Consider the following 144,179-nt stretch of genomic DNA (forward strand, 5'->3'; position numbering starts at 1 on the left):
TGAGATTGTTAATCCATGTCAAGGTTCTACTTCCCAGGATGCAGTGTTTTTAGACAAATGTAAAACATTATTATCCTTCTCATTTTACATATTCAGGTGTTTGGGAAAATTCAATATTATATTGCACTTGCATTTCTTAAAGTAATTCTTGTGCTTTTGAATGATCTGGGCTGCCTTGTATTTTAAGTTAGAGTTAATGAATTTGCACAAAGTATTGGTTATTTTATAATTGTTTCCCTGGTATATTTGACATGATAAAACATATCACAAAATTTATTTTCAAACTATGGCTGGTGTTAGTTCAATGAATATTTCCACTCTGAATGTGAGGCCAGTACCAACCCTTGCTACACCTGTAGGTGAGGCCAATGAGAAACCTGTCTACATCTACAAATGAGATCGACACTAACCCTTACCTATGACGATAAATAAGTTAATCAATAACCCTTGACGTCACCTGGCACCTTTTGAGTTGTGTCAGATGGGCTGACGTTGGCCTTCCCAGGTTCTTCTCAAAGTGTGTTCCCCAGAAGCAACCTCAGTGCATTGCCTGGGGAAAAAAGTCATTAGAAAGGCAGATACGTCATATGTATGACTGGGTCACTTTGTAGTACAGCAGGAATTATCACAGCCTTGAAAATTAATTATACTTCAGTAAAAATGGTCTCCTGAGGAAAAAATTAAGGCAGTAAAAATACTCAGTATGATATTATAATGATGGGCATATGTCATTACCCTTTTGTCAAACCCATAGAAAGTACACTCAAGAGTGAAGCCTAAGGTGGACTGTGGATTTGGGGTGAGTATGATGTGTCAGGATAGGTTCATCCTTGGAAACAAATGTAGCATTCTGGTGAATGACATTTACAATGAGGGAGACTATGCATATGATGGGTCAGGGGGCACATGGGAAATCTCTCTACTTTCCTCGTAACTTTATGGCGAACGTAAAACTGCTCTAAAAAATTTAATCTTTAAACATTTTTTTAAATGCAGTTTCTCTAGTTCCACCTCAGATCTACTCAAACAGCAACTCAGGAGATTGGGACCCAAGACCCATGTTTTAGGCAGTACTTCAGATGATTATGATAAACTATCTGGTGTCAAAACCATTGAGCTTCCCGTGATTTACTGTTAGCATAATTCTACTTTGCTCAGTAGCAGCATGCTCAGGCCTTTCCTCCAGGCATTGTGATAAATCCTGTTTGGTCTCAGCCAGTCTTGTGCATGCTATTTACCTTTGTCAAGACTGTCGTAGGGGAGGCCCTGCTAACTACTTTTATCCAATGCTTTATAAAATAGGCTGACTGTTCTCTTGTGGGAAAGATTCTGCTCCCTGCTCAAGGAGAGAGCCAGCTCTGTGAAGAAAAAGCTATTTTACCACCAACACATCACCTACCCTTTGCTTTCTGCATGAATATAGTTGTGCGATGTCTGGAATAGCAGCTGCCAAATTGCAGCTAAAAAGGGAAGGCTATGAGAAAAGCAGGAATACCAACTCAGCAGCCTGATACTGCTGAGCTCCTAGGCAGACCTGGAAACCACCTGTCCCGGAGTTCGTGGTCAGTTAAGTTGTACTATCCTTGTGGTTTAAGCCACAGAGAGTCAAGTGTTCCTTTATTTTCAGTCAACAAATTTTAATTGATAAAAACTGTGAATGCTGACATTTTGGCATACAGGAGTTTATAAAGGGATTGCCAGCTGAACTTAATTTTAGATATCTTATGGATCATAAATAATTATGAAGAAAGAATCCAAACTGGGAGATTGGTTTTAATACCCAATGCCCACATTTTAAAATTGCGCTTCGGAGGAAGTGGATTTGGGGGTTGTGGCAGAGCAGTGCCTTTGTGCTAGGATGACGAGACTGGAGAGAAGCAGACCCATCTGGTGAGTAGACATGATGCATGACTCTCTTCTGGGATGGAGAACGTAGCTGGATTCCAGTGGGCAAGGGGACAGGGGAATTGAGATGAGGTTGGAGAGGGAATTGGTAAGCAGGCATGAGGAATCGGAATCTTAAGTGCAGTTGTAATGGCAGGTTTTTAAGCAGGGAAGTGATATATGTGTTTTGGGAGAAGAGAGAAAGGTTATTGGCTCTGTCTTGAGAGATTGAAAGAGGCAAATTTTATTGTTTCATGTTATACTAATTAGTATTTTACTTAATTAAGTGATTCTTTTGGGGGTCCCCAAGACCACCTGTATGTTCAGTGATTTACTAGAACTCAGGGACTCAGCATAGAGGCATACTCACACTCAAGATTTATTCCATCAACAGAGAAAACATATGCAGCTGGAGTTATAAGGGAAAATAATACAGGAGGGGAATGGATAAATATGATTCACTTTTATAAGCTCTCTCTTTCCTGTAAGTGGTCACAAACAGCACATTCTCTCTCAGCAGCAACACGTAGCAGCACGTGTTATGCTTCTGCCCAGGAAAGTCCACTGGAAAGTGGGCACGCAGGCATCCTCTGCCCAGCAACTAGCAAAATTCCAGACTCCCAGAAGAAGCTAAACATAAATCATATTGTATGTACAACCTGTCAAGGCACAAGGAAACAACAGCATTGGATGGGGAAAATTTCAGAAGCCAAAGAAACCTTGAAATCAGAATCTTCTAAAGATAGCAGCCTCAGACCTGCTACCATAACTCTTTTCTACACAGTAGATAACCATGTAAATCCTACAGTTAGGCAGGGTTATTCTTGCACATTACATATTTAGCCGGTCAAAATGTTTCAAGTTTATTTTGTAATGATGTCAGGTGGATGTTGTCTATGGCATGTTGAGTAACTAAAATATGGCTTGTGTAGTCAATAAGAAAAATATTGACAAAATTTTAATATCTCTATCTGACACTAGAAGAGTGCTATCAAACTAGAATAATGCATTTAACTTTACTGACTGACATTTATTTTGCTCAGTGGAAAGCTGGCATCGGTGGAAAGGGTAATGGGTAATGGTCGTGGCATTTGGGTGGGACATTGTGCTTAAGAAGAGGCTGATTAAAACCAGAGGGTTAATATAAAAGGCGGATGTAATTAACTGTCAGACTTGAGGAAAGTGCTAGAGAAGAACAGAATTGGTGTTATGGATGGAAGCCAATAACATACACTTAAATTTGGGCCTTTGGGAGTTCCCACTGTGGGTTAAAGATCCAGCTTTTTCTCTGCAGTGTCTTGGGTTGCTGCAGAGGCATAAATTCCATCCCTAACCCAGTGCAGTGGGTTAAGGATCCTGCATTGCTGCAGCTATGGCATAGGTTGCAGCTGCAGCTTGGATTCTATCCCTGCCCAGGGAGCTTCCATATGCCATAGGGCTGCCAATCAATAAATTAGTAAATAGTTAATAAATTTTTGATTTTGTAAAACAAAGCTGGGGATGATTACTATAAAGTGGAGCAAGAACGCCTCACTTTTACGTCAGAGAGGGAACTATTGTCTCCTCTTTTTTTTTTTTTTTTTGTCTTTTTAGGGCCACAACCACAGCATATGGAGGTCCTTGGGTTTGCTCAACTTGCAGAAATGACAGATGTATCTAACAAGTGGAGAACATATTTAACTAAGTGGTCACAAAATGAAATTAGTGTAATCTGTTTTCCAGATGATACATCCTCTATAATTTCTAGCCAAGGACCAGAGGCTTTGGATCACAGACACTTTAAGAAAAATTGTTTTGCTCCCTTTTCAGTGGAAAGAAAAGCTATTGCTGTCAGGTAGCAAGTGTGAGATTATGGTTCAATGACAAAACTCATACTCCTGGTTGAACCGGCAGTGCAGTAGTCTGGCCTAAGCCGAGGACATTTCTTAATGTATCTTTATATACTGAATTCCAAAAAGAGTCCAAAATTGCTCTCAGACCTTCAGTTAAAATTCAGCCTAAACTCTAACTGGGATCTTGGAATATATAAACACAAGCAAAGGAGACAGTGTGTGTGTATAACCACACCGCTGTCCACATGGTGCCTCCTCGGGAGGCAACTAATAGTTAAGCAAAGTTTCCCAGCAGTTCTGCATTTATCTCCAGCATACTTAATATCAGTATGAGTAGACAAAAGGCTATTCTCTCAAGTATCCTTTTGAAATCTAGTTTAAAATTATAGGTTTTCTTTTTGGTCATGCCCACAACATGCAGAAGGTCCCAGGCTAAGAGTTGAACCAGAGCCATAGCAGCAACCCAAGCCATGGCAGGGACAATGCCAGGGCCTCCACCCACTGAGCAGCCAGGGAACTCCCAGAATCTGCATTTTTTTCATTTAGCCCTCAGCAAGTCTGATGGATATGATTGGTCAAGTTTATTGTACGTGATTGGACTGTTCTTTGAGATATATCACATTATGGTAAGGAACTATCCAAACAATCATATTTAGAATGGATAAGTAATGAGATCCTACTGTACAGCACTGGGAACTATACCCAATCTCTTGGGATAGAACGTGATGGAAGATAATGTGAGAAAAATAATGCGGGTTCGATCCCTGCCCTTGCTCAGTGGGTTAAGGATCGGGCGTTGCTGTGAGCTGTGGTGTAGGCTGCAGACGCGGCTTGGATCCCGCGTTGCTGTGGCTCTGGCGTAGGCCAGTGGCTACAGCTCCCATTAGACCCCTAGCCTGGGAACCTCCATATGCTGCGGGAGCGGCTCAAGAAAAGGCAAAAAGTCAAAAAAAAAAAAAAAAAAGCAAATATCACAATGCCAAATAAAAGTATGATCAGCCTCTCATCTGTGAGCGTTATTTACATGGTATCTTTTCTTAAGTATAGTGACTAAGGTGTTAAAAGAGATGAACATGAGGATTTTATTAGGCTTGTTTTTATTCATAAGTTTCAACAGCATTTGGGGAAAAGATTACATTGTGTCCAATTAATTATTAATTATGTTGACATTTCTGTCAAAATAAATTGATCATGTTAATGTGGATCTATTTCTGGAGTCTCTAAGATAATTTTTCTATTTTTACATCAATAACACAATGATGGATTACTCTAGCTTTTTTTTCTTTTATGCTTTTTTTTTAGGGCCGCAGCCTCGGCATATGGAGGTTCCCAGGCTAGGGGTCTAATTGAAGCTACAACTGCCAGCCTACACCAGAGCCACAGCAATGCCAGATCCAAACCTCCTCTGTGGCTTACATCACCGCTCACAGAAACACCAGATCCTTAACCCACCCAGTGAGGCCAGGGATCGAACCTGCAACCTCATGGTTCCTAGTCGGATTCATTTCTGCTGCACCATGATAGGAAACTTTATAAAAAAGTTTTAAAATTAGGTTATGCTATATATATATATATATATCTACTTTTTCACTACCTTTAAAATGCTGTTTTAGCTACTCTAGTTCTTTTGAGTTGCCATATTAATTTTAAAATCAGCTTATTGGTGTCTTCAAAAATGTCAGCAGCGATACTAATTAGGATTCTATTGGACCTATGGGACATTGTAAAATTAGTATATTAACAGTAAGGAATTTTGTGACACATAAACAGACATCTCTCTCTATTCATTGAGGTTCTGTATAATTTTTCTCTGTAATATTTTGTAATTTTTACTGTATGTTCCTTGCAAATCTTTTGTCAAATATATTCCTAAATATTTCACATGGTTTGATGCCACTGTAAATAATAACATTTATTTACATTTCCAAATATTAGTTGCTATTATATAGAAATATATCTGCTTCTTGTATATTCACTTAGTAATCTACAAGATTCCTAAGCTTAACTTCCAAATAATTTATCATATTAGCTTTTGTGTGTGTGTGTGTGTGTGTGTGTGTAAATTCTGTAGCATTTTTGGCATAGAGGATCATATTGTCTATGAATAAAGACAGCTTCATTTCCTCCTTTTCAAATTTTTTTCCTATTTGTTTTGTTTTATTTTCTTACCTTACTGCACTGGCTAGAGCCCCTCGCACCCACAGAAGTGTTGAGAGCAGTTATTCTTAGCTTTTTCCTGATATTATGAAGAAGGATTTAAGCTGTCACTATTAAAGTATGATGTTATCTTGAGTTTTTCAATCAGAGGGTGCCTTAGAGCATGTCTTTCTCTAGGCAACCCTCAGGATGAAGTCTCAGTTGAAAAACTGCATGAGGAAATATTTTCTGAAACTTTCCAAAATTTGGCAAGAGATATGAACCTGCAAATTCTAGAAGCTGGGCAAATCTCAAAAAAGAATAAACAAACAAATCCATACCAAGATGAATAAAAATGAAGTTTTTGGAACTAAAGTCAATGATAAAATTTGAAAAGTGTCCATGGAAAAAATGACTGACCTCACGTGGAAAAATAATTTGAATGATAGCAGCTTTCTCATTCGAAACCATGCAGCCAATATTTCTCAAATGCTGAAAGAAAAGGACTATCAACCTAGAACCCTATACCTTGTGAAAGTATTCTTCAGTCATGAAGGGAAAAAAGGACCTTCTCGGAAGAAAAGGACAAAGAGGATATGTCATCAGCAGACCCACCCTAAAACAATGGCTAAATGAACATTTCTGAACAGAAAGGAAATTATAAAACAAAGAAACCTGAAACCTCAGGAAAGAAGAAAAGGAATATGTAAAAATATAAATAAATATAACCCACCCATATGTGATGATGGTGCACTAGGAAGGTAGTGTCTATAAAATTCAGATGGGAAATCTCGCATGCTTCCTGAGGGATGTTAAATTTCAGAACTAGCAGGAACTTTCGAAAACATCGAGTTTCACGTCCTTGAAAGTGGGCTGAAGAGTAGTTAGGTAACATTTCCAACTTTATAAAATTCAGGGCTCTAGTTGCACTGACACATCAGGTTTTTGCTTTCAGTGTATCTTTTCTTTCTGCTACATTATACTATATTCCTTTTTAAGTTATATTTTTGCTATTAATTTCTCAATTTTTAATACTTTTAATCTCAAGCATCCTCCTATTTACATTTCATTTATATCCTAAAATAATTAACTTTTAAAGCTAACTTTAATGGAGCACTTTGTATGTTCAAAACACAGATAAATGTATTACTTGTTCATTTAATTCTCTTAATAATCCTTGGTATAAGTACTATTAGAATCCCTAATACTAATATTAGCATTAGTATTTATATTAGTAGAGGAGAGGAAATTGAGAATTAGAAAATTTAAATAACTTGTACAGTGTCCCATACTGATATGGAAACAGAAATTTATAAACCCTGCATTTTAAAAATTCAATCTTAACTTTTTATGATTTAAAGCAAAGGGAGATTTTTGATACAACTGCTTCCAGGAGACAGATATACAACCATCATAGCTTGTTTAAACAGACAAGGAAAATGTCAGTGAATATTGCATAAAATTACCACAGTGATTATTTTAATCTATATTTGTTTTGTTCAATCATAAATTTCAGTTCCTACTTAAGTTTTTTTTTTTTTACAAGAAGACAAAAGAAATTTTTTGTATAGATAAAAGTTAGCTTAAAAAGTTTAAAGGATTGTTTATTCTATCATCAAAATTGAAAATACTTGTTGAAGAAAACTGCATTTATTAAAATTTGTTACTCAAAGTTGTAAACTGTATTTTCCAAATGAGGATGATTTTACCTATCAGCCTTCTGAAAATCAACTCATTATGCACTTCTAATTTAAAATAATAAATTTGCTTTTCTATAAAGATTACTTTGAAATTAGAATCATAAAAGTCACATCCTCAATGAAAACCATATGAATTAAAACAAAGTAACTGAAAGAGTAACTCAAAATACAACCCAGAAGAGTTCTCATTGTGGCTCAGTGGTAAGGAATCCAACCAGTAACCACGAGGTCGTGGGTTTGATTCCTGGACTCGCACAGTAGGTTAAGGATCTGGCATTGCTGTGACCTGTGGTGTAGGATGTAGACGCAGTTCAGATCCCACATTGCTGTGGCTGTGGCTGGCAGTTACAGCTCCAATTTGACCCCTAGCCTGGGAACTTCCACATACCACAAGTGCAGCCCCCTAAAAAGGCAAAAAAAAAAAAAAAATCCAATATTCTGTGACCCAAATAAATTTGAAATTTGGGATATGGGCCAAGTCAGTTTGATTCTAGAACCTATGTGCCTAGCCATAATATTGGGCTCAAATTTTGTTCTAATTTGCTAGGGGATGAGGGGGATTTAAAAAATGCTTCCCTTCTAGGTCAAAATATGAAACATTTCATAAGAACTTCAATTCAAAATCATATGGCGGTGACTAACTTGAAGGCAATGAACGTTGGGGGATGTTACTTTGCAAGTGATGCTATCTTTGTGGCTGTCTCATTTCACAACTCTGTGTCCAGTTCTTCTTCCCAGGAAATAACTTTGGTGACCACACTTTTACTTAAGTAATAACAATACTTCTATGGTTTTTACCTAAGTAATAACAATGTATTATTTTTTTGTATTTAATGATGTTTGTGATACATGTCACCTTTTTAATATATGCAATTTTGTTGCATTTTGGTTTTTTTCATTCTTAATAACAACTCCCTTTCTAAAGTAACTTTGTATTTATAATTTTGCATTCTTTTTGAAAAGAGGACCTCTACAATTACATAAATTTTAGGCCTCACAGAACTGGATCTGCCCCTGGATAGGGACAACTGACTATGTGATGGTAGGGTTTGTTGTTCTTTTTTCTTTATTCTCTCTGAGGAGCCAGGTCTCTCTTTTTAAAATTAATGGAGTGATGATAATAATCTCTTAGTTCTTTTAAATCTCACTCCTCTCTATTATACATACACAGTACGTATGTAAAGCCTTCTCTGAGCCACACAGTGTCTGACATTAAGAAGTGCCATCACCTTTTTTAGGAACGGAAGAGAAGGATGTCTGAGAGTTCATCTATCATATGTTCGCTCCCTTCTTCTAAGGTGTATGCAGACGAAATTTTAATTATTTTGAATTTTGCTAAATTGGATTATGCATATTCATTGTACATTATTTTTAATGAAGTATATCTTTTTTTGGCAAAAGAAGTCATTCCTGGGACATAAAGTAAAAAATACATCATTCAAGTAAAAAATACAATAAACCTCATTAACATCATAACAAAAAGAAAGCTCTATTGAAGGAATGTCCTAAAGTATTAAGGCAGATTGGTAAGGGTTAATCTCTGTGAGTGGGATAACAGGATAAAGGCCATTCTCCCTGACAGGTGCAGCTTCCTGTTTTGATATACTTATGCGCTGATCAACGTCTAGCCTTATATTGACTGTGCTCAGGAGGTACACTGTGTTACTTCAAGGGCCAGCTGATTTCTGGGCCAACACTTCCTGAAACACTGTGCTGACATGAACCGGGCAGCCCAGGGGGGAAATGGCACCATAATTCCTATCATTACCTTCCAAGGCCAGGTAAGGCTGAGCAGTAATACACACCCACATCTTGGCCAACTCTGGATTACGACAGGCAGAGCAAAAGGGCCCAGGATTCTCAGTTGGACACTGCTGAATCCCTTCCAGTCTAACATAGTACCTGCCTGAGGATGTGGCCAAAAGCAATTATTGTGTATTGGATTCTCTATACCGAGGTCCTGTATTTTTTCTCCATATTACTTACCACATTCTTATATAGTATATTATTTACCAACTGACTGTGTTTATGCTTTGCATCCTTATACTAGCACGAAAGTTTCATAAAAGCAAGCATTTCTTCTTTTCTTGCTTCCCTTGCTGATAGAATCTTAGTACTTAGAAAAGTGCTGGGCTCACAGACAGTATTCAATACACATTTATGGAATGAATGATTTAATTAATATAATTGGTGTTATTTCACCAGCTGACACATCAACTTTTATCCAGGAGGTCAAACTGTAGGGGGCAAGAGAGAACGTTCCATTCAACTACCATAAAACAAAACTTACATCAATTATTCCTTACCTCCTACATAGCCACACACAATTCTTAAATAGTTACCTCCACTGTCCTCTTGTTACTCTGTTAAAGAGAAACTTCTTTGAATTTTTCAAATGTCCTCACAGTAAAACATCATGTTACGTTCCCTAATAAGTTTCCCGATGAAAAAACTACTCCACAGGCTTCTGAGTGTAAGACCCAAACACAGAAATATAAGCAACTGACTGTGCCCCTCATCTTCTGGACCATACATGGCACCTTCTTTGTTTGTTTCTGTCTAAGAACTTACAACCCAGATGGAGAAATTCGAATCTTAATATTCACCGGCTTATTTCAGATGTCGAGTAAAAGTCATTGTGAGCAGGTTAGGAAAGGAGGCGTCGTGAACAGAAACATCCCGAGGAAGCTGGAGAGGGGGAAAGCTTTAGGAAAGTGTCATCCCTTCTAGGCGGATTCACTGCTTCTGCAGTGAATTAAGGTCTTTATAGTGACTGATGAACACAGTGAATCTCAAAGTGTATAATGAAGTGTGTCTCACCAGGAAAGTTAATCCTGACATGATAAGCTCTCCAAGTGTTTGATAGGCACAAAGTCATTTCCAATCGACTTTTGAATTACAAAATATTGAAATTCTTAGAGCCTGATCCCTTGACCTTGGTATTTTGGAGACACCAAGTATGAGAAATAGCTTTACAATGCTTTGCATTTTTAAAGATCTGGAGTTCCCATCGTAGCTCAGTGGAAGCAAATCTGACTAGTATCCATGAGGACACGGGTTCTATCCCTGGCCTTGCTCAGTGGGTTAAGGATCTGGCATTGCCGTGAGCTGTGGTGTAGGTCACAGACGTGGCTCAGATCTAGTGTTGCTGTGGCTGTGGCATAAGCCAGCAGCTACAGCTCTGATTCAACCCCTAGCCTAGGAACCTCTGTATACCATGGGTGCAACCCTAAAAAAACAGACCAAAAAAAAAAAAAAGATTTTTATTCCAATATAAGCATTATGACTAATAAGTCAATGTGTGCCACTGGCCAGAGTGACAGAATATTGTCAGAGAGAAAGAGCAGAGTTTCATTTCACAGTGGCTGTCTTCAAGGATGCACCTTTTCCCACTCCCGACCAGCGTCGTTGCCACCTCTATCTCTAGGGCCAGCAGAGAAAGTTGTTTGATGCTCAGCATCCCTCCTTTTGGTTAGAGCTGATTCTGGTTCTTGCCTACATCCAGAGGATGTACCATTAACGTCAACCTCCAGGGAAGGCCTTGTTAAAATTCATAAAAGGTGTTTTTTTCTCTCTTCTTTCTATCTGACTATGATGTTCAAATCTCAAGGTTTTCATATGCTTTTGAGATATTGAGAATTTGGTCCAGGGATCCATTGCATCAAAATTATGTGTGGCCTTTGGGGAACACAGTTTGCCAGGTACATCTACAGACCTACTGAAGAAGGATGTCCAGGGATGGGGCAGGTTAGGAGGATTTTTATGTGACTTCCCAGATTATATAATATATTTCCATGGGCATCACACCCCTGAGAACTAACTGGAAAAAGACAAATTTGGCTGAAGGATAAGCACAAAGATTCAGGTATAGCATTTCTTTCTGCTTCTTTCATCCACACAGACATGAAAAGCTGTGCTGTGATTTCTGACACTTGTCTAATCTGGCTTTTGGTACAAAGAAATAATTTCCTCTGTGAGTCTGTTACATCAATGAGCTGCCCAGGAGTTTCTGTAAAAATACTCAGTAAAATAAAAAAATCCTGTTAAAATTGTCATGTTTTTCTTACTCAAGAATCCTTTGAGAACTCAGACTATTTGTAAAGATGTAAATTCAGTGGATTATGATACATTCTCCTCCCTCGTTTTTCATGCATTCATGCCAAAAAATAAATCTCAGTATTTTATACTTATGAATAATTCATATACAGTGAAAAAATGCAAGAAGGCAAGAGTGTGCTGATATTTCCATATGAAATAACCCCATAAGTTTCTGATTTGAAAGTCTCCCAATATCATCCTTGAAATTCTACAACAGCTGGATATTTATGGCTTTAACTACAACAGAAAAGAGTATATAACCCATTTTTCAAATTCAGAGTGAAATGAAGTCTGTGGTTTTCAATTAAATTTGTTGAATTTAGGATTCATCCTTGGCTGGGAAAAGAGAGATTGCTGCAGTTTGTAGTTATCATATGTTTTTGAAATGTGAAGTAACGGCATTAAAACAAAGCAGAGCTGTCTTTATCCTTTTTAAATTAATCCACCTTTTCCAGACTGACTCAAGCTGCAGTTGAACAAAGAAGGCTCTATTGGGAAAGAAATATTAACCGTGCTAGGTCTGAGAGAAATTGTAAAACAGGCAAAATTTGGTTCTAGTGTGGTCAGCAGCTCTTTTTTTTTTTTTTTTTTTCTTTCTTCTTTTTTTTCCAGTAGCTGTTTATCCCATCTGGGAAACATTACCTGCATTCCAGGCTTCAAGCAGTAAATCCTTTGTTTCCTGCCTCAACTGTTTTTCCAAAAAGTGGGGGAGAGGAGTTTCCTTGCTGCTCAGTGGGTTAAGGATCTGGTGTCAGTACTCTGGCTCTGGTTACAGCTGTGGCATGGGTTTTACCCCTGCCCTGGGAACTTCCACATGCTGCAGCTGTGCCCCTTCCCTCCAAAAAAAGGGGAGGGGGGAGAAGGTATGGGGGGGAGGGAGAGATGGATCTGGTATCATTCCTTCATTTCATTCATATTGTTGTTACCAGAAGAGGGGCTCTTGCCAAGGCTGGAGAGTGGGCTCTTGCCTAACACTCATAAATGAATTGTCCAAGGAGACCACATATAGAGATAAAGAAAAAAACCTCATTGGAAAGGGGCCCTAGAGTGGAGAACAGTGGGGTAAGGGAACCTAGGAGAGCTGCTCTGCCATACAGCCTGCAGGCTCAGGTTTTATGGTAATGCAGTCAGCCTTCTGGTTTGTCTCTGGCCAATCATACTGCTTGTGCCCATTTTTGGTCAGACCTAGGGTCCTTCCAGGTGGCAGAGGCATCCCTCTTAGCCGAGATGGATTCCAGTGTGAGGATTTCTGGGAGGTTGGGCAAGACATCTTATGTGCTGGTGTCTCCTCCCTCCTTTCGGCCTCTGCAGAACTGTTCTGGTTGGCAGCAGCCTGTCAGTTCCTCACCTGTCGTGAGGTAATCCATGCAAGCGGTTATTACTGTGCCTGGTCAGGGCGGGCGATTTGAGTCAATGATGCACTAACAACTTTAATCCAATCTCATTCCACATTTTGATTTTTTTCTCCAAAGATCTCTTATATTACACTCATGCTGAATTACCTGAACAAAGAGAAGGAAAAGAAAAAAATATAAACAGCCATGCAACAGGAATCTAGGATAGGAAGTAAAATTTTGGTGGGAAGGCTCCTTCTTTGGTCATCCTTTGAAGGTATTGTGAACTGAAGTTTGGCACTTGCCATCAGCCTCTTAGATGGAGTAAAACATGAGCCACTGCAGCTACACATTTGCAGCACCCCTTGAGTGGAGTCAGAAGGGAGCCCAGGAGCGGGGCACTCTGTGCTCTGGAAGAACTGGAAGATCAGGTCTTCAGAGAGTCAAGATATTTTTAGGAGAAGATTTTATGTGCCCAATGCTTGCATCTCCTCATATCTAGAAAAACACTAAAATCCTTCATGGGGATGTCTGCTCCTTGTGACTGGCAGTAACCTTCAGGAGATCAGCAATAAACTTTTGTAAGATGAGTGTGTGCTGCCTGCAGCTCCCCTCACCTTTATCATATCCTGATATTTCCCCTCTTCCTCCTTGGGTGGTATTTCAACCCAGTCTATAGTTAAGGAAAAAGAGTGTCACTATCCTCTGTAAATGATGTCACCTCCAAGGATGAGAGCTGGGGAGTCCTGCAGGCTGTGAAAACTCAGGATACTGGCCCTGATAGGGGAGGTGCATTTCAAAGGAATGATTTCAGTGAGCCCAGGCCTCTTTTGTTCCTGCTCCCTCCCTTTGTTGCAAAAACTCCTGTATACCCTAGCTCCTCTCTCACCACCTAGGAGTGGTTTCTCAGGGCTGCCTGAGATGCTGTCTTCCAGATTTAAGTCCTAATTTCACCCCAAATAAAACTTAACTCTCAACTTTCAGGTTGTGGGTTTTTTTTTAATCGACAGTATCTAGTTGCATTTGTGCCTCTTGTGTTTGAACTGATCAAGCCTTGATGAAAAGAATATAATCTATCTGTCCAGATAGGCTCAACATGGAAACAGAGACATTTTTATGCAAGATTATTCAAAGAGTAAGTCTTTCAGTAAATTACCTTCCATCTGATTTCAGAGGCTAGTGTTTATGAAGTGATATAATGGAGCGTCCCTGCAATGATGCCATTCAAGAGGGTTAAAAGGCGAATCCTAAGCTGAAGTCTTTTTCTCCCCCCTTGGGAAAAACATGTTTATTCTTTATTAGCATGGATGGTTGGCCTAATGATTTTCTGAGCCTGATATTTCAAGTGCGGTTTTCTTGCTCTTCTTCCTGGCAAACGCAAAAGTGCTGACAGATATAGTGGCATATGCAGTATCGCTGCTGGCTAGTTAAATATGCAGTTGTCAGAAATCTCTGCCAGCCCTTTTCCATTAGCAGGCCCGTATTTTAATCACGCAGATTTAAATACAGAGTAAGCAAGTGAAAGCAGATAGTTGTCAAGATGGGCAGACCATCTTCTCTCCTTCCCGGGGACCAGAATCTCCACACTTGCCCTACATGCCTTGCCCAGGGCGCTCAACCACAAATTCAGAAGAAACTGGACAGGAGCTTTCTTTCCTTAAAAAAAAAAAAAAAAGAAAAAATATTATTAGATATATAATTACTGCATAAAACAAGTAGTAATTATATAGTCCTGTTGGGTACTCAATAGGGCATTGTTAAACCTTCGAAATGTATTTCTACCTCGGGATCAGGGAGGTGAGGTTGATTTCACAACATGTATGTTTAAGCCTGCATACATTAGCACTTATGCAAATACAGTTTTTCATTCACCCTCAGGTACAGTCACGTTTCCTTGCCTTAGGTATTTACATAAGAGCTCAAAGAGAAAGCGCCAATTTAACCTCTTCAGTAGGTAAGGATACTGAGCAATTGCATCACTTAGGGTGTATTCATGCTTGTTTTATTCTCAACCAGAGATATTGTTAAAATGATTCTTCATTGTGAACTGAAGTTTGGCACTTGCCATCAGCCTCTACATGGGGTAAAACATGAGCCACTGCAGCTGCACATCTGCAGCACCCCCTGAGTGGAGTCAGGGTGGAGCCCAGGAGTGAGGCACTCTGTACTCTGGGAAAATGGGAAGAACAGATCTTCAGAGAGTCAAGATATTTTTAGGAGAAGATTTTATGTGCCCAATTCTTGCATCTCCTCATATCTTGAAAAACACTAAAATCCTTCATGGGGATGTCTGCTCCTTGTGACTGGCAGTAACCTTCAGGAGACCAGCAACAAACCTTTGTAAAATGTGTGGGTGCTGCATGCAGCTCCCCTAACCTTTATTATACCCTGATGTTCCCCCTTTTCCTCCTTGGGTGGTATTTCAGCGCAGTCTGTAATTAAGGATAAAAAATGTCACAGTCTTCTCTAAGGGCAGTCATTTCCAAGGGTGAAAGCCAGTGAGTCCTGAAGGCTGTGAAAACTCAGGATACTGGCCCCAACGCTGATGTGCATAACAAAGGAATGATTTCAGTGAGCCCAGGCCTCTTTTGGTCCTGCTCCCTGCCCTTTGTGCAAAAACTCCTAAATATCCTAGCTCCTCCCTTAAGGCCTTGGAGCAGTTTCTTGGGGCTACCTGAGATGCCACTGGACTCCCAGGCTTAAGTCCTAATTTCACCCCAAATAAAACTTAACTCTCAACTTTCAAGTTGTGGATTTTTTTAGTTGACATTGCATTCAACTCTAGGTTAATTACAAATAAAATATTTTTTGACTTGAGGCAGATCAATTATTCTGACAGTAAACACACTTGAAGGTGTGAGGTTTTATTTAACAAAATTTTATTAAATATGTATAGCACGACACTAACTGTGTAATTTTGCAACTGCTATATTTTTTTCTTATCTGTCAAACAAGATTAGGATAGGTAATCTCTAAGATTACTTCCAAATCTTATTCTTTAATTATTTTAGGAACCCTTAGAGTAGCATTTCTCATGATGATCTTTGAAATAAACTATATGATAATGCTACTTTCACAAGTTCAGTTCAGTTATATGTTTATCTATCTTATCTGAAATATTTCAGTTTCTCTATACAATAGAGCTTTCTTTTTGTCATGCTGTTACTAAGGTTTATTATATTTTCTCCTGTGATGAACACTATCCCAGGAATAAATTATTTTCCCAAATAATATATATCTGTATCTCATTAGAAGTAACTATTGCAGTGATTATGAACCTCTAAATCAAGTAGATAGTCGTGCGTACTTTGAACGGTTGGCATGAAGTCAAAGGCTTCTTTATTCTTTAAATCGTTAGGGCAATTGTCTGAATGGTTAAAATAAGCATGTGTTACTTTTCTAATTTTCATGAGTGATATTTAAAAAACGTTTCACTGCATCCCATTCAATCTATTGAACTTCACATTTCTGAACAAATAGGAATATATCAAAGGAGTTCAGCACCCATTCCTATTTCAGAAAAGTCGAGGCGGCATAGAAAGAAAATAAGCATAAACTGTGTAGAAGATATCCATGGCTGGTTAGCTCAGTTGGTTAGAAAATAGAGTTACTGCTGGCCAGGGGATCAGCTTAATCCTTTAGTGGCCCTTTATTTAAGTACAGATCCAAGGCCTCAAGCTGCTTGCCCAGACAAGCCCCAAACAGCCTCTTGACAAAAGCATGTTGTTGCTCCTACTGCGAATCAAGCAACCAAGTGTGGCTGGTTCAGTGAAATCCCAATAGACTGCGGAGGAAAACACATCCTGCATGTTAGAGACGGGAGTTAATTGCTTCATGGGTGAAGAGGAGCAATGTCTTTCTCTGGTGCCATTTATCTTCGAAATAGTTCTCTAATGGCTCAAGGGGCAATCTATTTTTATAAATTATTTAGCTCATCCTGGATTGGCAAAAATATTCCTTGAGAAGTCTTTGACCAACCTAATTTTCACAGAATAGATTGTATAAGATAGAATTTTTTTTTTCAGACTCTCATTCCTAAATCCATCCCCAAACATAGTCAAGATTGAAGGAAGTTTAAGTTCTATTTTGGCTCCAGCCTGATGGCATTTTTATTGAGTTATGCAAGTCACTGGAAAAACTTATTTGACCAGAGGATCAAAACTTAACTTATGTAAATGTGGAAAGTAACATAATGTCTTTTCTATCAAAGGAAATCTTGGTTACCCCATTTTGCTCCAGTTTCGGCTGAAACACACTCCTGTGACCGCCCCCCCTTCCCTCTTCTTCCAGAAACAATTTGTTTCAAATTAGCCAAGCTAGAAGAATGTGCACCCTGACCTGACCAATGGGAAGGGAACAGGTGCATCACCTGCGTTAGGGATGAAGAGAGAGGGTCTTTTCTTCTTTGTACGTGCCTTTTGAGTATCTGTGCCCTTCTGCAGAAGTAAAGAGACTTGTTGAGATCTCCTCATGTTCATGTGTCTCATTTTCCTACACTGACCATCCGAGCCATCTCCCCAACATAAAGATGTGGTTTTCCTTATCTTAGTCCATAAACTCAAAGCCATCTAGTTAAAGTATCTGTAGGAATTTGTTCTGTGGGATTTTAGAAAGAAAATTTGAAGCTAAAAGTTTTTTCGAAAAAAGAACTATCCAGGATTGCTCTGAAAATGAGAAGTAATAGGAGCAGGACCCCGATTTGACTAGACATTATAGTGTATTAAAATGTTATACTAATTAAAACATTTGGAAGGAAGAAACAGAAATAAATAAAAGGAACTGAACTTCTGACTGTGATATGAAAATTTTACATATAATGATTATGGCATTTTAAATAATTGGTGAAACATGGATTTAATCAATTATTAATATTGGTTAGCCATTTAGAAAGAAAATAAGATTCTTACTGCATTGGACTTAATAAAAAAAGTTCCAGGTGATCAAAATTCAAATATAAAAAATGAATCTAATATGCTTTGGAAAAAATCAGAGGACCTGTTTCTCTGAAGAAAATACCTCTCTTAGGTATTTTCTTAAAAATAAGTTCAATACACATTATCGATAAATTAAAATTATTTCTACAAATACTTATCAAATCAAAATTGCATTAGAAGAGTAGTTCCCATCATGGCTCAGTGGTAAAAAATCTGACTAGTATCCATGAGGATGTGGGGTCAATCCCTGGCCTTGCTCAGTGGGTTAAGGACCCAGTGCTGCCATGAGATGTGGTGTAGGCCACAGGTGTGGCTCGGATCTGGTGTTGCTGTGGCTATGATATAGGCCAGCAGCTACAGCTCCCATTTGACCCCTAGCCTGGGAGATTCCATATGCTGCAGGTACAGTCCTAAAAAGATAAAAAAAAAAAAATTTCATTAGAAGAAATTACAAGAGATTATTTTTTAAAATCTTGAGTTAATCATGTCACTAAAATGATAAGCCACAAAAGAATGTAAATTTGACTTGCTAAAACTTTCTAAATATTCAAGATAATTATTTTGAAAGTCAAACAAGTATAAACTGACAAAAATTGTTGCAGAATATATGAAAAACAAAGGCATATTTTTATAATACAAAGGAGTTCTGACAATTTATGAAAATTCAGTAAAGTCACAAAAATTTATGTTTCAGCAAACTAATAATCTAACTAGCATTGATTTTTACCTTTTTCAAAATCAAGAAGAATTAAGATAAGGCTTAGAAAAATAAGTAGGAAAGAAAATAAAATGAGGTTCCTTTTGATCTAGCAAAGAAATATATGTTTAATAATCCTTTAAATAATTTAGATATATTGACTTCTTTAGTTACTGATTTGTTATCCTACCCCACAGGTTTATCACCTAGGTTGAATTATTAGGTTTCAAAACACAAGCTGATTTTAAAACAGTATAACTGGCAGTTAAGACTTAATGTTACACAGGTATATTTACCAGAGCCCTTTAACATAACTTGGAATGTTTACTTTCGTAAAGATTAGAAATAAATATGAAAGTGTATGCTGAAATGTGAAGTCAAATATCTGCAAGATGCCCAAATTGAATTCATCCTTTTATCCAATCATTTATTTATTCATTTAGTATTTATTGCAGTCTTAGAATGTGCAGTTTATCATTATGCTACATTATAAACCTTTGCAAATCAAAGGTTAGTTTTTATTTGTCTCAGTAGTTAATATATATCCAAGGGGATGTATACACATGGATGTAGATAGTTCAACACACTGTAAGAAAAATGTTTTATATATATTTTATATTAAAATATGAGTTGGGAGTTCCTGTTGTGGCTTAGCTGGTTAAAAACCCAATATAGTATCCATGAGGATGTGGGTTCAATCCCTGGCCTTGCTCAGTGGGTTAAGGATCTGGTGTTGCCACAAGCTGCAGCATAGGTCACAGATGCAGCTTAAATCTGGCAGGTGCTGTGACTGTGGCATAGGCCTCAGCTGCAGCTCTGATTCAACCCCTACCTTGGGAACTTTCATATGCAGTTCCCAAAGGAACACAAAAATGAGTCTTTAACCTTCTCAGTGGAAGCTATAATTTCATCACCAGCCTTTATGTCAGTAGCTATTTATACTGAGAGATTTATTTTTCTGAAAAATACTTAAAGATATTTCTAATTCTAGGGATATAAATATTACCTGTATCTTTGGAATAAGAGGAGACAATTGTTTATTTAGAAGTCTGTGTGTTGCAGCCTTTCAATGTCTCATTTTCATATAGTGATCAGCTGTTATGGGAGCAATATAACTAGGAAATTGAGGGGGTTTTTTTTGGAAAAAAATATGGAATACATACAGGGGGCTCAAACCCTTTTCAGGCAGTACTGACCTGCACAAGAATGTGCCTCGGATCCATGCAGCAACAGGGGTTGTGGTTGGGTCTGGGGAGATGAGAGAAACTAAAGGGAGGCAAAGGAAGTCTTCCTGGAGAGAGTATTATTGCCCTGTGTTTATTGATTTTGTCCATCTCCCACCATTTACAAACCAATATAAAAGGACATACTGCCTGTGTTTTCCTATAGGAATTTTATGATTTCGGGTCTTTAAGTCTTTAGTCCATTTTTAACTTGCGTGTATGGTGTGAGAAATTAGTCTGATTTGATTCTTTTGCATGCAGCTGTCCAGTTTTCCCAATACTAGTTATGGAAGAGGGCTGTCCTTTCTCCATTGTATATTCTTACCTCATTTGTCATAGATTAATTGACCAAATAAGTGTGGGTTGATTTCTGGGGTCTCACTTCTGTTCCATTGATATCTATGTCTGTTTTTATTCCACTACCATACTGTTCTGTAGCTTTGTAGTATATATAGTTTGAAATTGGGTAGTGTGATACTTCCAGCTTTGGTTTTTTTTGTTTTTTTTTTTCCCAAGGTTTCTTTGGCTGTTCAGGATCTTTTGAGTCACCATACAAATTTTAGAATTAGTTGTTCTAGTTCTGTGCAAAAAGCCATTGGTATTTTGATAGGGATTGCATTGAATCTGTAGAGTGTCTTGGGTAGTATGATCATTTTAACAATATTAATTTTTCAGTCCATGAGTATGGTATATCTTCCCATTGGATTTTATCATCTTTAATTTCTTTCATTAGTTTTCAGAGTATAGGGTTTTTTTTTTAACCTTCTTAGATTTATTCCAAAGTATTTTTTTTGATGTGACTGTCAATGTGATTGTTTTCTTAATTTCTTTCTATAGTTTTGTTGTTAGTGTATAGAAATTCAACAAATTTCTGAGTATTAATTTCATATAAGGTGAAATTACTGCATTTATTTATTAGTTCTAATAGCTTTAGGTGGCGTCTTTAGGGTTTCCTTTATATAGTGTCATGTTATCTGCAAACAGTGACAGGTTTACTCTTTCCTCCAAGTTGGATTATTTTTATTTTGTTTATTTCATATCTTTTTATGTCTGTTAATATTTGCTTTATGTACTTAGGAGTTCTTAATGTTAGTTGTGTATATAACAATTACTATATCTTCTTGTTCGATCCATCCCATTATCATAATTTAGTGTCCTTTTTGTTTCTTGCTACAGGTATTGTTTTAGTCTACTTTGTCTAAGTATTTATATTCCATATTTCTTTTCATTTTCATTTATATTTAAATCAATTGTTGGTAGGTATGTGGTTATTATTGTCTTGTTTATTGTTTTCTTATTTTTCTAGTTCATTTGTAACACTAAAGAAACACAGATTTCATTAGCATTATGTTTGGATTCCTTTCTCTTTTGTGTGTTCTTATCTGTTACATATTTTGGTTTCCAATTACCATGACGTTCATATATAAATATATAAGAATATTTTAAGTTGATGATCTCTCACTGTCTCCTTCATGTGTAATATTTCTGACATCTTTTTGTTTTGTGCACCCCTTAATAACTTATTGTGGATTTAGACAGTTTTGGAGTATTTAGATACTTTCCTTTTAGGCTTTCTACTAGCTTTATAAGTGGTTGACCTGCTCTCCATACTGCACATTTGCCATTACCAATGAGATTTTTCCTTTAGCAATTTTTATATTTCTAGTTGCAATTTTTTCTTATCTGCTTAGAGAAGTCTGTGTAACTTTTCTTGTAAAGGTAGTTTAGTGACACAGAACTCTTTTAACTTCTGCTTTTCTGTAAAATTCTATCTCTCTTTCAAATCTGAATGATAGCCTTGTAGGCAGAGTATTCTTGATACTAGATTTTTTCCTTTCATTATTTTGTATATTTCATGTCATTCCCTTCTAGCCTACAGATATATGCATAAAATTCAGCTTCTTGTCTTTGGGAGTTATCTTGTATGTGGTTGGTGGCTTTTCCTCTTGCTTCTTTTAAGTCCCTCTTCATCTTCAATTTTTGCCATTTTAATTAATGTGTCCTGTGTAAACCCCTTTGGGTTCATCTTGTTTGGGATGCTCTGTGCTTCCTGAACCTGAATGTCTGTTTCCTTTCCCAAGTTATTATTCATCTATTGTTTCTTCAAATAACTTCTCTATACCTTTTTCATCTATTACTTCTTCAAATAATATCTCTACACCTTTTTTCTTTATTATCCTTCTGACACCCCCTTAATGAAAATATTGATAGACTTGATGATGTCCCAGAAGTCTCTTAAACTACCTTCATTTCTTTAAACCTCAATTCCTTTTTTCCTTTTTTCTTTTAAATTTTATTGAATTACAGTTGATTTATGGAGTTGCGATAATTTTGGCTGTACAACACGGTGATTCAGTTATACATGTACACACATCCATTCTCTTTCAGATTCTTTTCATAGATTATCACAGAATATTGAATAGAGTTCCCTGTGTTATATAGCAGGTTCCCCTTGGCCAATCTTCCTAATACTTAGGTGTGCCTTCGCCAATCCCGAACCCCCAGTCCATCCCTCCTCCCCACCACCTGTCCCCTTTGGTAAAGATAATTTTATTTTCAAAATCTGTGGGTCTGTTTATGTTCTACAAATGAGTTCATCTATAAAAAATATGGAATGCTTCATGAATTTGTGTATCATCTTTGCCTGGAGGTCATGCTAATCTTCTCTGTATTGTTCCAGTTTTGGTATATGTGCTGCTGAAGTGAGCACAAACTATTCTCATTTTTAACGCTTCTTTTGTTATTTATCTTTTTTCTACTCACCTTAGGTGATTTTCACTACTCCTTCTTCTAGTTCACTGAGCCATTCCTCTGGATCACCTACTTTACTGTTGATACTTTCTAGTGTATTTGGTTTTTCAGTCTTACATGCTTCAGCTCTACTTGGTTCTTCTTTATATTTTCCCTTTGTTAAACTTCTCCCTGTGTTCATCCATTCTTATCCTCAGTTCATTGATCATTACTTTGAATTCTTTATTGTGTAGATTGCCTATCGCTACTTTAGTTCTTTTTCCTTCTTTCCCTTTTTTTTTTTTTTTTTTTTTTTTTTTTTGTCATTTTGTCTTTTGAGGACTGCCCCTGTGGCATATGGAGGTTCCCACACTAGGGGTCTAATTGGAGCAGTAGCTGCTGGCCTATGCCACAGCCACAGCAACACTAGATCTGAGCCGCATCTGCGACCTACACCACGGCTCACAGCAATGCCAGATCCTTAACCCACTGAGCAAGGCCAGGGATCAAACCCGTAACCTCATGGTTCCTAGTCATATTCATTTCCACTGTGCCATGATGGGAACTCTCTCTTTTTCCTTCTTATATAATGTATTCCTTTGTCTCCTCAGTTTGCCTACTTCTCTGTATTCATTTCCATGTATTAAGTTAAGTTACATTTTCCCATCTTGGAGTAATGGCCTTATGTAGGATACATCCTGTGGGCCGAGAAGCTCACTCTCCTTTGATCACCAGAGTTATGTGCTCTAGTGATGTCCCCATAAGTACTGCTTGGAGACGTCTGTTGTGGTGGAGTCAACTACTGAGGGCATGATGATTGGCATGACTAGCTCCTGCCCCTGTTGACTGTTAGGACTTGCCCTAAGCAGTGTGTGCCAGCCTACTGGTGGACAGATAAGCTCTCCAATAGGTTAGAGGGAGGAGTCCAAATTGACCCTTGCCAGCATCAACATTCTCATGGTAAAACCAGCTCCCCCAAATGGCTGATGTCAATATCTAGCTCTCTAAAGGGGAGTCCCAACTGCCTTCTGTTTCCCTGGGAAACTCTCCAAGATCCAGATTCCTTTCTAATTATTGCTTCTGTTCTGGGTCTCAGAGTGTGTGAGATTTTTTTCATGTACTCCTTAAAAGTGGAGCTTGTTTCCTAGAACCCATTTGTTCACCCTACTGAGAGAGCCAAATGCTCTGGGGCTTTTTTTTTCCCTGATGTAGGACCTCTGGGTTGGGAAGTCTGATGTGGGGCTCAGACACCTCACTCCCTGGAGAGAATTTCTGCAATTTGATTATCCTCCCACATATGGACTGACTACCTGAAATTGTGGATCTTGACTTTACTGTGTCTCCAGTTCTCCAAGGTTGTTTTTTTTTTTTTTTTTTAAAGCAGAAACTCCGGCAACTGCCAATTGGCTGGCCACCTCTGGGTTATGGTCAGCTAGGTGGTGTCTAGCTGGAGATGCTGTGCTGTAGTCTTGGGGAGCCTACCTAGGGTTGTGGTGACCAGAATCCACTGTTGGCATTCATATCATGTCTCAGTAAGTGTTATGGGGCTCAGGCATGTTTGCACTGGTGTCAACAGGCTAAATGGCCAGGTCCAGGTTTGTCAGGGAGAAGCATATATCAGGCACTGCTCTGAGGTCTTTACATATGTTTATTAATTTGACCCTCATCAAACCAATAGAACAGCTCTGTTGATTCATTTTTGTCTCACAGGCAAGAAAATTGAGACACAGAAAGTTCAGATATTTGACCAAGTTCCCAATGTCTAAATTCTGACTAAATTTAGCCCAGAAAATCTGGTTGCAGACTCTGTGTTCATATTTACTGCATTACCTACAAATAAGAATAATAAATTAGATTTTAAATATCCACATGGGTATTCTTTATTGTATAGATAGGGAGAGAAAAAAAATATTTTTTTTGAAGGAAAGAAAGCAGTTTCAGAGTCCTGGGTGGCTCAGTGAGTAAAGGATCCAACATTATCACTGCTGTGGCTTAGATTGTTGCTATGGTATGGGTTCAATCGCCAGCCGTGTGGGTACAGCCAAAAAAAAAAAAAAATACAGTTTTTTGAGATTTGAGTGGGGTATTTTTTTTCTCTTGTCCTCCTTCCCTTAATCCTCCTTATTCCACTCATCTTATCTTCCTTTTTCCACTAGTTTTGTTATCTTGGGAAAACCATGAGAGGTGGTATTTTAAAATGGTCAACTTTCAGTTCCAGAGAGATAGAACTCATTATAATTTTAATTATTATTGCTTCAGAGATCCTTGTGAGCCATTTGCTCCACATCACAGCAAAATGAATGAAGAAAGCATGGACAATGGCCTGTTAGTGGACAGAGCAGCCTTGAATGTACAGACACAGCAGAGACCTGGTGACAGATGGCAGCGCTCCAGGCAGCCATTGCCATACACATTCTTCTATCCACACCTCCATCTGTCAGCACAAGTGTGTTACTAAATTTATCCACTTGGAGAATAATTTTCAGGCTTGTTCATAAGGTTAAAATGAAATCTGTAACTCACCAAGACTTTTCATTTTAGCCACCGAATTCTTTCTCTTTTTCACTAGAAGTATGAATTATTGGGGTGGGGAGATAAATAAACATGGGGGGGAAGGTTGGGCTTAGAGGGGATGTAGGATATTAAAATTTGAGGCTAATGCAAAATAAAAGGAATTGAGAAAAGAACTGAGTAGATCATGTCTTCTGCAGGGAACATATTAATTTAATAAAATGTAATCTGATAATAATCCATGAATAGGAAAATCCAGACTCAAAACTAGAGTGTCCATTTTCACTATATTTATAAAATAACTGTGAAATTAATTCCTGAATTTAGAAGAAATATTCAAAGAGTGAATTCTTAGACAAATGAATTTTTTTTTCTCCCTCACAGCTAAATAATCTAAAAGTTAGAATCATGGGCTTACTTCGGTAAAAACAGATGAACAATGTGATCTTTTGCTTGCACCCTGTAGGGCGAGCATGTACATCTATGAGAGACTCACCCTAAGACTGTGTAGAAAGGAGGCTTGAAGAGCACTATATTCTGTGCTCCCCTTAATGTAACAGCTGAGAAATATTGTCTCACTTTTGCTTGACATAAACTCGGTGTGCTCCCTTTTCTGAATTTACAAAGACAGCAATAAATACAAAGAAATTATATCTTACATATTTTGACTTGAAGATGAGCCCTTACTGATGCTCTTAGACCAAGATGTTTTGACAGATATCTCAGACACTGGCATCAGGGTTCACATGCCACTTATTATGAAGACTGTTCATTTCTAACTTTCGGCAATGGAACGCCCCAAGGAAGAAGGGTCCAACTCTTGCCCTTCAAAAATACCTTAAGTTTGCCTCACCCTTCCTTGTGTTCTTCTCACAAAAATTGCCCTGTCTTCTCTCTGCTGCTTATGTAAATCCCACACAGCCTCTGAATACACATCTGATTTCTCCTTCCATGAAGTTCTACCATGTGTCTCCATTATGTACTTTTCTTTCCTTCTAAACCACATAAGGTCCAGTGGTCTCAGAGTCTCCTAATACACTATCTTGTACTAGTTCACCAGGTGCAGTAGGCTGACTATTCCCCTCTCGCCTTAGATATCCATGCCCAAAACTTCAGAACCTATAAATGTATGAGTAAATTAAAGGAAATTTGCAGATGTGAATAAATTAAGGATATTGAGATGGGGTACTTCCTGGTTTATCCAGATTGTGTCCTTTATATTCACAATGATCTCTGTAAGAGGAAGGCTGTGCAGTTAAAGGCAGAGTAGGAGATGTCAAGGTTAGGGCAGAGTGGGAGTGATGACAGCAAGAGTTCATGAGCCAAGGGATACAGGTAACCTCTAGAGGCTGGAAAAGGCAAGAAAATGGATTTTCCTTTAGAGCCTCTGGGATGAACACAGTCCTGCTGACCCTTTTGAAACTGAAACTCCTCTGACTTGAACCCAGCCTAAACCCAGATTGCGACTTGGGCCTACTATTTTTTGTTTGTTTTATTTGAATCACTCACCTCATGTCTGGACTTACTGAGGCTCAGGTTCTTTGTGTCTCAGAGCAGAGGTAATTCAGCAAGAGACAAAATCATAGGCAAGAAATAGATTTATTAAGATAGGACAATTGTGAGAGATACAAGTGGGCAGGCGAGGAGGCTCTGTCCTGTAGATTAGGTGGGCTATGTTTTTATAATCCAAGGAACGTGGGGTAGGGAAAAAGATTGCCTTCTTCCTCATTCTTTTAGTAGATGTCAGGCTTAAGTCACTTAGCTCCTCCATTGTATCAGGTAACAGAGTATTTGACCCTATAAGATCAAACTAGGACTGTCATGGTGCTTATTCAAATCAGCAGGAGGGTGGTTACACATGCTAAAATACATTGAGTTATCTCAGGTTTCCTTATAATGAGGGTCTCCTACTTTGGAAAGTCATCTTTCCCTTAAATTCCCCTCCTTGGTCCTACGGATGATTATCTTGCTGAACTTGAACTCAGGCCTCATTTTATCTTTCATTTAATGAGTTGAGGCATATCTTGTGCTTTTATTTATGCTTTTATAGTTAAGCAAGGCTGCTTCATTCTATGACTTTTTTGCTGGCTTTCTTGAGTGAGTATTAACTTAAGAGTGGTCCCCCAAATTCCTCTAGATTTCCCTCCCCATCTGTGGTCCCCTACTGGGATTTCCACAGAACTGTAAGATAGTAAATTTATGGGTTTTTCTTCAGTCACTAAGTTTGCTGTAATGTATTAATAGCATCAGCAGGAAACCAATACACAAAGAATTTATGACTTGTGTCCTTGTGCAACATGATCCTCTTATAAGAGTCCAAAGGGACAAATCACCTTTCCTCGAGATCATGATTATACAGATTTTACTGGCTCAGAAGATGGCTCAATACCAGCTGCAAAACGGATGTAACCACCTTTGCCTCACAGTTTAGGCAATAAAGACTGGTAAATTAAACCATATTCATCAAAAATTTTGCAAGAGTTTGGAATTATAGCCCGAGGATCCAGTATTGGAACCGTGTGAATCTCAGAGAGGAGAAGAGGTTCTTTGCCTAATGAGTGCCAGTCACATTAGGAAACTAAATTCACTCAAAGGAGCAGGAGTGGCCAACCCAAAATATGGCCCTTAGGCTTAAGGATTACTTTAAGCTGATTATTTTTTTTTTAATGCAAACACAAGGAAATCTCTGGAAACCAAGTAGAAATTACTTTTTTTGTAAGAGATATTTACATTTATAAAGGAAATCTCCATTAGCAATGGAGTCTTTCTGTACCTGGAAGAAGAGGGTGACTGAATCTTTAGAAAGGCTTATTAATGGAGAAGGCCTGAAATCTGTGTAATAACTATATCTTTCTCATTGTGCTTTTCCTGGTTCCTTTCCATAACTGGGCTACCCTACCCCTAATATCTTTTGCTTTTAGCCAGAGATAGTCTTTTTTTAAAAAAAATGTTTTTTATTTTTTTCCATGATAGTTGATTTACCATGTTCTGTCAATTTCTACTGTATAGCAAAGTGACCTAGTCATACATAGGCATAAATTCTTTTTCTCACATTATCCTCCATCATGTTTCATCACAAATGACTAGATATATTTTTCAGTGCTATACAGCAGGATCTCATTGCTTATCTACTACAAATGCAATAGTTCACATCTATTAACCCCAGACTCCCTGTCCATCCCTCTTCCTCCCTCTCCCCCTTGACAATCACATGTCTGTTCTCCAAGTCCATGAGTTTCTTTTATGTGGAAAGGTTCGTTTGTGCCATATATTAGATTCTAGATACAAGTGATATCATATGGTATTTGTCTTTCTCTTTCTGACTTACTTCACTTAGTGTGAGAGTCTCTAGTTCCATCCCTGTTGCTGCAAATGGCATTATTTTGTTATTTTTTATGGCTGGGTAGTATTCCATTGTGTATATATAGCACATCTTCTTAATCCTTTCATCTGTCAATGGACATTTAGGTTGTTTCCATGACTTGGTTATTGTGAATAGTGCTGCAATGGACGTACGGGTGCATGTATCTTTTTCAATGAAGTTTGTCTGGATATATTCCCAAGAGTGGGATTGCTAGGTCATATGTAGTTCTATATTTAATTTTCAGAGGTGCTTCCATACCATTTTCCGTAGTGGTTGTATCAATTTACATTCCCACCAACAGTGTAGGAGGGTCCCCTTTTCTCTACACCCTTTCCAGTATTTGTTATTTGTTGACTTGTTAATGATGGCCATTCTTGACAGGCGTGAGGTGGTACCTCATAGTAGTTTTGATTTGCATTTCTCTAACGATTAGTGACATTGAGCATTTTTTTCAAACGCTTCTTGGCCATCTGCATATCTTCTTTGGAGAAATGTCTACTATGGTCTTCTGCCCATTTTTCAAATTGATTGTTGGTTTTTTTGTGTTGAGTTGTATGAGTTGTTTGTGTATTTTAGAGATTAAGCCTTTGTCAGCTGCATCATTTGAAACTATTTTCTCCCATTCTGTAGGTTGCCTTTTTTTTTTTTTTTTTTAATGATTTCCTTTGCTGTGCAAAAGCTGGTCAGTTTGATTAGGTTTCGTTGGTTTATTTTTGCTTTTATTTCTGTTGCCCTGGGAGACTGACCTAAGAACACATTTTGTACGGTTGATGTCTGGAAATAGTTTTAAAGATGATGATTGACCATTTTGGGAGACTCTGAAAATGAATCTTCCGAAAGCCGAGTTCCCCCACTGAATTTATGATTAACCTGTCTATCCAAAGCTTTATCCTCTTTCTTGTCCCTCCCTCTGTCACCTCAGGATTAAGAAATATCAATGACAGGGAGGGATTAAAACTGAGCAGGAAGAATACATGTCATGAAACTTCTGCTTATTTTTCTCCTGTTAATCTATCTCTTATTACTGGGGAGTCCCAGCGAGAGCATAGAAAGACGGAGGAAAACTGAAAGAACCCCAGAATCCAGTGTTCCTATCAGCAGATTTGGGCAGTTTCCCTACCCTACTTTAAACAGGGAAGTGAACAAGAATTTTTGCTCCAAAGCAACCACACTCCTCCATGGGTCAGTATTCAGATTGTTTGCCCTAAAGGAGGTGCCTACAAACTAATCAAATGTAAATGTTCTCCTTTGTTGTGGCTATTGCTGTTATTTGGTATAACCTGGATAATAAAGTTATTAGTAAACCCCTCAGGATTACCCCTGTTCCAGGAAATGTGCAGGAACCTATTCAGCCACATGCACAAATGCACCCAGGGTGACTGAGCCCCAGGTGTTGGCAGGCTCTATTAGGAGGGTTTCAGCCAGGATGCCACCAGTCTTGGATTTAGAACCAGAGCTCACATCCCTTTACATGAAAGGGCGCCAACGGAAATGATGCTTAAATGCATCTATTTCTCCTTATAGTATGCCTCAAATTATACCCCAGGCAGAATGGTTCTCCCAGTGAAACCAAATCAGACCCATCTGGCTAGCAGGTTTCAGTGTAAATGCTCTTACTATAATTTTAATGGGACAATCTCAGGATTGTAAAGCTGCCAGCTGCACAATGTCCTTAATCAGTGTGCCCAGAATTTGTATGCATCATGGATAGAGAATGCATCAGGATACCCAGTGCTCCTTTGCAAGGTGAATCCCTGATGACTCAAAGGAACTGAATGAGATCTGCTCAAACCTATACTTGTAACTCTTCCTGGCTTTTCCTGCCAGGCTTTTAGCACAAACACCCAGAACTTAACACTAGCCAGATACCCCTACCTAAATCTCATGTGTCTCCACCTGAGAAGACAACCCCCCACCTCCTGCCCAGGGCTGGCCTCTGCACCTTTAAGTACACAAGTGCCTCAGATGACATCACCCCACCCCAAGAGAACAAAAAAAGGAAATAGCACCCCCCCAACATTATTAGGCATTGTGATAGCACCTGGCCCCAGACTGCCTTCCCAGCAGGAGCCAAATGCCCTGGAGACCAGGTTTCAACAATGCCTCCCACTGATCCACACTCAGGACCTCAGAGAATAGTGTTTCGTAACGAAATTGCTAGATGCTTGCCCTGTGAACCTTTCCTCTATCAAAATGCTCAGAAAACCCTAAGGACCCTATTGATGGCATGGCAGCATTAGATCTTGTTTCACCTTTATGGCTAGTAAAAGTATGCAGTATAAACCATCCTAGGCTTGATAAGGCATTTCCTTGAAAGACTGCCAGCTTAATCCACCTAGACCCCACAGTTGGGCACCTTCTGCTGTTCAGTGTCCTAGATTACAGCTTCTCCCCACAGTTGGGCACCTTCTGCCGTTCAGTGTCCTAGATTACAGCTTCGACTTTCTACCTGATGCACCTGCAATAGACTCCGCTTCCCTAGATGATGATTCTTACTCCGAGGGCATTTGGAATCTCAATTGACAACCCAGGATGTTCACCAAGGTCTCTCCATCTAGTTATATACAAATTACAATACTTCCCCTCATGTTGAGGTCTCTGAAATTTATGTTCATCTCTCCAGGCTCCCAGTGGCTGTTCCCTGCTAAGACTTCTAGAGTTTTCCCCTGTACATGTGCAGGTGGGATTCATCAAAGGAATTGAAGTCTTTTTTTTTTTTTTTTTTTTTTTTTGGCAGATAACCAGGGATCATTTTTTGCAGGTCTGCCCTCTGTAATAATCTGCTCTCAACTGGCTTGGCAACCCAAACTCTCTTTTTCTCCATCCAGAAAGACTTCTCTTCTCTGTGTTCTATTTCCCTGTAATACAGTCACCAAGCTTGTCTTGAATGAGAAAGCCAGATGGATGTGGGTCACCTGTTGTGCATCTCTTCTATCCAGGACTTTAGAGTTGATTGCTGCCCAATGCCTGAAAACATTCAAATCGTGTCACGGAAAATATATTCAAGTATATCAGTTATCTGCAGCAGCATGATAGGTCAAATATCAACTCTTCTCTTATGACCAGAAAGGAAGCCCTGCTGCAGTTGGCTTTATCATTCCACTATTTTTTCTCCTTTGCATAAGTCTATGCATCTATGTTCATAATACTGTTGTAATGTTATACGCTGGCTATCCTAACTTTTTAAAAAGCACACTAACATGGTGCAGTGGCTTATACGCCAATAAATAAAGATAGCTTTTTTTTTTTGTATGTAGGCTAAGGACTTCAATTTTTAATGTATCCATATCATCTTCTTTTTGACTTTAAGTTTGAGCAGCTTTTGCATGAGCTAATATCAAAAAAGATCTTATTCATTCAGTCTATATGAGTCATTCTTTTATTTTTATTTTTAATTTTGTGACTGTGCCCTTGGCATATGGAAGTTCCCAGGCCAGGAATTGAATCTGAGTTGCAGCTACAACCAACCTCTGTTGCAGTAATGCCAGATCCTTTACCCTACTGCGCCAGGCGGGGGATCGAACTCACACCTCTGCAGTAACCCAAGCTGCTGCAGTCAGGCTCTTAACCCACTGTGCCACAGTGGGAACTCCTGCATGATTCATTTTGAATCTGATTGTAAGGACATACATATACTTCTGTGAGTTTCACCTTATTGATTCTGTACCAATTTTCCTAGGAGAGGATTTTCTTAAAGCTTAGTCTGCCATGTGCTGAAAGGGATATCACTAATACTTAGATGAATATGACCATTAATGCACATTTTACACCAAAATGCAGTTTGTCAAACAACATGTAATTAGTTTAGTCAGTAACAAAAGCTGAAATTTAGCTATCCCCAAAGGGCTATGAAACAATTGTTAACACGAAGACATGCCATTTATAATTTTAGCAAGTGCTATTTCTGTTTAAATGTAAGGTCAAATACTTGGTTGATAATGCTTAGAACTGACAGAAGGGCAGAAGTGAGGCAATTAGTGAATAAGAACCATTAAAGTAATTTGGTGGCATAGATGAAATTAAGTCTGTTAATTATTTGAAGATGTTAGAATGATGTGGATTTAATGCCTCTTTCAGCTGCATAATTCTTTGTCTTCTTAGGATGAAATAAAAGGTCACTTAAAGGGTATCGTTTTGCTGATGATGAGCATTTTATTAATATTAAAATTATTAAGTTAATAAACATTAATTTAATGTCTAATATCTTCAAATTACTTGTGAGTACTGTTCTACAAACTACCATGGTGTTGGAAAGCAAGAGGGTAAATTAAGACATGCTATAAGTATATTATCTTAGGTTGCAGAAATGCACTGATGCTATTCTCTTCATTTTAAAATAAACTGTCATGGCTCAGTGGTTAACGAATCCAACTAGGAACCATGAGCTTGAGGGTTCGATCCCTGGCCTTGCTCAGTGGGTTAAGGGTCTGGCACTGCCACACACAGCTCAGATCCCACGTTGCTGTGGCTCTGGCGTAGGCCGGCAGCTACAGCTCCAATTAGACCCCTAGCCTGGGAACCTCCATGTGCCACAGGTGCGGCCCAAAAAAAAAGGACAAAAAGACAATAAAATAAAATAAAATAAAATAAAATAAAATAAAAGTAACTGTTTAAAAATAGAGGTCTATTTTCTATAGAACAATGAAAATGATTTCCATAAGGAAACAGCTATAACAATGTACGTAGACAGCAGGTGAAGTGGTGCTCTGTATGTGTGACTATTTTTCTCACTGAAGATGATGGAAATAAAAGTTATAAACAAGAAGCATAGTGTCATTCACTGCTTGCCAGGATACATTGACCTAAGTAATATCCACACTTTTCAAAAGGGGAAACTGTCTTGGACCACTTGGAGCTCGGATACAAACTCCGTTCTAAGTGATCCTTAACCACATGGTGCCACTTTGCTTTTCGTAGTCTAGTTGCTTTCTCTAGGATGGCAAGACCTTTCCAACCTCTACTCACTGAGTGGCTTGTTCAGCCCCTGTAAATGTTTGCCTCTTCCAGTCATTTCAGAGCTTTTAGTATGTTTCAGAGAACACTGTGAAGTAAGAAGAACTAAACTAGGAGATCTTATGGAAATGGAAGCCAATAAACTAGTTTTCAAGGAAACTATAGTTTGTGGAATACTTAACATTTCCATTTAACTGCCAATTAACTTGATATTTCTTGTGACATGTGTCAAAATCCATACGAGAAAAATGTCATAAAATTTATTTCCTGCATGAGATTCGTTCACTATAGAGTATTATCCGTCACAGAATTTATTGAGTTAAATCATTGCTGCTGGTTGTATTCACATGCTTTGCAGTGACGTGACCTTTCTATTCCCTATCAAGTGATAAGAGTTTACTTCTCTATCCCCCTGATATCTGAGCAGACACTGCAATTCATTTGAGCAAAATAATTGAATAACATGGCATTAAGAAGTGTCTATGCAGCCCTTACAAAGACTGGTAGCTTTAGCTTTATGCCTCTGTGGAACACTCCCCCTTGGAACCCAACTGCCATGCTTTTTAGAAACTCAAGTTGCAGGAGGAGACGGTGTATGAACTCTGGTCAACAGCTCCCGCTAAGTTCCCAGAAGACATCAAGCAGAATTCAACAGCTACGTGAGAGCCTCTTTGGACATTCAGCCTAATCTTGCATTCAGATCACCTAGCCCCATTAGTTACCCAACTGCAATGGTCAGCCTCTTATTTCATGAGAACCACCCTGCTGAGACCACTCAACCCACAGAAACCTGAGAGATAATAATAAATTGTCATTTTAACCCACCAAATTTTCAGATGGTTTATTATGTAGCAATGTATAACAATCATAAAGACTTTTTAGGTTTTCATTTTTTTCCTGTAGTGCCAAGGGGTATTTGAATGGCTTTACATTCAAGTGTTCTGCATAAGGATACTTATATAAGAAACCTAGTTTTCAAGCAGCAGCATGAAATGGGTTACTATTTTAATCTTTATTTAGTAGATGTTGAAAATAGATGTAGATAAGCAATATCACTAAGCCAATGTCTTGGGCAAATAGTAACTAATTATATGCTAAATATATACAAGGATATAAGTAACTTCTAGATTCCTTAGGTTCTGTGACCTCAGGATAGTGCCAGGGTTTCCAGACACTAGAATTTGAGAAAAGGCATTATGATCTATGTAGTAACTATTCTCTATGTCTGTTATTAATATATTATTTGAAATTATTAATATATTATTTACTCCTGTGTAAATTACTATATGGTTTCATATCCTGACTGGAAATTATTTAATACCTTCCATCAATCCTAGAGCATCATCTAAAGAATTTGTTTTTCCTATCCTTAGAATTCTCGGCTCTGAAGGTCCAGTAGTCCTGGTTCTCAGAGCTGCAATGATTTCATCAGGAAACACATAAAGAGTTTCATCAGTTGTAAGCTATGGGTACCATTTGGTTTATTGAAGCAGTTTCCCAAGAGATGAGGGGGCACAGAAAGGAGTCTATTTGGCACCTAGGCAATCTACCTGGTATCACCTGTTACCTATCTAACAAATTTTACTGGAAAAATTTGTATAGGGTAGTCACTATGACCAGGGGCTCATTTCTCTTAGTCATTAAAGATTTGAGATGTTCCACCTAGTAAGCCACCTAGACCAGCAGAAGTACCAGCTGAGGCTGAAGGAACCTGCAGCGAGAAGAAGAGAAGCAACTGGTATCAACCAAAATACCAGGTCACTGATGTTCTTGTAAGTTTCTCCGAGAAAAGAAGCCATCCTGGAGAAGGTGAAGGAAGCAAATGGATCTGAGTGGTGCGAATGTTGGGCTTTAGTGAACGCTGTTCTCTTTTACCCAGGTTCCACCTTCAAGTTGGAGGGACTCAGTGCCTTCGTTGCCAGAAGAGTTTCCTACCGATGGCCCACAGCTGAGTCCATCAGCGGATATTGCCCATGGTCTAAAGGAACCCCCTTATCCAGTATATTCTTCCTCCGGGCAGTCCACACACAAAGGCTAGTCGATGCAGGGGAGATGGGTTAAAAACGTCTACCCCCTTGACTGAATTCAGTACATCTCTGAAGGGCCATCTTAGCTTCCAAAGTTCCCTTAGAATTATATGAAGGCTTTGTTACAACTGCATTGAAGTATAATTTCTACTTCTGTGTGATAGTCTTTCCTGCACTCCTTTGTAGGTGCTGCTCCTAAGAATCTATAAACTTCTTTCATGAAAATCTCTGTTTTGAGTCATTTTGTGGACACCCTGATCTAAGACATACACTCACTGGACCAAATTTTTCATATATCTCTAAACTTCTCGAGAAGTATGTGCAACTCACATACCATCACTTGTACCATGAATTATATCTTTTTTTTTTTTTTGGTATTTTTCCCATTTCTTTGGGCCACTCCCACGGCATATGGAGGTTCCCAGGCTAGGGGTCGAATCGGAGCTGCAGCCACCGGCCTACACCAGAGCCACAGCAACGTGGGATCCGAGCCACGTCTGCAACCTACACCACAGCTCACGGCAACGCCGGATCCTTAACCCACTGGACAAGGCCAGGGATCGAACCCGCAACCTCATGGTTCCTAGTTAGATCCGTTAACCACTGCGCCACGATGGAAATTCCCATGAATTATATCTTTAAAACTTTTCTGGAGTTCCCGTTGTGGCTCAGTGGTTAACGAATCCGACTAGGAACCATGAGGTTGCGGGTTCGGTCCCTGGCCTTGCTCGGTGGGTTAAGGATCCGGCGTTGCCGTGAGCTGTGGTGTAGGTTGCAGACACGGCTCGGATCCCACGTCGCTGTGGCTCTGGCGTAGGCCGGTGGCTACAGCTCCGATACAACCCCTAGCCTGGGAACCTCCATAAGCCTCGGGAGAGGCCCAAGAAATGGCAAAAATACAAAAAAAAAAAAAAAAAAAAACAAAAAAAAACCAAAAAACAAAAAAACTTTTCTCAGAATATTCTCTTTACCTTTTGGCTTTAATTAAAATGTCACAATTCCTTAAGGACACTGCTTGCTGGGCAGGTGTCTCAAGAAATGCCTATTCCTGAAGTTCCCATGGTGACTCAGTGGGGTTAGAAGCGGACATAGTGTCTATGAGGATATGGGTTTGATCCCTGGCCTTGTTCAGTGGGTTAAGGATCCGGTGTTGCTGCAAGCTGTGGCGTAGGTCACAGATGCAGCTCTGATCCAGTGTAGCTGTGGCTGGCCTCTGCAGCTCTGACTTGACTCCTAGCCTGGGAACTTCCATGTGATGCAGGTGTGGCCTTAGGAAAAAAAAAAAGAAAGAAAAAAAAAGAAAAAAACCCGGCTGTTTCTATCCCCCCCCCCCACAATAAAATTCACAGGGATTCTGGGTTGAGCTGCATATCCTACTACCATCCATTGCTATTTCCAAGAATACTCTTCCTCTTCTTGTATTAACACAAATGAAAAGGTAAAGAAAAAACTACAATTCCTTTGAAGTAAATGGAATAGTATTATCTCCCTTATAGTGATTGCCTAGCAATACCACAGTCTCTCTTTCTCTTCTTTGAAGACTGGAGCACCTGGTGTTATTACCTTTATTTCCACTACTATCTTGAATACTTAAACAAACAAATGAAAAACATCCCACCTTAGATCCAGTTCCAACCATGTTTTTGACATTTTATTGCCATGTCAAAAACCTCTGTTTTGAGTATCTTACTTTTTCTTAGGCACATCCAGTCTTTCACTGATTTAATCATCTATATTTGAATAATTTTTCACTCACTGTTCCTCTATTCCACTGATTTTTCCATTTTCCCACTGTACATAACTCTCCACATAGTCTCATGTTATTGCTCAAAAACTTAGATTCCATTGTTCAACAGTATTACCAATGTTGTGAAATCACTCTTAACTCCCTCTCATCATATTATGCAAGTGGCAAATTTCTACTAGTTAACTCAATTGTGACTATGTTGCCTATGTTTAAAACACAGCAGAGATATGACCTCCTCCTGACTGTAGAAGGAGAGGAGTTAGGAACAGAAATGGAGAAGAAAGTGCCAGAAAGATAGAAGGAAACCTAAGAGAAAGAATTCCAAACAAAGAACTTCCCATAGGTTTGTGTATCTAACTGTACCTTTCAGGGACCCTATTTCTGGAAAGTTCTTCCTACACAAAATGGTCCAAAGTCAAGATCAATTGTGTCCAAGGTTTCTGAAAATTCAAGAGAGATGAGTTATGAAAATGGACCATTTCGTTGGTTTCTCCTCTCTTAACCAAGTTCTCCATGTTGCAACAACTGTGACTGTTTGCCTTGCTAACCCAGGATGCTTGGATTTCCTCTTAGACTCCTGCCTCTCCTTGTATAGCAGAGGGTCCTTCTGATGAGTCCAAGATCAACCTTTGGCAGAGTGGGTTCAAAGTGAGATGGGAGGAGTGGAGAAGTTGCAGGAGTGAGTGGATAAAGAGATCCCAGGAGAACTTGTAGGGAGGGGAAGTGAAATTGAAATGGGGCAAAGACAAGACAAACAAGAGGGATTACAGAAAAAAACAAGAAAGGCAAGTGAAATTGATGATGGATATGTGAAATAACATGTCACCAAGAACACAATCTTGGTATTTACCTGCTTTAAATTAGTGCTGGTGCTGCAGTATGGGAGACCTGAATATTGAGGTTCACTCCGCAATACTGAAGTGAAACCTAGGCACTCTGGATTAATTTTTAGTGTTTTCTTCTTTTACCTAACCATGTTTTTTTCAATAGTATCTAAAGTAAAATGGATGTTAGTCTCTGCTAGCATATGTCCATAAAGAATTCAGGAGTTTCACTTTGGTTTTCTTCATGGTTTTCTCTCACTCCTAAGTTACATAAGTTCAACTAGAGTAAATGGTGCTATGAACATTGAAATAAGCTTCTTGGCTTCATTTCCTCTACCATGTTAGTCAAGTCTCGTGTGACTAGTTAGCTGAGTAGACGAAAGCTAATGAGTTCATGATATAGGGTTTAATTTCTCTGGAATCTGAAGTGATTCCCAGATTTCTTCTTCAGGGATGACACACCCCTTCCTCTCCCTGCCACCCTTTGGAAATATTTCGTCCTGATTACAGCTCCATCCCTCACTGGGAGAACTGCCTCAATCAGGGTTATAGACTCTCTCTGAGGTGACTTGCTATTAATGATTGACTGATGCAAATATATAAAGTCTAACCACATTTTCTTAATTTGAGGCAACAGCAAAGGTTTTTCCCAGCTCCAGATCTCCACATAGAGTTGGCTAAAGCCTCAACTACAACAGCAGTGCAGGCAGCTTTGCCCCCTGCCCAGTCCTGCCTTCCTCAGATTCTTATAGTTATCATCCAAGAACAACCCCTAATACATCTATGCATGGTACTTGTCTCAGACTATGTCTCTGCGCAACTCTGTAGACAGGTAATAGGACTTGACAATCAGTGACATAGTCACAGACTGCATCTATACAAACTTGGCTATTGTTCATGAGAAAGCTGGGAAATAGGCCAATCCATCTTATGCCATGAACATTGTCTTCCAAAGTCAGGCAGACTACTCAGCATATTTCTCAGATGAAGAGAAGAGAAGAGAACTTCTACATGCACCAAAACATGATACAAGGGACCTTGACAAGGAGGGATATTTTAAATTATTATTACCACATGTCATTTGTTTGCCCGCAAAGAACCATGGATAAGTAATCTTAAGTTGTTGGTACAGCAAATTCAAATGCAGATCCCAACACCTACTGAAAATTTCCAACATAGAAACTGCAGAAAATAAATCGCTATTTTAGATTTCCATCCATATGTTGGGCAAACCAAGGAAAAAGTTGTGAAGTAGTAAGTTTAATGCGTAGTAGAGAGAAAAGACTGAGGAATTGGGAAGAGGCTAATTCTTTGCCAGCATTCCAGTACTCTATCTTTTACTGACCTATTTATTGTTTTTTCGCTCTTGTTGGTGCCTTTATGAAGGTTACTTCTGCTTTCTAAATGTCTGCGTCTCAGGTGAGCCGGTTACACAAAAGAGATATCTCCACCGGGGCACGAATTTCAGCGTGAGGTCACTGCTTTGTGGCTTTGTGGTTTGGCACATGAGGCAGGGAGTGACATCTACATTGTCACACTGATGAATTCCATCTTACCCACCATCAGGACTTCTTTAAAAATTTTATTGGGGTATAGTTGGTTTACAATGCTGTATTAGCTTCAGGTTTACAGCAAAGTGAATGAGTCATACATATACACATATCTGTTATTTTTTCCCATATAGTTTATTGTAGACCATTGAGTAGACTCTCCTGTGCTATACAATAGGTCCTTGTTAGTTGTCTATTTTATATATATTAGTATGTGTGTTAATCCCATCCTCCCAATTTATCAGGATAGTTGCTCTTGATTCCGACCCAGGAGACCAACTCCCAACCTCCAGAGCCAAGGAAAGAGGCAAGATTCCAGATCTAGTTTCTTACTGGCAGTACCATTTCAAGAACATGAGATGTATTAGCTACTTCACAAAGGCAACCTCGTTTGAGCCTTATACCACCTTTTCTGAGATAAGCATTGAGTTCAACTATAGCAAAGGAGTTTTAAGATTGTGAAGTGTCGTTTGAGGGAGGGATTTTAGTAAATGTGGAGCCAGAATTTGAATCCAGGTATACTAGACTTGAGAGATTATATTATTATCCATACCCACAATGTATAAGATTCTTTCCTCCCTCTAGAGTTTAGACTTTGTTTTATGAGCAAGGAGAATCCTTGAAGTTTTAGAATTCAGTGAGATGCTTCAGGATTACTACTCGTTCTAGAGCAGATAGTTGGGTGGGGAAGTATGTGGAATTTTTTGTAGCTGTGCACATGTAAGGTAAAAGGGCTCTGATGGCTATGGTACTGACAGTGGAGAAGAGAGGACAGACATGAGAGGTGTTTCAGAGTGACAATTAATGGGACTTAACTCACTGCATAATGAGCAAGACCAGGGTGAAGGAGCTATGAGGATAGTATTGAGTCAGGAAGACGGGACATGATGATTAAAACATTTATTACTCTTTACACATTTTAATTTTGAGATGCTTCACAGACTTTCAGGTGGAAAATACCTGTATTCAAAGTGGTAGTTAACAATCACGTCTCTATAAATATACTAGAATCTTGTCCTTTGGATTAAAATGCTAACTTTAAAGTATAACAATCAATTGACAGTACCCGGTCTAGTTCAGTTTAAATACACAGAATATACAAAGCCTGATATTGATCTGATAAACAATTGAGCAGTCATCCAGAGAATTGGTGTAGATTTGAACAATATAGCAATGTCATCAGGGGTCTCTGAAGTCTAATATGGAATCTGAAAATCCAAAATCTGGACATCTAAAGACAAAATTCCAAATGTTTTTTCTGACAGTAGATATAGATCTCAAATGAAATCAATTTTTTGAGGGAGTTCTCTTTGTGCCTCATCAGAAACAAACCTGACTCTCCATGACTATGTGGGTTCAATCCCTCGCCTCTGTCAGTGGGTTAAGAATCCAGCATTGCTGTGGCTGTGGTGTAGGCCGGGGCAGCTATAGCTCTGATTCGACCCCTAGCCTGGAAACTTCCATATGCCATGGGTGCAACGCTAAAAAGACAAAAATATAAAATAAAAAGATAAAAGAAATCAACGTTTTGAAATTAAAATTGTGATGTGATATTTGTTTTTAGTTCAGTTTTCGAAAAGCTATATCCAATGTTTAAAAAATAGAGCATATTTTTTGTATTTAAAAACTCAATGGGGAGTTCCTGTCGTGGCGCAGTGGTTAACAAATCCGGCTAGGAACCATGAAGTTGCGGGTTCGATCCCTGGCCTTGTCCAGTGGGTTAAGGATCCGGCGTTGCCGTGAGCTGTGGTGTAGGTTGCAGATGCGGCTCGAATCCCACGTTGCTGTGGCTCTAGCGTAGGCCGGTGGCTGCAGCTCCGATTCAACCCCTAGCCTGGGAACCTCCATAAGCCGCGGGAGCAGCCCAAGAAATGGCAAAAAGACCAAAAAAAAAAAAAAAAAAACTCAACGGGAGTTCTAGTGGCACCGTAGAAACGAATCTGACAAGGAACCATGAGGTTGTGGGTTCAATCCCTGGCCTCACTCAGTGGGTTAAGGATCTGGCATTGCTGTGAGCTGTGGGGTAGGTCACAGATGCGGCTCGGATCCTGTGTTGCTCTGGCTGTGGCATAGGCCAACAGTTGTAGCTCTGATTGGATCCCTAGCCTGGGAACCTCCATATGCGGTGGGTGCAGCCCTAAAAAAACAAACAAACAAAAAAAATCTCTACAATTCCAGATTGCCCACTACCCTTACTCCATCCAAAAAAAAAAAAAAAAAATGGAAATCTGGCTATAGTAAGCAATGGGTATGTAATGTATATATGTGTGTATATATATGCGTGTATGTGTGTGTTTGTGTGTGTGTGTGTGTATTTTACTTATCTGCTGAATAAAGGGGTCCCCTTTAGATAGGCATGAACTCTCCATTTTATTACAGTTCCCTTTTCTTCTACCTTCAACATCTGCCTGCTTATTTTTTTTTTAAACCTTACTAGTACATGTTTATTTCTTACAGGTGTTTGAATTTAAGATCCAAGATAAAAAAAAAAAAGATCCAAGATATAGGATAAAGGGAAATTATTATGGATGATTAAAAGTCCATACACTATATTATATGAAGATGGATTAAAAATAATTTTTTAAGGTCTTGGCTAGTGGGAATACTGTATTGTATGCATACACTTGACTGAAGACAGATATAAAAGTATAACTTTGACAATTTAAGCAAACTAATTCCTATAATTTTTGGCCATTAAAATAACAAGGAATAAGTAAAATCTGCAATTATGGTTAGTAGGTCACTAGTGCACGGGAAAAAAAATGCACTTATTTTAACATTCACTGCAGAAGTTATGAAGAGCTGTAGCTCTTGTCTGGCTTGATGAGAATATGTTTGGATTTAATTAGAGATCACTCCTGTCCAAATATTTTGAAGGTCACAGCAGTTTGCTTATAGATAGCCAAAATTCAGTGCTACTTGTGTGCTGAACCTAGAGTCACTTTGAGCCCAAGATTCCCTAGAACAGGCAGCTTCAGAAGGATGCTTATCGTTAACCATCAGTTTCCATTGCCATGTGTATTACACAGTTAGTTTTCTCCTGTGTGGAGATCTCTGATATTGGGTCAGATTAATCTTTTCAAGCAGTGTTAGTTTCTCTTATCTTCCTGTCTTCAAACTTCTCCAGTCTAGTTTTTTTTCCCCCTCATGGAGATAGTGCTTGCACATCACAAAATTCACCCATTTAAAATACACAATTCAGTGGCTTTTAGTATATTCATGAAATCATGCAGCCATCCCCACTGTCTAATTCCAGGACATTTCATCACCCCAGAAAGATTCTCTGTGCCCGTTAGCAGTCGCAGCCCATTCCCTTCTCCCCAAGTCTCTGAAAATCATGAATTTATTTTCTGTCTCCATGGGTTTCCCTATTCTGGGTATTTCATACAAATGGAGCTATAGACTACATAGCCTTTTTTGTCTGGTTTATTTCACTAGCATAAAGTTTTCAAGGCTCATCTCTGCTTTTTACATGCACCAACATTTCATTCCTTTTTATTGCAAAATACTATTCTGTCTTATGGATATACCACCTTTTGTTTATCTATTCCTCTCTTCCTGGACATTTGGGTTGTTTCCATGTTTTTGCTCTTAAGAGCAATTCTGCTACAAACATATGTGTACAATTTTTTTGTGTGGACATATTTCCAATCTCTTGGCTATATGTGTAGGAATGGTATTACTGGGTCTTATGGTAGCCCTAATATTTAGCTTTTTAAGGAAATGCCAAACTCTTTTCCAAAGTAGCTGCGCAATTTTGTATTTCTACACGCAAGGCACAAGAGTTCTGATTTCTCTACATCTTCATCAACACTTATTATATGCCCTTTTGACTAAAGCCAACACTCTGAGTATGAGGTGGTGTCTCATTGTGGTTTCAATTTGCATTTCCCTAATGACTAAGGATGTTAAGCATCTTTTCATGTGTGTGTTATCCATTTGCACATTTTCTTTGAAGAAATGTCTGTTCATACACTTTCTTCACTTTTTCATTGGATTTTGTGTCTTTTTATCATTGAGTTGTGAGTATTCTGCACACATTCTAGATTCAAGTACTTTATGATACGTATGATTGGCAGATATTTCCAGTGTCACCCATTGTGTTGTCTGTCTTTTGACCTCCTTGATAGTGGTCTTTGAAGCATAAAATATTTAAATTAAGAAACGATTACCTAATCCAAGTCAGAAAGATTTATGGCTATGTTTTTATTTAGGTTGTTGATTTATTTTGAGTTAATTTTTGCATGTGATGTGAGATAGAGGTCCAGGTTCATTCTTTTGAATAGTATCCATTTTCCCCCACACTATTTATTGAAAACACTACTCTCCCACTGAATGGTTTTGTCTCTCCTGTTGAATTTCACTTCATCGTATATTCATGGGTTTATTTCTGGACATTCAATTCTATTTTTTATGTGTATGTCTGTCTTGATGTGAGCACCACATTTCGGTATGTGCTTGAAGAACAGCTGAAGGCAATTTTTAACACTTCGCATAGGTCATACATTTCTGTTTACAAAGGTCATACAAAAGAATTAGATTATGATGAAAATTGAACAAGATAGTGAGTTGCTGTAACTTCCTTTGGTGGGCCTACATTAAGTCTTTTGTTTATTTTTCACAGCAATGATAGAAACAAGGATTGGTGTGGTCAAAGTCTCTCTGGATAAAAACTCTGTATTTTATCTCACTTCTTTGCTGAAGATATATGGCCATTAAATACAGTCAGCCAAATTAAGATGAGAACTACAAATTGTTAGAATGATAAAATCAATTCATTTGAAATGAGATCAATGTATGCTTAGCGACTGAGTAATTGCCATACTAAGGGAAGTACTAGAAGTAACTGTAGCAAATAAAATTTTAAAAAATTACGACATTGATAATTCTGTATGAAGTTTAGGAACAATTTGCATAATGTGCCATTTAACATGGTTAACATAACATGGTCTTATGAAATGTTTAACAGATTAGCTTTATAGTTCCAATGTAAACTGAAAAATTTTAAATTTGTGACATTTAGTCAAAAGGTGTGTAAAAACTGTACTAAGTTTGTAAATGATGTTGGAATGATAGAAGAATTTTAATTTTACAGTTGATTTAATTTATGAAATTTAATGTGACTTTTTTTAAAGAGTGAGAAATTGTGCTTGAGTTAATAAATATTAATCAAGCATACTGTTGAAATTAACTGTTAAAATTTACTAGATTTATGAATAGAATACTATTTATACAGTATTCTCCAGGCTCAAGAAAAATTAAATTTTTGCATTTGCAACGTAAGTTGAATATTCATTTAAAATCCTAATGGATTTTAAGTTTCAGTTATGCTAAATGAATAAGTTGTAGAGATTTGCTCTACAACACAGTACCTATTATTAACAATACAATAACTTTAAATTTTGTTAAAAGGGAGATCTTGTGTTAAACATGTATTCCTACAACACACACACACACACACACAAGAAAAACAACAACAACAACAAAGATGCACAAGGAAATGCTGGGAAAAATTGGTTATGTCTGTTACCTTGATCATGGTGATAATATCGTGGGTATTTGCATATGTCCAAACTCATGAAATAGTACACATTAAATGTGTACAATTCTCTGTGTATCATTTATACCTCAACAGAGCTGTTTTAAAACATCCTAAATAGAAAGCAAATAGACTTTTTTCTGTATATACATTTCATGTGTGAACATAAAATATAGTTGTAAAATTCTCCTACACAACTCTTTTTATTACCTCGAAAGTAGGTTTAAGAGAGACTAAAATAATACATTCTACAATTTTTATGACTAGCCCAACAAAAATACTTATTTCCCTGTATTGTTTGTTACATATGTTAATGACCACGGTGTTTCTGTCCTTTTTAAATGTTTCTCTTTCAACATTCTCTATTTTCAGTGTAAACATTTCTTTTCAGTATTGCTTCAGTAATTCCCTCATAAGCATTTATCAATTACTTGATGGGATATGTGTGTTAAAGACAAAAATAAGACATCCGTCCTCCACACCATCCTAAGTTTGACAGAAGAATAACAGGAGTTTGCTGGGCACTTTCTTTTCTTTCAGGACACCGTGAAAACAGAACAGTTACTGTGGGATTAGTGTTTCTTTCAAGGTTACATCAGATTGTGACTTCAACCTGCTTCGTTTATTAACATTAGTCTGCATCCTGTCTAGTGAGAAAGATTGCCAGATATATAGGGGATATCATGTTTTTTAGAAAGTTTAAGATGCGTCTTTGAGAGGCTAGGACCAGAGTCCGTTATCAAACTAATTAACTACCAGCTTGGCTTAGGCACTAACCAATCAGAACAGATCCAGCCTTGCTGCTGGAGCAGTCTTTGAAGGTCCCTTACCTGTCAGAATGAACCTTTTAGTAACAGGGTGGTGGGGAGGTTCTGGAGAAGTGGCAGGGCGACTAGGGTGATAATGGGGCACTTGCAAATTTGCACATAGATGCCATTTGCCAATTGTTATAGGGGTTTTACCATATTTTAAGAAGTTTGATACCATTGCATTCTGGCTAAAGAGCAGCTCTGGAGTCAGCCATTGCCATGGAGTTCTCTCTCTTACTTTCTTCCATGAAATACCCTTGTATGGAAGGAAAGTAAAATGACAAATTTCTGTTTGGAAAGTAATAGTTATCATATTAATTAGCAAATTATGCTAATGAGTTATGCTTATGGGTCCTAGGTTTTAGTGCTCCTCAGACCTTGGGTATGTGAGCCTTTCAGGAGAACTTCATAAGCTTCGCTTTTAATAGTTTCACTCTCTGATATGTAGAGAGAGGTGCTAGTAGACATTAAACTCTTCTACGCAATATCTCCCACCAAAAGGAGTTAAAGCCATAGAGGCATATCAGTGGGTTTAAGAAATGACATATGGCATTGATATAAAGTTAGTGGATAAAAACTGTTGTCTATTAGTAAATGCTAATATTTTTATTTTTTAATTTTTTTTTTTTTACATACTGCAATCTTTCCAGAATTTTTGGTTGTAATCAGTGGAAGAGATGGGGTGATTGTGCTAATTCCATCCTAGCAGATCCCAGAAGTCATTGTTGTTTTATTCTGACTCTGCCTGATGTATTTGTAGACTCTTCCTCCAAAGGTAGATGCAAAATCAAGGAACAGGATGCCTGGCATAGCAGTTGTGTCATGGCTGTTTGGTATTAGTGATATCTTGGTGCAGCCCCAAACACCATGTCTTATTTTATTTATTTATTTATTTATTTATGTCTTTTTTTGCTATTTCTTGGGCCGCTCCCGCCGCATATGGAGGTTCCCAGGCTAGGGGTCAAATCGGAGCTGTAGTCTCCGGCCTACGCCAGAGCCACAGCAACGTGGGATCCGAGCCGCGTCTGCAACCTACACCACAGCTCACGGCAACGCCGGATCCTTAACCCACTGAGCAAGGGCAGGGACCGAACCCGCAACCTCATGGTTCCTAGTTGGATTCGTTACCAACTGCGCCACAACGGGAACTCCCCGTGTCTTATTTTAAAGGGGTGTCCACCACACGTCTGCCTCTACTCCTGCCTCTCATTTGCGCCTGTCGCTTCCCTGCGTTTTCCCCAATTCCCTAATTTCGCGCCACATCTGAATCTCACCTTCACGAATTTCACGTTACCTCTGAATCTCACCCCCTCCCTATCTTAGGAAATAATCCTATTTACAATCCTCTTTTGCTGAAATCACCTCGTTTTTGAGTTTCAACTCTTCCTCAGCTTCGTCTCGTTTCTTGTCTCAAGTGATGATCTCATTTACCCTTCACTCAAGTACTCTTCATTCTAGGAAGAAAATTCAGTCTGTACATTATGCGGTTACTCAAACAAAGCAATATGTTTACTTTTTTATGCAACTAGGGAAAAAGGCACAATAATAGGACAATTCTGTTAACATAAGAATAAGTTTGGAATTCCCCCGGTGGCGCAGTGGGTTAAGAATCTGACCGTCGTGGCTCAGGTTGCAGTGGAGGTACAGGTTTGATCACCGGCCTGGCACCGTGGGTTAAAGGATTGCAAGTTGCCACAGTTGAGGCACAGGTTGCAGCTGCAGTTCAGATTCAATCCCTGGCCCAGGAGCGTCCATATGCCAAGGGCGTGGCCATAAAAAAAAGAAGAAGAAATTTATTTACTTTTATTCATCAATTCTTATGTTATTACCATTGCTGAATTTACAGCTGAAATTATCAGAATGAATACTGTAATGGGACTTGTTACCTTTTTTTGAGTTGTAACAGTAAGATACTATAATTATATTTATTATAAAAATTTACTTGAGTCTCTTTCCTTTCTTGTAGGTTAAGTGGTTCACTGAGTTATTGCTTAAAATAGAACAGTTATTTGGGAGTCTGCCAAGGCACTCAATTGAATTTTCTTCAGCAGCGTTTTATATATATTCATTTTGTTTGTTTGCAAAAAAAGTGACTTTTCCAATCATTTATTCCTGGTCCTTATCTTAGTTGCTCTGAGCAGCTGTAACAAAATACTGTATATTGGTTGGCTTAAACCACACCACTTATTTCTCACAGTTCCGGAGGCTGAAGGTCCCAGGTTACTTTGCCACCAAGGTCCAGTTCTGGTGAGCCCCTGCTTCCTTGCTTGTAGACAGTGCCTTCTCACTGGTACTCACATGGCCAAGAGAAGGCACTCTGGTCTTTTCCTCTTATAAGGACACTAATCTTATTCATCGTGGGAGCTCTACCCTCATGACCTCATCTAAGCCTAAATGAGGGCTCCCACAGGCTGTAATCAAGGTATTATCTGGGGCTGCAGTCATGACAACGTTTAATTGGGAAAGGACCCACTTCCAAGATCACTCATTGGATTATTGGAATTCATTTCCCAGAAAATCTGGGACTTAGGGCCATGGTTTGTTGCTGACTGTTGACCAGAAGACCTTCTCGGGTCCCTAGCACATCTCACCCTCTAAAGGTCAGCTCACAGCATGACACTTCATCAAAGCACACAAGTGAGAAAAGCTAGAGAGAGAAAATGTATCAGCAGGATGAAAATCTGTCTTTTGTAACCTAATTTCAAGAGTGACATCCCATCACTTTTGTTGTTTTCATTTGTTAGAAGCAAATCACTAAGTCCATCTGACACCTGAGAGAAGGAATTATATAATGGTATGAATGCCAAGGAGTTCCTGCCCTAGTGCAATGGGTTAAGAATCTGACTGCACATGTAAGGATAACCTAACCCCCTTGCTGTACAGTGGGAAAATAAAAAAATTATTAAAAAAAAAGAATCTGACTGCAGCGGAATTCCTGTCGTGGCACAGTGGTTAATGAATTCGACGAGGAACCATGACGTTGCAGGTTCCATCCCTGGCCTTGCTCAGTGGGTTAAGGATCCAGCGTTGCCATGAGCTGTGGTGTAGGTTGCAGACGCGGCTCAGATCCTGTGTTTGCTGTGGCTCTGGCATAGGAAAAATAAATAAATAAATAAATAAAAAATCTGATGTAGCAGCCCACGTTGCTGCAGAGGTGTGGGTTTGATCCCAGTCTGGCACAATGGGTTAGAGGATCTGGCATTGCCATGGATGTAGCACAGGTCACAGCTGTGGCTCAGATTCAGTCCCCGGCCCAGGATCTTCCATATGCTACATGTATAGCCATACAAAACTGCGGGGAGCTGAGAAAATACAAGAAGCCGAGGAAGCGAGCTTGCCTGAGTGGTACAATTCCGAGGGCAGTCTCCTAATCAGAAAAAGAGGCCTGCCTGAACGGTGCAGTTCCGAGGACAAGCTCCTAATCAGGAAAAGGGGCCTGTCTGAATGGTACAATTCCGAGGGCAGGTTCCTAAACAAGGGGATGCCTGCCTGTAGGGCACAGTTCCGAGGACAGGCCCCAGAAGACAATAAGGCTCGCCTGCAGACATAGGTGGAAAACTAAATTTCCCAGGAAATAATTTCCATTTTGTGTTGCTGAGTGGGGATTGTGCAATGGATAACTTAGTCGTTTCTGTTATTCACTGTTATTCAGTTTTCCTCAGTCTTTCCTGATTATTTACTTATTATTCTTATTTTCCATTCTTATTTTCCTCTGGTGATTTGTGATTTAACAAAGTTACAACAATATGTAATACGAATTTCATCCTGAAGGACTTTCCCCTGTTTAAATCCAACTTAGTTAAAACATAGTGTTTATCTATTAACTAGTTATATAGTAAACTTTAGAGTTAGGATTTTAATGAGGTCCATAGAAGTTAGCCATATCTTATCCAAAAAACTTAGCTGTGAGTTTTATCTTTGATTTTAAAAGCCTTTTAGTGATAGCTAGTTTAATTAAGTTGGTTTATATTTACTTACACTGTCTCCCTGCCATAACGCTTTGAAGATAAGCATCAGTCTACAAACAAAGTTTGTAAATGCTAAATTCTTGTGTTTTATGGCCTCTTCAATGTAGTCACTAAGCTTAGTTAAGATAGAGATCTTAAACAGGATGCACAGCTGCTATAGCATGTACTAGTTAACCAATGGACTTTTAACACTGTGATGTAATCTGTAGTGAAAAACTGTCTATATAATCAACCACTGTTGCCAATAAAGTTGGAGCAGCCCAGCGCCCTGAAAGAAGGGACAAAGAGGCTGTCTCCGTAATTGTACATTTGCTGATGCTGCATCCCTCTCCGATGGGGAAGTGCATGCTCCCCGGCCACCGGAGCCAAAACCAAACAAAACAAACACAGCACAACAGTATGAATGACAAGAGTCTGGGATCATGGAAGTCACTTCAGAAGCTACCTACCACTCGGCTGCAAAGTGGCAGGTCTAGGATTCGAATTTAGGCAAATTGATCTAGTGTTTAGGTCTTAGCTTTCTAATCCAAATCTGTTCTAAAAAAATTAAACTATCAAATATGCTTCATTAAACATATAGTAGCAACAGAAATAACACACTTTGATTATTATCAAGGCACTCGTGTTTTAACATCAACTTTAAGGAGGTATCAAAATGCCTTCATATGTTAAGATTGAAAATATGACAAATATAGTGATATCTCTATAGAATGTGCATTTTAAATCTCTCTCTTCTATTATTATATGATGGTGGGTTTTTGTTTCTATGCATTTCTACCATCATGTAACCATCAGCCTTAAATTTATTTTTTTGTCACAAGTGTGACGAAAATCTAGTGAAATTAAACCCTAACTTAAAAAAAAAATGATGTACTGTGCACACTTTGCCATAAAATATTATGGGCATATGAACTTTTGATGTCAACTCACAAAAACTTCTCTGCCTCAAGGACTTCACGCATGTAAATTTGTTCGAATTTTTAGTGAAGTTCTTACTATAGTTTCACAGTTTCACACCCCTCGCCCTCATCATAAACCCTCTATAATAGTTCTCTTAAACTCAAATTCCATGAAGTATTCATCACTTTGTTCACATAGCTCTTTAATGTAGCTTAAGGGGTAGTACATACACTATGCTTTATAATAATTAGCTTTGTAAATATATGTTTTTTCCTGTAAGACTTGATGATCCTGGAAAAGTGAAACTTATTGGTGTTGAGCCTGGCATACCAAAGGGGCTGGATGATATTTGATTAAAAAAAAAAATCAGTGAATGTATGACAAAGAATATTCTTGCTTTACCTAGGTTGAGTAGACTCTCCTTTTGAGATAATAAAAAAGCTGAATTTTCACTAACTCATCTCATTTGGTTAGACTGCCTATATAAATAGCAAATGGCAAGGTCATAAATTCACCACCAAATAATTGGCTAAAAGCCGCAGATCAAGGCTTAAGCAACCTCAAACCTCAAAGTATGAAGGTGTAAGAGGGTCAACTATTAGATGATCTCTAAAAATTTTTTCTGCCTTATGTTAGTTTCATTTATTCAATTTTTTTCCCTAAAAGTGTCCAGATAATAGATATTTGAGCTTTGTATTCCAAGAAGACATAGTCTACTTTTGTAATGAGAAAGCGTCCATGGACAATGCATATCATGGCTCTGCTCATGGTCATTATGGAACAGGTATTGGACAAGGTCTGACCCATGGGCTGTAGTTTGTAAACCCCTGTTTTATTTAAACAGAGAACTTTTAGGAAATAACATTATGTAGGATATATAACGGAATAAGAAAGAAAGCAAGAAAGCAAGAAAAGAAAAGAACAGAAAGGGGAAGGAAGGAAGGGAGGGAGGAAAGGAGAAAACAAAACATAATTTTTACCCTGTGGTACTTTGTCATCAAACTGAGAGAAACGGACTTCATATCACATATGTAAAATTTCACAATAATGAAAGACAACACATGAAAGCAAACCTTTTTTTTTTTTTTGCATCACAAATCAATGAACAAATCCTTAAATCAACCCATGTCCAGTGCCATGAACAGAAGTGAATAGACAGTGCATCTATTATAGAGTATTCCCTTAAAAGGGCAGCACTTTGTACAGAAATACATTATAGATGCTTTATATCTATAGTGATTTTAAAATATGCAAATGCGCCCACAACTTCTTTTATACTCCGCTCTTCAAAAGAAAGAAACAAATTACACCTTCCCTCCTTGAATATATACCAGACTTGGTGACTCATTTCTATTGAATGGTACATGACAGAGATGACATCTAAGGTTAGATTGTGAAAAGGATGGATTTTATGCAGCTCTCTCTTGGATTGTTTGCTTTAGAGGAAGCCATTCATCATGTTATAAGACTAATGCTCAAGTAACCAATGGAGGGGGCCAAGAGAGGAGGAACTGAGACCTCTCACAAATATTGAGCATGCATTTGACAGTCATGTGAGTAACTCATTTAGAAATGGATCCTCCAGTCCCAGCCAAACAAGCAGATGACCACAGATGCAGACAACATCTGCAGCTTCTTGAGATCCTCAGTCAGAAGTGCCCAGAAAAGCTAATCCTGAATTCCTGATCCACTGAAAGTATGACAATAATAGGTTATTGATTTTTTTAATTTATTTTTTTGCACTGTACAGCATGGGGACCAAGTTACACATACATGTATGGGAAAAAGACCTGAATAGACAGTTCTCCAAGGAAGATATGCAGATGGCCAATAAGCAGATGAAAAAATGCTCAACATCCCTGATTATTAGAGAAATGCAAATCGAAACTACCACAAGATACCACCTCACACCAGCAAGAATGGCCATCATTAATAAGTCCACAAATAACAAGTGCTGAAGGGGTTGTGGAGAAAAGGGAACCCTTTTGCACTGGTGGTGGGAATGCAAGCTGGTACAACCTCTATGGAGAACAGTATGGAGGTACCTTAGAAATCTATACATATGACCCAGTAGTCCCACTCTTGGGCATATATCCAGACAAAACTTTCCTTAAAAAGGACACATGCACCCACATGTTCATTGCAGCACTATTCACAGTAGCCAAGACATGGAAACAACCCAAATGTCCATGGACAGATGATTGGATTAGGAAGATGTGGTATATATGTCATTGATTTTTAAGGCCATTATTTTTGGGATGATGAGTTATATAGCAAAAGATAACATGTGATTATCTCAATTATTCTTCAAACTGAAAATACATAACCTGTTCCAAAGCAGTTCTGTGATTAGAAAAAGCTTTGATGGTTTGGGATGGGACTGCCACATGTATGCAGTAGTAAAGATTGCAATTTATTGGAGATAGTTGTTAAGAGAACAAACTTTGCCTCTCAGGAAACCTGGAACTAAATTCCTATAGTGTTTTTTTATTAGCTATGTGAGCCTGGACAAAATATAAGTATTATAATATTGATAGCATCTAAAAGGAAAATAAAGATACCTCCTATCTCATAAATTTTATTGAAGACTAAATGAGGTGTGTGTTAAATTACTTTAGTAATCTGATATATAGTTAACATCTAATAATTATGAGATATTTGTTATTTTCTTGATAAAGCCTCTAAACTATCTAAGAACATTGGCGGGGGGATGAGAAAGTACCTTCTGAGCAGGATATCACAATCCTTCTGGATCAAGATGACCTCATATTTTAATGATAAATTTCCAGATTGTATTACAGTTCTTTTGATTTTTTTCAGGTACCACATTTAAGGTAACTAGTAAATAAAACATTTAGTGTAATCAGTTCTTGCCTGTGCTAGGTAACTAGTTCTTAATGTGATGCCTTATATTTGTATTTATTTTGCATCTTTTCTTTGATAATCCTTTCAATTTTCACTTCAAAATCAATGAAGTATATTAAATGTTCACCATCTAAAACTTTTGAATTTAAAACTTAATTGTGAATACACCGTGCAGGACACTGAATCAGGCAGTTACAGGCATGGTATCTATTCATAAACCATAATCACAGACATTATATTATAAGCAGCATAATATGTTTTAAAGATAACCTTAAAAATAAATTCACTATAATAAGAAATTGAATTTGTTTTAAAATAGAGAGTAAGTGGTTTCTAAATGAGCCATTAGCTTGGGTTGTTAAATCATAATTTTTAAAGACTCAGCTTCAAAAAAAGCGGATACATTATACCAACGTTACTGCAAAGAGTTTCAGATGTTATATATTTCTCCTCACTGTCATGCTTCCATAGCAACTGTGACTTAGAAAAATCAGTGTCAGTTTTTGCTGTTTCATTGTTTCAGTCCTCATACAACATACATCTGTGTGTTTAAATATGTGTTTTATATGTACATGATACACATTATATATGAATATACATGTGAAGACAGCAGTGTATTATTTGCTTATTATTAATAATATTAATTTATTAGTGTTAAAAAACATACTGAAACTCCAGTCCTGTATACAAATGTAAGTTGAGAAAGCAGACTAAAAACCCCGGGGCAAAACAAAATCCCTTTTACATAACTTTGTACCCATTTTTTCTTTCAGTAAACTGGAAAAAGTGGATATGGAGTGCATAAAACTCTAGATGATAGTTTTGGAATTAACTGCATCTAAAAATAATTGCTTTATTTAGTCAAAAGCCTATATTTCACAGATAAGTTAATATTGGTTTAATAATAAGGACTTCAATTTCTGTTCAATGTTACTACTTGCATCAAAAGTGCATAATTTAAACTTATCATTATTAAAATATTTCTAGGCCATAATTTGGTATATCTAAAGGCACCTGACAATTTAAAGCTGGAGACTCCTAACAGAATATGGTGCGTATTGTCGGTTCATGCATAAGAAAATATTTTTTCTTAAATATAGCACATAATGCGAGGGCAGTCTTGTATTTCTTTGTCTATTTTTCAAATGCTGGATTTTGATAGAAAATTACTATAATTTCTACCAATTTTTCTTAATGTATAATTTAATGGGAGGGTGTCAGCTTCCCTGGGAAATAATGCATTTAACATCATTTTGAAATATGGAAGTGTTGTAGCAATAATTTGAGCTTATGTGAAAATTGAAGTCAGAAGGAGTTTAAATTGAATATCTTAGATACTCTGTTAACTTCTTTTTCTCAAGTGCTAAACTCTTTCCCGCAAGCTTAAATTTGCTATGGAAAACAATAGCATGGTACCAATAGAACAGTTCTACCATCTCAAAAACTCCTTTCTGCTGCCCCTTTGCGGTCAACCCTGTCCTGCAACACAAACTATAAATACTACAATCTGTTTCCATCTAGGCAACATTGTACAATATTCCATCTCTACAATTCAAGAATGTCATATAAATGAAAAATTACAATACGTGGCCTTTGGGAACTTCCCATTGTGGCTCAGCAGTAGACAGCCTGACTAGTATCCATGAGGAGGCAGGTTCAATCCCTGGCCTCGCTCAGTGTGTCAGGGATCCTGTGTTGCCATGAACTGTGGTGTAGCTTGCAGGTGTGGCTCAGATCCCACATTACTGTGGTTGTGGTGTAGACTGACAGCTGAAGCTCTGATTTGATCCCTAGCAGGGAACTTCCATATGCCCTGGGTATGGCCTTAAAAAAGAAAAACAAAACCAAACCAAACCAAAAAAAAAAAAAAAAAAAAAATACCCCATGGCATTTGCATCTAGAATCTGGCAAAATGAATTGAAGATTCACCCACGTTAGGTTGTGAATCCATGATTTATTCCTCTTTATCACTTATTAGTATTCCATAGTGTGGATATGCCACAGTTTAATACTCACCTGTTGAAGGACACCTGAGTTGTAGTGACTATAAATAAAGCTACTATAAACTTTCACATATAAGTCCTTCTATAAACATACATTTTTATGTCCTTTGGGTAAAACAAGAATGATGCTGCTTGTTCATATGGATAAGTGTATATTTAAATTTATTAAGAAATTATGAGAATGTTTTCTACAGTGGCTGAATTATTTTGAATTTTATTTTCTTCTCATCCTCACCAAAACTCAGTATCATGATTTTTTTTTTTTTTTTGCTTCTTCTTATTCTAATAATTATATGGTGCCAACTCATTGGGGATAATTTGAAAATTCTTTGATTTTTCATAACAAATGTCTTATTTATTTATTTAGATATGATTACTTCCCATTTGTATGTCTTCTTTGGTAAAATTTCTGTTTTAAACTTTTGCCAAATTTTAATTGGGTTGTTTTCTTTCTTATTAGAAAGTTCTCAGAGTTATTTGTATGTTCTGAAAATACTTTTCCAGATGTGTGATTTTTAAGTATTTCATTCCAGTTATGACTTGCCTTTTCGTTCTTTAAACAGTAACTACTACTGAGTAATGTTAATTTTAATAAAGTTGAATTTATCAATATTTTCTTTTATAGATTATGCTTTCATTATCATATATAAAAAAAATACTTTGCCAAATGGAAAGTCACACAGATTTGTCTGCTATTTTCCCCTGGAATTTTACAGTTTTACAGTTAAGCCAAGATCCATTTTTAGTTGATTTTTAATAAAGTTTGAGATATGAATTAAAGTTCACTTAATTTTTTAAAATGTATGTCCATTTTTTTTCCATTTGATTTGTTCAAAAGACAATAATTCTATCTCGTAGAATTGCCTTTCAAATTTTGTAAAGAATCAACCGATACTATTTGCATGAGTCTATTGCTTGATGTATATTATTTTACAGAGAACACATATTCGTATGGGTCTATTCTTGATATCTATTATTTTACAATAAACTATATGCTATTCATTTTTTCACCAATATTACACTGTTCTGATTATTGTAGTTTTATGGAAAGTTTCAGAATCAGATATTGTGAATCTTCCAAATTTAATTTTCTTTTCTAGAATTGTTTCTGTTCTTTAACATTCAGCTTGTGACTGTATGCAAAAATCTTGCTAACATTTTGACTGAAATTATATTACACCTATAAATCGAATTGGGGAATTGACATCTTGGTAATACCGAGCCTTCCAACCAATGAACATGGTGCATTTCTGCATTTATGTAGGCCTTTTTATGTCTTTCATCAGTGATTTGTAGTTTTTTATCGTATTGATTTAGGGGCAGGCAGCCCAGTGAAGAGTATTATAAAGGAACATATCAGACTCTAGGTTAAAGACCTAGTTTTCCTCCAAGGAATTTTATGCTCCTTTTTTTTTTTGTCTTTTGTCTTTTTAGGGCTGCACCCACGGCATATGGAGGTTCCCAGGCTAGGGGTCAATTGGAGTTGTAGCTGTTGGCCTACACCCCAGCCACAGCAACCCCAGATCCGAGCTGCGTCTATGACCTACACCACAGCTCACCACAATGATCCACTAAGCGAGGCCAGCGATGGAACCCACATCCTCATGGATGCTAGTCAGATTCGTTTCTGCTGAGCCATGACAGAAACTCCTGGATTCAATTTTTTTTGGCTGCACTCATGTTATGTGGAAGTGTCTGGGCCAGGGATCCAATCCACACCACAGCTGCAACCTGAGTTGCTTCAGTGACAATGCCTGATCCTTAATCCACTGTACTTGCAAGGGAACTATGGATTCAATTTTCTTTTTTACATTAGTTTATCTAAAATATTGGAAAGCAAAATATGAATATTAACAACTTTTAAAGGATTAAAAAGAAAGGCGTATAGAATTAGTGATCATGGAGTTCTGTTGTGGAGCAGTGGGTTAAGGATCCAGTTTTATCATTGTGGTAACTTGGGTCACTGCTGTGCGTGGGTTTCATCCCTGGCCTGTGAATTTCCACATGCCACAGGCATAGCCAAAAAAAATATATATATATATATGTATATATAATAGTGATCACAGCAAATCTTTTAAAAAATAATGACAAATTTATTTTTCTTCATTGTAATATTTTATACCTATACGTTTTTAGAAAAAGCTACCTTAATGTATAGAACTTTATGATAACTTTGAATTTTTTTAAGGTTATAACCAAAGAACTTTTTATTATTAAGTAGTATTCTGGAATGTTTTGATTCAAAAAATCATGTGTTTGAACATACTGGATATGAAATGTGGTTTTAAATAAAAGCCATTTCAGATTCAGCTTTCTTAAGATTTTGGTCCTTTTCAACAATTATGTAAATTTAAAAAATTATTTTATTTCTGTTCTCACAGTAAATACATACATATATTTTTCCCTAAAAGTAAACAGGAGCAAAAAAGTTAGACCTTTTATGCAACAATATCTATAATCACAATCTACAGTCTCTAAGGGAAAACAGCAAAGCACACCAAAGCCCTTTATGTTTCCCAAGCCTTGGCTTTGAACTCACTGAATTAACCAGCTATGGATTGAAGAGAACCCTGGAAGAAATACAGGTGACATAAGACCTCGGGTATGCAATTCTTTAGATGCCATTATTTCTATTAATGAAGTCACCTGTTTTTTGCTTTTTCTTAATCTGTCCCCAAGAGACATTTTTCTCAGTCTATGTGTCAAAGTTTCCTACAATACCCTAATTTTCTAGATACTTTAAGGTGTCAAAATGCCTTGAAACACAAACTTTAAATGACCTGCCTCCCACTTACAGAAAATTCAACCATTATAAGGTATCTGGAGTTACAGCATTTCTTCATGAAACAAGCCTCTTCCCCTACTTCCCACCCTTCTCCGAGTGTCTCTTCCCCTTTTATTAACAGGAAGTGATCTCTGTCCTATGTGCCTTGATTACAATTATAAATGATAGATTTTATGGTATTTTTTTCTATAATTGAATACACTTTGTACTTCATATTCTTTTTGCTCAAAGTTCTGCTTATTAGAATGTTGCATTGCAAGGTGTCTTATTTACATTCAGATTAGTAATCTTTTTATAAGAAAGATTTCCCTAGAATTGTTTAATATGTTATACTACACACCGCTTAATGCTGTACTCAATTTTGCTACTCAATAGGAATTATTTGCTATCATATTAAACAATGTTATGATGGATTTTTTTTTTTTTTTGCTTTTCAGGGCCTCACTTGTGGCGTATGTAAATTTCCAAGCTAGGGGTCACATTGGAGCTACAGCTGCCAACCTACGCCACAGTCACAGCAACGCAGGATCCAGACCATGTATGTCTGCAACCTACATCACAGCTCACAGGAACGCTGGATCCTTAACCCACTGAGTGAGGCCAGGGATCCAACCCACATCCTCATGGATCCTAGTCGAGTTTGTTAACCGCTGAGCCAAGAAAGGAACTCCTATTATAGAATTTTATATAAATATCCTGTGGCTTAAATTTTATTATTATTATTTATAACATAGTGGTAAGTGTAACAAAATACATTCACAAATTCTTTGGTATTAAAAAATGATAAATTTTTATTACTTGAAGCAAAAGATAATAATGCAATATACATGTGATCTTCTCTCCAGTGCCTCCTATGTCAACACAGTTTAATATAATGAAAAAGAGTGTAACTAAATCATGATTTGGTTAAATTTCAGAGCCATTATTTCTTTCATAAAATACTGTCATCTTAAAATAGGGAACATTTGCTCATTTCCTTTCTTCCCTAAAATAGTTTTAGTCATTGGTATTTTTAATCCTAAAGCACATAAGATTACTGAACAGGAAAAAATAAGATTTAAGAATACTTCAAATTCCTGTCATTTTAGGAGTTATTGATTGTGTTCCCCTCCCTACAAAAAAAAAGAAAAAGACCAGAAATAAAATAATTGTAGCACAAAATGTGGCCAGTTAAAGAACAAAGAATTCTGTCAAGGGTTTAATGGACAAATATTATTAAAACCATGTTTTGGTTTGTTTTTTAACCTTTGAAATCAACTACAAGTACTATTTGAGAGTTTTGCAAGGTTAAGACCAGTCATTGCCATTTCTAATAGATTGTTCAAATATTGAATAATTACAGCTTTCCTTCGCATAGCCACTGGAAATTTTCTTACTAAAAATAACAAATGGGTTATTTTCAGCTAATAAATCCCTGAGCAATAGGGCAGGAAAGTCAAGTGTCAAGAGGCTGCTGTTGCTATAAAGAGGGCATTTCTGCCATAGGAACCCCTCAGACCCGATGTTGCTATCAGCCACATTTCCAAATTCTTTCGGCACACCTCACTTCTCACTGGACCTTTAAATGTTTCATGCAGCCCAATTCCCAAATTATTGCTTCTCATTAAATTCTTCATACAAAAATTGCTTTTTGCTACTTCTCACAAGGTGTGGTATTCAAAAGGTAAATTCTTCATACAAAAATTGCTTTTGCTACTTCTCACAAGGTGTGGTATTCAAAAGGGCAGGTCTAGAGCCAGGGTGCTTGGATTCAGGATTGGTCCAACCACTCGCCAGGGTGCTTGGATTCAGGACTGGTCCAACCACTCGCCAGGGTGCTTGGATTCAGGACTGGTCCAACCACTCGCCAGGGTGCTTGGATTCAGGACTGGTCCAACCACTCGCCAGGGTGCTTGGATTCAGGACTGGTCCAACCACTCGCCAGGGTGCTTGGATTCAGGATTGGTCCAACCACTCGCCAGGGTGCTTGGATTCAGGATTGGTCCAACCACTCACTTGGGCAGGCAGTCAACCTTCTGTGCCGCAATTCCCGCACTCTTCTCTTAAGAATGTACTGCCCCCCTAAGTTATGTAGGGGTTATTAAATGAGTTAATACACAAGAAAACCTTGGAAGGAGTGCCTGGCACATCAGAAGCATTATAGAAGCATTTATTTAAAAAAAAAAAAAAGTAGGATTGATTTGCAATGTTTCAGGTGTACAGTAAAGTGATTCGGTTACACACACACACACGCAGGTGACTATATATCTATTCTTTCTCAGATTCTTTTCCATGATAGGTGGTAAATATAGTTCCTTGTGCTATACAGCAAGTCCTGGCTATTTATTTTATATATAAAAACGTTCATTTTTATTAAACACACTTATTCTTATAAATCTTGCATCTGTATTTCACCCCCCCCCTTTTTTATTGACTCTCCCTAGTACTCACTGTCTAAAAGAAATCATCTATTTTTTCTGTCTTCCAAAACACAAACATTGTTCTCTGCCTTTCATTAACTGAAGCTTATCATTTCCTAGCTAACCGGACTCCCAATTCACGTCCTGGATATGTTTACTGAAATTAATCCATATTAGAGAAGCCCAGGACCTACCATAGTATTAGAAAAACTTGAACATGAGTGTCTTAAAGCTGAGTGTGGATGGTCCAGTGAGCCTTTATCTGTATTTTAGGTTTGGCCCCGAGGTTACTACAGGACAGTAGAGTCCTGTGTGGTGGAGCATCTGTGCTGTACACCTGTTTCCCCCCCACTATTCAGTTCTCTCAGGTGAGTCATTATATGAGTGGTTCCCAGCAATTTATAGGCAGAATTCCTTAAAATACCCTTTCTCCTTTGGGCTGTTCCCCACATGGATCTTCAGGAATCAGACATATGGGTCTTTCATCAATGATATATATATTTTTCAGTCCATCTTTTCCTAATTCAGCATGAGGATATGTGAGAAAAGTTATAAAACAGCATATGTTAGTTTCTTACTTAAGAAATATATCACATTCTGTTATGGTATAATAAGTAGATATATAGGTAGATAGATCTATAGATTGAATAACCTGATTTATCAATTTAGGGAAGTTACTATACATTTTTTTTTAAAAATTTAATTTAGTATCCCAAGCCACTATATGTCCAGGTGAATAGGCAATCCAATATTTCAATTTGGGCACCTCCAAGAATTAATCAAACATTCTGGATTAATTTAATCCTTAATCCTTGGAAGCATTTTTCTCTCTTGTGTTGGTATAGGCATTTCAGTACTTTTTTTTTTTTTACTTTTTAGGGCCACAGCTAGGGGTCTTACTGGAGCTGCAGCTACCAGCGTACACTACAGCCAGAGAAACTCCTGATTCGAGCCATACCTGTGACCTACTCATGGCAATGCTGGATCCTTAACCCACTGGGTGAAGCCAAGGATGGAACCCAAATCCTCATGGTTAGTAGTTGGGTTCGTTACCACTGAGCCACAAGGGGAACTTCATATTTCAGTACTCTCTTTTTGAGATTGCAAACCCATCACTCCCTCTGATATACCAAGTTAAAAGTGACTGAAGATATTACAGCTACCAGAAGGGGAGACCTCTCCTCTCATGGTTAAGTCTGTTTCAGAAGTGTTACCTCAGAAGGAAGAAGTCATACAATTTATGCGGCCAGGAACAAAGGCTCTTCCTCCACTATCACTAGCGGTGGTGTAAATCTCAACCTACTCTCTCAATTTCATGTTCACAAAAGGTTGTTCCATGCTAGACATGATGTCTTGACCTTTAGTTCGACTCATACGCTCTTGACATTATAGCCGAAGCCCATGCTCAGCATCATGTGTCTGTGGGTAAATCAGCCACACGATGTGCCAGGATCAGCCCTCCACCAGCACTGAGGACATATTTTCACATGGTAAGGACCTCTTTAGATTTTTGTTTTCAATTATACCGACCAGGCTGCCTCTCCCATCAGCCCTTTCTCATGTGAGGACATGTTTAGGACACATTTCCTATGTTTTTATTAGAAACAACACTGCAATGAATAGTTTTTGACGTACATATTCATATATTTGTCCAATTATATTTTAGAATAAAATTTTAGGACCTCTATTATGGAAGCAAAGATGGAATATTTTTAAAGACTTTAGTAGCTTTCCCCAAAGGCTCTTAGATTCATTATACATTTTCACCCTTCGATCCATGTTGTATGAGCCATAATTCATACCAACTCATCCACGGCATCGTAGAAGCATCTAACACTTTGAAATAAAAGATTTGCACATTCTTTAATTCCCATATCAATCTTGTGAGACTTGAAATAATATAAACGATGCTTGGGAGATTTAACTATCATGATTAAGATGAAACAGGTAATAATTGGTTGAGGTACACTTTGACTTGAATAATATGGATTGTATCGATGATTGATTCATTCTCTCATTCCCTATGCATTTGTCGAGCCCCACTTATGCACTAGGAACTGTGCAGGGAGCTGTATATACACCCATTAGCTGGAAGATATGCTTTCTGATACCACACAGAGCCTACCATTAAGGAGAGAGGCAAACATTTAAAAAAATTAACATTTGCATATTTATTGATATTGCAATAGGTGTATATTGGAGGTCTCTGGTGCAATGTGAGAATGTAACGGGGAAATTGTATCCAGTGAGGGCAGTAAACAAGGTACAAGAGATAAGGAACACAGACAGGCCTACAAAGACCCTGATAAGAGCTGCGAGAGTGAGAGGCTACATGGAATGAAGTAGAGCTGGAAAAGCAGAGGCCAGGTTGTGCAAAGCCCTCTGGTCCAGCACCTCCTCAGTGTCTAATGGTGAAGATGGGTTTTTGTTCTGTTTTGTTTTGCTTTTTAAGTTTTCATGGTATAACAATTTTATAAAAATAACAAATTGCCAAAAATACTACATTTAAAAATAAAAACTGCAAGCCCCAGATTTATTTGTGATTTCATCAGTCTTAAAATTACCTTGAAATGTCATGAAAGTGTCTAGATATTTGCCTCGGGTTTCTATGCTGATCTTCCTGGGGATTGAGATCAGTCGCAGGTGCTGGGATGCAGGGGACCCTCAGGCAGCTTTGCTTCAGGCCAAGGGTATCCTTAACAACACTGGGAAGCATGGGGGCAACATTACCAGGTGCATGGTTTGAGTTGATCACTCTGGTGGCCACGTGCACAGAAATTCTAAAGATTGGCTGCCTTTCTTGGCTCAAGTCCCTTTCCTCAATCTTCAGAGCCAGCAACACCAAGACAAGTCCTTTTAATCCTGCCATCTGGTTCTCTGTTTCTCTCTTCTGCCTCCCTTTTCCATTTTTAAGGACACTTGTCATTACATTCAGCCTTCCTAGATAACCGAAGATAAGTTCTCTATTGTAAAGTCGTCTGATTAGCAATCTTAAATCCCTCTGTTTTTTTAAGTTTCTCTTTGCCATGTAACATAACTTATACACAGGGTCTGGAGATTAGAATGTGGACTTCTTGGTGGGGGTAACATTGTGCTGCCTGCCACAAAGTTTAGGAATTTATCCACAGGGTGTGTAATGCGATGATGATCTTGGAAGGATGCTAGAGCTCAGTGGGTGCAGGAAGTGGGTACGTGGTAGGCGAGAAATGAAGTGACTATGGAAAACTTTGGGAAATTTGGTTGTGAGTGAAAGGAAGTAACATGTGGCTGTGGGAGGTTTGGGATCTAGGAAGAATTATTTTATAGGAAATCGTGAAAATGTCTCATAACCAATGCAAAGCATCCAATTAAGAGGTGTTGTCTATAGCATAGAGAGAAGTGATACTCATTAGTTTAAGGTTCCTGAGAGAACAGGCAGGGGAATAAGCTTAAGCCTGCATTTGCCCCTATTCTAAACAGAAGGAATGAAAGTAGAGGGGTAGATGCATTTATGTGCTTATCAAAGAAATCTGAAAGGTTCATATTTTATGTCCTATTTTCTCATGTTAAATGCTGATGAGAAAAGAAGAATTGAGTTTGCAAACTAGGAATGTAATCATTAAAAATAAACACAATATACAGCATTCATATTTCCCCAGTGCATGAAAAGTCCTGCCTGCTAAGTGAAAACTTCTGGCTCACACCACACTTCAGTGAGGTAAATCCCTGGTGTGGGCATGTTATATGTTCCATCAAAGTTGATGGCATACTTTATACTGTTTAGAAAACATAAGCCATTTCCCATATGTGCTATCAACTTAAAACACTAAGGATTTTTGACTGAATAACTGACTAGGCAGCAGTTTGTTAGATGAATGGTGGAAACAAGTGATTTTTAATGGAGTCTCAGAAGATTTTGAGAAAAAGAAGATGCACTGTTAATGAAACAAACATGGATACGGAATGTACCAAGGCCTATTTTCACATCTTGGGTCCAATTTATTACTAAACAAAAAGTCGAAATGCCCATAAACACCCAGAATCCAAAGCAATCAGTGACTCTGTTCTTTTATATTCAGGAAGCTGAAGGCACCAAGAACAAGATGCAACCTTTTCCTGCTTTATAAATAGGATGGATATCCTAAGTGCACCAATTAGAGCCAATGTTGCTCAGCAGGGTAGTGTGGTCAGGTTGCTAGATAACGTATAGGGTGCTCAGTTGACTTTGAACTTCAGATAAAGAGCAAATAAATTTTTACCATCATTATGCCCCAGATCTTGCATCAACACATTTAGACTAATTATTTTAAATCTGAAATTCATATTCAAATTTAACTGGATGTCCTCTATTTTTATTTGCCAGATCTGGCAAACCATAGCCCTGCTGAAAATCCAGATATCTTCTATTTGCCTAGGATAACTATATTTTGTAGGAAGACAAATCTGGATTCAAAGGCTAAAAAAAATATTTGAACCATTTTTGGACTTGAGAAGTCTGAGCATATTGTTCGAAATCCAAAATGCTGGTGTTTCCGGGATATTTCAGGGGTTCATAGCAAACCGTAGGTTTGCAATTTAAATAGGGCTAAAATAGTTATTCTGGGAAAACATTTATGGTTGCTACATATATTTGGGCCATGACTTTCCTTAAAGTCTTTCATGATAAGCTTTCAGGAAATTTTCTATAGTTTGTTTGTTTGTTTCAGTGTAATACATAATATTGTAGAGAGATAGATTATATATTTTGTATATTCATGAATCCATCAATGAACTGGCCAAATAAAAGTGGATTTACTGTCACCATAACTTCTTCAGAACAGACTACTCTTACAGACCTATTTAGAAACCAGCAGTGACTTAGGGAAGTTGATGCCAAATATTATAATCAGCTTGGATGACAATTCCTTGGAATCTACCTCATGAATATTTATATTCATCCATATATCCCACAAATATTATGGAATAACTACATGGAAAGAAGTGAAGATAAAATGATGAATAGGGTAGACAAGTTCCTGTATTGGAAAGACAAATGCTGCATCAGGTTAAAGAGACACCAAAATGAGGAAAGTGTCCATGAGAGAAGGCCGCACAGAGAAATAAAACAGGTCTGAGGGATGGAGATACATCCTGGCAGGCACTTCGGCTTTGGTGCTCAGGGACGCTGGTCTGAGTGCATGAGTTTTCCATTGCAAAGTCCATTAGAGAGTTGCTTGGGGGGGATTAAAATACAGAGAGAAAGTCACTGTGGCTGGAACAGCGTGAGGAGTGTTATAGAAGATGAGGTGGGAGAAGCTGGCTGGCAGGACCATGCAGTGTTCTTTGGGTCAGAGCAAGGAACTCGGTTTTATCCTTTCTTTGCTGGGAAGCCTTTGGAGTGCTTTAAGCAAGAGAATAGTGTGATAAGTGCTGCACTGTAAGAAAACAAAGTGAAAACTTTAAGATATTTTTAAAAAGTAAATAATCATTTACTTATTAAATACTCTCTATGTCAATATAAAATGATTCTGAACTGTCAATATGGTAAAATATTGAAAATGCTAAAACAGGGAGTTCTCCTTGTGGCTCATGAGATTAAGAAACTCACTAGTATCCATGAGGATGCAGGTACTATCCCGGGCCTCGCTCAGTGGGTTAAGGATCTGGTGTTGCTGCAAGCTGCTGCATAGGTCAAAGATGTGGCTCGGATCTGGTGTTGCTGTGGCTGCAGTGTAGGCCAGCAGCTACAGATCCAATTTGACTCCTAGCTCTGGAATTTCCATACACTGCAGGAAGGGAAAAAAAAAAAAGAAAAGAAAATGCTCAAACAATGCTAGTAGGTATAGTTAAAAATTGGAAGAAAGAAAAAAATGTGCAAAAAATTTATCATGATAAATGTAAATGAAACTTTCTTGTTAAAAATGAAAATGCTCTCATATTAGCTAAGAACAAAGAAATTCAATAAAGTACAGATTTGTTCGCTTAAAAAGAAATGTACATAGATGTTGCTATTTAGCTGTTTAAAAAATATCCATTTCTAACTTATTGTTCAAACAAATACAATTACATATGTTAAGGTCTAACTTTTTGAATTTTAATATAAAAACATTGACTTTCAGATGCTGGGTAATAATTAAAATTCCACTTCCCAGGTGGCAACACTATTTGCTAGCCTTCTGGTGGAGATCACTTTGCAGTGTATACGAACATCAAACCATTATGTTGCACATCTGAAACTAATACAAATAAAATAAAATATTAATTCCCTCATACTTGAAAAAATAAATCTATTTTTTCTGTAATCATCTTGGAAAATATTTTAAACAAGAGTTTAAATATCAACTCTTGTACTGATATTTAATAAACAGCATTTTATTACAAAAGGAGGAATATTTTGTTTTTTAAAATTTTATAAATGAGGGATATTTAAATTGGTAATGAGGAAGAGAAAGAAATTTGTAGGGGAAAAAATCTATATATAACCCAGCTGGTTACACAGACTTGAAATCCTAAAATATACCTGAGTCTGCCAGGATGCTGAAAGCTAATTACCACGGTGAGAAGAACTGACCTAAATAGAAGAGACGTCAACATCCCTCCACCCTCTGAGGTGCCGCAGATTCAGAGATGGGTCTGAGCGCGCGCGCGTGTGTATGTGTGTGTGTGTGTGTGTGTGTGTGTGTGTGTGTGTGTGTGTGTCTCCCATGGTGGTGGGGAAGCTGTGGTCAAACCACATAACGTGGTGATTATTCCAAGTCTCAAATTCTTTTGTGGTGAAATAATTTCTGTAGTGGGATCATTGCCTTATAATTTGTGGCTGACTGTACTCAGAATGCATTTTATATAAATGAGCTGTGCAAGATCAGGAGAGATGGCCTGCAATTTTAATTACTCTACATGATGAAATTAAGTGGAGATTTTGGAGGAATATTTTTGTGAGAACATAGAACACCTACCAATGTCAATACTTTCGTAAGCCACTCCCTAAAGAACTCGGAAGGTATGAATTTATAGTCCCATTTTATCATTAAGGGAAAAAATGTGGGCAGATTAGTTGGGAAGTTTATTATAACAGACATTCTTCATTTCAGAATTTCTGTCTAAATTTTATAAATTGTGTTAACAAGTGATTGGCTGTCAATCTTAATATTCAAATGAGAATAACCCTGAAATAGAAAACTAATCATTTGATTCTAACTTGCCATTCCTACTATTTTTTAATGGGTCCCCAACCTAAAATCTATTCCATTTCAGAGTGAAAGCTTGATCCTTTGTGCCATGTGAATGGCAGTTAACAGTCCTTAAAGTTTTTCAGTGGGAAGAATTTCCAAAATAACTCAAAGAAATGTTCACTCCTTCTCAATATTTGCGTAAGTGAAATAGAACTGCAAACTTTGCGGAGTTCTTGATCCTCTGGCAGATCAAGACAAAGCACAAAGATACGTCAGTCATCGAACAAGAGACAATTTATCTCATGAACAAAACGCAGATTGTGGTCAGAGGACAAATCTTTTACAGTTACAATCATGCCTAAAAGGAAAACCATAATTACAGGGCGATGTGCCTCAATCAGACCATATCATTGCTCAGGGAAGCAGGTTGCTTGTGAAACTAATGGCTTTCTTTCTTATCATCTGTGAATCATGCCTTTCCTCTCGGTAATTAAAGCCTTTGATATGCATAGCAGTCAATAGCTTTGAGATAATGAAACAAATCAGGCCAAATATCCTGCTGTTAAAGTTAGAAATGCTACAACAAATGCTAATCTTCTTTTGCCTCAAATTGGGCATAGGAAAAAAAATATGTTACTCTAGAAAATATTCCAATTTAGATTCGAAGGTGGTGGTAAAGCCAAGATAGTGCCTTTTTTTTGCAATTTCTTGGAATATTGCCTATTAAATTAATTGAAGAGACCATGATGGATTCCTTTATTTGAAATCTTCCGTAACTTCAACATATAAATTAAATATGTAACAGTATATATTCCAACTATTTTTATGGTGAAATAATTTAATATTTGGCAGGTTTTCTGTGTGTGTTTCCCATCTTCCATTAGACGATAGTTCATGCTTAGAAACTTTACTACTCAAATGAAGTTTTTTCATCTACTCACTCTGTGTGCTAGATACCATGATGGGTGTTATACAGGCATGACCTCTAATCCTCAGCATCACTCTGCAAGTAAAGATTATTATTTTCATCCCACACATGAAGACATCTGGGAGACAAAACATGTGGCTCCCCAAAACGGAAAATCAAGAATGTGGCACAGCTGATCCTCAAAGGAAGAAGTATAGTGGGAAGGGGGGAGATGAGAGAGGGAAGCGTCTCTTAGAACCATGTTTACTTAACACAATGTTGGCAAGACAGTGATGAAAAAAGGTTGGTGGAAATACAACAAAGGAAGCAAGTGAAGCATCAGTGGTCAGACTCCAAGTCCTCTGAAGAACATCATCAACGCATAGCACCATTATATGCGCTGGATCCCCCACCCACCAAAGCCACACTCCACAGTCATACCTGCTGTTTCTCTTTTGGTTCCGACCTCAATTTGTCTCCTGAGAGAGGTCACTATTTCTCCCCCTTAAATCACACAAAATTCATGGTCCGTAGAATGGCCCTTATCATTTTTAGATTCCAAGTTTCGCATATAGGCTGTGCCCATAATCACCGTTCCCACTATGCACATGCTATCCAAGTACTCTAAGATAGGCGATGAGATTTGCACCTGTGAAAATGAATACTTTCTGATTGGAGGGTCTTACGGTAAAGGTTATGTGTAAAATACATGAACTTCAGTGCATGAAACATGTGACATCTGTCTTATTAGTTCAGAAGTTTTTTCAAAAATTTCTTCTTGGTCTGTCAGGTGTGTTCTGAATAAGCGAAGCTGTCAGAGGGCTGAGTTGCATGAACTGTTTCCAGGAAGTGTAAGTGCTGATGAGAGATGGAAAGCAAGGTTTTAGTTCTCATACTTGTCGGCTGGATTCCATGTGGGCCAAAGTTTACATCCATTGTCACAGTGTATCCTCTTAGGGCTGGTTTATTGTAAATGAAAGGAGATTGTTATCTTCGTAGAGGGTTTTTTTGTATAATGGTTTATAACATGATTTTTCATTATTATGTTACAGGTCTATCTCTTTCAATTACATGTAAGCTTCCTGAGGTCAATGATGATGCTGCATTCATCTTTGTACCCCAGAAATCAGCATGATTCTTGGAACTAGAAAATGCCAGATGAATGTTCATTCAATTAAACAAAGGATGAAGTATCTGTATAGTGGCTGATGTTGGCTATGAGAGCAAGAATGATGCAGTATAAACCATTGGGAGACTCACAATAATACAACATTCACATAACACAGACACAAACACGTTTAGTTACATAACTTTGCTTTCATCTTGGGCTGTTCATAACAGCTATTGTCTTATTAGCACTGTAAAAATGACCGCAAAACTCACTGTCATTTAACACTAAGAATTTCTTTCTCATCTGTGTGTCTGTTGAGTTTTAGGCTTGGTTGGGCTTGGCTCTAACCTGTGGTTTGCTTCATCTAGGCTGGCTCCACAAACCTGTCATCTTTCCTGGGCCAGAGGCTACACGTGACATGTTCTTCTCATGGCAAGAGGTGCAAGAGAGCACTCATGGCAGAGATTCCTTTCAATACCTCTGGTTACACCGCGTCCACTAACAACACCAAAGTCAAAAGAATCACAGTCACATAGTCAAGCCCAAACTACCAGGTTGAGGAGTACACTCTAGCCCCATTGAAGCTGCCACATTATTAACAGTGAATTATTCTGTTATAGAGGAGTCAATAATCAGTGGCCATAATTCAATCTACTTCAGACACTTTCACTGAATTGAAAAGATTGGATTGTCATAAGTGAGATGGAGAAAACTGTAGATAGAGTGAGTCTGGGAAGAAAGATCAGAAATTACTTTGGGCAGGTTACATTTAAGATGCCTATTAGTCTCTCTGGTTGAGATGCTGAGTAGGCCATTGGATGTACCAGTGTCAAGTTCAGAAGTAAAGACCAGGTTGGAGCTATAAAAGTGAGAGTCATCATTCATTCATAAATATTTATACTTTTCCTTTTATAATGGATGTTTTATAATTCCTTTTTACAATTGATAGCATTTCAAAAATTTATTTTAAAAATATTCTTACATATACTGATATCAAATTTTATTGCATTGTGTCAGAAAAATATCTTTCCAATGATCCTAATCTTTTGAGTTTTAGTTTATAGTCAGTCTGTGAATCTTCCATGTGTGCCTGAAAAGAATTTGCTCATTTTAAGGTATATAAATGGCTTTTAAAGTTCAAATCTATATGACTATTAATTTATCTCAATTTAAATATTAAATTTTATCAGTTTTGAGAAAGATATACCATATCCACATGAATGATGAAATATTTTTTAAAAATAACATTTTCTTTTATTTTTTATGTTTCTTTAATGTATTTTTTATGGCCACATCCACAGCATATGGAAGTTCCATACCCAGGGATTGAATCTGAGACAGAGCTGCAACCTACACTGCAGTGCAGCAACACCAGACCTTTTAAACCAGTGCTCCAGGCTGGGGATCAAACCTGTATCTCTGCAGAGAGCCAAGCCGCCATAGTCTGATCTTTAATCCATTGTGCCACAGCGGGAAATCCTACTTGATGTATTTTAAGTCTTTGTTAATGAGCTTGCATAAATTCAGGACTGTAAAATCTACATGGTGAAATGGTCCTTTTATGACAAACTTTCCCTAATAATGCTTTTAGACAACTTTCTTTAGTTAGTATTCATATCGTATATCTTTTCCCATTCCTTTCTCTCAAACTTTCTTTTTTCATTACATAATTATATTTATTTTTCTGTTATTTTTAGTCTTTTGCTATAACAGTTTAATCCATTAGCATAATTGTTTGTACTTCAATTTATTTCTTTAATTTTCTTTTTCCTTTTCATTTTATTCTTAATTCCATTTAATTGATCTATTTGTCCTTTTCTACTTTCAATTAAGCTATCAATTTTGATATATTTTACTTTTTCTTCTCAGCTGCTTTGGAAGTTATGCATTCATTCTCTAATCTGTCAGTAACTACAAGTATATAGTATAATCAGTAAAAAAATTCTCCATCTTCTGAAAAGCTTGACAATGTTAGAATTCCATATTTCTAATTTTCTCCTACGCTCTCAATCTTTGTTTGAAAATGTATTTTCACATCTCAGTGATGCTTCAGTTAGTTATGGAATTCTAGGTTGACCATTATTTTCCTTCAACATTTTGATTATATTTGTCTATTTCCTATGTTTTTATTTATTGTGTTTGAGAAGTCTGCTGCTAATGCAATTCCTGGTCCTTTATAGGCAGTATATTTTGGATCTGGTTGCTTTTGAAATTTTCTTTTGATGTTTATGTTTGTTATTTCTTTTGATGTTTATGTGTCTAGGTGTGAATATATTTATTTACTAAGGAATCTTTTTTCACATGACAAATTGGTGCCTGCTCAACCTGTATCCTCTGTTGTACAACAGTTTAAATAAATTCAACTCTTTCACCCATCCCTCCATCTAACTGAGATAATAGATGCCTTCCTTTGTTTAAATGAGTTGATATATGTAAATGTCAGCTGAAAATAGCACTGACACACATTAAGCGCTATGTAAATTTCTGCCACATGATAATAATAGTAAAGATGTAATGATGATGAAAGGGCAGAAATCAGAGAAATCATTGATACCTGAGGGTCAGTATGGAACAAAACACATGAAGAGCAGGTGGACTTATTCTGTGAGACCAGTCTAACTAACATGACTATACTGGTCATGTGGTAACCTGGTCATAAGCACAAGAGAGAATGTACATTTAGTGATATCACTGATAACATAATCATATAGGGTGTCTTAGGAAAGGAAAATCTTCCCCTAGCCCTAAAAGGTAAGAAGGTAGAGTATAGCATGAATAAAACATATTGGGTAAAATATTAAATATTGAAAAATTAAATATTAAATATTGAAAATATTAGGAAAATTATATGAAATTATCTCCTTTAAGTCTGCCAATGGTCAATATAGGCAATTTCATATAGTTTAACCAATGAGGCCTTTAAAATAAAAAGTCTAAGTGTTTCTAATTACTCAGACAGAAATACATCCCATCCAACAGGGTTTTAAGAGTACTAGACATGTAAAATTATCAAAATAAGACAGACAGACAGAAAATCAACAGTGACATTGAAGGAGATCCATGCATTGGAAACAGAGTAAATGGAGACACACCTGATTTATTTCCAACATTTCAGAAGGCAACTAGCTATACAAAGGTAAATATGAGGATTAAAAATCAGAGACTGGAATTTCCCACTGGGACACAACAGGATCGGCAGCATCTCTCCAGTGCCAGGAAGCAGGTCTGATCCCCAGCCCAGTGCAGTGGGTTAAAGGATCCACATTGCAGCAGTGATATAGGTCACAAGTGCAGCTCGAATAAGATTCCTGGCCTGGGATCTCCAAAGGCCAGGGGCGGCCAAAAAAGACCAAAAAAAAAAAAAAAAAAAAAAAAAAAATCAAAGACTGGGTTAAGAGTCTCCCTCCTTTAGATACCATCTCCACTAGTTTCTAAAACATAGTGGCAATTATTTGGTGAAGAGGGACTTGTCATTTAAAGAGTCTATAGTCTTACTACTTAACATAAGAAGCTGTTGGTTATACTCTATATAGTTCACATTGAAGTACTGTTCCGGTTTACTTCAATTAGCCATGTCTTCCTATCTAGAGACCAAAGTGAAGAAATTGTCTGCAAATGTTGTTAAAGCAGAAACGCCTGCCTCTGGAAGCACTCAGCAAAACCCGTCCAAATACAAAGGTGGTACTTGCCTGGCTCTGCCAGGAGTGGTTGCATAAATGCCGGCTATACAACCAGTACCTATGTAGGAACTGACTTTGATGCACGTAAATCAGGTAAAACAATTTCATACAAGGAATAAGTGTTCTTGATGATTGATAGCTGTCACCTCTCCTTTTCTCCAAAAATTCTCTTACTGATCATTCCTATTTCGATTGAAATGGGCTCACCTAAAAACTGGACTTCAAATGGGTGAACAAATGCAGTGCAATTCTGTGGAAGATACTATATAGTGTCAGCTAAAAATACATCAAAAAGAGTGGCATTCCTACATATTAGTGAAAAATCAAAGAAAGGCTACAGATGAGGGCATCATTCTTCTTTACCAAATTAAATAGTAGTTGAAAAGGTGCAGTACGTCTTAAAGCAAGAGGATTTTAACCTGATGACTGCAGCTAATGCTGCTGTGTAATATGTAGGAAGGCTGTTAAGAGAGTTAATCCTATAAATTCTCATCACAGGGAGAAAATCCTTTTCCTTTTTTTCTTTTTTCCTTTCTTTCCTTTTTATTGAATCTCCATGAAAAAAAAAATGGACATTAGCTGAATGCATTGTGATAACTAATTCACAATGTAAATCAAACCATCATGCTGAATGCCTTAAACTTACACAGTGATATATATCAATTATTTCTCAATAAATTTAGGAAAAAAAAGAGGACCTCCCCAAAGGGAAGATTTAAGTGCAGAATGTAGAAGAGGATGTTCCTTTGGCCATATGCTCTGTGGGTGTGCCATTGGCAAAGCACAGTGTTAGAAAGAAGCTGAACTTCAGTGTGACACACGTTTTGTTTTCCTTGTACCTCAGGGGAAGCAGAGAGAGTGATCATTAAATTATATCGCAGAACATGGAATATTTGTTATAGGAGGTAGATTAGAGTCGTCTAGAATTTTTTAAAAAAAATTCTCCCCTTTTAAACATTTTACAATAAATGATGCACAGATGCATCACTCAAGGAAAGCCATCAGCATGCATCTTCCTTCCCCCGCCAACTTTGCATCTGATGAAACATCAGTATTAATAACTGACATGGAGAGACATAGCTGTGCCTGGCACCATGCTTATGTTCTTTACAGGCATTACATCATTATTCATAAGCACAGTCTTCCGTGCTCAGTACTACTCGTTTACTGATGAAGAAACAGAGATCTAGAGATGTTGTGTAACTTACTTGGGTGCATGTAACCACGTGGCATAACCAACGTCTAAATTCAGGCAGTAATTATAAGCCACTAACCTTTTTCTCATATAAGTTCAAAATTTGCAGTCAATGGTTTGGAGGGACCCATGTCTACATACTGACTTATGATGGTTCAACTTAACAGTTTTTCAACATTATGATGGTGCAAAAGCGATATGCATTCATTATAAGCCATACCTCAAATTTTGAATTTTTATCTTTTCCGTAGCTAATAATATGTGGTTTGATAAACTCTAGTTTTGCTGGACAACTGAAAAGAGTTGCAGCCTCAGTTAACCAGGCAATCATGAGGAAAAACAACCGAAACAACCATTTTGGACCCAGACAACCATTCTGTTTTTTACTTTCAGTGCAGTATTCAGCAAATTACATGAGATAGTCAACACTTCATTAAGAAATAGACTTTTCATTAGATGATCCTTCCCAACTGTATGCTAAGGTGAGCATTCTGAGTACATTTAAGGTAGACTGGGCTAAATTATAATATTTGGCTCATTAGATGTATTAAATGCATTTAAGACATATGATGTTTTCAATTTATAATAGGTTTGTCGGGCATAATCTCATCATAAGTAGGGGAATATCTGTGCTAATTAGGATTATATTAAGCTAGGAACAATGAATTCTATCTTGACTGTATGCATGGTGATTCTTTTTTTTTAAAGTATTAGATGCTACTAGAAATATGTGAGCTAGATAACTTTTATTGATAGCTAGAATAGAAATTTGCCCTTCTGGGTGTATGTTTGTGTGTGTATGTTTTTAATCCTCTACTGCTAATGTTACACAGTATTTCATTATCATACAAAAATTGACTTATAGAAAAATAAAATGTTATATTTAATAATTAAGTCTATACTTTTCACATTATTTCATGATAATATTATTGTCATTATGACCTTTATACTTTCCATTCATTTTTTAAACTGAACTGCCAATACCTGCTATGGGACATTTTTGACCCAACTTTTTAATTTGGGACAATATTATGATATTAGTTTGTGGGAATCACAAACTAACTTGTCGACATGCGAAAGAAAAGGATATTTCTTCATCTTTTAATTTATGTTTAGAGAGATGATATTCCATTATAGAAATAACATATATTTTGAACAAAAGGATAAATGAACTCATATGCCTTTGTATTCCAGTTCTTACATTTGCAAAATGATAATAGCACCAATTAATCTAGCTGTTGTGAGGATTAAATGAGATTATATCGAGTGTATGTTATTAACAAGCATATGTTTTAACCTAAACAAGTAACACATGGCTACATTCTCACTGCATGCAATTAGTTTCCTTGAACATTTAATTAGGAAGATTCAAGCAGAAATAAGTCAACATACCAAGAGGTATGTTGTATCCAAGAAACAGTGGATTTAAACCAGGTGATTTATGAAGGGAAAACAATGTATAAAAAATGTACAGTTGGTTTTAATTTTAAAAAGAAAAAATATTCACAGCAGGAGATTGAAGGGTGTATCATTTGGGCATCAGTTAAGAAAATAGAAACCAACCTAAATACTGGAGGCACAATAGAGATAATTTGGAGATGCTACTAAAACCCTTTGGAAGTGCTGAAAGAGAAACACTTCTGGGAAAGATGTCAAAAGTCTTAGGCGGAGTTCTTGCTGTGGCTTAGCCAGTTAAGAACCCGACTAGCATCCATGAGGACACAGTTTTGATCCCTGGCCTCGCTCAGTGGGTTAAAGATACAGTGATGCCATAGCTATGGTGTAGGTCGCAGACACAGCTTGGATTCCCTGTTGCTGTGGCATAGGCTGGCAGCTATAGCTCTGATTTGACCCCTAGCCTGGGAACTTCCAAATGCTGCGGGTGTGGCTCTAAAAAGAATAAAAAAGTCTTTGGAAATCAGCATGTCTCAGGGTCACAATGAACTGTTGCTGAGCATCTCAGCTGCCCACAGTACTGCAGCAGACACCTTCAAGGGCTGGCCCAAAAGCCACATTACACTGTGTTTCAGTCTAAACCAGAAGACTGCTGTATGGGTGTTTATGAAAGATCTAGTTTCCAGACATCCAGCCTCTGCAGAACAAGAGCAGATTTAGTAGAACAGATTGGTGCCGTGTCCCAGAGGGAATTCTCAGAAAAATGAAGAGAAAAAAATTAGAGGAACATTGTAAAAAAAAAAAAAAAAAAAAAAAAAAAAAAAAAAAAAAACAAGTTTGTAATAAGAGATAAAAAAGGTAAATCTATTTGAAGCTTATAACAAGATTATTTGTTTTCAGTGGGACAAGTGAAATAGAGTTCAGGGGGGAAGAGATAAATTTCTCAGACTCTACGGGGCTTTAGATCGCTATTTAAAATAATAAATGTTGTTTATTGTTCTTCAAATTTAACTTACAGAAAAATAACCTAAGATGTATTGAAAAAACTAGCATATGGGAGGAGTTCCTGCTATAGCATAGTGAGTTAAGGAGACGATGTTGTCACTACAGTGCGTTCCATCCATGGCCTGGAAACTTCCACATGCCATGGGTGTGGCCAGATTTAATAAAATAGCATATGGGAGGTCGAAAAGGAGGTGAGGAGTATTAAGAAAAGGTGGGTCAAGAACATTGCATATAAATATCACCTACCACATTTTCTGCAGCTTCATTTAAGGCTAGGAAATCAGTCTGTAATTGCTGCTAGCCTATTTACATATTTAACATGGAGGGAAATTCAGATTTGGAATGCTAATTTTTTTTATCTTACAAAATGAAAATAGCCTTCTCATTTTATTATAAAAATGGATCGTGTTCAGTTAAAAATGTAATTCACACAATACCAAAAAAAAAAACCCACAAAGAAATTAAAATCACCTCTATATCCACCACCCAGAGATAATAGTCAATGTTTTGGTGAACATATGTTTAGGCATTTCTTTATGCATTTATATTTATATAATATCCATAAATGTATATATTTTAAAAAAATTTAAAGTGGGCTCATATTCTACTTGCTGTTTTAAAACATGCCTTGACCATCTGGTCTGAGCATCATTTCGTGTCATTAAATGTTGATTTACATTTTTTTTTTCCTGCGTTTTGGGGTAGGTTTTTTTTTTTTTTTTTTTTTTTTAAGCATAACACGTAATAGCAAGTATACAGTTCATAAGCATGCAGCTAGAGGAATTTTTACAAAGTGTCCATACATATGTATACACAATCTAGGCTAAGATACAGAACATTACCACAATCTAGAAGCTTCCTCTGTCTTTTCCTTGTCATTACTCTCCATAAGTTGTTTCAGTGCCTCCTAGCCTCCACAGTTCCTATAGTCTGACTTTTGCTCCTCAGAAAGTATCCTTCCCTACCCGCAACCCAACCCCAGTTGCCTTTGAGATTTTCCCTCTCTATTTTGTTTTCAGTAGTCACTTATTTTACATGCAAATTTATTATCCTTCTGGATTAAAAAAAAAAATCATATCATGACCTTTTTTTTTAGTGTGACCCCGTTAAGAATTATGACTCCAAATTTCTGAAATCAGGCTGAAATAATCCACTTTCTAAGAATAGTCAAAACAGGTCAATCAAATTTTATTTTTATCTTAGGAATGTTGGGTGGCAGATTTAAAATAAAAATAAAAAATGATGGTGATGATCACAATAAAATATAGTACTCAAAAGAGGACAAATTATAGAGTGTGTCAAAAGCACAGTACCTGGAGTGAGATGGCTTAAGTTCAAAGCTTACCTCCACTCTACAATTGCTAACGTCTGGCACTGGGAAAATTACTTGCTGATCTGTGTCTCAGTTTACTCACCTCAAAATAAACTCATTATTAATGGAATGATACAGGTGGCTGTCAGTTATTATTGCCAATATCACTATTTTTATCAGATATTGAGCATCTTCGAAACTTGGCACTTTATCAGAGGTATCAAATAGTTTTTCTTCAATCTTCACACATTTATGTAGGTATCTTAGAAAACAAAGTAGAAGCCCTACTCAGCCAACTGTGGTATTGTGACTACGACTCGTATCAATGCTTAGAATTTTCCTGAGAAAAGTAAACTAAAAGCAATTAATTTTTGGTGAATTCACCTAGGTTGAGAACCTGGCCATCAGTTTTTCAGTTTCATTAGCCTGATCTGGTGAGACACTAGAAGTGGCCTTATAACAAAAAATCAGCTTACATTGGATGAAGTCATGAAAACTATGTTTAAAATAGAATGGCAACAGATTAATGTGCAGTGAAATTTCTCTAGTTTGCTCTGTGAGGCCTAGGATTCCATGTGCTTTTTTTTTGCTGCTCTTTTCCTAATACCTGCCATGAACTTCCAGCCACAGGAAAGGGATACTTAACAGATAACACACTGACTTTTTGACTAATGGTGAGGAAAATATTATTATAGGAACAGTAATACTCAACACCATAAAAAATTAGAGGGTCAGGAGATACAGTCTTCATGAGCAGCTGTGACCCACTCTGTAGGCAGAATTTCAGGGCTGCCAAATTTTAATCATCAAATAGGTGTGGATCCAATCAAAATAAAAGAAGTTAATATAACTTCATAGTCTGAGATTAAGATGACTTAATGCACTTTTCTCATAATAGGTATAAAATTTCCTGTCAGATACTGGATGGCCTTTTCCAACTTTTTCCTTTTGTGATGTTTTTAGATTACTCCCCTCATTGATAATTGATACATTATTTCTATAGATAAATGTGGCCGTCAAATATCTGGTCAACTCTAGAGTCATTTTGTCTTTTTATTTTTATTTTCTGCTCTTCTTTGTGATGATCTCTTTAAGATCAACTCTTTAGTATCTTTCAGAAGGCATTCTTATTTCCTTCATAGCCAGATCTCACCAACACGTTGCTCTAGGTACTTTGTACTGATAAACAGGTGTTAGCATCTCTAATTTAAATCTCAGGACATTGTTTCAGACTTTAAGCAACTTGCCTGAGGTTGTGTAGCTAGTAAAAGAGAATTAGACTCAAAGTCCACACTGCTTTGTTAGACTGCACTATGTACAGCTAGTATTTATCATAATAATAAGCAATCGACATTAGAAATATGAACATTCTCCCTCTTATTCCCCGTGCCTTTTATAATGGGACGGGGGTGTTTCCTCTATTCCTACAGGCAGAAAATACAGGAGTTTTAACATGGAAAAGTTGACCAACTTGCCATAGACCTAGAAGCTTCACAAGATGGTACTACTTGATTGCCTTTTCTGTAGTTTTAAGTCTTAGGTCTTCTCAGACCAACAGCTTCAAGAAGTAAATTCTGTTAAAGCCTCAGAGTTGATTTGCTCTAGGGAGATTGACTGGTCTTCATTCTGATGGAGATTGGTGTACAAAAACTATATGTGCTTGGGGTACCTGTGAAATATACAAGCATCCTCTCCATACATAAAACCTTAATAGAAATCTGTTTGGTGAGTGTGGAATCATGGTAAGGAGCGGACTTGACTCTCATCCATCAGCCTCCAGTGTGTGCTTCCTAGTCAGAGCGGTGATTGTGGAAGGGTTGCTCATCCCTGAACAGTTTCCAGCCTGCTCTTTACCATCCTTTACCACCTGTGGTCCACTGCTGATCACTCTGTACTGGATCACAGCATTGTACACACGTACAAATATGCACCATTGATTAGATCAGGGCATGGAGACATAACTAAACCGTTTTTTCTTGCTATTATGATTGTGTGAATACTCTAACATTTCCCTCTCTCCCAGGGAAACATTTTCAACTTAAGTTACATTTTGAATTAACATGATGTCTTCTGTTTTGTGTCTATGTCATAGTTTGAGACTTAGAGTTTTTATAGTGCCTTCTTTTCTCATCTGTTTTCAGGAATGTAATATATGATTCCTGGAGTCAGTCATCCACGTATTTATCCAGTGAACACTTGGGCACCATCCAAACTTAAGTTTGGGCACACAAGAAACCAAACTTAAACAATATATAATGTGTGTTCTCGAGGCATTTAGTGCTGGAGAAAGGAAATTTAAGCAAAAAAGTTAAAGAACAACGAGGAAAATATTATGTATTAGAAAGCTCAAGGTTCTGGGGGAAGTATGGCTAATGTAGTCTAGGGCTAAGGTATAAATTATTCTACACAACTTAAATGTTTAAAGTAAAATTGATTTTAAAGAAGTGGATTGAAGCCATATAGGCAAATGTATATTTCAAAATAAATATGTAAGAGTTCAAGAGTTTTTGCTAATCATTTTAGACAATAAAAAATACATAATTATTAAGGCAAAATGTCCTTTAGCTTTAAAGAAAACACACAGACAGCCTTATATACCTGTGGGCCATGGCTGGTTGAATCTGCAGATGCTAAACTCAGGGATGCAGAAGTCATAACTATATTCGTTGTACTGCACCATTTTATTGAGGGATCAGAGAGTTTTTGGATTTTGGTATCCATCAGGTTCAATCCCTCAAAGATACTGAGAAATGACTGTATTTTAAATATAACTGGAACTTTAGGACCAAACTGAATTAAAGAATAGGTTTGGGACAATGTGGGACAATGGGGTTGATTTTCTGGTCCTACCTCTTGCTCATGGATGAAATTTTACAGTGTGGAGCTACACTGTCCTCAAGGAAAGAAATTGAGAAAACATTCTAGCATTCCTGCTTCTGGCCCTTAGAAATGCCTTCACTCCAAGGTATCTTGGGTACAAATCTGATCTCAGCTAATTTGTGTTGATTATAAAATTTAACATTAAGACTTGTGGTGCTGGAGTTCCCTTTGTGGCTCAGTGGTTAATGAGCCCAACCAGGATCCATGAAGATGCAGGTTCCATCCCTGGCCTCACTCAGTGGGTTGAGGATCTGGCATTGCCATGAGCTGTAGTGTAGTTTGCAGACACGGCTTGGATCCTGAGTTCCTGTGTCTGTGGTGTAGGTCGGCAGCTGCAGCTCTGCTATAGGTTTCCTTCTTTAATGGTATTTCTGAATGAATGGCTCGTATTAATTTTTTACATAACTAAAATGCTAAAATGTGGAGATATTTTATTCACAGTAACAATAAATCTGCACAATAGGCATCCTTATTATATAAATATTGCAGAAGATGAAACAGATTCAGAAAGGCAACTGGCCTAAAATCACAAATAGAAAATGGCAGGTCTGGTATTTAAACTCTTTATCTGTTTTCTTATGGAGTCCTGAGTTTTTATCATGACTGAAAACTATCACTCATTAGTAGGGACAAGGTGGAATAGTGGAAAGAGCATGGACCACAAAATCAGACAGTTTTTGGTCCAATACCCAACCCTACAGCTTGGCTAGTTCATGTAATCTTGGCCATTTGAATTAGTATCCCTAGGGCTTATCTCCCTCATCCATTAAAAAAAAAAAAACGCTAATGAGGAAGATTAATTGCAAGTATGTGTGTATAATTCCTGACATAGATGGATACCCAGTATATACTAGATCCCTTCCTTTTTATTTAGTATGCTCAGTATATGTAGATGTCTTTTTGTAGGAAAAAAAAAACATGGTACAAAGGAACAAATTCGTCTGGAAGTCACTATGTGCAAATGAAGCTGGGATAATTATACAACTTCAGTGCTGTTGTCTAGATTTTCTGCACCTCTCTATTTCTTACTAGACATATTTTGATGGAAATTCAATTATCATTTCTTAGTTCCTCATCCTCTCTTGTACCACTCCCTTTGTCATCATCACAGTTGGATACTGAGGATAACTGGGAAGCAAAAGGCTTTAGTCTTCAAGTGGGGGAATAAGAGACAGGAACAGATGGAACATTTTAGAAACAGAGATTGTGATTTCATGCACCTCTCCAAAGCCACATAAACTAAAGGAGGTTAGGAAGAAAGTAAAATCATTTCCCAATGGCTTGTTGTTTTGAGTTTATTATTATTGCATAAGGACAGAGCTCTCCACATCCTCTTCCTTTTAAATATGTAGTTTATGCAAATGATTCCACTTTATTTGTAGTTTCATTACTCAGAGATATGTTAGTCTTCTTTAAAGTTTTTAGGTAAAGCTTTGGATAAACTTCAAAGAAGGAAGCATGGGATTTAGATACCGTAGTTATAAAGTCCTTCTAATCTGCCATGTCCATAGGAAGAATGGTTGGTTCACCATCAAGCCCGGCAGAGATGGTGGTATGTTGTGGTCACCATGATCATGAGACATGTCTTCATATTTGTTGTTTTAGAAACTTGACTTTTTCTCAGATATTGGGGGTAATTTAGATTCCTTAGTCCAAGATACCACCAAAAAAAGGAGTTATAGACCAATATCTTTGATAAATACAGATGTAAGAATTCTCAACAAAATTTTAGCAAACCAAATCCAACAACACATTAAAAAGATCACAGATTCCCCAATCAATGTTATAATAGATTAATACAGAAGCCACAAATCCAGTTTAGTGATTTGTACAGAAAAATAAAGTCAAAAGGACCACACCCCTAGAGTCCACCAGTCACCGTAGTTTCTCCTTAGAGATTAGTTTGGGCAAGATGTTCTTTGGCCTTTAGGACGGTATCAGTGAATGAAAAGTGGTAATCAGTTGCATCATCCAGCTGTTGTATCTTTGCATCCTTTCTTGGAAGGCAATAAGTCTACCCAACTGACATGTTGTTGGAGTCATCTTTAGATTACCCTTCACCTTGGTGTAAGCTAGTGGCAAGGCTCCCTTTATAAGCCTCCAAGCAGATAATCCTCCTTTTTTCTAAGACCATCTTTCTTTCTTTCTTTCTTTGTTTTTTTTGACTTTTAATGAGCCGCTCCCACGGCATATGGAGGTTCCCAGGCTAGGAGTCCAATCGGAGCTATAGCCACCGGTCTACGCCAGAGCCACAGCAATGTAGGATCTGAGCCGAGTCTGTGACCCACACCACAGCTCATGGCAATGCCAGATCCCCAACCCCCAACCCACTGAGCAAGGCCAGAGATCGAACCTGCAACCTCATGGTTCCTAGTCGGATTTGTTAACCACTGAACCACAACGGGAACTCCTAAGACCATCTTTATTAATACAGAGTAAAACAAAAGGGATCAGATTTTGTTGTTACCATTTGTACGCCAGTTTTTCTTCTACATCAACACAATTAGAATAAAGACATTTATGTAGTTTCTTGGACATGTTCTTGATGATTCCTTAAGTGTGAGTCACTTTTATGTTTAGCTGACCTGATTCCTTTTATACCCCTTTGTTCCTAGACAGTTTCATTACAGACAGTTACCTAATTCCAACCTGGGATATATTTCATTGTTATAGAACGCTGCCCATAAAATGGTAATTCCAGTAGAATCCAGCTATATTTTAGGAAATAGATTTGGAAAAATATATAATTCATAAAGGCCCTGAATAATTCTCGGGGACAGTTGTTGGGTCTCTCTACACCTACTCACTTTTGACATTGCTTTCCCTTAACTCTCACCACGCATCTTCTTTTTCATTCACTGTTTCTTTCTCCTTCTACGCATTTCTTTTACCCTCGCCCTTGTTATTTTCCTCTCCCTTTCTTCCCTTTCCTTTTCTTATCCTTCTCTTACCCAGTGCCTACAAGCGGTATTCATAAAAATAGGAACAGCAGAGGGAAAGTAGTTCTACTAATAATTAACCACAAGTGATTAACTATGATTTCTTCTCCACTATCTACTGAGATGGAGACACAAGAACGTTGACCAACATTTTGTTTAAAATTAGAAAATAATTGTAAATTTTAATCATCAGGAACTAGATAAAACCACAAATGGATGGTCATGGATATCTTAAGATCCTTGTCTTATGTAATGTAATTTTAGTTCTCAGGCGGCATCCAGAGTGTTTGATAAATATTATCCAGGTTTTATAAAGGATTTACTGGTTTCAGATGAAATAAGCTCCTACAGCTGAGTTTCTTAGCTCTTCCTAACTGAAATTCTCCCAATGATGTGACTTCTTTTTAAGTTATGCTTTGAAAAAGGTCTTAATTGCTATTTTTTTCATTTTGATGTTCTGTGAATTTATGATGTGATGAAAGCTTCTGTTAATAATCTTGAGACTGTTTTCATTCTGAGAAACATATTTCTGTGGAAGAAATTTGGAATTAGTTAACGAGGACTTTACTCTAGTTCTGTCCCTTCTAGCCACAGATATACTTTCTGCCTTTTTCAACATGGCTTTTCATATACTAATGATTTCACAGTGAACTCTCATACCAGCATGCTCAGGAAGCCTCCACCATTCATTTTTCTTAAATATTCTGAGAATTCTAAAATTAATGATATTTTTACCCAGTATTACTTTACCCGGTGCTACTAACATTGCCACAAAACTTGCATCAATTGGGTGAAACTATCCTGGTACTTTGCACAATAGGTTGCACCCTGAGCTCTTGCAATCACAGGTCAGGTATCATCTCAGATCCAGCATGAAATCTAATCAGGGAGGAACTGAAACCAAGGAAAATGAAATAGTGGGTCTGGAATAACATAGTTGCTGGTTGGATCTGTGATATGTTTTTAAAGAAAGGTTTTATGTTTTTAAATGAAGGAGTTCCCTGGAGGCACATCAGATTAGGGATTCAGTGTTGTCACTGCTGTGGCTCAGGTCACTGCTGTGGTGGTTTGATCCCTGGATTGGGAACTTCCATATGCTGCAGGCATGGCAAAAAAACACAACAAAACAAAACAAAATGAAAAAAAACACAACACACAGCAAATTGTCAAAGCTTGCCATGTATTAGAGGCAATGGTACTTTTCACCTTCTCTGGCATTAAAGTCACATGTCGTGATATGTTGTCCCAAGTGGAATGCTCTGTGCACAATTACATGAGGGCTCATCTCTGATCCAGGGCGGTCTCTAGGCCAGGCTTGGAGAACCTGACATACCATCTGTGAAGATGCAAATTCGATCCCTGGCTTCGCTAAGTGGGTTAAGGATCTGGCGTTGCCACAAGATGCAGCACAGGTCACAGATGCAACTCGGATCCGGTGCTGGTGTGACCGTGGTGTAGGCCAGCAGCTTCAGCTCTGATTTGACCTCTAGCCTGGGAACTTCCTTATGCCTCAGGTGAAGCCCTAAAAGATAAAAGAAAAAAAAAAAGGAAGTCAAAATAATATCTGAAAACGTTGAAAAAATTGTTAAGTCTTATGAAATTGTTCTGGAATTGAATGGTGGGATCAATGCATAACTCTGTAACTATACCACTGAATTGTATACTTTAGATGAATGAGCTTTATGGTATGTGTATAATATATCAATAAACCTGCTATTTGATAAAAAGAAGAAAAGCCCAAAAATCCTTTTGGCCCTGTCTTTGCCACAACTTAGAGTTTGATAACTTCTCAGCACCTCCACAGCACCTGCCCTGCCTGGGCCATTAGCAGTTCACCTGCTAGATTTTTTTTCTCCTTCTCCTGTATGCTATCCTCCCCCAGCATCCCACATTCAACACAACCGCCTCATTCAGTCTGTTAAGAATCAGAATATTCCTGCATCCAAAACCCTCTCATGGATCTCCGTTTCACTCAGAGTAAAAGCCAAAGCCATTTTAAACTCCTCTCTTACATGTGAAATCTAAGAAGAAAAAAAAAAGGATGCAAATGAACTTATTTGCAGAATAGAAACAGACTTGAAGACTTTGAAAACAAACGTAAGGTTACAGAAGAGGACAGGTTGGGGGAAGGGAGGATTTGGGGGTTTGGGGCAGGCATAAGCACAACCGTGGTATAGGCAATGACTGGCCATCAGGGACCTGCTATGGAGCACAGGGAGCTCGACCCAACAGTCTGCGATAATCTACATGGGAAAAGAATCTGGAAAGGAGTGGATGTGCGTACATGTATAGTGGAGTCAATTTGTGGTGCAGCAGACATGACCACAATCTTGTCAATCAACTCTACTCCAATAAAACTTAAAAAAAAGTCTTCTCATGAGGCCTCACCTTTTCAAACTCTCCCCTTATTCTCTGCTGCTCACGAACTGCTCTGGGGACACTCACCCCTCTTGCTGTTCCTCATACTCAGTGGCCATGCTCCACCTTCGTTCATTGCCATAGGCTGTTTCTCTGCTCGAAACATCATTCTTCTCAGCATCTCCATGACTCACTTTCTTACCTCTGGTAAGTGTTTGCTCAAATGTCGCTTTCTCAGAGACGCATCCCTTCAGCCCCTTATTTAAAGTAGTGCTGTGGAGTTCCCGTCATGGCGCAGTTGTTAACGAATCCGACTAGGCACCATGAGGTTGCAGGTTCAATCCCTGGCCTTGCTCAGTGGGTTAAGGATCCGGCGTTGCCGTGAGCTGTGGTGTAGGTTGCAGACACTGCCCGGATCCTGCATTGCTGTGGCTGTGGTGTAGGCCGGTGGCTACAGCTCTGATTAGACCCCTAGCCTGGGAACCTCCATGTGCCGCAGGAGCGGCCCTAGAAAAGGCAAAAAGACAAAATGACAAAAAAAAAAAAAAGTAGTACTATGTCCACAAAGCCCTTAGACTTCAAGTGCAAGCTTACATCTCCCTGGCTGGCCTCTTCCTTTCTCCATGGCGCTGAATACTTTATAAGCACCATGCTTATGTAATTTCTTTACTTGCTCTGTTCATCCCTGCGTGTTTATTGGTTATATTTATCTCCCTCCATAAGACTGTAAGTTCCCTAAGGACTGGGGTCTTTATTTGTTTACAGGTAAATCCCCTGAGCTTGAAAGAGTGTTCCTTGTATATCATAGGTGCTCACTGCTGTCAGTGTCTGCTGATGTTTAAAGTGTAGGTTCTTAGGCTTAGGGTTAACCCTGAGGCTTTATTCAAAATACCATGGCTTCATTTTCTGAGGGTTGCATAACAGGATATTGTCTCATCATGCTTTTTTATCCAATGGATTGCAGCAGCTTTCTCCCTAGCCTCAAATTATTTCTTATACTTTTCCTTGGAGCTTGAGACATTTTTCCCCTGCAAATACCAGAGAGAACATGGGTTGGTGTTCTACAATTAATGAGCGCTGGTCCTGGCTCTGCTCATTTCTCGCTGATGTTATAACCTCAGTCACAAGCCATTAACCACTCTGAGCCTGCGTCTTCATGTATAAAATGAAATGAACAACTGTTGGCTTTATAGGGTTGTGATAAGTATCTAATGAAATGTGGGTGGAAAAGCCTGGGCTAACTGTAAATTTATGTAGATCTTAGAGAGTTTTGTTATTACACTTATTGTTTAAATATTGTTCATCTATTTTTGTCATCATGCTCTTTGTTATTCTCCATACTTCCTTGACTAGATTTAGAATTGCTTGGCAATTCATATAGAAATAGGAAACTAGAGCTAGGAGTTCAAGGTCAAAGTTGAGAAGGGCGATTGATAATTTATACCAATGCATTTAAATGTCTTAAAATTTAGATTGGATTCTATTTTATTTTTTTTTAAAGGGAAACAATGGTAGGATGTAGTTAATGGTAGGAGAAATATAACTTTCCATTTTAATACATTTTAACAAAGTTCTGAGAAATAATTTTTGGAATAAAAACTTAATGATAATGAGACTCATATGCCTAGACAAAATGTTCCAGAATTTTGGGAAGCTGGAAGGATGTAATCTGGTGGGTACAGTGAAGATTGTTTAGGAGGGTAATTTCATATTTGTTTTTTTCCTAATCTTTGCATCCATTTCAAATGAAATGGAAAAATCTGATTTACTGTCATGAACAGATATAAAGCTTCTTAAATATATAACAAAGAAGAGCTCATTTCTCTGTAACTTAATAGAAAAAATATCAGGGAAAATACTGAAGTCAAATGGAGGCATTTATTTACACTTCCCATTGAAAGACGTATGTCAGTGACAAAGTGCTAATTTCTGCTTCTCATCCAAAACCCAGAAAACTTGTATTGCGAGGCTTTAAAGTGAAAAAAAAAAAAGCAAACAGTAATATGCTGCAGTCAAAAGTGGTAACCTCTTTTTCAATGGTAATTTTTTATAACAATCATAAAAATGAATTTTCTATCACAGCAAACTTTACTTTTTGTCTTTTAGGGCCGCACCAGTGGCATGTGGAAGTTCCCAGGCTAGGAGTCAAACTGCCACAGCAGCACAGGATCTGAGCTGTGTATGCGACCTACACCACAGCTCATGGCAATGCAAGATCCTTAACCCACTGAGCGAGGCCAGGGATTGAACCCGCATCCTCATGGATGCTAGTCAGTTTCGTTAACCACTGAGCCACAACAGGAACTCCCACAGCAAACTTTAGACAAACCGTTTTAAAGAAATAATTTAGTTCCAGGATGCAAGAGAAATACTTCTCTATAGCATGTGTATTTCACCCAGGAGGGCTTGCACATATCATCACCTTGTTTTTAAACCAAAAGTTGAACAGTGCTCTTTTGATATCCCCTATTGATAGGTACTGTATGTCTCTCTCTCTCCTGGAAAATCTTTCCTGGGTATGGGGAAAAGAAAAAAGTAATTTTATCACTCTCCAAAATTGCTATCTCTGTGGTGTTCCTATTGTGGCACACTGGAAATGAATCCAATTAGTAGACTAGGATCCACGAGGATGCAGGTTTGATCCCTGGACTCGCTCAGTGGGTTAAGGATTCTGCATTGCCATGAGCTGTGGTGTAGGTCGCAGATGTGCAGCTTGGATCCCCCATTGTGGTGTAGGCCTGCAGCTGAAGCTCCAATTCGACCCCTAGCCTGGAGACTTCCATATGCCGTGGGTGCAGCCCTAAAAAAAAAAAAAAAAAAAATTGCTCTCTCTAGTACTTTCATAAACATCAAAAATAAGTCACACAACAGGAAGGCATTGTGGGAAGTATAAGAAGAAGCATTACTCAGGGCCATAGATGTCATTATTAAAGATAAAAGTCACTTTTCTATCTTTGACTTCTTGAAACAGATGTTTCCCTGCACCATTTCAGGCCACAGAGAATTGTGCTCTCAGCATTGACCTACACAGAAAGGAGTTCCTTCGATTATATGAGTCACTCTTAGAATATCCAGATAAAATACAGGATACCCAGGGAAATTAGAAGTTAAGGTAAATAACTCATAATTTTTTTAGCATCAATATGACATGGTTTTTTTAAAAAAGCATTTCTTTTGGTCTGAAATTCCAGTTTAATTGGGTGTCTGGCATTTCTATTTTGCTCTATTGAATTATACTTGGGTTAGCATTAAGGATATTAAATATTATTTTCGGTGGACTATCTCAACAAGCAAGTTTAATTGTTTTTATTAAAGTATAGTTGATTTACAATGTTGTGCCATTTTCTGCGGTATAGCAAAATGACTCAGTCATACATACACACACACACACACATATATATATATATATATATACACTCTTTTTTTAAATATTATTTTTCCACTATGAGACCTAGTTCCCTGTGCTCTAAGTAGGACCTCATCACCTATCTATTCCAAACATAATAGTTTGCATCTATTAACCCCAAACTCCCAGTCTATCCCATCCCCTCTCCTCTTCCCCTTACCAACCACAAGTCTGTTCTCTATGTCTGTGAGTCTGTTTCTGGTTTGCAGGTAGGTTCATTTGTGCCATATTTATTTTAAATAATAACCGATAATACACGGTATTTGTTTTTCTCTTTCTGCCTTACTTCACTTAGTATGAGAATCTCTAGTTGTAGCCATTCAACCAGCAGAGTTTTGATTCCCAAATTCCACCTGGTATCAATGAAATGTAACAGAGTACCCAGAATTCTAGAAGAGTACATACTGCTAAGAAGAGCAGCATGAGGGGGCTTTGGACTCGTTTCCACAGTAGTGAGGGGGCTTGTGTGTTGGCAAATTCACGTTGCGAGGTCTCCTCCCCCAGAGAAAGTGGATGAGCTCATCCTGTGGGAGGAAGTGTGGGCATCTCGTGTGGACTCTGAGAATACCATGGATGCCACGAATGAGAACTCAGGGACAGGAAGTCCATGATGGAGTTTTAGGAAACACCCACATGTTGTGAGGTGCTTCCTGAACTCTGGGGCCATTTTATCAATGAACCATTGATAAATGAACCATTGATAAAATGAATGTTCAAGCCTTCTGCATTGACTACTTTTCCTGCTTTTCCTTCCTCTCTCTTTTTCTTTTAACTTTTTTTTTTTCTTTAATGTGACATCAAAGACAGCTAGGCCACCTGGGAGAAGCCTACTTCAGAAACTCACAGAACAATATTCCACTGCAGACAGCTTCACCATTGACAGAATGATGGCAAAGCATGAAGACAGACCAGACCTCGGCTTGCTGTGCTCTTCCACAATGACCAGAAAACTGAGAAGATTCCACAACGACAAGGGCTGTGAGCATATATGGGTTGTTGTGAACGAGTCCAACAGATGATTTTAAGCAGTAGCATGTGACTTTGCTACTTTAGTCTGAATTTCTATTTATTTATTTTTTTGCTTTGTAGGGCCTCACTTGTGACATATGGAAGTTCCCAGGCTAGGTGTAGAATCAGAGCCACAGTTGCTGGCCTACACCACAGCCACAACTTAGGATCTGAGTCACATCGGCGACCTACACCACAGCTCATGGCAACAGTGGATTCTTAAGCCACTGAGTGAGGCCGGAGATGGAACCTGCATCCTTATGGATACTAGCTGGATTCATAGCCTGCTGAGCCACAACGGGAATTCTTAACCATTTATTAAAAAAAGGCAAATTTAAAGTGTTAGTTAACTCAGCATCTAGAGCCTGCAATTAATTTCTTGAGAAATCAGCATCCTTTTAAGAGATGGAGTGGTCATTGGAGGCAGGCATGTTCAGACACATTCAAGGCGTTTGCTTATTCCAGCATGTAAGATCTGAAATGGCTCTTGACTTCCCCTATGGGGCAGTTAGTTCAGGTTTTGTTTGCAGTGACACGTTTTATTTTGGAATCATTATAAGTTTACAAAGAGGCCTTAAATACAATCCAAGGACTTCCATATTCTCCCCACCTAGTTCTTACAGTCTTTCAAAACCTCACTACTGTTGGTACATTAAAATCAAATACACTCCAGACTTTATTTGGATTTCATCAGTTTTTCCACTAATATCCTTTTTCTGTGCCAGGGTCCAATCCAATCTGAGCTATTACACTGCATTCAGGGTTCAGGCTTTTGCTTCCACATGCTTGAAAAATGTGGGGTGCACTGTGCAGAGCAGAAAAAGAGCTTTGAGCCATTGAGATTATTTCATACAGGAGGTTAAAGTACAATGAGATTCCTGTTTTGATTTATCATTCCTTCTCAACAAGTGAGGAAGAGTTGTTTAGGCTAGTGATTCTCAAGCTTGGGGGCATCTTGAAATTACCTAAGGGATGCTAAACCATGCCAATGCTCGGGTCCCTCCCCAAGTATGCTGATTTATTGTTACGGGGTGCAACCTGGGGCATCCTGAGTTTTCAAAAGTTTCCCAGGTGCAACAAAGCTTTAAAAGCGTTCTGCTATGTAGCTAAATGGGGAAGGACTGGTTTTAGACTCAGAGCTAGGAATGGAAAAGTCATTGAGCCAGCTTCCACCAGGAATGGTGGAGGTCAACGTGGTATACCCTACACTCCAGGGTCAGAATCTGTGGGATGAAACTATCCTAAAGTCTCCTTTGCATCTTCATTAAACCTTTCAGGAACACAGAACACAGCTCTGGTGTGTCAGTCACAAAGACCTCAAATAGCAATGAAATGCTGTAGTTATTTCCTAATTATTACAAATTTAGTGATGACACAAATTTATGATTGCATCATTCTGGAGGTCAGAAGTCTGCAAGGAGTCTTTCTAAAGTCTAGAAAGGTATCAACAGAGCTGAATTCCTTCTGGAGACTTTAGGGGAATCTATTTCCTTGCCTTTCCCATCTTCTGAAGGCTGCCCGCATCCTTGGCCCGTGTCACCCTTCTCATATCCTTCAAACTTAAGCCTCAGTCACTACATCACCTCCTCTGACCCTGACTCTTCCTCCTTTCTCTAATAAGTACCCTTGTGATTACACTGGATTTGCCAGGATAATTCAGAATGAGCTTCCCCTCTCGAATCCTTTACCTCAACACAACTGAAAATTCCCTTTGGCCATGTACGGTGACAAATGCACAGGTTTCAGGGAATAAGATGTGAGCATCTTTGGGGAAGGGGGGACATTATTTTGCCTGCCACATTTGGGGAATCAGCAGTGAGGCAGATTCTTAGAAGATCCCCAATCACTAATGTCTTAATAAGGAGGTCAGGAGGCTATGCCTGTATACATTACATTGCTTCCAAGGTATCAGGTTAATCTCAAACCTAATGGTGCAACCTCTGAGAAGCCTAGCTCCTAATGGTTCACAGACCTTAGTAAGGGAGGACATGTGCCCACTTTTTCTAATAGTCTGCATCTGTAAGGCAACTGAGGGTGTGTATCTTTTTTCGCAACCTGCTGAAGCAGAGTGTTTAGTGATAGAGGGGAAACTGTATTCCTGATCTAGCTTTTGGGGTTTCTAGGAAGACCTCTGATAGGCACAAACTGAAGGAGCAGTGTCTTTAGGATGCCTCGGTGGGGAATCTCCATAGACGTGTTCCTACGGAGAGGTTCTTGTCTCTTCGAAGAAGGAAGTCAGAAATGAGGTGGAACTTGGGTGGAGGAAGGTGGGAAGACAGCGAGCAGCTGCCTTGTGTTTCTTTGGCACTGGTCTGAGGGGCATACAAGGGAATGGGGGGGAATATTCATTGGGAAAGAGGGGCTGGGGGGTTGCAGTCCTCGATTTTCATTCCAGCTCCACCTTCCCAAAGAAATGCAGGAATTTTGTTCTTATTTAGCTCTGATCGGAAGTGTCGTGGTATTGGAAGTGTCATGGTGTCAGTCCATCATGGGACCTTCTTTTCTGCCAGGCTAATTTTATTGTAATGAGGGTATAATGAGCACCCCGCTATAGCTGGATGCTGGAGATTCACACCTTTTTCCACCTTTCTGTGTCTGCCTCCAGGACACTTAACACCCCAAAATATGTGGCTTCTGCTTTGGTCTGGAGAAAGGTTCCTGCTTTTCTTTGTCTGCCCATAGATCCCTGCTGTTTACAAGATGCTTGGTTTCCTGCCATCTGGCCCAAGGTTACCCTTTCTCTGCTCGTACCTGGTTATCTGCCTGCTGTAAGAGGCAGTAGTGTTAGGCAACCAGGAACCAGATTCCTTGTGTGAGGCAAGCCAAAAGGCAGAGACAATCAAAGTCTGCAGCAAAAAGAGGATTTATTTGCAAGGTAGCCAGGCAAGGAGAGGAGAGAACAAGACTCAGATCCATTCCCCCAAGGGGCTTATGGTGGGTTTTTTGTTTGTTTGTTTGTTTTTGGTTGGTTGGTTGTTTTGGGTTTTTTTGTTTTTTGGTTTTTTTTTTTGCTTTTTATGGCCGTACCTGCATCATATGGAAGTTCCCAGGCTAGGGGTCAAATGGGAGCTTCAGCTGCTGGCCTATATCACAGCCACAGCAAACACGCTGGATCTGAATTATGTCTGTGACATACACCACAGCTCAGGGCAGCACTGGATCTCCGCCCATTGACTGTGACCAGGGATCAAACCTGCATCCTCATGAATACTAGTTGGATTTGGATTTGTTTCCACTGAGTCACAACAGGAATGCCAGGGCTTAAGTATTTATGAGACAAAGAATCAAGAAGCAGGCCAGTCTGAGGCATGGGGGTTGTGGGGGAAGGGCGCATTTCTCAGAAACGCTATCATTTTCATCAGCTTTGTCTAAAGCTGGCTCCTTTTTGCTGTCACAATAAACCCTCAGTGGCAACCAGGGCTGAGTGGTATATAATGGCTATCTTAGGGTAAGGGGCTACTCCTGGACTAAAAATGGTTACCAGGGGACTCATGCTGGGGTTGGTTTAATCTAATTAGAGGCTTCCCCAGGGACTGGGATGGGGCCATGTCTCTCTGAATCACAGAAACAAAATCAGGATTCCATAAAACAAACAAGCAAATAAAAGAACATTTGGGGGAGAATAAGCAGTCTCTACCACTAAAAATATCATGTTGCATTTTTATGCTGAATTGACTGTCCTTATGTATCTCAGATGCTTGAGAGAAGTGAAGAATTTATTGAATTCCAGAGGTTGCCATTAAGGATCCACTTGAATTTTTGTTTAAATGTTTGACCGTTATTTAGAACAGGTAGAATTTCTATGACATACATTATTTTATATGAAACGCATTTATTGCAGAGGGGCCATATTTCAACTGGAAACCACAGCTGCACTTCTTGTCACTGTTTTCACTTGGTAGCGCTGCAAGCAGCCGTTCCCATCCAGGCGAGCCTTTGCTATCCAAGGGAGCGCAGCTGGCCAATCTCAGTGTTATTTCATACTTCATTTAAACTTGCTAAGTGATTTCACAGCACCAATGTGCTTGAAGAAACAAGCATAACCAAGGGAAAAAAACATCAACCACCACCAAGATTCAAAGTTTGGTTTGTCTTTTTCCCTTTCTAGCTGTTGAAATCAAGCTGCTTTCAGGAATCTTGTCTTTCAGAGGTTAAGGTCACCTGATCTCTTAATCCTAGGGAAATACAAAAAAGAATAGACGTTTATTAGCTAGGACAAAATCAAACTGGCCTGAAGTCTGAGCTACTTGATGGCTTTAATACTTCCTGAACAATCAAAATGGGATGAATTCATCATTCCTTCTCACTGCCCTTTTTTTTTTTTTGTCTTTTGTCTTTTTTGCCATTTCTTGGGCCACTCCCAAGGCATATGGAGGTTCCTAGACTAGGGGTCTAATCGGAGCTGTAGCTGCCAGTTTATGCCAGAGCCACAGCAATGTGGGATCTGAGCCGTGTCTGTGACCTACACCACAGCTCACGGCAACACCGGATCCTTAACCCACTGAGCGAGGCCAGGGATGGAACCCGCAACCTCATGGATGTTAGTTGGATTCGTTAACCACTGAGCCACGACAGGAACTCCTCTTTTTTTTTTTTTTTTTTTTCCACTGTGAATTTTTTTCCTGCAGCTTGCTCTGGTGGTAAGAGTGCATTAGTTTCCTATTGCTACTGTAACAAGTTACCAAAACTTGTGTGGCTTATGATAACATAGATTTATTGTTTTAGCATTCTGGAGATCAGCAGTTGGAAAGAGGATATTCTGGGCTGAAAGAGAGGTATGGGCAGGCCTGTGTACCTTCTAGAGGTCTTCAAGGAGAATATTTTCCCTTGGCTTTTCCAGATTCTCTGAACCTCCTGAATTCCTTGAGTCCTGGCTGCTTCCTTTACCTGCTAGGGTGGTAGTGGTAGGTCAAGGTTTTCACTCTGATACCAACTCTTCTGTCTCCCTCTTCCCTTTATAACAAGCTTTGTGATTACATTGACTCCCCTGAACAATTCAGGCTCTTCTCCTCATCCCCAAATTCACAATTTAATCACATCTGTAAAGGTTCTTTTACCAGGTAAGACAGAGTATTTTTAAGTTCTAGGAATTTGGATGGGATATCTTTTGGGGCCATTATTCTGCCCACCATGTAGGATGGGTCAAACATATTTGTATTACTCTTACATATGCTGACTTTTGCATTTCACCAACACTCAAGAAGCTACGATGTGCTAATATATGCCCACAGTTTTTCTCTTATTAAGATTGAAGGTTTGTGCCTGTATACTACCTGGTGTCAGATCGTTCTAGGTGGGATTTCTTGATTTTTATGGTTTACCTGTAGTTAAAATCAACTGTATACACTAGCTAAGCCCAAAAAATAGTTTTCCACCCTCCAGTTTCCCATGTACTTAAAAAAAAAAAAAAATTTAAAATATAGTTGACTTACAATGTTGTGCCAATTTCTTCTATAAGCAAAGTGACCCAGTCATATATATAAAGGAATACACACATTCCTTTTCCTCATATAATCTTCCATCATGTTCTCTCCTAAGAGATTGGCTAAGTAGGGTCTCATTGCTATTCCGGTTTTGCTTTTAAGAGTGATCACACTTTCTTCTCTTCCATGCATTCACTTACTGAACTTCAATTAAAGTGTAAGGTTCAACTCAATTTTCATCCCCTCCAGGAAAACTTTACTGAGGTTTTCTTCTGCAAGTTAAGTTCTTTCTCTTTTTTGTTTTCATCCCACTGCCAACCTTTGTCAAATTTCCACATTTATCTTTTTAGCATATCTGCTGTCCCCTTAGCCTGTGAAGCCTGAGGAGTGGAGTCTGTGACTTACTCATTTTTATATTTTATATGTGCTAAAAAATGTTGGTTTAATTATATTTATTTTAAAATTACCCAAAGCATCTTTAAAAATCAATGTTCATGTTAGTGCCTGTCTCCAGGTTTCCAGGTCTGGTCTCCAGCACAATTTGTTTTAAAACTACAGCTTATAGTATATCCTCTCTACATTAAAATGTGAGGTCCAAAGAGAATATAATAATTGAAATGTAAATTATGGACTCAAGATATGGATTATGTTGGGTTTTGAGCACACAACCGAAAGCTTGGCACATTAAAGTTCAACAACAATATGTTACAAGAAAAAAAAATTGTTGCTATAAATAAGTCTCTTACGATATAATATGCTTTGGGAGTTCATTTTTTTTTCTTTTATATATTTTTGAGGGCTAAAATATAATTAAATCACAAATATTTTAATGTTTCAGAGCAGAAAATTTTCCAATATTTTTCAAGTGATCTACCATGAAAATACCTTAAAACATTTGTACTTTCACTCATTGATGATTGATTGATTGAGGTCTCATGCTGTCCTAGGGGAAAACACTTCAGATCCAGGTGAGATTTAGTAAAGACCTACCTGACAAGGTCCCAACTTGGCGAGGGGCTCTGCTTAATTGATTTGGCCTCTCTGTCTACCAGAATCTACAGTAAGTAGAACATGTTATAGGAATCTATTACTTACTTTCAAAAAAGACATTCTCCAACACAAGTCGACTAAAGATAACAGAGTTTTTATTTTTTTTGTTTTGTTTTGTCTTTTCTAGAATGAGTGAACCCACACTTAAGGAGTTATTTGGTATCATTTACTATTTCAATCTAACTTGAAATATTTACAATATTATCATGAAAACACTACATAACTTAGGGATCTCCTGTAATTTTAAAAATCTTTATCAATAATTTGCCTATCTCATTTATCTCTGTAGGCTATCTTCCCTGAATTACCCTAGTTATCTTTTTTTTTTTTTTTTTTTAAATGCCATCAAAGCTATGTTTAGAACAAAATGTTAGTCTTCCAGGGAGTTCCCATTGTGGCACAGCAAAAACAAATCCAACTAGTATCCATGAGGATGAAGGTTTGATTCCTGACCGTGATCCATGGGTTAAGGATCTGGCATTGCCATGAACTGTGGTGTAGGTTGCAGACATGGCTGTGGCCAGCAGCTGCAGCTCTGATTCAACCCCTAGCTTGGGCAATTCCATATGCTGAGGGTGCATTGTACTTCCCTGTGGCTCACAACATATGCCAAGGGTGTTGCCCTAAAAAGCAAAAAAAAAAAAAAAAAGTGTCAGTCTTCCAAATGAGCAATCACGAAACTGTGAGGGAGAGGAACTGCTTCGCTTGGTATGTCCTCAGAGCATAAAGTAATATTCCGAGGACATTACGCTTATTCAGTATTTTCACTCGATCATATTGTACCTTGGCATTATTTGCTTTTTACACCAACATACAGTACAGGGCAGATTCCGAGCGTCTACGTTATTTCTCAGTTTTGTTGCTATTGGGGAGGAAGAAATTTTCATCTACCCTTCTAAGTTCTTCTGGCTGATTCAAGAATTAAATATTAATAGGAGAAAAAAATCAAACAAATGTGTAATTATATATATATTAATAATAATAATATATATATATATGTGAGAGACTCAGCAAGACCGAGCTAACCTTCAAAATTCCTGAAATCCTCACTTTAACTACCATCTTTGCCTGAAGACAAAAGGGGTAGTGGTTTGGGGCTTCAAAAAGAAAGAAGGCAATTCACAAGGAGACACTGGGGCACAGAATGGACTCTGACCTCTAGGCCCTTTGTGTTGGGGAGATGGCACGAATTGTCAGTCTCAGAAAATGAGACCCACGAACATGGGGAGATCTCAACAAGGCTCTTTACTTCTGCAGAAGGGCAGGTGCTCAAAAAGTGCAGGCAAAGAAGAAAAGACTCTCCCTGTTTATCCCTAAGGCAGGCAATGTACCTGTCCCCTTCCCATTGATCAGGTCGGCTAATTCGAAACAAAGTTACTGGGAGAAGAGGGAAGGAGGGGGGTGTCCGCAGGAAGGCATTTCAGCCAAAACTGGAGCAAAATGGACTAACCCAGATGTCCTTTGATAGAAGAGACATTATGTTACTTTCCACACATGGGGTTTGAATTTCCACACCCACACCTAGCTCATATTCTTTGCAGATATCTCTGGTGATTGCTCTGCTCTGAGAACAGGTCCTTTATCTGAATTCTTTTAGGCAATTAAGGGGGGGAGTAACAAGGCAAAGCTTTGAGATTTGTTTCTTAAAAATAATCAGTCTTAATTAATCCTCATGTCAAAGAGACACATTTTGGAGTGGAAATTTTTACTCCCCTAGATTGTTGAGCTAAATCCCTGCAAAAAGAAAGTTAGTGAAAGGAATTTGAGTCTTTTGGAAAACTGTACAATTCATCAAAATTTTTATTCTTCATTCACAATCTGGCCTCCATTTTCTTATTACTTAGTGAACATCTAGGCTCTCACAACTCTCAAAAAATTGTATCTCTGTAGATCTTGAGAAATAAAATATGGCCTGCCATATTAGTCAAAAAGGATGTTGCGGTTATCCGCAATTTCAGCCACCTCTAAGCCAGTGAGCCCTGGGGGAACTCAGGAAGGAAACAAAGAATACCTGCCATTTAGCAGCCAACAGACTGCAGCCCTATCCAACAGTGAGCCTTTAGGATGTGAGAAGCACAGGATACTGGCCCCACATGACAAAGGCATGACTTCAGTGAGCCCAGAGCTTTTCATCTTCCCATACCTAGAAACGAGCTAAATTCCTTAACTTGAAATATCTGACTTTCTTTTATTAACAGTAATCTCTTGTTCCTACTACCTGCTCTTTGCTGCAAAACTCCTAAATATCCTAGCTCCCTGCCTCACATCCTCTGAGTGGTTTTTCAGAGCTACCTGAAATGCTGCCTTCTGGGCGATGGTCCTTATTTTGCCCAAAATAAAACTCAACTCACAACTCTCACATTGGGCATTTTTTAAGTCAACAATTTTGAAAACTAAGACACCTCTGACTTGAACCTAGACTAAATCCAAATTGGGACATGAACCCATGTGCCGGGTGTCAAACCCAGTCAGAATCCAGATTGGGACTTGAACCCTCCCTTTTTAAAATTTTTTAATTAGAATCACTTACCTGGTGTCTAGACTTAACTGAGGCTCAGGTTCTTTGTGTCTCTGTGCAGAAGGAAATCAGGGAGAGACAAAGTGATAGAAAGGAAATAGACTTATTAGGATAGGATGTTTGTGAGCAATGCAAGCAGGCAGGCAAGGAGGCTCTGCCCCAAGAATTAGATGGGGTACATTTTTATAATCCAAGCAAAGTGGGGAACGGGAAAAGACCACTTTCCTCACTCTTTGAGTGGACATCAGGCTTATATCATTAGCTCCTCCTTCATATTGGGTAAGAAAGTATTTGACCCTGTGAGATCAAACTAGGACTGTCATGGTGCTTATTCAAATCAGCAGGAGGGTGGTAACACATGCTAAAATACATTGAGTTATCTCAGGTTTCCATATAATGAGGGTCTCCTACTTTGGAAAGTCATCTTTCCCTTAAATTCCCCTCCTTGGTCCTAAGGATGATTATCTTGCTGAACTTGAACTCAAGCCTCATTTTATCTTTCATTTAATGACATGAAACATATCTTGTGCTTTTATTTATGCTTTTATACTTTGCGAGCCTGCTTCATTCTGATGGCTTTCTCGAGTGATTATTAATTTAAAGGGGTCTCCCAAAGTTCCGTAGGTTTCCCTTGCTATCCATGGTCCCCTACTGGGACTGTACAACTACCTGTGTAACTATCCTACTCTGTCCTTAACAGATTCATGAAGAATTTTTGCATATATGGAAAGGTTCTTTTTTTTTAGTGATTTAATACAAAGGTTCACGACAGCTGCACAACCAATTAATGACAGTGAAATCCTTGATATCTAGAATGATATTCCTAATCAAGATGACATAGATACAAATGTAAGTTTTACTAAGGTTCCTGAGGCAGATATTGTACTTAAGGCATACAAAGTAAATAAGTGAATTTCTCACCCAGTTTCATACTTTATTTCATACCTGAGACTCGTCAGGGTATTTTTATGTGAATTGAAAAAGAGAAGACGGAGACCTATCATTTTTTAGACTGGAACTTCCCAGAGCAGAGGAAGCACACTGGCTGGAGATGTTAACCTATTAGAAAATTCTCCTAGTAGTTTTCCCAAGGATATGAAAACTTCAACTTTTGCCAACAATGAAAGCAGGTGAATTTTCATTCAGTATTTACACAGTTGGATAACTCTAGGGGCTTCAGCAATGCCTCTGATATTGGCTAAAGGCTTTTAAATTAGAGGCAGTCCTTAAGTTATTCCCAGTTGTGTATTTAAAACCACCTAAAAGCAAATAAGTGAATGACAACAATGGATGTGCCCCTGGGTGCCAACTTGATTAAATCACTTGACAGTAAATAACTTGGCAATAATAGTCTAATGGTAGAAGTCTAATGACAGAAAACATATTATATCAGTGTTTTAAGCATTTACAACTGCAGGGACTTAGATTCCATAATTGTGGAGTAATGTATCATATCAACCCTTCTGCTGGCAAAAATCATAAACTTTAGACAGAATGTAAAAAGCAACTATATGAAGGTACTGGAGAGTGATTAAGAAAAGACAAAAATCAGAAGGGCTGCAAACCTTGAAAGAAGGGAAAGCAAGGGGATGATACCCACACTTAAACTGTTCTCTCCCCAAGGCCCCTCCCCAGTCTGCTCCCCAGTAAGTAGAATAGAGCTCAGGCACAAAGCAGTGGTCTCAATGGGATGAGAAGTTGGTGTGGGACTTCAAGGTCTCTCCAAGGAGATGGTAAAACTCAAAGCCTCTGGCCAACATAAGAATTACCAGATCCTTATTGCCCCACCCATCTTATTGTAATGCCTCCTCCCCACACTGAGCAACCTGGCCTACTCCTTCCTGCCCCACTCCTTCCTGCCCCCTACTAGGAAAGGTATATGGCCCACCCCTCACCCTGCCTCTATAGGGGCAAGTGTATTATAAGACCCCTCTGTCCCCAGCCAATCAGCAGGTCATCAAGTACATGGTATGACCTCTCTTCTCTCCCAGGGCTGTAAAAACATGACCACACAGGGGAGTCAGCTCTCCCTGATCATTAGAAAGCAGTCCTGGTGCACTAGCAGCTTCTCTTATCTCAATAAACTTATATGTCTTTTCACCCTGGAAATTCTTTTTCCAACCCCTGCATCGACAGGGGCACAGTTCCAACAGTGGGCCCAGTTCAGGGGCTGAAAGTATAGCAAGAAAGTGAGGGGAGAAATCCCAGAAATGCCTGGTATTCCTTCTTCCCGATTTGATCCACTCCCTCACATACCTGTGCCCGTCACTTCTCAGACCCACGCGTACCTGTGCCCGTCTCTTCTCAGACCCTCGCGTACCTGTGCCCGTCTCTTCTCAGACCCACGCGTACCTGTGCCCGTCACTTCTCAGACCCTCGCGTACCTGTGCCCGTCACTTCTCAGACCCACGCGTACCTGTGCCCGTCACGTCTCAGACCCTCGCGTACCTGTGCCCGTCACTTCTCAGACCCACGCGTACCTGTGCCCGTCACTTCTCAGACCCACACGTCCTTCTGCAGATCCTCTCCACTTCCTCCACGGGCAGCTTTCTGCTCTCCAGGGTTTTGCCCTGGGAAGTGTAGCCACCTCGGAATTCTTGCTCTTCCGTTGTCTTGACATCCCTCCAGCAGACAGAAAATGGCTAATAGAAGGACTCACCTCATTGCTTCCCTTATCTCAGGAAGCACTGATCTTTGCTGCTGTCTAACTTCTACTGCTTTATTCTCTTTCTTTTCTTTTTTTCTTTTTTTTTTTTTTTTTTTGCTTGTATGGCACCATTCATGTATGTTTATACCGTTTCTCATTGTCCTCCAGCCTTTGGATGCCCTTTTCTTCTTTGTACACTGCCTTGTGTGTGTGTATGTGGGACTGTGTACATGTTTTAATTTGGATCATTTCTATGAATGTATTTCAAGTCCACCTATCATTCCTTCAGCCTGTCAAATCTGTCATGAGCCATTGAAGGAATTCATTTTACTCCATTCACTCTTATCATTTTTATTGCTCTGTTGAAATTCCCAGACTGTTTGTTCATGATACCCACTTTTTCCACTAAATCTTTAACACAGTACCACAGTTATTTTAATTTTCCTCTCTGATAGTTCTAACATCTGGGTGATTCTAAGTCTGGTTTTATTGGTGGCCAAGTATCTCAAAGTGAGTTGCTTTTCGTCGCATTATTGTACATCTCATAAATTTTTATGGAATCCCAGACATGGTGTGGAGAATAGCAAGGACTGAGGTGCATAGTATTTACACCCCAAAGGGGGATTTCTTGCTCCTGTGCCAGGCAGTTTGTGGCGGGTGTTGGGTAGTCACAGGTTGTGCCGGGTTTGGGTTTTGCTGTTGCTATGGTAACTTGCAGCACACAGGAGCTTCAGATGCACCTAGAGATGCCTGTGCTTAGGCTGGGGGCTGAGGTGCCCATGTGTGTGCTGGAGACTCCCTGAATGATGACACCTCAGAGCAAATCTGTGTCTATGTTCTTGCCCCTCAGTGCTCACCAGGCTGGTGGTGTGCAGCTTAGGGCTTCTCTCTTTTGCCCTGGTTTATCCTCAAACTTAGATAGATCCTGTGTGCCTGGGCTTTGCAGGTGAAGTGAGCTAAGCTTCCCTGCTTTCCCTCTTCATGGCAGTCATGCTCTGATTTTTATCTGTGGAATTTCTCATGCAGGAGAGATGCTCTTGCCTCTTCCCCGGCTGCAAGAGATACTAGTTATATTGATCCCTCCTGGTCTTTACCTAGGAGTACAGGAATTTTTTTTTTTTTTCTTCTAACTGCGCCTTAGTAGCAATGAGTTAGCTGATTTCTTCTTGCCAGCTACTTATATGATAGCCACACTTTTTACATGCCTTCTTTAGGTGAGCCGATCCCACTTCCCTTTTCTTTGGCTTTATTGAGCTTCATTGGATTATCTTGGTAAATATTACTTGTGCACTTGAAAATAATCTATATGCTACACAATTTCAATTGGGTCACACTTATGAATGGAGATGTTCAAATGGTAATTGTCCTTTCCTGCTTTCTCTTTTTTACTTGAACTTCCAGTTACTGAGAAAGGTGTGGTAAAATCTCCCAGTGCAACCTGAATTCATCTGTTCCTCCTTTTGGTTCTGTCAAATTTTACGTATTTGCATATTTGTAACTGTTAACATATTATATGGCTTTTTAATCATGTGCATAATAATTAAGATGAATAAAGTCAGCAGTGAGAGTCAATTTTTGGCTTCAGTTATTGAAGAAACTGAAAATTGATGACCTCAAGAAAATTAGTTTTATTGAAGTGATAAGAACTAAAGGTAGTTGGCGTGTAATCAACAGAGGATTAAAGAGACATATGAAGACAGAGGAAGAAACAACTCCATTCAAAGATTTGTTCATTAAATAGGAACATATGAATGTGATGGTGGCTGGATAAATGAGACCGAAGTAGGTTATGTGTGTGCATGTTTTTAAAGAAGAAATTCTTAAAGCATTTTTTATGCAGATGAGAATTTTATGCAAAGAGAAATTAGACAATAAAAGAGGGGGAGGACTAACTGCAAAATCGGGTCCCTGAGAGTCTGAACCCAGTATACAATGGTGAACAGTTCATCCGCTATAACACTACAGAGGAAAGAAAAGACAATAGGCACACATTTGAATGGGTCAGTCTATTTTATGATGGAAACACGTGGAAAGTTTCCTCTCGCTGTTTTTGTTTTCTCTGTGAAATGTGAAGAAGGGTCATCATCTGTGAATGAGGAGGGAAAGACATATTGGGTTGAAGACAGAAGAGAATGTGGAGATGTTTCATGAAGGAGTGAGAGAATAAATAGCTAGGGGCACGTGGTAGGATGCCAAGGCCTCAGTGAGAGCATCTCTGAAGATGATAGGAAATAAAAGTGGGATCAGCTTTTCGGTCCTGCAAAGACAAAACTCTGAACAGCAGAGGAGATATATTCTAAACCAGTGGGTAGGTCATGAGATTCGTTCTTCCTTTCTGGATGAAAATTCTGCTCCTGGTCCAGAAGCTTGTCTGGAATCATCTACTGCCTGCCTCAATCCAGTGCCAGCCCGTAGGTTTTGTAACTGCTACAAATTTCCTGAAGATTTTGGAACCCAATTAACTCTCAATCCTAGTTTTGAGTGTTGTAAGGTCTTGATTTTTGTTTGTTTGCTCCAGTAGGAAGTTAGGAAGCAGATGCCATTTTCAAGCAGAAAGAGGTGAGAAGACTGATTTATTAGCTACCCAATGACACATTCCTACTTTGTGAAAATGTGTCACTATCTTGCAGAAATATCACATGTTCACACCACCATTTTTTTTCTTTTTTGTACCTCTTGTGTGCTTTTCACTGCATCTTTAAATGCCAGTTGGATTGTGGCTCTCCCAGAGCTGCTGCTCATGAACTCAACCGGTATTTTCCTACATCTCAGGGTCATTGAAGTCAACTCTCCTTCATGATGAGATAGCTCTATTTCTGTGCTAACTTAAAATGTCTGAAAAACTAATTTATGTGATAGATTAAAGTGACAGAAAAAACACCCTCGGCACAGTCATTTCACATAGTGCAACAGATTTCCAAAATAAAACAGCTTTTATTTCAACAGAGTATCCTCGGGAGGATCTGATACTGTCTGGCTATTAAGTCCTTCACACATCATTAATTCCCAAGTAAGAAGGTGATACATCTCACCACAAAACTAGTTCAGCGCTCATACAGGAAAAAAAAAAAAAAAGAGCTGAGATGATATGTGACTTGATCACAGACTGTAGACACTATGAAAAATAAGTACTAAGTTTATTTGGTTGGTAAAGAACATGTAATCGATGTGAAATCTATAATGATATGAACTCAAATATCACCTCACCACATGCCCTACTCTCTCTGTATCCACCAAGTCCACCTTGGGCCCTTACTTCCAGGGTCCCATCAGGACAAAACTTTGCATGTATTTCATGAATTCAACATGCATATTTAGAAACAAACATGGTTGTTGTTTACATCCTTTGTCATTGCTTGTTCTTGTTTTGGTTTTTGTTTTTTGCTTCTTTTTAGGGCTGAACCCACAGCATATGGAGGTTCCCAGGCTAGGGGTCTAATTAGAGATACAGCTGCCAGCCTACACCAGCCACAGCAATGTGGGATCCAAGCCACGTCTGTGACCTACACCACAGCTCACAGCAACGCTGGATCCTTAACCCCCTGAGCGAAGCCAGGGATCAAACCCTCAACCTCATGGTTCCTAGTCGGATTTGTTTCCCATGTGCCACAATGGGTACTCCCCTGCTTGTTCTTGTAAAGGAATCTCTGGGCATAATTTTCATTTTGGATCAAGTCAGAGACATCCCTGTGGCAGGACAAATTCTGCATATATTCCAAATTCTAAGACATTTCAGCACTCACCTCTTCCAGTCAATAGCCTGGCATAGCTTGACTTTAAAGTCTTTCCAAAGAGAAAACATTTGTTGGCAGTAATGCTTGGGATAGAAAGTCCGAGGCTAAAACAGGTAAGCATGTCCAGATTATTGAAGATTTTTGGATTTATTTTCTATTTTTTTTAGTTTTATTTTTTGCTTTTTAGGGCCACATCCATGGCATATAGAGGTTCTCAGGCTAGAAGTCGAATAAGAGCTACAGCTGCTGGCCTACACCACAGCCACAGCAATGCACGATTCTTACCCACTGAGTAAGGCCAGAGATTGAACGCGCAACTTCATGGTTACTAGTCAGATTCATTTCCACCGCACCACAACGGGAACTCCTTGGATTTATTTTTTAAATGAGATTTAAAAGGGGTTAATGACAAAAAAAAAATATTGCTGGTCTAAGCAAAGAATCCTTCTGAAATTTTATCCTTCGGTGTTTTTAAGGGGCAATGTGAAATATTCAGCAAGACAGAAAAAATGTTACTACAAAACACAGTAGCAGTTTATTCCTCCCCTATGACACTTTAAAACCAAAACCAAAATTCAAAATAAAATGATTTTAAAAGCCTTAGAGACGGATCAACAGGAAATCTTTTCCTTTTTACATTTAAGTAATCACTATCTCAATGGAAAAAAATGTTAATTATAATGGAAGGAGATACATTTTCATTTTCTCATAGCTGATTTCTGACATTAATGGTTGCTCACTAAAATATAATCAAGAAATATGTTTTGTCGTTCAAATTACCAGAACCAGTCTTAATTAGAGAGAGTATAAGATAAATGAAAAATTCAATTATGGAAAGTTGCTAAAAGTAATATGAGTTCACAAGAAACATACTTGAATTTGGACTCACATCGCTAAAGTGTAGTATTTTCCACCTCAATTCTGCAAATTGCCTTAGTACCAGCTGTCTTATACCAGCCATGGGCATCAACATAACTATCGATGATAATAATAGAATAAAATTATCCTAGCAGGGGAAATGCACACCAAGGAGGTTGATAAAAATGCATTTTGTCTATACGATTCTACAATAATACACACCATACCACAAAATGACTGACTTAGTGAATTTACTGTTACCTGATATTAGACATACCGTCGGGAGAGTGATTTAAAGGAAGCCTTCCAGTTGACTTCCAGATAGTGTGACACGAACAGCTTGGAAAATTTCCAAAGATATTTCATCATATTAACATGAGTGTAACTGAGGCACTGTTGTTCAATATTCAATTCCATCTGGGAAGAATAAATAAGAAGTATCTGTAATGATGTGTGTCTTAGCAATTTGCTTCTGTGAAAATATGTTGCACTCTATTAGTAACTGTGCAGAGCTGAGATGCTGTAACTCATATAAAATGTAAAACAGCTATTTACATAGCAATGGCATCTAAACAGTGGAGCAGCCATATGCCCTGCTTTTATGCAATTTGTTCCCTCATATTCATTCATCAGTGATTCAGCAAACATGGACTGATAAGCTTTTCTATTATAAGCACAATTGTAGGTACTCAAGGCTGCCATGGGTCATGTCAAACCGTTAACATTTAAATAAATTCGTAAGCAGGACTTAATAATTGAAGATACTAACACATATCTACTCTTTCTTTTTCTTTTTCTTTTTTTTAATGGCAGTACCCAGTGGCTGCACCCATAGCATATGGAAGTTCCCAGGCCAGGGATTGAATCTGAGCTGCAGCTGCCACCCATGCCACAGCTGCGGACAATACCATATCCTTAACCCACTGCGCTGGGCTGGAGATCAAACCCACACATCCATGGAGACCTGAGCCACTGCAGTCAGATTGGTAACCCCCCACGGCACCATAGTGGAAACTCCTGTCTACTCTTTTTTTCATTTTTTGTTTTTTTGCTTTTTAGGGCCGCACCCATGGCATATGGAAATTCCCAGACTAGGGGTTGAATCAGAGCTACAGCTGCCGGCCTATACCACAGCCACAGCAATGCAGTATCCAAGCTCTGTCTGCAACCTATATCACAGTTCACGGCAAAACCAGATCCTTAACCCACTGAGCGAGTCCAGGCGTTGAACCTGCATCCTCATGGATCCTAGTCGGGTTCATTACTGCTGAGCCACAAAGGGAACTACCTATGTACTCTTTAGCATTATTTTCCTTCATGTGTTTTTATTAATTCTCATGTATATTTAAAAATACACTGCTCTCTACAAAATTTACTCATTAAATGCTTAGACATACGCAATGTCAACCTTTAACAATTTGTTTAGTCTGTTTCTCACTTTATCAGGGTGTGAAAGTGCAAGAACATTGTATAAGCTTACAGAGAGTTCAAACTGAAATGCTGCCTGAAACCATAACAAAAATGCAGTAAAGGAAAGGAAAAAACATATTTGCTTTATGTCCCACCCCCCAATCCTCAGCTTTCTTTGTTGTTTTTTTTTTTTTTCAGACGTGTCGCCTTTGTAATTGGACTAATTTCCTTTAGACTCCAGGCAGTTTGGTTAGCCTAGCACGTTGGGTTTTTGTTTGTTTGTTTGTTTTGTTGGTTGTTTTTCTCTCTTTTTTTAAGCACCATTTTTCTGAATTTAAGTGTAATATTTATTCCTCATAGAAACTGAAAAACACAGGGAAGTATAAAAAAAAGCTGAGTTTTCCTTCTAGCCTTTAAATACAACTCAGAAAGTTCTTTCCCTGAGATAATTGGGACTAGAAAAATGATGCAAGCAAAATGGGAACCAGCGTATTATCATACTGAGGCTGCCAGATTTAGTAAATATAAATACGGGGCACCAAGATAAAGAATGTCAGAAAAACAAAGAATATTTGTAGTATCAGAATGCATCCTGTGGACACGTCATAAAACAGAAGTGGGATACAGTGATACTGAAAGTTTGTCACTGTTTATGTGAAAATCAAATTTAACCACGTCCTGTCTTTAATTTGGCCATCCTATAATATATAAAGAAAAAGTCTGATTGTGCTTGGTTTGCAAACTAAAGGCAAGTTACAGCTTGTATCTAACCAACAATTATAACTACAGTCATGACACTGCATTAATTCTTCACATGACTTTTGTGTATTTTTCTCTTTTCAGGGTTATTTTCACTTCAAAATAACATGACAGGATATCTTTCACTTTCCATTTTAACCCACAAAATAAAACAGCCCATAAGTAAATTTTATTAATATGAGACTGCCCATCACCTTTCGATGTTTAAATTTTTTTACTTTTTTTTTTTTCTTCTGCTTTTAGGGCTGCATTTGAGGCATATGGAAGTTCCTAGGCTAGGTGGAATCCTGCCAGCCTACACCACAGCCACAGCCATGCTGCATCTAAGCTGCCTCTGCTACTCAAACCACAGCTCACGGCAATGCCAGATCTTAATCACCGAGGGAGGCCGGGGATCGAACCCACATCCTCATGGATCCTAGATAGGTTTGTTAACTGCTGAGCCACGAAGGAAACTCCCAAATTGTTTTGCTTTTAATCACTGATTGTTGTGTTGCCCAGGTTCTTTCTTTACTCCAACGGTTATCTAGCCAAACTCTGCTGGGTCCTCACTTGTTTCTGATATTTCTACTGATTGGAATAGCCTTCACTACCATTGCATTGATTTAGAGAATTGTATTATTTACAAGTTTTCAATTTCACCCTTTAATTGATTTGCTTTGTCCTTGCCATTTCGGAAATGCCCTATAATCAGCAAGAGGCTGATAAAGGTGTTAACTCAATAACCAGGAAGACCAATTGTTTTAATCAAAGAAAAGATATTAGTTTTATAAAAGAAGTCATTGATGACTTTTTCTTGGCATTAAGATGACTTTTGCTTCTCTTCAATCATCTGGTTTTAAATTTTCATAATAATGTCAGAAAACTTTACCAAAAAACACCTCATACTGCCATGTTTGCAATTTCCTGAAGATCCTTCCTGTAATTTTCTAAGCATATATGTGTGTGTGTGTGTATTTGTTTGTGTGTAGCCATGTGATGTGTGTAGCATATCTACGTAGGATGTGTTCCTGAGAGTGTACATGTATTTATATGTGTGTGCATTTGTGTGTATGTGTATATATGTCACAAATAGCAGCCTCATATACACAGCTCTATATATTCTTTTTTTTTTTTTTGGCTGCACCCATGGTACCTGGAAGTTCCCGAGCCAGGGATCAAACCCACCCTTCAGTTGCAACCTGTGCAACCAGATCCTTAGCACACTGCACCACAAGTATACATATTATTTATTTACACATATATAAATAATTCTATATATTATTTCTTATCCAAGTAATATAAATCATAGAGATTATTTCCTAGCAGCCATTAAAAAGCAGCAGCATTCTTTTTAACTGCTAACCCCTTACATGAATATGTACTATTATTTATTTAAGGAGTTCCCGTCGTGGCCCAGTGGTTAACGAATCCAACTAGGAACCATGAGGTTGTGGGTTCGATCCCTGGCCTTTCTCAGTGGGTTAAGGATCCGGTGCTGCCATGAGCTGTGGTGTAGGTTGCAGAGGCAGCTCAGATCTGGCATTGCTGTGGCTCTGGTGTAAGCTGGCAGCTATAGCTCTGATTAGACCCCTAGCCAGGAACCTCCACATGCCGCCGGCGCAGACCTAGAAAAGGCAAAAAGACAATAAAAAAAAATATATATTTAAACAGTTCTCTACTTACTTTTCCTATTTATAAATGATAATATAATTTATACTGATGCAATCACACACCTGTGGAATTAATGTTAATATCATATAAAAAGGTGCATAAAAAGAAATCCAGAATTTAGTGGGAGTAGAAAAACTTATGCTCTAGCTACCTCCATCATTAAGGAGTGTCTAAGCACAAACTTGTGGATAGGTTGAGGATAAGAACTTGCAAATAAGACAACTTGCAAATAAATTGCTTGCAAATAAGACAGCTAAGCTTTCAAGTTTGTGAACATCGGAGACCTGGGGCATCTCCCATAGATTTGGTCAATGAGAAAATTGAAATACTTTAAGTTTCTGTACTATCTGTTGTGGTCTAAATACATAACCACTGCCATACTCAGGAAATACAGAATAGAAAGAACGTTGGGCTCAATCCCTTGTTGTGTTTGTGTTTGTAAATTAGCTTGGGTAGTTAGCAATAGGAGAGACTCCTGCTCTGAATGCATTCCAAGATCTTTGCAAACTTCAGAAAGCATGGCCCCAACCAAGAGGAAATTTGAGGTGTGGAGTAGGTAACTAATTTACACCAATTCAAAGAATGAGACAGGGCAAGAGTCAATTACGGTTAGGCGACCTGACTCCTCAGCCCACCTTTTTAACTACTGACCTGAACCATTTTTCCTGGACTCCCAAAAGCCAGGGGGCACTGCCCAGTGCAAGGTTCTATGAACATCATGAAAGTTAATAAATAGGCAATGATTTCAAGATCTCAAGAAGCCTGTCACGGTTGGGATCCCTTTGGAATACTTAAAGAAAAATGAATAGCTCTTTCAGTCTGATGATTTTATTTATCTAGTACATTCCTTTCTTCCTGTTTTTTCGTATGACTTCATGCTTAAAATGTTTCATTTTCAAACCTATTTTTCAATCTAACTTTTTTTGCGAAGGCCTTTTAAAATCCCCCCTGGGTTTCTCTTCCTTCAGTAAACTTTCAAACTTTTATGTGGTTTCAACTTTAGAAATTGGAAACAGAAGTTGAAAAATTAAAGAATTAAAAATAAGAAGACTTTTACAAAAACAATTAGCTGGAATGGCATTTGCTTTATTCCAAAAGTCTTAGAAAATTCCCTAAAATGCATTACATTGTGTTCCTTAAAGGGTATCTATAAAAATCATCACAAGTCAGGGTTCTAGTCAAAATAGATTGATACTGGTTAAAGAATTTATAAGAGATACATATCTATGGCAATAATTCATGAGGGGATATTTTAATATGCCTTTTTAATGTCACTATATAAGACATTTTAGAAAGTTAAATTGACCAAAACCAAAAGGAAGAAGACTTTCCTTTGAGTTTTTATGTCTTCAGTTTGTAAACCATCATTCTTATGGATTAAAAATAAAGTGATTGTTCAGTCATTTTAGGACAATGTAATTGCTGATATTTACCCCATTGCCATGGCCTGACCTAAATCTAAATAAAGATTATGATTTAAAAACAACCTATGAGTCTCCTGGGTGGCTTGGTGCATATTTATTGAATCTCAGCTTGAAAACAGCATCATATTTAAACAACAACAGAACCCATACTTGTTTTCTTCCCTGGACCAGATGGTGCCTCACATTGGGAAATGGTATAACCTGTCACAATGTATAAGTGTGATCTTGTGTGAAAAATTTCTGCAAGCGTGGGACACTATCTGTGGAGGCTTCATGCTGTCTCTCATTATCCCGAACAATTAAAATTTTGTATTTCCCTCAACGACACACCACTGAGATGAACAATTAAGAATCACTGAGTAGAGTCAAAGAAGCATAAGATTTTGATGGTTGGGAAGGAATCTTTTTTTTAATTTCATTCTATCATATTTATATCCATCTATCTTATAAGATGCTAGGATCGAGAGAAAGAATTTGCTCTTATGTATGCCCAAACAATATAATACTGTAGCCACATGTGTAGTGAAAATATGTACATTTGGGTATAGATTTTCTTTTTATGAATCAGAACAATTAGTAAAGCCTAAGGATTTATTTTATTAATGTGATTTTCTTAAATTAGAGGAGATATTTTAAGAGAAAGGGCCCTGTTTTTGGAGAGAACAGAGTCAAAAGATTTGAGTTCACATTGCATTTCTGCCATTCCACATATGACCATAGGCAAATAACTTATATTCGCCATTAACTATGAAGTAAATGATGATTAAAAAAAAAAAAAAAACCCTATTACTTTTAAAAAAAACTTCCTGGAGTGTAATTGATTTACAATGTTGTATTAGCTTCAGGTTTATAGCAAAGTGGATAAGTTATACATACACATGTATCTATTCGTTTTTCCCATATATGTTATTATAGAACTCTCAGTAGACCTTCTTGTGCTATGCAGGAGGTCCTTGTCAGTTATCTATTTTATATATAGTAGTTAAACCTCAGTATTAATGTGAGGATTGAGTGAAACACTCTCTGGAAAGTAATTAATAAACCACAAAAGGTTGACTTCATGACATTTGTATTTTAAAAAGAAGGAAGAAACATATTTTTTTATATCCTATTTGTTTTCCTGTTTTTTTCTTTTTCTTTTTCTTAAAGATATGGAGCAGATTGTTTGAAGTAGTTTCATAATTTACCAGTAAATTGTAAAGGCAGCATCCCACCAGGGAGCCAGGAAACCACTCTAGGTCTTTCAGCAGGAAAGGGCATAATACAAGGAATTGCTTATGCAGGTGTCAGAAGAGTTGGAAGAGTGGACAGGGAAGAGAAGCCCAAGAAAGGAAGGGCTTAGCCAGAGAGGTGCAAGCTGTAACCTTCCCTGAGTTGGAGTTCAGTTCTCACCTGCCTCTGCCCCACGAGAGGCAATGTTACTGCTGTTGCTGCTGCCTTGAAACTGTACCAGTCCAACTCAGGAGCCCACAGACCTTCTTGTATTCACCTCCTGGAAGCATGCCCTGTCATATTCCTTCCTTCCTTCCTTCCTTCCTTCCTTCCTTCCTTCCTACCTTCCTTCTTTTCTTTCTTTCTTTCTTTCTTTCTTTCTTTCTTTCTTTCTTTCTTTCTCTCTCTCTCTCTCTCTCTCTCTCTCTCTCTCTCTCTCTCTCTCTCTCTCTCTTTCTTTCTTTCTTTCTTTCCTTTTCTCTTTTCTTTTTTTATGGCTATACCCGCAGCATAAGGGAGTTCCTAGGCCAAGGATTGAATCAGACCTGTGGCTGTGACCTAGGCTGCAGCTGTGGGCTTTAACCCACTGCACCAGGTTGGGGGTTGAAACTTTGCCACAGTGGGAACTCTCTGTATTTGTCTTTTTTTTTTTTTTTTTCCTCTTCCAATGTCCCATCAGGTCCTCTCAATGGCAAAAACTTCCCTGGTAAGGGAGTTTGGAAATGCAATAAGGGATTGTTCCTTAGTCTTTGTTTAAGATTTTCCACCCACCTGGAATCAGAGTCTTGCCTGGAGCCTTACATATTTTTGCAATTTATTTGCACAGCTCATGACATTGTTTGGTAAGTCCATCAGATCCACTTAGTTTTAGATTACCGATTAGTAGAGAAACCTCACTTTCTTATTCTTATTGTGAGCACAAAAATCTTACCAAAATGTTTGTAACATAATGGTCTTTCATGATAGCTTCTCTAAAGAAGCTCTTCTCAAAAGGTGATCCATGCACCACCTCTATCAGAAGTTCCAGATCCACTTTGTAATAAAATGAAAAATAATGCAGGAAATTGCTTATACAAGTGTTATATACATTGGTTTAGAGAAATAATTCACAGGGGTTATATGGGGCTATGAGTTGAATTGTGTTCCCCCCACCACTAAATTCATATGTTGAAGCCCTAACCGCCACTCCCCCCATGTGCTGTATTAGAAACAGGACCTTTAAGGAGGTAATTATGTTTAAATGAGGTCGTCAGGGTAGATAGATTTGCTAGAAGTAGAGGTTAAAACACTAGAGCTTTCTCTCTCTGCCATGTGAGGACATGGGGAAGGCAGCCATCTACAAGCCAGGAAGAGAGCTTTCACCAGGAAACCAAACCCTGATGGAACTTTGATCTTGGACTTTCCAGTCTCCAGAAATGTAAGAAAATAAAGTCTGTTGCTTAAGCCATCCAGTCTATGGTATTTTATTGTGGCAGTCCCAGCGGCTGAGATAGATGATGAGCAGGAGCGGGGCTATAGGGTCGCAGCAGAATCTTTAGACTAGTCTCTACCCCCTTGCTGCCTACTCCTCACCTGGGTGAGAACATCATGCAGATGGGTTGCACCACACACTCTACCAGTGCCTGAGAATCAGCCCCTGCCGCTAGAGACCACTGCTGCTCCCCACATTATACAGGCTCAAAGATGAAGCTACAGGTTACATTTTTTACAAAAAAAAAAAAAAAAAAAAAAAAAAAATCAACACACAGACAGCTAAAACAGCTTTCCATTCTTTTCTTGGCTGCCTACCTGTTCTAACTTTATTTTTCCTCAAGTTTAAGCCAGGCACTAAATTTTAGTGCTGTGATTTTGACCTCCACTGACTTTGATCTTGGCTGTGTCCTGAGACTGTGTTCTCGGTTATTCAATAACTAACTTTGATTTTCTCACCCAAAGCTTCTGTGACCCCTGCTGTGTGAATTTTCATCTCAGTTTCCATTTATTTTATGTTGAGGCCTGACACTGTCAGTTCTAGAAATGTAAGTTGGAAAGCACATGGCCAGGCTGCACTCATTGTCAGTTCTATCCCCATAGCAGCCACCCACAGACATGCTGGAGCTTGTGGAGTGAGCGGAGGTTATGCTGTGTGTTCAGCTGCCCCTCATGGCTCCTAAAGGAGCAGCTGGTGTCACAGTTGATGCTCAAATTCAATCCAACCTACTAGGTGAATGAACAGTTGCCCAGCAGTTCTGCTTGATGCTTAGTGAGCTATTATTTTCTCACTCTAACAACTAATGTAATGATTGCACAATGCATTTAAGTGAGTGAAATGCGATGGTCTGAATATTTCTGTTTCCCCACTCAAACTCACGTGGCAACTTCCTAATCCCCAAAGATGATATTAGAAGCTGGGGCCATTGGGAGGTTCTTAAGTGATGAAGATGGAGCTCTCATGAGTGGAATTAGTGCCTTATAAAAGAGACCCCACATATTCTATCCCAAGAGATTGGATATAGTTCCCTGTGCTATGCAGTAACACCTCCTTGCTTATTCATTCTAGATGTAATAGTTTGCTTCTACCAACCCCAAACTCCCCATCTCTCCCACTTCCTCCCCCTCCCCCTTGGCAACGATAAATCCGCTCCCTAAATCCAGGAGTCTGTTTCTGTTTTGTAAATAGATCCGTTTGTGTCATACTGTAAATCAACTGTACTCTAATTTAAAAAGAGAGAGAGGGAGATCCCACAGACATCCCTAAACCTTTTAGGGCTTGAGGACACAGGGAGAAGCAGGCCGTCTGCAACTGGAAGAGGGCTTTCACCAGAACATGGTCATGCTGGCACCTTGGTCTTAGATTTCCAGCCTCCTGAACTGTGAGAAATTAGTTTCTGTTGTTCCTAAACTACCCAATCTGTGGTGTTCTGTCATAGCAGTCGGAACACACTAAGACCTTCATCAGCATCTTCGCTTTGAGGGAAGGTGGCAAAAACCCATTGAAAAAACCCCTTCTAAACTTCATCCATTCTGCTTCCCTCTCTCATAACACTGATGCCTCAGCCCCGGTGTTTTCTAAATTTCATCTGTTTGGTCTTTTTTACTAAGGTTTGTGTGTCCACACTTTAACTCACGATTCAGGAAGTATTATCAATCAGATGGGTCCTTAGGGATTATTCCTTAGTCTTTGTTGTAAGGATCATATGTGATCATTGCTTTTTTTCTTGGCAAAGTCTCTCGAGCCCTCTTGCCCTGTCACTGTTTTCCCCGATTGTGCTAGTCTTCTCTGCCTGTGGGAAAATGACTTCGCAGAAAAACCCTTTTGAAAATAGAATAGGGACATCATTGAGCACAACGCTAACTCAGAGGACAAACAAAGGAGAGTAGCTTGGTTCCCTGTTGTCTGTTTTTAATGAAGATCAAAAAGGTGCATGAACCACTTTCCGTCACACCCTCTGGAAATGCCAAAGAAATTGGCAGATTCGGGCAGCAGGTGTAGCATAGCAGCCAAGGAGCTCTGGCCTGGGTGGAGGACCTGGGCTGCAGGCTCTGTCCTAGGCACAGCCCTGCTTCCTTCTGGGTCTCATCTACTTCATCCAAAAGATGCTGTGCTGACACTACAGGTTCTCTAAAGAACTGCAGCTCTTAAGATTCCATAAACCTTTGTTTCCATGGATTCTGTCAGTTCCAGCTTTAAGCATTTTTAGAACACTAACTAGAAACATTTGAAAAACATTATTGAAGCATAAAATACAATACAGAAAAGTTTGGGAGTTCCCACTGTGGCACAGTGGAAACAAATTCGACTAGTATCTGCTCAGTGGATGGGAGATCCATGAGCTGTGGTGTAGGGTCACAGACGCAGCTCAGATCTTGCGTTGCCACAGATGTAGGCTGTAGCTGTAGCTCTGATTCCACCCCTAGCCTGGGAACCCCCATATTATAGGTGGGGCCCTAAAAAACAAAAAAAAAAAGAGGAAAAGAAAAAGTTGATGTTCATGGAATATAGCCTGATGAATTTTCATAAACTGAATATCCTCACGTAACCTGTGCCCAGGTCATGAAACAGACTACTCTAGCAACCCAGAAAATCCTCATGGCTTCTTCAGCCATTCCTCCCCTAAACGTGCTGTAATAATCTAAACCAAGGTATTCTGCAATAAAATGCATATTGTCAGAGGAAAAAAAGGCATTTCATATTGACAAAAAAGTTGATTCACCAGCAGGATATGACAACTGTAAATGAGAACATTTTATAACAGTTTTGAAGCACAGGGACTACTGAAACTCAGTCCTCTGCTTTTGCAAGTGTTTCACTGGAGTTTTAGTTGCTCTGTCTGTTTCTGACTGTAGCTGCCCTTGGATACAATCTGTTAAAATACAGGAAATGGAAATGGATGCTGTGCTATGCTCTTCCTGTATCAGATATGCCCCTTTTAAAATCTGTTCTTGTTGTACTCACATGATATCAGACTTCCCCTCATCTCTAGCATTTCTGTGTGTTGTCTATAAGATGGTCGTTCTGGAAAGACTTTATTTGGCCATCGCAGAAGTGAAACGTTCACTGATATCTTATATGTTCCAGTGTAGCGTACTTACCTATCTCTCAGTACATTTATTTACTCTTTATTTGATGTACTTAAACATTAGTGTAAATGAAATATTTTATTTCTAACTTTACCTTATACAATTACACTCTGTCTACTGACCCTGCGACTTGTGACTACTGACTTTCCAAATAAACTTATCCTCATGGTTAATTGGTAGATTATTTTCTCTGTCTAGGTTACAACCAATCACAGGTTCTGTCATAGTCCGAAATGAAAGTCTATGTGTAGTATGAATACACAATATTAACGTGTTGATCTTCACAACGTATTACTGACATTTTACAGTTTATAAACTCTAACAAAATGAGAGGATAAATAACATTCCCAAGGTCACATGGTAGTATGTTACAGAACCGTATTCAGAGATAGGTTGACTTCAGAAGCCATACCTTTTTACTACCATGCCACATTTTAGTAAGATAAAATGCAATAATAGTTGCTCATATTATTATTTTCTCCTTATTTTCAATTTTTTTTTTCTTTTTATAGCCACACCTGTGGCATATGGAAGTTCCCAGGCTAGGGGATGAATCAAAGCTGCAGCTTGGGGCCTACCCCACAGCCACAGCAACACCAGATCTGAGCTGCATCTGTGATCTACACCACAGCTTGCAGCAACGCCAGATCCTTAAACCACTGAGCAAGGCCAGGGATTGAACCTGCATCCTCACGGTTACTATGTCAGGTTCTTAACCCGCTGAGCCACAATGGGAACTCTTACTTTCTCTTTAAATTATAGGTCTTTGAAATCTCTTCAAGTCGTCACATTTGTATTTCAGGAAGTCAAAGCAAGGTAGAAGAGGGATGGCGTAGTGTGTGAATAAGAATGCACAATAAAGGGGAATCTGAAAAGCATCATATTTTGACTGAGTTTGAGTAGGTGACTAGCAGTCAAACTAAATAAGCTTTCTGTTTGGATTTTAAAGCTGTGTTCATCTTCTCACTTTTTCTCATGAGATAATTTCCTTTATCCAATAAACATAATGTAGCTGTAGCATCAGGATCCCAGATGCCACCCCTACGATGCTGAGGGTTCACACATCCATGGATTATCCTTGTGCATGGCCGCAGATATCTCACCGGATTTCAAGTAAATCGCAGAAGGCCTAAAACTATTTTATTTGTAATATTCTATATGAATTTGCTTTAGGCATGGAACAGTTTACAAAGATTATGTGGGTAATGTCATAGGAGGTACGTTATATTGGGTTTGGAGATACTTAAGGTTTTTGCAGTTCAGTTTTTGAGATAGTCAATAACACCAACATCAAAGATACTTAGGGGTGAAATAATTGAAAGAGTAAGAAGAATAGAAAATTGCTGATTATATCTAATTATCTATTGTCTAACAGGTTTGTAAATGTAAATGTAAAATTGTCCACAACCATCAGCAATGCAGATAGCAAGAATGTGGGCATTTTATACTGTACTTGGATTTGGGAAGGGAATCAAGACCTTTGGAGTAAAGTAGACCCTTTGCAGTTAGCATTCTGTCTCTGCCACTATGTAGCTACAGAACTTTGAGCAAATTAAGTTACCTTTCTCCTATTTGTAAACTGGAGCTTAGAATTCTTCATGATGGTACATATTTTTTTATAAATGTTTTTCTAAATGTTACTCTATTCTCCTTTATGTGTACATTATTTCACTGCCTTGCATCTTTTAAAAATTGGTTAAATTTTTGGTCTTAGATATGATCTCCAAATAATTTTGAATATCCTTATGTAGAAGATAAGAGATAAGATAATAAACAGCTTGCTACTGTTTCATAAGACACTAATATGACGGTAGATCAAATTAAAAAGGTTGTGTAACCCAGAAGCTCTACCTTGAGCTCTCAGCTGCCAGAAGCACCTCATGCCTTGTCAATAGTCATCTGGTGTTTCCTTGCTGACTAATGCTGAGTAATGTACAGCATGATGTTGGACCAAAGACCCCTACACACATTTGCTGAAATAGCTTCCGGTTAGTGGTTATTACACTTGTGTTTTTTTCTCCATGTCATCACATGAGATTTGAGTTACTAATATTTTTAAAGCTTTCATTTTTTTTCTCCAACAGAAATAACTGAACTATTTCTTCAAATAAATTGCCAATGTCAGAACTTTTTTGTTATAATTGTGTGATTCTATTTATCAACAATAGTGTTATAATTATCATTATTATTATCTATTTTATCTTTACAAACCCAAGGCGGACTCCCTATGTTGCAGCTAGACCTTCACATTAGAGAGAAACATTCAGCCAAACCCCTGCCTGAAGTTGGCATTATTATCACTATATTATTTTGATGATCATTATGATTTTTACTTGAGAGCGTATTTCCCCTTTCTTGCAGAGTGGTTTCATGGTAGCAAGATAATTCTGTCATAGAAGGAATAATAGCATCAACTAGTTTTAGCATTACCATTAACTGAAACCCTGTGCCAGGCAGTGAGCTATTCTCTTTACCTATATTATTGTCTACATTTTAATTTTTCAGAAAAGTTTATAATAGATATTACTCCCCCATTTCACAGATGAGGTAACTGAGGCTCACAGAGGTTGAATGTTGCCAAGTTCACTGGTAATTTCAACGTCACCACCAGGCCTAATTTTAATTTACATCTGTCTGACTCCACTATGGTCCACTGCCTCTCTCACTGCATTCTGGTGGTTGAACTTGACATATCTTGAATCCTTAATATATAGATACCATAAAAGAGGAGATTTATAAGTAATGTGTGAATATTAAGCAGATACCATCATTTTTTTGGCAAAAACAGCTCCTATCATGATGTAATGAGGACAGTCACTCGTAGTAGTGATCCCTCCCCCTACTTTCTCTTAAACTTGGCCCTTCCCCAAATCACCTTCATTATTTTTATCTGTGAATATTATGTATAATCTATGATCAATGTGAAAAGTTAAAAATTATATATACAAAAAAAAAAACCCTCACCAAAGAGGGATCACCATCACTTCATTTGGTATATTTCATTCAATCTTTTTACACATAAGGAAGCATGTACTTTGACATGAAATATATACAGACACATATATGCCTATTTGTAATTAAATAATGGTACTATTTTATGTCCTGCAACTCACACTAAATATTTTCATGAAGATAATATCCCACTCTATTTTTTTAGAAAATCATTATGATGTCTTGGTTATATTATATCCATCATAAAAGTATATGAACAATTATTCAGACTGTTCAATTCTATTGGAGAATATATTTGTTTTAGAAAACATACTGTAACAAATTTAGCCTCTTTACTTTTTTTTCCATATTGTGTTAAAATGTCTTCAGTGAAAAACTTTGTTTAAAAATGCTTGAATATGTATAAGTTTATTATAGTAGCTTAAAAGTGAGATTTTTATCTACATGCTGATAAAAACTGTTCAATCTGTCACTTAAAATTTATTTTTTTTTTTCACTTAAAATTTAAAAAGCAACTACTAGATGAATAGAAATAGGATATTTATCTTTCAAAGCTTAATGGGAATAAATTTCATGGAGAAAAACTTCATCACAAGAGACCATATGGGATGGTGCTGAACATCTTACAGATAGGAGTAAATGGCAGAAGCTGACAAATATTTTCAAGAAGGACTTTGTAATTCTTTTCCTGTTTCCCCAAAGTACAGTGAGAGGTGATGAATTGAGGGGACTCTGCTGGCTTCACTTGGGCTCTCAGGTCAGTTTGGCATCCCAAGGATTCTAAATTGAGAGCATCCAGAGGAAGCAACTATGGTAAAACACTAGGGTTTTTTAAGCTAAGCAGTAGTAAATTTGGCTTCACCAAGTGGGCTTTTGAGCAGGAATTTGGAATTGAAGAATTTGAATAGAAGAGAGAGAAAAAAAAGAGAGGGCATATAAATAGCTACAGCTGGTTCTAACTGGTTTTTAGGCTCATGTGAGAAATACCTAGAAGATAATTTCAGGATGTTGAATTCCTGCTACTAATGGAGCTGGAGCAATCCAAGTGGTAAGTATCTGGACTCCATTAGTAGATCTGGAAGTTAGTAATAACTGCCAGAATGTGGATGCTTTTTAAACTAAAATCCCTAAGTTCTGCTGATGTTCTGCCATTAAAAGACTCCTGTCTACAAAGTATTGCTAGAGGCCCCAAGACTTTAGAAATGCCAGTGCTCACATTCCCTTTTAACTACTAATACTTTTCCAGACCTTCAACCAACTAAACCATTATATTTATTCCTTAATATCTAAACGGCGAAGACCCTTTCCAGTTACCATCAGCTCTTTCAAAATCTTCCTTTACAATAGCAGTGATGTTTATGCATTCCACAAAATCCCCAGCTCAGAAATCTCTGACTGCCTTCACTTTACCAAATAATAAAGGGTGGGTCTCTTACACTAGAATTCCATCCAGGTAGTACATGATAGAAATCAGGCATACTTTCCACCTTCTTATTCCACAATTTTCCTTGGCCTCACTTGAAAACTAACCAACTGTATCAGTCTTCCAGAGAAATAGAAGATACGTAGATAGATAGACAGACAGACAGACAGATAGATACATAGATAGATAGACAGATATGTAGGGACGTTAAGAATTTAAGGTTGGCAGGTCTAGAATCTTTATGGTAAGATGGCAAATTGGAGACTCAAGGAAGAGTTGATATTACAGCTGGATTCTGCAGTCATTCTGGAGGCAAAAAACCCTCTTCTTCAAAGGAAGACCATCTTTTTTTCTCTCAGGCCTTCAACTGATTAGATGAGGCCCACCCATATTATTAGGAATAATCTACTTTCCCCAAAATCTACTTACTTAATGTTAATCTCATCTGAAATATACCTTCCCAGCAACATTTAGACTGGAATTTGGCCAAATATCTGGATACCATGGCTTAGTCAAGTTGATGCATAATTTAACTCTCACACCACTGATACACATGTAATTTCCTAACGCTCAATGTGCTTTCACACAATTGAATTTTTCCTATCACTAAACTCAAATTGGGGATGTCTTCTTTCTTATATTTTTTTAATCACATATGTTTATGCTTACGTGATTGAAAGATTCAGTTCTGCTGCCTACTCCTTCAAGAAACATTTTCTGGTCTTCCCACTCCTGAGTTAATAACACTCCATCATTGTCCTACAGCATTTTGCTTATACTTGACCTTTGTCAATTTTCAGACCACATCTTGAATTCCAATCACTGATGTACATGAGGTTCCCCCAGAAGGGTTTATCCTGCAGAGTGGAGGGCATTTTGTTTTATCTTAGTGAACAGGTTATAAGGGTTGTGTAGAGTCAGAAGTCAATAAATGCAAAGTAGAGGCACAATGCTAATAAGAATTTGATTATTCAGAGAAGTTATTTCTTATTATCTTGTATGTGAAACTGTGTGCAAAGGTTGTGAGGTTTTGGAATGCTCCTTGTCTGGGTAATGGAGTGAAACCCTTTCTACTGAATTTATACACTTTAACTCCAAGGTTACTCAGAGCCTGATGGATTCAGATCCTGAAGGCTTTATGCTGGTGGTGAGAAGAGTAAAGTGGATATGAGAACATGGCAGCCTCCTCTGGTAACTGCCCTCCCCCCTCTGTAGGTGATGTATGTCTAGATATTTTACCACAACTATAGACATCAAAGAGAGTAATATTCCTAGGTCTTACCTCTGTCATTCTCAGAACACATATAATTGTCTCTAGGGCAGAGAAGAGTATTGGGAGAACAATAAAATAAAATAAAACCTATCGAACCACCCAACCTTCCTTTGTGCTCTTGTTTTATTTGCTTCTTCTCTTTTCTAAGATAAATTGTGAGTTCATTACAATTTTGTCTCAGTAAAATCCCCAGGGGATAAACTTCCTCGTGTCTGCATATATTACAGAGTCACACCACTCTGGACTTGCTTCTGTTATTAACTTGTAAAAAGTTTTGAGTATAAATGTTTAGTGAGGCAGAGGAAAAAGAAAACAGGATCAGAAGTACAGGAGGCATTTTTTTTTTTCTTCTTCTGACTGAAATGTATCTTCCACGGGAATGCAAGCTTCTCCCTCAGCTTGGATTACAAAGCAACTCAAACTTTTCATGAGGTGGAGGTGGGGGAAGGGAAGGACCCCAAGGAATGATTACACCGTCCATTGAATGCTTCTGATAACGGACAGCCAACAGCATACCTCTCTCACCCATTTTAAAATAAATGCCTTTAACAAATGAAAATAAAAAAAGTAAGCACGCTTAGGGTGTGGTTACCATCAACAAGTGTTAAAACCATTTAACTAGTTACCCTTGGCCTCCTCTTGCCTCTTATCAAACTTGAATAAGTTTTGTCACTTCTGGAGGCATTGTCTGGCTCCTAAAGAAATATGGAAGGAAAGATAGTCTTACTGGGCTCACCAGGTCTCATTTCTGCTTTTTAGTGCAGATTCTCCTACTAACTCCATGGAATGATCTTGAATTTTAAGATAATTTCCAGATAGTGCTTGGGACCTGGTAGAGACTAAATAAAAGTTTGTTCAAATGAGCTGACAGTTGCCTTCATTAGACTTTGGTACTTGCCTTCACTTCAAAAAGATTTTGAAAGACTGGGGTGAAGGGGAGTAGGAAAATTCTCTGGGATTTCTAAATACCATGTTTTCAACAGCTCATCATTTCAAAAGACGATTGCATGGTTGGAACTGACAGAACCTTGGAACTCTGCCAAGCCCTTTACCTTTCCGTCAGCAAAGCCATCACAGCTATTTATCTTTAAAGCAAAATGCCACTGGAAACCTGAGGATGTTTTGTCTTTTGTGTGCCTCCCTTCCCTGTTTGCTTCCTCTTTACTATAAATTAAATATGTTTAATATTTGTGGCACTAAAATGAAACAAAACCATTCAACCCTTCTCGATCTAATTGATCAATCTGTTCTCAGGCTTTATTAGCCTCCTTCTTTGTAGGGTGGGTGATATCAGGGAACCTAACAGCAATCCTTAGCATGAAATCACTGATGGAGGCAAATCAGCCTACTTAGGCTGTGGGCAGAGTGGTAGGATAGCTCTTGGTTTTTAATCAGTTTGCCCTTTGAGATAGGATAATAAATTCACTTGTACTTTCTCACTGACATGTCAATCTTGTGAGGTGCATATGGTACCACATAGACACAAAGAAGACCAGCCAAGGGCTCAGATGGGGTCTGGGATGAACTAAGAAGAGCCACTTCAGGAAATCTGCTCCAGTGCCAAGCTCAAAACAGGGACCTGGCAACAGAGCAGGTGAGAACAAAATTTCTTTCATCACCTACTCCTCTTCAAGCAGCCATTAGTTCTTTAAAAAGATGGATTCATTTAGATTTCTCTGTATGCTCTGTATGACCCCACCGACCACTAATTCCATTCTGAATCCACTTCTCTGTATCTTTAAGAATCTCAGAGGTCGTTTCTACTTGCAAAATTAAGTCTCCTAGGTGCCAGTTTTATATCTTAAGTGTCAAGTTCCTTTGGAGTACACAACATTTTCTATCCCAAATTATTCCACAAACGGAAGAACACTATGCTATAGACCTTAGGTCTAAAAGAAGAAGAGGGAGTTTCCATCGTGGCTCAGTGGTTAAAAAAATCCCTGGTCTCACTCAGTGGGTTAAGGATCCGGAGTTGCCGTGATCTGTGGTGTAGGTCGCAGAGATGGCTTGGATTCCGCGTTGCTGTTGCTGTGGTCTAGGCCAGCGGCTACAGCTCCAATTAGACCCCTAGCCCAGGAACCTCCATGTGCCACGGGTGTGGCCCTAGAAAAGACAAAACAAAAACAAAAAAAAACAAAAAAACAAACAAAAAAACTAGAAGAAGAGGATGTGGAGAGTGAAGTTATTTCTGTTTTACTGTTGAGATAATGGCAAAAAGAGGCACCAGGCAAGGGACCAACACACTGATTCGATCATGTTCAGACCAATGTTTAAAAAGCAAGTGCAGCTTTGGAAGCTTAGCAAAATTTCTCTGTTTCTAACCACCAGTCCCACTGAGATATCAAAGATGACATCTGTTTCAGCATCTATCCTTAGCATGTTAACTGCAAGATGAACAAAAGATTTGTTTATCTTGTTTGATGTCTTACTCTCAGTGCTCAAACCATGAAAAAAACTCTAAATATACTTATTAAATCCATGAATAAGGGAATGAATATTATGTGATTGTGGCTGCTGTCCTATCTTGGGTGCTGAGCTATCAGATGCTGAGATTCGAGACACATCTGTTTAAGGCTAAAGAACTGGTGGGTCAGCTCAAAAAAAAAAAAAAAGAGGAAGAAGACAAAGGAAATGAGTAGGCAGTACTCTAAAAATTTCCTCATGAGATTTTTATCCTATAGTTATTCAATTAAATGTAAATCTAGTCCCTTTGAAAGTATTTTGCAGTTGAAATTAAGGTTACTATAGAAGAGTTTTTAGGAGTTCCCATCATGGCGTAGCAGAAATGAATCATGAGGTGGCGGGTTCGATCCCCGGTCTTGCTCAGTAGGTTAAGGATCCAGCATTGCCACGAGCCATGGTGTAGGTCACAGATGTGGTTCAGATTCTGAGTTACTGTGGGTGTGGTGTGGTGTCTGATTAGATAGACCCCTAGCCTGGGAACCTCCATATGCCACAGGTGCAGCCCTAAAAAGACAAAAAGACCAAAAAAAAAAAAAAAAAAAAAAAAAAAAGAGTGTTCTTAAATTAAGGAGAATAACTGGGATTGTTTAAGTGCACATGAGACTTCAAAAACAGGTACTGTTCTCCAGCTGGTTACGGAAGAGTGTATTAGAAGAGTACACAGATGAGAGATGAGGCCAAAGGGGGTGCCAGAGAGATTTGAAGAAGAGAAAGCACTCACCACTGGCTTTGATTTTGAAAGAAGGGAGTCAAAGCTGGGCCATGTGAGTTGCCCTTGGAAGCTGAGACTGACTCCAGCCTGATCGCCAGCAAGGAAACACCTCAGTCCTACAGCCCTTTTAAAGTAAATTCTTCTAACAAATTTGATGGTTGGTATCCTTGGAAACAGATTCATGCCTACAACCTTCAAAGAGAACCTCACTTCTGTCAAAATAAGGCAACCACAAGTCTGTCCTCTATGTCTGTGGGTTTATTTCTGTTTTGTAAATAAGTTCTTGGGTATCCTTTTTTGAGATTCCACATATAAATGATATCATATGTGTTTGTCTTTCTCTGTCTGACATTCTTCACTTAGCATGGAAATCTTTTTAAAAGCTAAATAAGTCTCTGTTATTTTTACAACCCAAGCATGTTTCCTTAAGGACCTGGGAACCATCCCTTTGAAATATAATCAAGGAAGATACTGCCGCTATCCCCTGGTTTTCTCAAATGAGAGGACCCTAAGTTTAGTGGGTTCTGGCTCCAGGATGCAAACCACTTCGGGTCATAGTGATGTGAGAAAATTATTTTTTAGAGGCATTTGCAAAACAGGTGGCTACTTTAATTACCAAGTTAGTGTAGGTAGACAATGTATAGCAAAGGATGCCATTAAGCCCTCTTACTTGAGGACTAGCCTATTCTCTTGAGAACATGCATGTAATAGATTGTATCTGCTTAACCGCACAAAAGTATAAGATGTCTTTCTGTCTGTGCAATCTCTTTTTATGGATCAACTGTGCCACACATCACATTTTGGTTTAATGCTTATTTGATAATAAAAATGTTTTATTTCTCTTTTACTTTTGCAGAGAGATTTTTCTGGAGTGTTGAGGAGACTATGTTTTTCATTATATTTTCCCCAGCACCTTTCACTGAGAAAGATAACCTGCTACCATCTTTAATATGCACATTGGTGCTGAGCATTCGGTGGGTGTTCTATAAATATCTGTGAACCAATTGATGGGCAAAAATGGTGACACTTTAGGCAGCGGCAGGTTGCTGGATGGCTGGGCGTCTCCTGGAGACCCCAGGACTACTCCTTAGATGAGGAGGCCAGAGGAACACAGAGGAAGCATAGATGAGGGCCAGAGGAACAGGTTTCGTGAAGCGGTACTGGAGCAGCCAGCTTAGTGGTCTTTCATAGCACACGTGAGAGACTTCTAGGATAGCTCCGACATTGCTTTGAAGGCCTCTGATGGTGTATTAGCAGGTGGCTGCTCGGACTGCAGAACTGAAGTTGCCAGCAAAGTTGATATTATTTCTGGCAAAGTCAGGCAGGAAAATGCCTTGGATCAACCAAGTCCTACCCAAGTAAGAGAAAGTCCAATCTGCCTCCCTTTCAAGGACTATAATGTTATGGAAAATATAAAAGCAAGCAAAACCAGAAGTAGTAGGAAAAATCATTAATGTTTTCCTTAGTAGGGAATTGTGAAACAGAAAATAGGGGCCATGGAAATGTTGCGATGATTGTTTAGTATGTGCTTTGAAAGTTTAATTGATGTGGACTTAAGTAAACAAAGAAAACAGATTATTCATGTCTTTTTTGGCCTTTCCCACAGCATGGGGACGTTCCCACCAGGGATAAAACCCATGCCACAGCAACAACCCAAGCCACTGTGGTGACGATGCTGGATATGTAACCCACTGCACCGTGAGCCATCTCTTCATTTTCCTGTGTTACATGCAAGTATAAGCATTTGCATTTGTTTACATTGTTTGTAGGCAGAAATAAAATTAAATATCCTAGGTTAATCATGGACAATAAGATGGTCAGTGAGTAAGCAACCTGTGGATTTAACTCAGTATTAAGACATTCAGACATTAAGATGAGCAATTAGCTTGAGCTTCAAAATACCTCTGGCACGAGGCTTGGGCAGTGTACAAACTTCTGGTTACCAAAGGGGACAGATGAGGGAGGAATGGTCTGGGGGTTTGGGACTGACATATGCACCCTGTGATATATGGAGAGATTGGCCACCAGGGACCTGCTGTAGAGCACAGGGAATTCTACCCAACATTCTGTGATAACCTATATGAGAAAAGAATCTGAAAAAGAACAGATGTGTGTATATGCACAGCTGAAGCCCTTTGTTGTACAGCAGAAATTGTCACAGCGTTGTGAATCAGCTATACTTCAGCACAACTTTTAAAAATTAAAAAAAAAAAAGATGAGCAACAAACTTGAGCTTCAAAATACCTCTGGCACGAGGCTTGTGCAGTATAAAGACAATCCTTACAGAATCGCCCTTGTCTGTTATGCATAGAGATGGGGTCTGAGTTCAGAGAGGTGGGTAAAAGTGGGAAAAACAGGTGGTATAATCATTTTTTAAATGTTCCTGGAAAATAAACGGTCTAATATCCATGAGTGTGCTATAATCCCTTTTAGACAGCTTGCGCTCCATATAGTTCAGTAGCTGCTTTTATTAATAGGAAAGAACAATATACTTCTCTTTTGCTGAGATCATCCTTTCATCACTTTTCCATTAATACTTACCATTGCCCTTCAGGCATTTTTCCTGGATTTTTGGAAAGGATCTGGCAGAGAAACCTATGCCCTTGGCTATGAATTCAGCCAGTTGGGTATGCCCCTACGCAGGCACATATTCATTGCAATCTTATCAGCCGAGAACAGGAAATGCTAGAACTAACTGAAAAGAGTCTTTTTCTCCTCTAGATTTCAGAAGAGAGGAGACTTTTGAAGAGATGAGTCATGCAGCTTCAGGGAGAGAATTGAAAAGGAGAACACCAGCAAGGTTCTGGAGTGAGAGGATTGAAAAGATCTTTCATTATTTCGCACAACAAAAAGGAGATCCTGCTGAATAGCATTGAGAACTATGTCTAGATACTCATGCTGCAACAGAAGAAAGGGTGGGGGAAAAAACTGTAACTGCAATGTATACATCTAAGGATGACCTGACCCCCTTGCTGTACAGTGGGAAAATAATAAAAAAAAAAAAAAAAGAGAGAGAGAGAGAGAGGAGGAAGAAAAAGAAAATGCAAATGATGTTAACAGAGTTGGGAATTGATTAGGTGTGTGAAAGAGAGATGGCTCTTACGTTTTAAGACTGGATTTCACTGGCATTGATGTTATAAAATTAGAAATGTAAGAAAATGAACAGGTTTTGAGATAATATGATCAATAAAATTTTAGTCATAAAAAAAAAAGTTAATATTAAAGAAAGCAGTGAATTATTGGAAAGCCAAGGAGGGTCAATGTACAGTTTCTTAAGGACAGTCAGTTGGGGTCTTGGTCAACGTTTGCAGCAATATGTAAGACCATCGGTTTGAGAGTCATAAAAATATGGTTATAATTCTGATTTACCTTACGAAATAGACTTCTTGCTAAATGTGTGACTTTGAGAAAGTTATTTAATTTTTCCTAACCATTCATTTATCCTCCATAAATTAGAGATAACAACACCCAAGACCCAGAACATTTATGAGAATTCAGTGTGCTTACATATTAGGGTATTTAGCAAAGTAGCCAACAGATAGTGTTCAGAAATAATTACTATCAGCAATGGTAATATTAATAGCTGTGAATCTCACAAGCCATATACTCAGAGGTGCAAAAAGGAAACTTTATTGTCAAATGGAGATTTTCCCTTGAACTCCTGTTGTCCAAGAGGACAGAATGATTAGTCTGGTCATTACCGTATCAGCATTTTTGAATTGTCTTATTTATTTCTGGTTTAAAGTCAACATAGGATTTTGTATTGTTTTTATCTCCCTGAAGTGGAAGCTCTGTGTGTCAGGAGGTAGAGACAAGGCATTCGTCTGTGCTCTCATTAAATTATTTTCATACTGATTCCAAATTTATTTATTTATTTATTTATTTATTTATCTTTTCTAGGGCCGCACCCGCACGTATGGAGGTTCCCAGGCTAGGGGTCAAATCAGAGCTGTAGCTGCCGGCCTAGGCCATAGCCACAGCAACACGCGGGATCCGAGTCACCTCTGTGACCTACACCACAGCTCATAGCAATGCAGGATCCTAACCCACTGAGCGAAGCCAAGGATTGAACTCGCACCCTCATGGTTCTTAGTCGGATTCGTTAACCACTGAACCATGAGCGGAACTCCCCAAATTTATTTTTGTGCATAATAATGAGTTAAGAATTATATTTCCCCGGAAACATTTAACTACACTTCCATTGTTTTCAAGCCATTAGCAGTTTTCTTTTTTTTTTTTTTTAAATCATTTATTTATACATTTTTTTTCTCCGTACAGCATGGTGACCCAGTTACACTTACATGTGTACATTCTTTTTTCTCACATTACATGTTCCATCATAAGTGACTAGACAGAGTTCCCAGTGCTACACAGCAGGAGTATAATATATGGCACAAAAGAAACTTTCCATAGAAAAAAAATCATGGACTTGGAGAATAGACTCGTGGTTGTCAAAGGGGAAGGGGAAGGAGTGGGAGGGACTGGGAGCTTGGGGTAAATAGATGCAGAATATTGTCTTTGGGATGGATGAGCAATGGGATCCATCAGCAGTTTTCTAATGAGAAGTAGGATCCAAGTCTGACTCACATTCCTTTGAAGGTGATTTTACTTTTTTCCCATGGGAAACTTTTAAAAATTTTATTTTTATCCATGAAGCTGTGAATATTTATGACATGTCTAGATGTGGTTATTTGTTTTTCATCTTACTTGGCATTTCTTTCAATTTGACCATTTGACCCTGAAATTTTTTTCATGCATTATTTCTTTGATAATTTCTTATCATTCATTGTCTCTGCAGGTGAACAAAATTCCATACATAAATCTTGGTCATAATGTGTAATTATTTTCTTAGGACAAATTCCCAGAAGTAAAACTAGTGGGCTAAAAGTTATGCTTATTTTATAGCATTTCACAAATATTAGCATATTATTCTCCAGAATGGCCAGATCAGCTCACATTTCCAACTTAATACCGAGTATAAAGATACTTCTGTATTCAATGGGTCTTCCCCATTCAATGATTCTTTATACCAGCATAGATGAGATCTTAAGGATGCATTTTAAGGGACATACAATGACTTTAAAATCAACCATTCATTTTCCTTAGTTCAATTACACATTGAAATACTTGTATACATTTATTTTATAAAGTGCTATTCAAATATGGTTCATCTTAGGCCATATTCTATAAGTGATGCAAATCATAGATGCATATGCTTATGTTTAGATACTAAGTATATTTTAAATTAGATTATAGATGAATTAGATAAAATTTTGTAGTCTTACCGAGATCTGGCCATGATTAAGTTTAGTGTTTTGAATATGTCTCCCAAGGCCAAAGAAATCAGCAAAGCTAATCATGAGTCTCAGTTTACAAAAATATAAATGACTTATATAAGCTAAAGAAAACTTTAAAAGTTCTAGTTTTAGTTATAATGACCTTGAAGAAGGATAGCTAGATATTGCTTCCTATCACCTGATGGTGTTACTTTCTTCTGTCCATTGGTGCAGCTTTTTCTCAGTAACTAAGATGTTTAAGTAGCTGATGTTTAGTGTTTATTTAGTTGGCGATCTTATTTTTTTTCTAGATAGGACTCTTTGATAAATAGTTATAAGACTATAGTAGTCAATAACATTTCTAGAGACAAGTCCTCATTGCTTATCTGCATATATTTGCAAGTTCATTGACAAAGAAGGATATTGTAGGACTTTTTAAAAGTAGAAAAATGCTTGTAATCTTAAAAGATCTATGTGCTGGATAGCTTTGATCTCCTAGCTACATGCTCAGGTTGTGTCCATCTGCTGATAGCCTTGTATCAACAGGCTCTCTAACTTATTAGATTCGGCTCTGCAAAGACAGTGATGGGCGTTTGTAGGATGGGAGAAAAGAGAGATAGGGGTACCAGTTTCTCAGCCTCTCCCCCTGTTGTGGATTGGCTATGTTTCTTCACAAAACGACACAGTTCCTGTCAGGGAACTCTCTCCTACACTACAGCTGGTACTTGCTTCTTCCTCCTGCCCATTCAGGTCTAGCTGTGATAATTGCTCACATCTGATTCGTCATTCCTTGCTTTTCCATTGCTTTTGGTTTTCTTAACTTTACATTCATTTTTGTAAACAGCTACTTTATTAAGCTCTCCTCAATTACGCTATTGAATGTGCCATTTTTCTCTTGCTGGAATACTATCTGATGTACCCTAAGATGGTTTTCCGTACGATAGATGTATTTTTATTTTTTTTAATTTATGTATAGATATAGCACAAAAACTTGAACTAAAAATCAATATTCCTTAAAATCATTTTTTCTCTGCAAAATGATATGTCTGGAAACCCATTCAGTAGTTTGTTTTTCTAAGAAAGAAAGAAATAAAGAAAGAAGAAAAACAGAAAGAAATTCATATAAAGTAGATTCTCCAAAAATAAGTAAATGAATGAGTTTGTTGCTTGCTTCCTGGTGGAACTTCCCAGAACATTCATTCTGTAGATAGATAGAAAGACAGACAGATAGATAGATAGATAGATAGATAGATAGATAGATAGATAGATAAATAGATAGATAGATAGATAGACAGACAGACAGACAGATAGATAAATGGATGGAATTAGTCAGTGTATCTGCCAAGAATGCGGAATCCAGTTATATGGAAAATAAAGCCTGTTTTAGAACTAAGAGATAGTGATTGATTTTGATTGCTTCAATTTCAATCAAAAACCAATGGGATCTCTCAGAATAGAATATGCACTAACAAAAATGTCCATACCTAGGAAAGAAAGAAAAAATTAGCATTTTTTCTTTTGATTATTACTATATTTGGTTTCATTATTAACATTACTTTAAGTTTCATCTGCTCTAATGGCACGTGTGTTCTCTGTGGATTATTTTGCCTATTATATTTTTATTTTCCCTCAACATTTTAATTAGAAAATGTACCAAAATTAAAGCATGTATAAAAATTTAAAGAATTTGTGGTGAATACCTCTAAAGCCATAACTCAAATTTTATCATTAATGTTTTACTATACTTGTCTCATTACAATATTATTTTTCTATGTATGTATCCATTCGCCCATTTTTCTCCCTAATGGTTTCATTTTTGTCATGAATTTTTTATAACCTGTCCTTCTTTTTAACTATTTTGCATTTTTCACATTAGCTAGGTACTTTCTAGCTACAGAAATTTATTATACTTATATATTATTAAGATTCTTTAACAAAAGACACCATAAAGTGAAATGATACAGTTAAATCTGTTTTTTCATAAAATCATTTCATTAGGAAGTTATGTCCCTAGCAATTAATGACTCTCTTTATATAAAGGGTACATATATACAAAATAATCACGAGATATTATACTTGTTCTTCAATCAAAATAACTCTAATGAGCAGAGTACCAATGTTATGTATTCTATAACATTCAATATTCAAAAAGACAGTGAAGAAGGTTAAACATGAAGTGTCCTTCAGTGCCCTTGACAATGACCTTTCATTTAAGGATAAATATAAAAGAAAATAATCATAGAGTTTTAAATATGTCTGCTTGTTATTCCCAATAAGACAGATGACTACTTCAGAAAGCAATTTGGTAAAATCTCATAAAAGCATGCATACATATGCCCTGCAGTCCATTCCACTCCTGGGAATTTACTTATGATAAAATTCTTGCACATGTACAAAAGATATTTGTATGAACATATTCATTGTGGCACAATTTGTAATAGTAAAATCAAAATCTGTCCCTCAGCAAGGTCAGGAATAAATAAAGTGGTTGATGTAAAATGAAATTCTAATTGCAATTTAAAATAAATGAACTAGTTCTGTGTGTATGATTAAATAAATCCTAAAGAAAAAGTCATGCTAAGTGTAAAAAACATTTGCAAAATGTTATAGTGTAATACCCTTTGTGCAAATATGTAAAACCCATGAAAGAAAGCTTATACAAATTTTTATTTTTTATTATTTTATTTTAATTTATTTTACTTTATTTTATTTTATTTTATTTTATTTTATTTTATTTTATTTTATTTTATTTTATTTTATTTTATTTTATTTTGTCTTTTCTAGGGTGGCTCCCGTGGCATATGGAGATTCACAGGCTAGGGGTCTAATCGGAGCCGTAGCTGCCAGCCTACACCACAGCCACAGCAACACAGGGTCTGAGCTGAGTCTGCAACCTACACCACAGCTCAAGGCAATGCTGGATCCTTAACCCACTGAGCAAGGCCAGGGATCAAACCCGCAACCTCGTGGTTCCTAGTCGGATTCGTTAACCACTGCGCCACGACGGGAACTCCAATTTTTTAATTCTTTGGAAAAAAAAATAAGATGAAAATGCTAACATGATGACATGAAATATTTTTCTTTGTTTCACTTTTTCTCTCTAATTAACTAAATTACTCTTCTTACTCTTATTTCTACTATTATGCTTTCTCCTATCACTACTAAATTTTTAGGTTTTTTTCAGTTAAAGTACAATTGATTTGCAATATTGTCTTAGTTTGAGGTGTACATTGAAGTGATTCAGATATATACCTGAAATATATGCATATGCATTATTTCCCATTATAGGTTATTACAGGATATAATAAATTTATATTTATTTCCCTGTGCTATACCATAAATCCTCGTTGATCTGTTTTATGTGTACCATTGCCATTTTTACATGCACATAGCATTTCAAGCTCAATATTTCTGTTTTTGTAAAATTGCTTCTGATTTTCCAGACTCTCAGGTGAATTAGTCCCATTTTTAAGTCAAAGAGTTAAGCATCATCACTCAAGGAGAAGGATCTCTCAAGTGACATATCCAAGGTCACAAACCCAGTAAGTGATAGATCAAAATGAAACACAGATTTCTGATGCTAAATTAGCGGTTTCTTAACCTCCTACCTCTGTACGTTAGAGTGATATGCACATGAAAATTCAATAATATTTTTTGTCAGATAGTGGTAAGAACAGTACTGGTGTGCAAATAATTGATAGTTACAGGACCCCATCTTCTGGGCCTGGTTCTAGGGAGAGCCAATATATTCATCATCTGGTCTTCGCTGCAACCCAGCAAGGAATCAACTGCTATTATCTGAACGAAGCAGATAAGGAAACAGTTGCAGATCATTGGAGCAATTTTTCAGTCTTGTGGAGAGAAGTGGCAGTAACTGGGATTTGAATCTAGGTAGCCCTAGTCCAGAGACCACACCCCTAATCACTAGGTCATCCTGTCTCACAAAAAAAAAACTGTTTTGTCAAAAGCCTCCTAGTAGAATGATAAATATAGAACTCCCAGGGAAGCTTTCCAATTCTGATGTGATTTTAATGAAAAACACTCACTAAGGACTTCTTGACACTGTTGATGTACTTCAATTTTGACAAGTTTATTTCTCCTCATGTGAAAAAATGTGGTTGGCAGTACCAGCAAATGATCCCAATTGAGCCATTGTGTTAAATATTTCAAATTTGTGTGTTCATCATGGATCTCTTTCTTTCTTTCTTTCTTTTTCTTTCTTTCTTTCTTTCTTTCTTTCTTTCTTTCTTTCTTTCTTTCTTTCTTTCTTTCTTTCTTTCTTTCTTCTTCTTCCTTTCTTCCTTTCTTTTGCAGCGCCAATGGCACGTGGAAGTTCCCAGGATAGGAAATGAACTTGAGCCACAACAGAGATACCTGGGTGCTGTGGTGACAATGCCAGGTACTTAGCCCACTGCACCGCAAGGGAACTCCGATGGACATTTTTCTTACCATTTTTCTTAATTTTCTTTCTTCTAAAGGTGTCAGTGTAAATATTGCACATAACATGGTTAAACGTTTGACCTAAACTGAGGTTTAAGCCAGTTTAAAAAAGAGAAAGAAGAGGAAGACTAGTCTAAAAGCAGCAAGATCCTTATTGGTGAGAATGTCCTTTGGTATATTTGTAACAAAATATAGTAGTTCAGGGCTCAAAATAACTTTATAGAGAAGCCGAGCTGCTATTTTGGCTGCATCTCTTGATTAGGAACACTGGCTTCATTCGCACTGTGTGATATAAACTTCCTCGGGAAACAAGCCTTTTGCACCAAGTAAAAATTCAAAATTAACAAAAAGACAGTGCACTCAGGTCTTAATTCCCACCAGAGGCAACCATTAGTACTAATTTTTAGGGGCATCTTTTGAAATAAATACTTTTCTTTAATTAGTCTTATCTTCTAGATAATGTTTCACATGCTATTTTTCTTTTTTAAAAAATTCGAATATATCTTGGTGTGTGTGTATATATGTGTGTGTGTATATACACACCTAATGCATACGCATATATACACACATATGGAGATCTTTTTAATAGCTACACAGCATTCCATTTTTGGGGATAATTTAATTTTACTAGTTACCTATTGGTGGATAGACACATATTTCATTTAATATTTTTTTGTTACCAACAAAGCCGCAATGAATTCTACTCTTGTCATTTTCTATACACACTTGTAAGCAAGCTTATCTGTGGGGTAAATTTGCAATGGAATTTCTGGGTTAATTTCTGGGTAGATAAGGATGTGAACTTTATTTATTTTTATAATTCATTTCTTATCCATGGCTGTCACCATATGCATTAATTAAATGACTCATTTGTTCATTTTCTTGTTCTTTACTAAAATAGTCTTTGGAGGATAATTCTAAGGTAATAAATTAGTGGCATTAAAATTAAAAATTGGAAATTAAAATGTGAAAAGCATCCCGTTAAGTAATTTATGTGGGAAATATACCTTGTTACAGATATTTTATGGAGTCTATTAAGGGAGCATTTTGGATATAGTGCCTTTGGGCAGGTCTAGCATATATAAATATTGTTGGTTAGACTAACAATGACAGCAAGGGCCAACATGTGTCAGGCAGTATCATGAGGACTGTCCACATGATAGAGAGACTCAGACATGGGCTTTTCGTATTGTGGTACCACGAGACCTTCACGGATTACGGTGACATTTTTATAGAAGATCATGCCTGGGAGTATTTGTGGAAGGGCATTGTTGGGAATCCAGGGGGAACTGTCAGCATCTTGGGCACTACTTGGAAACCTGATTTCTCTCGCTGATGTAGCTGTGACCAGCACAGATAAGCCACGTGTCGCAGGGTCCCAATGAGTCTGGTCCACTGGCTTTTTTTAATTTATTTTTTCTCTTTTTTTAGGGCCACACCTGCAACAGGTTCCCAGGCTAGGGGTGTAATCGGAACTGTAGCTGCGGGCCAATGCCACAGCCACAGCAATGTGGGAGCCGAGCCAAGTCTACGATCTACACCACAGCTCATGGCAATGCCAGATCCTTAACCCACTGAGCGAGACCAGGGATCGAACCTGCAATCTCATGGTTACTAGTCAGGTTGGTTAAGCACTTAGCCATGGCAGGAGCTCCATGGCTCTTGTATCGTAACTGCACAATGAAAACCTTGGCTTGGGTCATGTGAGGCTCACTTTTCTGGAGGCTTTTGTAAGTGGCTGTGGGTTGTTAATGTTGTGACAATTCACTGCGGTTGCTGCTGTCTCTGTTCCGTATTGCTGCCAGAGACGGTGGGACCTTCCTACCTGAATAGGATTATTGGGAGCCAATGGTCCTTTTTTTTTTTTTTTTTTTTTTTTTTTAACTTTTATAGCTGCACTTGTGACATATGGAAGTTTCCAGGCTTGGGGTTGAATGGAAGCTGCAGCTGCTGGCCTATGCCATAGCTATGGCAACACTGGATCCAAGCCACACTACAACCTATGATGAAGCTTGCAGCAATGGTGGATCCTTAACCCACTGAGCGAGGCCAGGGATCGAACCTGTATCCTCACACACACTATGTCGGGTTCTTAACCTCCTGAGTGACAACAGGAACTCCCAATTGTCCTTTTCACTCAGGTGCCTCTTTGGAGTCAGTGGGGTTCTCCATTGATCCAGACCTTCCCAAGTACAGATCACTACTCAATATTTTTCTTAATAATATTCCCTTTGCCTTCTCACATTTTTCTCTAGGATCCTAAAAAGCACCTGTGTTGTGCTTGAGACATATCCGGCTAAGCTGGAGAAGTAGAAGGTGGGTTTTAAAAGTTTTGCTAGGCAAGATTTGATTACGTCTTTACCAGAAGTCTGGGTCACTGGGTGCCAAAAGATTGCATTGGAGACTGCAGAAGTACAAAGCCAAACACCAATTGCCTCCTACTCCCAGCAAGGTGTCTTGATCCCTTTAAGGTTTTTTTCCACCTATTCAGTTGTAAATATGTAAAATTTTGAATTGTTTAGTAAACCTCCAGAAAGGATTTTTCCATGGTAAACTGCAAAGTAAAAATGTTCTACATCCGTGGTACAGAAGTATTTATGCCAAGAGTAATGAATATTCAAAACCAGACTAGCATCCACAATACCACCCATTCCTCTAGATGTCATCTTCTAGAGAAGTTATAAAGTTTCAGTGCTTATGTGAACAGCAAGGTTAAATGTTCCTTCTGCTGCCAGGTGTCAGTGGAATGATACGGTTGAGGACTATCTTGTGATATGTTTAAGGGGAACGACCTCATATTTACAAAAGGAGTTAAGCGAAAGAAAACAGGGTGACTATCAGTTTCAGAAAGGGACCCACCTGTTCTTGGACCTGTGGATAGATGTGGGATAAGGGTTGCTGAAGATGTAGCAGGGAATACATTTAAAATATTTGTTCTTTCTAGAAAATATTTTCTTTTGATAGTTTTGTCATTTGGGGACCTTCTTTTTATAAGTGTATGTTTTCCTATAGTTCTTAAAGGAAGAGGCAATTATATGCAAATGTATGTTATATACAGATATATGTGCATAGCTATATATAGTTTAAATAAGAACATCACTTATTCAAATGTTTTTCCTTATAAATTTCATAATATGTCCGTACAGCTATTGCTAAGTAGCTCTGGGGAGAATGAGAATGAAGAAAGAAATTATTTACTAGTTTCTTCTATTTGCCTGACTGTGACTAGGTTGTTTTCACTTTGAATCTCACTTAATCCTCACCTGGTCATGAGAGGGAGTCACTAACCTGTCATTGACTGAGAAGAAAAAGGAGACTGAGAAAAATGAGCTAAGTTTCACAAGACCACAGAGATTATAAGAGGCAGAGAAGACTTTGAACCTAGTTGTGTCTATTTCAAAATTCCTTAGTCTTGTCCTTTCTCCATGCGGGTAAACAAATCATGTCATGAGTCAGAATCACCATTAATATGTTTTCATCACTAACAATATACCGGGTTTTATATTAAGTACTGTATAGGTATTGTCTCTAATGATCATCGCATAGAAGATGTTATTGTTCTTATTTTATAAAAGGAGTGGGATGTCCAGGGAAACAAGTTTGGTTTCTCAACTCCCCGCAGAGGAAGCGGGGAAGAGTAGAAATTAAACTGTGTTAACTCGCATTTCAGTTGTGGTGACCGGTGTTAACACCTCACGGAAAACAGAAGCAGGATTAGGAGCAACTGCTTACATTGAACACAATGGCTCACTTTTCCATAGCATTGATTTTTACATTGACGCTGTATTTTTCCTGCCTCTAATATGTCATATGTTTGAAAATACTATCATTTTGTACTAAACACTAATTTCTCCAATCATTCAAATTCTATTAAAAAGTACTTGATGTCCTGCTAGTATGAAAGTAGTTCCACAAAAGAAAGAATTATGGATGCATTTACTGGTGATCTTATCATTCTCATCATTGCTATACTTATTTTTTTCTTTTTATGGCTGCACCTGCAGCATTTGGGAGTTCCAGGGCCAGGAGTCGAATCAGAGCTGCAGCTATCGCCTACATCACAGCCATGGCAACACCAGGTCTGAGCTACATCTGCAACTTACACTGTAGCTGATGGTAATGCTGGGTCTTAAGCCCACTGAGGCAGGCCAGGGGTTAAATGCAAATTCTCACAGAGACGACATTGCGTCCTTAACCTGCTGAGCCACAATGGGGAACTCCTCATCATTGCTATACTTTTAAAACTATCTCTTTTATAAATTCAGGTTTTCTTTTTTCTTTAAAGTCATAAGGGGCTGAAATAATCCATGTAAATACTACACATAGAATTTCTTTAGGATAGTGATTTAATGTTTGCATGAGAGTGGAACTGCATACATACAGTTAAACTTCTTGTAGATATTTAATTTCATATCACTAAACTATTTAATGCATTAGAGTCAAAGGAATGAATTTTAAAGTCAAGAAGAGTTTTCTCCACCAACACAATGAGATAGAACTTAAATTCCTTTCAGATAAGGAATTTTCAATCTGTATAGTATAATATAATATTCTTTAATCACTGTTCTTAGCAAATAAATAATACATGGTCTCATGAATTTATAAGACTAATGTATAAAGAGAAATACTTCAGAAAGTTGTATAAATGAATATTTACAGTTCACAAAAATGTTTTATTATCCTATCTCTTACCGAGTTGTTATGTAGATGATAGAGAAAAATAATAGAAATCATTCTCTTAACCTTTATGCCTGAGCTTAAGAATCTAGCGTATGTTTTTCTTGTTACAATTTCCATAAACTGTGTAATTTTCCTTTCTGTAGAAAGTAATCTTTTACCTCAGAAAACCATTGTTCAGCCACTAGAATAGTTACTGTATATCTCCCATCAGTTTCCTTTTCTCCTGAAATTGTTTCGATTTGGGTCCTAAGTTTCTGAAATCTATTCTCCAGCTCTCCCAACCTTCCGTTCAAGTTTCTCTCATTTCATGTTTTTGTCTTGCACTCACTCTCCTGAGCTGCTAAAATCCGTCTTAACAGCGGTCACCTCAAACTTCAATTCACCTACTGAATTTTCTGCTTCAAACATTTAGCTTTTATTTCAGAAAGTCTTGTGTTGCCCTGAGCCAGAATCTCCATGGTTGTTCTTTACCACATTCTTATTACACATCAGTGTTGTCTGAGCCCTCAGCTTTCTCCTCTAGAGGTTTGACTCCATTTCATCTTCCTTTGCTGGATGTCTGGATCCTGCAGAGCATGGCTATTTAACCTTGTCATCTCTGTAGGAATTAGCTTTGGTTGTGGGAGCACTCAAATTTGGGAAACTCTCTGAAGGAATGGAAGTTGAATCACCACCTACTTCTGTGGGCTAAAGATATGCCAATAGGCAGGCAGCAGGAAAAGTCCTACATGTGACATGGCCTTGTCATACTCTTCCAGCTTCAGAGGTATCAGCTCACCCTTGTCTCTCTCTCTCTCTCATTTTTTTTTTTTTTTTTTTGCTTTTTAGGGCCACACTTGGGGCATATGGATGGAAGTTCCCAGACTAGGAGTCGAGTAAGAGCTACAGCTGCTGGCCTACAACACAGCCACAGCAACGTGGGATCTGAGCTGTGTCTGCAAGCTACACCACAGCTCATGGCAATGCTGGATCCTTAACCCACTGAGTGAGGCCATGAGTTGAACCCATATCCTCCTGGATACTAGTCAGGTTCATAACCCACTGAGCCATGAATGGGAACTCCCACTGCCTTCTCTTTTGAAGGCTAAGACCAGCACCTCTAGATCCACACATGCGTGTGTGTGTGTGCCTTCTCTAAACCCCCAGATGTCCATAAGCCAAGTCCTTTCCTATATCCCCTATAATCTTTTCCTAGAGGTCTTACCAGGATCTCACCAAGCCCATGGAAGGAAGACCCTGCACAAGTCTCCTCCTAAGGATTCCTCAATCCCCAGAGCTAACAACCTTTCTTATACCCAGGAATCTCCTGCCTCCTACAGCCATGTGGACAAGTAAGTCAGAAGTATTCTTGTAAAAAGGAAGAATAATGCATTTTCAGGATCTTTCCAGAATCCCTATATTTTATCTAAGTCCTTCCCTTACCATTTCACAAAGATTTGTCAGTGGAATGGATGAAAATGATATCTAATTCTTGCTGGCAGAATTTTCCATGCTGGGATAATCATCAGTTAAACACACAAATTTTTTTTCTTGTGTTCCTTCTATAAATGATCTTCTCTTTCCTATAGTCCATTTTTCTATTGTCTATGAAGCCAAAAAACAATGAAGTAGAACACATAATTAAACTCTAAACAGTCTTGGTGCTATAGGAAATTATCTTAAGATTTCTCCATCCTTCCTGGAAGAAGCAGACAAAGCTCTAACTTTAGTTGAGACCATGAAAAGCCTCTGAATCCTTCCTAGAAATGAGAAAAAAGTCCTAGAATGCTATTGCCCTCATGGGTCGATGTCAACACTAACAATCGAAGAAGTATTTTTAGGACCGTAAGCAGCACGGATGCAAACAAGTAGAGAGAAATACATTCTTGCCTGAGCTTTTATTAGTTTATCTGGAAAAGAAATGACCAGAAACAAGCAGCATCCCATTTAATAGAAGGAGAAACAAACACAGCTAATGGGAGAAATGGAAAAAAATCAAGCTAATAACACTATACCGCTGTGTTCTGTCCTTTAATAATAATAAGCTAAGGGTTTATGTCTGTCAAGCATATCTATTAGCTGATTCCTGGAAAAAAACAAACATTGCTATATAAACTAATGGGCACACAAAGTCTAGTCCTATATTTTCACGATTTTATTTTACTTATTTGGAGGTACATTCAGGGTCAAGAAATATATTGCATATCTTCCTGCTGTTTCTGGAGGTGATGAAACAGCACCATAAGACACCATATTTCCCCATTACTTTTTCACCATCATTGCTCCACAGAAAATAAGTCAGTACAGTTAAGTCTGCAAATGCCCCACAGTATATATAGTTAGGCCTCCAGAGGCTCTGGAGAAAAGTAACCTGCTAAAATGTAAAGGAGGAACACATGCTTGAAACGTCTGTTCTCACACAGGGACATATTTCTACTTCATTTATTTATTTATTTATTTATTTTCTATTTTCTATTTTTTTTGGGGGGTGGCCCTCAACTGTGGCATATGGAAGTTTCCAGGCTCGGCGTCCAATCAGATCTGCAGCTGCACCAGAGCCACAGCAATGCTGTGGGATCTGAGCCATGCCTGTTA

At 38.1% G+C, this 144,179-nt stretch overlaps 1 long non-coding RNA gene and 1 other non-coding gene across 2 annotated transcripts; one reads left to right on the forward strand and one right to left on the reverse strand.

The window, feature by feature from the left end:
- Window positions 1-1,536: 1,536 nt before the first annotated feature.
- LOC146396175 (uncharacterized) lies at window positions 1,537-67,056 on the forward strand. The gene is made up of 2 exons (XR_014830004.1): window positions 1,537-1,890; window positions 61,692-67,056. It is a non-coding gene; the product is annotated as an uncharacterized LOC146396175 (long non-coding RNA).
- Window positions 22,442-22,548, reverse strand: LOC146396176 (U6 spliceosomal RNA). The gene has a single exon (XR_014830661.1). It is a non-coding gene; the product is annotated as a U6 spliceosomal RNA (small nuclear RNA).
- Window positions 67,057-144,179: the final 77,123 nt, after the last annotated feature.

This window comes from Sus scrofa, chromosome 15, assembly GCF_054392235.1.
Source record: "Sus scrofa isolate SSC_HxYL_T2T_F1_AM1 chromosome 15, Sscrofa_HxYL_maternal_Yorkshire_Landrace_v2.0, whole genome shotgun sequence".
NCBI classification, from domain to species: domain Eukaryota; kingdom Metazoa; phylum Chordata; class Mammalia; order Artiodactyla; family Suidae; genus Sus; species Sus scrofa.